General features: G+C 47.4%; 6 protein-coding genes across 9 annotated transcripts; all 6 read right to left on the bottom strand.

The window, feature by feature from the left end:
- Positions 1-9,574: 9,574 nt before the first annotated feature.
- LOC119566886 (ovomucoid-like) lies at positions 9,575-14,540 on the bottom strand. Its single transcript, XM_037905990.2, has 4 exons — positions 14,483-14,540; positions 12,058-12,080; positions 9,896-10,011; positions 9,575-9,656 (listed from the first exon to the last, which is right to left on the bottom strand). The coding sequence occupies exons 1-4, from the start codon at positions 14,538-14,540 to the stop codon at positions 9,575-9,577; spliced, it is 279 nt and encodes a 92-aa protein (XP_037761918.1).
- Positions 14,541-34,701: 20,161 nt separating this feature from the next.
- Positions 34,702-40,020, bottom strand: LOC119566888 (ovomucoid-like). Its single transcript, XM_037905992.2, has 4 exons — positions 39,963-40,020; positions 37,270-37,292; positions 35,107-35,222; positions 34,702-34,867 (listed from the first exon to the last, which is right to left on the bottom strand). The coding sequence occupies exons 1-4, from the start codon at positions 40,018-40,020 to the stop codon at positions 34,786-34,788; spliced, it is 279 nt and encodes a 92-aa protein (XP_037761920.1). The 3' UTR covers positions 34,702-34,785.
- Positions 40,021-64,207: 24,187 nt separating this feature from the next.
- On the bottom strand, positions 64,208-70,175 carry LOC114020660 (serine protease inhibitor Kazal-type 6). Of its 2 annotated transcripts, XM_037907821.2 has the most exons (5): positions 69,788-70,175; positions 67,924-67,998; positions 66,345-66,370; positions 65,246-65,361; positions 64,208-64,414 (listed from the first exon to the last, which is right to left on the bottom strand). In XM_037907821.2, exons 1-5 carry the CDS (start codon positions 69,843-69,845, stop codon positions 64,369-64,371), a joined length of 321 nt encoding a protein of 106 aa, XP_037763749.1. In that variant the 5' UTR covers positions 69,846-70,175; the 3' UTR covers positions 64,208-64,368. The 2 variants fall into 2 exon arrangements, with proteins under 2 accessions (XP_037763749.1, XP_037763750.1); XM_037907822.2 differs by lacking the exon at positions 67,924-67,998 and having other exon boundaries at positions 69,788-70,135.
- Positions 70,176-74,074: 3,899 nt separating this feature from the next.
- On the bottom strand, positions 74,075-90,082 carry LOC102934126 (ovomucoid). 2 transcript variants are annotated; one of them, XM_027827328.3, is made up of 7 exons: positions 89,936-90,082; positions 80,856-80,878; positions 78,013-78,137; positions 77,657-77,702; positions 76,291-76,418; positions 76,100-76,145; positions 74,075-74,280 (listed from the first exon to the last, which is right to left on the bottom strand). In XM_027827328.3, exons 1-7 carry the CDS (start codon positions 89,991-89,993, stop codon positions 74,272-74,274), a joined length of 435 nt encoding a protein of 144 aa, XP_027683129.2. In that variant the 5' UTR covers positions 89,994-90,082; the 3' UTR covers positions 74,075-74,271. The 2 variants fall into 2 exon arrangements, with proteins under 2 accessions (XP_027683129.2, XP_043377089.1); XM_043521154.1 differs by lacking the exon at positions 89,936-90,082 and adding an exon at positions 81,417-81,699.
- Positions 90,083-93,707: 3,625 nt separating this feature from the next.
- On the bottom strand, positions 93,708-109,151 carry LOC102933895 (ovoinhibitor). Its single transcript, XM_037907253.2, has 14 exons — positions 108,952-109,151; positions 107,738-107,757; positions 106,533-106,669; positions 103,513-103,573; positions 102,024-102,160; positions 101,197-101,257; positions 99,738-99,859; positions 99,175-99,235; positions 97,722-97,858; positions 97,146-97,206; positions 95,746-95,882; positions 95,188-95,248; positions 94,351-94,466; positions 93,708-93,902 (listed from the first exon to the last, which is right to left on the bottom strand). Exons 1-14 carry the CDS (start codon positions 108,995-108,997, stop codon positions 93,857-93,859), a joined length of 1,203 nt encoding a protein of 400 aa, XP_037763181.1. The 5' UTR covers positions 108,998-109,151; the 3' UTR covers positions 93,708-93,856.
- Positions 109,152-117,910: 8,759 nt separating this feature from the next.
- LOC114020662 (serine protease inhibitor Kazal-type 5) lies at positions 117,911-139,373 on the bottom strand. Of its 2 annotated transcripts, XM_027827339.3 has the most exons (14): positions 139,255-139,373; positions 137,969-137,994; positions 136,625-136,761; positions 135,780-135,846; positions 133,820-133,950; positions 132,552-132,639; positions 130,238-130,329; positions 128,314-128,413; positions 125,817-125,944; positions 125,421-125,484; positions 124,386-124,507; positions 121,164-121,212; positions 119,393-119,441; positions 117,911-118,679 (listed from the first exon to the last, which is right to left on the bottom strand). In XM_027827339.3, exons 1-13 carry the CDS (start codon positions 139,310-139,312, stop codon positions 119,439-119,441), a joined length of 1,065 nt encoding a protein of 354 aa, XP_027683140.1. In that variant the 5' UTR covers positions 139,313-139,373; the 3' UTR covers positions 117,911-118,679; positions 119,393-119,438. The 2 variants fall into 2 exon arrangements, with proteins under 2 accessions (XP_027683140.1, XP_043377088.1); XM_043521153.1 differs by lacking the exons at positions 137,969-137,994; positions 139,255-139,373 and adding an exon at positions 137,709-137,840 and having other exon boundaries at positions 118,031-118,679.
- Positions 139,374-140,732: the final 1,359 nt, after the last annotated feature.

The following is a 140,732-nucleotide window of genomic DNA, read 5'->3' as shown; positions in this document are numbered from 1 at the left end:
AGTAACATCTTTCCAAAGGAAATGCTGTTTCTGCCATGAGCCACTTCCCTGGCTTAATCCTGACACCCAAACGTCCGTAGCTGGTGCTGAGATGCTTTTTAACAGTCGAGCCGTGCTGAAGGTTAGAGGGTCAGACACAGAGCTCTGTACAGGCTGCAGCAAAAGTTACTCCCCCTGAAAGCTGGGAGGAGCCCCAGAGCAAGGAACACAACGACAGCTGCTGTCTTCAGGGTGGAAGTGGTTCGTGGGTCTGCTGGAGTCTGTTGGTGCTGAGCTCTGCAGATGATCTCACAGTGCAGCCCAAGGGAGGAGATCTCATATATGTAGACAAGAGGTTGGGTTCTCTCTCCACTTGGATTATGAAATCCCTGTCGAAATGGTCACTGACGCTACAAACCAATACAGTGATTGGTCATTCCCGATTCCTAATTCATCATGTCTGGCTGGTCGTCCAAGCCAAATGGACATTTGGTGCCCCCTGATTCGTTGGTTGAAACTTTTGCAAAAGGAGGATTGCGTGTGCCAATTAACACATAACAAATGCTTTTCTTATGAGCGACACTCGTCATTGTCACATGAGCACAGGTGTTGGCATGAAGAAGAGCAGTTCACCAACCCTAATGTTAACAATCCCACATTACCGGATGCTCGTAAGTAGGGCAAGAATGTGTCTGTATCAAATACTCTTTGGGGACTGCAATAAATATTCGTGGGGAAAGGTTAAACTGCCCTGACACACATGGGTGAATTCAGCGTAAGCCTTTGTAAATCTTGACGCACCTGCAGAGGAAGGCAGATTAGTTACTTCAGGTGCGTCCGGGCTCTGCAGGTTGCTGAGAACCGCCACCTTGCGTCCCCGTCACATTCCTCTTTGCTGTCCCGCACCAGAAACCAGCATACTCCAGGGTCCGTGCGCCCTGTCCCTCGCGCACTGCCAGCCCCTTTACCATTCAAGCCCCTGCCAGTCTGTTGGTACCAGCAGCTGGGAAATTCGATCTGGGCCAGGAGGGAGGGGAAGTGGCCACGTGGCACCAGCGTGCAGCCAGTCGCCCCGTGTCCATATGTTAATGGGCACAGGCAGAGCTCCCTCGGGGCAGCCCCGAACGAAGGCAGCAGAGAGGTCTGCTGGGATCCAGAGGGGCGGGACAAGCAGTGGCTGGGCTGCATGGGGCAGGAAGGCAGGACAGAGCCCGTGCGGCGGGACCCCTCCGCCCCTTGTGCACCACGGAGGTCGTGGCTGGGTTCAGCGTACAGGTCTCTGCAGCGGGGATCGGGGGGGTGCGGGGTCGCGGTGGGCTATGGCAAAGTGGGACACCACATGGCCCCAGTGCTGCTGCGGGGGGAAGCGTGGGATGTTCCCTTCTCTGCTCCCAAACGCAGGAGCAGCTGGGAAGCGGGTAACTGTCTGGGTGCACCGGGCCCTGCTTCTGGGCTGGGGATTCCCCCCTCCCCTCTGCCCCAGGCAAAGCCCTTGAACTCTGGCTTCGCTCTTGGCTTCAGACTTGCACCATTGAAAATACTGGTATGAGCCTGCTGACTCGTCACTGGGCCCCGCGACAGCCTCTTTCATCTCTGAACAACAAGACTGGGAGTTGCTGAACGCTGCAATAATCAGCAAGAAATACCCCTGGCAAATATAGGAGAGTGCTGCTTAGTATTATCATTATTAAATATAGTAATATCGGGTGTGGTGGGGGGAGTCTCAGAGTCTGAGAGGAGATGGGTGCAGAACACGTACCTGGTGTTTGCAGGTGGATTTCTCTGAAAGGAAAGCAGATGGCGGGAGGAGGAGGAGGTACAATAATACGTGGGGCCTGTCGTGCCTGGTCCTGCTATTGCACTTTCTATTCTCTGTCCACGCCGCAGAATAACTCTCTCCTACGAGCGAGGTGACCTTGGAGAGCAGCGTCCACTCCTTGGCAAGGGGAAATACAGACAGGGAAAGAATTCAGCTGTGTGTATTTTATTGACCAAGCAGACAGAGAGACAGGAATGCTGTAGGGGCTCCAGAATGGAGGATGAGCAGAGAACTTGTCTCCATCAGGGATCTGTTGGTGGAAAGTGAAAGCAAAATGGATTCAGCTTCCTCTCAGCACTTGGTCCCAGGGAGAATTCAGCATTCTCTGCCGTGCTCAAAGCCAAGATTCCCGCCCCTCGCCCTGCCATGCAGAACTGACTCAGAGCTGGAATCTTCGAGGGCAGAGAGGTTAAAACATCTGCAAAGGTCCCCATTACAGGAATGAATTGACGCTGCGCTCTTGGGCCTACCTGTGAGAGGTGAGAGTCAGACAGTTGCTCTCCGGGCTAAAGATAGGCCAGAAACACTCTGACGAAATGGTTTTCAATAAGGAAATATACGTGAAATTTCATTTTGGAAAAAGAAATGGGAAAAGTGCGATCGACACTGTCAAAATGATGAGTTCTGATTTTTCATTGAGAAGTGACTTTCCAGTTCGAAACTTCCTTTATTTCATAACCACATATTTTAAAACAGCTTTTTGAAAAGGTCAAAATCAAAATGAAACATTTGGAAATTATAGAAACGAAACAAATTGTTCCTTGGGTCTAAATACTGGTGTGAATGGGCGTGAACCTGAGTTCCTGACCAACCTTCTGTTTCCTCTTGTGTTTTATTGATGGGCTAGTTACTCCTGCACTGACACGACTGCTTTACAAAAGCCACTTTTCCCTCTTCTGTTCCCTCTCTGAGTAGCTCCCTGTGGCTCATCCAGTCCTGTCCCAGACTGTGCTGGGTGTACAATACCACGGAATCTGTTACTCTGACCACCCAGAGTGCCTGGCTATGTCCACAGTGCAAGTGGAGCTGTGATTGCAGCTCGGTAGGCATACGCAGCTACCCTTAGTAGAGCTAGCATGCAGACAATAATGGGGAATACGTGGAGGCCCAGGCTTCAGCAGGGCTAGCAACATGAGGACGTCTTAGAGGGCGAAGAGCCATGTCCCTCTCCCTCCAGAGTTTGGATTTAAGCTCGCAGTCTCCTTGCAATTCACCATGCTGCAAGTCTGACTTTAACATAAGGACATAAGAATGGCCATAGTGGGTCAGACGAAAGGTCCATCTAGCCCAGTATCCTGTCTTCCGACAGTGGCCAATGCCAGGGGCCCCTGAGGAATGAACAGAACAGGGAATCATCATTATCCAGCAAATGCCATTCTGCTCTGTCCTACAGCGTGACAAAGCTACCTGGACCAGCCGGCTTTCACAGAACCAGTACATTCATTTAGGAAAAAAGCATTAGAGGGAAAAACCCATAATAAAAAAAGCCAGTCTGGGTGTCCCCAGCTTCCACATGGAGACCATGGCAGAGTCCAGTCCATCAAACCCTTCCAGCAGGCGTTTGCCCTCTTGGTTATAGTCTCATCTCAGTCTGAGAATCAAAACAGGGTCCCTGAGTCATAAGAACATAAGAACAGGCTCACTGGTCAGACCAAAGGTCCATCTAGCCCAGTATTCTGTCTGCCAACAGTGGCCAATGCCAGGTGCCCCAGAGGGAATGAACAGAACAGGGAATCATCAAGTGATCCACCCCTGTCACCCAATCCCAGCTTCTGGCAAACAGAGGTTGGGGACACCATCTCTGTACATCCTCCTATCCTCCATGACCTATCTTCCATGAATTTATCTCATTCTTTTTTGAACCTTGTTATCGTCTTGGCCTTCACAACATTCTCTGGCAAGGAGTTCCACAGGTTGACTGAACATTGTGTGAAAAAATACTTCCTTTGGTTTGTTTTAAACCTGCTGCCTCTTAATTTCATTTGGTGACCCCTAGTTCTTGTGTTATGAGAAGGAGTATAACACTTCTTTATTTACTTTCTCCACACCAGTTTTGATTTTATAGACCTCTATCATATCCCCCCTTAGTTGTCTTTTTTCCAAGCTGAAAAGTCCCAGTCTTATTAATCTCTCCTTATATGGCAGACGCTCCATACCCGTAATAATTTTTGTTGCCCTTTTCTGAACCTTTTCCAAGTCCAATATATCTTTTTTGAGATGGGGCGAACACATCTGCACGCAGTATTCAAGATGTGGGAGTACCATGCATTTATGTAGAAGCAACATGGTATTTTCTGTCTTATTATCTATCCCTTTCCTAATGATTCCCAGCATTCTGTTTGCTGTTTTGACGGCCGCTGCACACTGAGTGGATGTTTTCAGAGAACTCTCCACAATGACTCCAAGCTCTCTTTCTTGAGTGGTAACAGCTAATTTAGACCCATCATTTTATATGTATAGTTGGGATGATGTTTTCCAATGTGCACTGCTTTGCATTTATCAACGTTGAATCTCATCTGCCATTTTGTTGCCAAGTCACTCAGTTTTGTGAGATTCTTTTGTAGCTCTTCACAGTCTGCCTGGGATTGAACTATCTTGAGTAGTTTTGTATCATCTGCAAATTTTGCCACCTTCACTGTTATCCCTTTTCCCAGGTCATTTATGAACATGTTGAATAGGACTGGCCCCAGTACAGACCCCTGGGGGACACCACTGTTCACCTCTCTCCATTCTGAGAACTGACCATTTACTCCTACCCTTTGTTTCCTATCTTTTAAACCAGTTACCAATCCATGAGAGAACCTTCTCTCTTATCCCATGACTGCTTACTTTGCTTAATAGCCTCTGGCGAGAGACCTTGTCAAAGGTTTTCTGAAAATCTAAGTACACTATATCCACTGGATCCCCCTTGTCCAAATGCTTGTTGACCCCCTCAAAGAGCTCTAGTAGATTGGTGAGGCATGATTTCCCTTTAAAAAACCATGTTGACTCTTCCCCAAGAAATTATGTTTCATCTCTGTGTCTGACAATTTTGTTCTTTACTATAGTTTCAACCAGTTTGCCCGCTACTGAAGTCAGGCTCACTGGCCTGTAATTGCTGGGGTTACCTCTGGAGCCCTTTTAAAAAATTGGCCCCACATTAACTAACCTCCAGCCATTTGGCACAGAAGCTGATTGACATGATAGGTTAGAGACTACAGTTAGTAGTCCTGCAATTTCACATTTGAGTTCCTTCAGAACTCTTGGGTGAATCCCACCTGGTCCTGGTGACTTATTACTCTTTAATTTATCAATTTGTTCCAAAACCTCCTCTGATGACACCTCAGTCTGGGACAGTTCCTCAGATTTGTCACCTAAAAAGAGTGCTCAGGTTTAGGAATCTCCCTCACACCCTCAGCCGTGAAGACTGATGCAAAGAATTCATTTAGTTTCTCCACAATGGCCTTATCGTCCTTGAGTGCTCCTTTAGCACCTTGATGGTCCAGTTGCCCCACTGGTTGTTTAGCAGGCTTCCTGCTTCTGATGTAATTAAAAAAAATGTTTGCTATTACTTGTTGAGTCTTTGGCTAGCTGTTCCTCAAATTCTTTTTTGGCCCTTCCTAATTATATTTTTATACTTCATTTGCCAGAGTTTATGCTCCTTTCTATTTTCCTCACTAGGATTTAACTTCCACTTTTCGTAGGATGCCTTTTTTGCCTCTCACTGCTTCTCTTACTTTGTTGTTTCGCCATGGCGGCTCTTTTTCAGTTCTCTTACTATGTTTTTGAATTTGGGGTATACATTTAAGTTGAGCCTCTATTATGGTCTCTTTAAAAAGTTTCCATGCAGCTTGCAGGGATTGTACTTTTGGTGCTGTACCCTTTAATTTCTGTTTAACTAACCTCCTCGTTTTTGTGTCGTTCCCCTTTCTGAAACTAAATGCTACTGGGTTGGGCCGCTGTGGTGTTTTCCCTGCCACAGGGATGTTAAATTTAATTATATTATGGTCACTATTACCAAGCGGTCCAGCTATAGTCACCTCTTGGACCTGATCCTGTGCTCCACTTTGGACTATATCAAGAATTACCTCTCCTCTTGTGGGTTCCAGGACTAGCTGCTCCAAGAAGCAGTCATTTAAGGTGTCAAGAAACTTTCTCTCTGCATCCCGTCCTGAGGTGACATGAACCCAGTCAATATGGGATAGTTGAAATCCTCGATTATTATTAAGTTTTTAATTTTAATAGCCTCTCTAATCTCCCTGAGCATTTCACAGTCACTATCACCATCCTGGTCAGGGGGTCGGTAATATATCCCTACTGGTATATTCTTATCATTCCAGCATGGAATTACTATCCAGAGAGATTCTATGGCACAGTTTGGTTCATTTAAGATTTTTACTTCATTTGATTCTCCACTTTCTTTCACATACAGTGCCGCTCCCCCACCAGCATGACCTGTTCTGTCCTTCCGATGTATTTTGTACCCTGGTATTACTGTGTCCCAGCGATTATCCTCAATCCACCAGGTTTCTGTGATGCCTGTTATATCAATAGCCTCATTTAATAAGAGGCGCTCTAGTTCACCCATCTTATTATTGGTATATAAGCACTTTTAAAACGTGTCGCTTTTTAGCTGTCTCCCGTTGCATGATGTAATTAAATGAGACGTTTTTCATTTGACTGTTTCTCCTCAGATCCTACCTGTACTTTATCATCTTCCATCCTCTCCTCCTTACTAGGACATAGACAATCTCCATTAGTAGATCCTGCCCTAAGGGATGTCTCTGTCCCAACCATGTGCTCCTCCGCACCTCTGGGCTTTCCCCCAGCCCTTAGTTTTAAAACTGCTCAACGACCTTTTTAATTTTAAGTGGCAGCAATCTGGTTCCAATCTGGTTTAGGTGGAGCCCATCCTTCCTGTATAGATTCCCCCTTTCCCAAGAGTCATTTCGGGCTGCCCCTTTATACCAACCTCCCCGTTCTTTGTCTCCGACGTCTCCCTGCCCCAGACTCTCCTGAGTTCAGGATCCTGACACAAGGAAGAAAGGAAAGCAGCAGAATACGGACCCTGGACTTCAGAAAAGCAGACTTTGACTCCCTCAGGGAACTGATGGGCAAGATCCCCTCGGAGAATAACATGAGGGGGAAAGGAGTCCAGGAGAGCTGGCTGTATTTTAAAGAATCCTTATTGAGGTTACAGGGACGAACCATCCCGATGTGTAGAAAGAATAGTAAATATGGGAGGCAACCAGCTTGGCTTAAGAGTGAAATCCTTGCTGATCTTAAATACAAAAAAGAAGCTTACAAGAAGTGGAAGATTGGACAAATGACCAGGGAGGAGTATAAAAATATTGCTTGGGCATGCAGGAGTGATATCAGGAAGGCCAAATCACACCTGGAGTTGCAGCTAGCAAGAGATGTTAAGAGTAACAAGAAGGGTTTCTTCAGGTATGTTAGCAACGAGAAGAACGTCAAGGGAAGTGTGGGCCCCTTATTGAATGAGGGAGGCAACCTAGTGACAGAGGATGTGGAAAAAGCTAATGTATTCCATGCTTTTTTTGCCTCTGTCTTCACGACCAAGGTCAGCTCCCAGACTACTGCACTGGGCAGCACAGCATGGGGAGGAGGTGACCAGCCTTCTGTGGAGAAAGAAGTGGTTCGGGACTATTTAGAAAAGCTGGACGAGCACAGGTCCATGGGGCTGGATGCGCTGCATCCGAGAGTGCTAAAGGAGTTGGGGAATGTGATTGCAGAGCCATTGGCCATTATCTTTGAAAACTCATGGCGATCGGGGGAAGTCCCGGACGACTGGAAAAAGGCTCTCACTGTCTCCCACAGTATGCTTGCCAGCAAGTTAAAGAAGTATGGGCTGGATGAATGGACTATAAGGTGGATAGAGAGCTGGCTAGATTGTTGGGCTCAACGGGTAGTGATCAATGGCTCCATGTCTAGTTGGCAGCCGGTATCAAGTGGAGTGCTCCAAGGATTGGTCCTGGGGCCGGTTTTGTTCAATATCTTCATAAATGATCTGGAGGATGGTGTGGATTGCACCCTCAGCAAGTTTGCAGATGACTCTAAACTGGGAGGAGAGGTAGATACGCTGGAGGGTAGGGATAGGATACAGAGGGATCTAGACAAATTGGAGGATTGGGCCAAAAGAAATCTGATGAGGTTCAACAAGGACAAGTGCAGAGTCCTGCACTTAGGACGGAAGAACCCCATGCACCGCTACAGACTAGGGACTGAATGACTCGGCAGCAGTTCTGCAGAAAAGGACCTAGGGGTTACAGTGGACGAGAAGCTGGATATGAGTCAACAGTGTGCCCTTGTTGCCAAGAAGGCCAATGGCATTTTGGGATGTGTACGTAGGGGCATTGCCAGCAGATTGAGTGATGTGACCGTTCCCCTCTATTCGACATTGGTGAGGCATCATCTGGAGTACTGGGTCCAGTTTTGGGCCCCACACTACAAGAAGGACATGGAAAAATTGGAAAGCGTCCAGCAGAGGGCAACAAAAATGATTAGGGGACTGGAACGCATGACTTATGAGGAGAGGCTGAGGGAACTGGGGATGTTTAGTCTACGGAAGAGAAGAATGAGGGGGGATTTGATAGCTGCTTTCAAATACCTGAAAGGGGGATCCAAGGAGGATGGCTTTAGACTGTTCTCAGTGGTAGCAGATGACAGAACAAGGAGTAATGGTCTCAAGTTGCAGTGGGGGAGATTTAGGTTGGATATTAGGAAAAAACTTTTTCACTAGGTGGGTGGTGAAACACTGGAATGCGTTACCTAGGGAGGTGGTGGAATCTCCTTCCTTAGAAGTTTTAAGGTCAGGCTTGACAAAGCCCTGGCTGGGATGATTTAATTGGGGCTCGGTCCTGCTTTGAGCAGGGGGTTGGACTAGATGACCTCCTGAGGTCCCTTCCAACCCTGATATTCTATGATTCTATGATTCTATGAGTCACTGGGATGCGGCGCTGGCTTGCAGCAAGTATCAGCACGGTCAGAGATCTGTCAGGCTCCCCCAGGTCAGCCCAGAAGTGAGGCAGCTTCCATGCACATGAAGAGCCAAATGTGGCAGGTTGTTGGTCTGCTGCACAGGGCATCAGCGCAGCTCAGACCCCAGTCAGAGGGACTCTGCAGTCCTCTGTGCGCCATGGAGGAGACGGACAGGCTGGGCAGCTCGTGGGTCTCTGGGGGGCAGTATCGGAAGGATCAGGGGTTTGTTGGTGTGTAGGGTGTGACGCACAGCATGGATCCACATGCCCACAAGCCCTTTACACCTCCCACCCCGACAAGTAGCCCCCTGGGCTCTATGTCTGGGTTGGGGATCCTGTATCCTCCCATCCCTTGCTGTTCTCCCAGGTCAAGGCCTTTTACGTGAGCTCTGCTCATGGTCTCATGTTCTGGTCCATGGAGAAGACTCAGGCCTGGAAGGGAGTCAGACACAGGGAACGTGTCCGGGGTTTGTGTATCGATTTATCTTGTAGGAAAAGCCATGGCAGGAGGAGATATAATACTTGCCAGTCTGTGGCTCCCTTAAAGCCTGTGACTGGTTATTGCACTTTGTGTTCTCATTAACTCTGGTCTGTAAGCTGGGGAGAGCTCGTGTGAGACACGGGAGAGCAGAGTCCCTCCTTGGAAAGGGGAAAAAAACCCCACAGAGGTCACAAATTCTGCTGAGTTTGCTTTATTGCATAGACAGGTGGGGAGTCAGCGATGCTCTTAGAGGTCTGGAACCGATGGATGAGAGGAGAACGTGACTCCATGCAGGGATCTGCTTGTGGGAACCAAATGCTAAAGCTCTTCTCTTTCCTTGTCCTCATTGTGCGACCTGCATTCTCCATAATGCTCAAAGCAAAGACTTCCAAGGTTTTCACTAGAGGAAAGAGAGAGACACAGAACTCAGGGCTGCAACCTGATGGCCAACGAGAGCAAAGCATCTGTCAAGGCCCCAGTAGGTCAAATTCACCAGAGCTTATTTGCTGACAGGAAAAATTACACTGAGGAAGTCGACCCAGCCTCTGCGAGGTAAAGATATGGGCGCAGGCAGAGCCTTGAATTACCTCGCGATTGTATTTTAGTTTTTGTTAATGGGCCCTTTATTCTGATACTTACTAGACTCCTCCACAAAAGACACATTTGTTTCCATATGTCTTGCCATCAGTGCCACAGACCGGGTCGTACTGTAAGGTGCACATTTCCGGAGGCTTCTTGTACTCACTGCAGAAACCCTACAGAGAACATTAGTATTGCTGTTACAGTTATTGTCTGCATTTCAGTAGTGCCCCGATGCCCCCACTCGCCCATGGGGCTGGGCACTCTCTGAATAGAGAGGAAGGGACGGTCCTGCCCCCCAGAGCTCACAGTACCTGATCCTGTCCCTAGTCTCTACTGACGTTCTGATTAACTGACTTCCCAATTCCCCTCTCGCTGCCAGGAGGAGCCGGGCCCGTCTCCCTGGTGGAAGAGACGTTTCTGAACCCACATCACATGGTGTGTGAGCGAAGGGGCATCTCCGTAGGCATCAGTTGCTAATCTGACATTACCCAGGGTACAATCTGGACTGATGAACAGCTGTGTCCCCTCAATTCTCCAGCCTGGGGTGCCTTTTACACTGCTTTGCTATGAAAGCAACCACTCCTGTTCCTACTCACACACAGCTTCCAGCATGTAAATTACTCCGAGCTGTACGGTATGAGTCCTTTGGCAAGCCACTCTTGAATTACACTGCAGGGGAAGAGCAGCAAATTTCCAGTCCCAGACTTTCCCTCAGAAGTGTGCATCTTGTATTGCCCAGCACCCTCCTGGACCATATAAGCTCCTATAAAGTCTGTCATTTTATTAATAGAAAATGAAATGCACAAATCCTATTGTCGCAAATGGAGTTTTCCAAACACTTCAATCCAAACACACTGGTTTAGATTAAACAAGATTCTTAACTACAGAAAGATAGATTTTAAGTGATTACAAGTAAGAAGGCATCAAAGTCAGAACTGGCTACAAGAAAATAAAAGCAAAACACCACTAATGCCTGACTTATCAAGCTAAGTGAATTCAAAGCAAAAGGTCTCTCTCACCAAATGCTTCAGCAGGCTTTCTGACTGTCATTTCCACCAGGACCCCTCCCCCAGTCCAGTGTTACTTTCCTTGTCTTTGAGGTGTTGTTGATGTCATGGGCAGAGAGAAAGGGAGGAGTGACTTGGGGAGTTTGTTCCCCATGTTTATATTTTTCCCTCCTCTTTGAGCATCATTTCCAGCTGGGGTTCATGCAACAGAAAGTTTGTGGGGATGGGAACTTCCAGCTGTTCCTTTGCCAACAAGTAAATTTCTCGCTCACGGCTTTTTTGCTGCCAAAAAATGGCCCCTTAACCACGTGATGGTCCGTTTGATTATGTTGAGACCTGGCTGAGGTGTTAGTTTGTCTTTTGTCTCTGGTTTATGACTGTTTCCCCAGCCTGGGGACATGTCTTATACAGTAGAATCTTATAACTTTACATACAATGGTGCCTCACATACTTAACAGGACAATAATGTTCAGCACATTATGAGTTTCCAAACCATACCTTACACTGCATACTTTGTACAAAATTTATCACAGTCTTCTTAAAGGGGTGAACATACGGGTACAGGCTGGTCTAAGAGACGCTTCTGAACCTACCTCATATAGAATGTGAGTGAAAGAGCATCTCCACAGGCAGCAGATGCTCATAAATAAAAAACCTCATGCTCTTGTCATACTGTCACCTCCTCTGTTCTGTCTCAGTTGCTCCCTGTGTCTCCCCCAGGCCCATCACAGACTGCCCTGTACAACAGTCTATGGAATCCATCACTCTGACCCCATGGCTTACGTCTACTCGGCAATGAGACACTCCTGGCTAGCTCAGGTCAGCTGACTTGGGCTCGGGCTGTACAATTGCTGTGTAGACATTCGGGCTTGGGCTGGAGCCCGAGCGTTGGTACCTCACGAGGGGGAGGATCCCAGAGCCCGAACATCTACACCGCAATTTTTAGGCCTGCAGCCCAAGCCCCCTGAGCCCATGTCAGCTCAGCCGGTCCAGCCATGGCCAAGCCCTGGATCTTTTGTTCCAGTGTAGATGTACCCGGGATTCTCAGCCCCAGAGATTCACTCTCCCCTGGCTGGGCACGAGGTAGACTCTGCTTCTGCTTTGAGTCATGAGTTCTAGCATGTTTCTAACCCAGAGATCATGGTCCCTGTGATGTTACAAGCCAGAGACTGGGGAAAGTGATTATTAATGAACAGGGAGAGTTCGACTTACCTTACCAGCCTGGCCAGCAGCATCTGGAACAAAACATACAGACAGAATGAGACTGTTTCAGATTCTCTCTCCCATCCTGGTGCTGGGGTTATTGATGTCCCGAGTTCTGACCAAGTCTCTCCCTTTACTTTTATACAGAGCCTTTTCAAATGTTCTGGTATGGGGCTGTGCCACTAGGGATGTCAGCTCTTGTATATCTGTATTAACCTAATTGACGTCGCAAAGGAGGAACGGAGGAAGAGGCAAACATTCTTGGGACATTCCAGAGTGATCCTACTCTAGACAGGTGTCTCCTCTACAGGATCTCACCCTCACCTTTGGGGGAGGCTGGGGAGTTTCCTACTTTTCCAGGAACTTCTGAGAAGATATCAGTGCTATTTGTTTTAACCCTTCTCCTTCTGGATGAAGGGTAACATTGTATCTACTCACTCAATTCAGTGAAAGGGTTCAGAAAACATTCATGTTGTCAGCAAGACTTAATCATAAAAATGCAAAGAACTTTCTTTCTTTCTTTCTTTGGAGTTTCATGGGGGATCAGTTCAACCATAGAGCGGGATCATGCTTGTCTTAAGCCACCTATAATAAAACAACACCCACATGTTGATCTCCTCTTTAGCTTTTGAAACACAGGCCCCTGCCACTTGAGCCTAAGGACTAGCTCTGTTAGCTGCCAGCTCCATAATACCCTGATGTTCTTTCAAAGCTACATCCAGCCAACAGAGGCCAAGAAACATTCATTGACACCAGTGGTAGCAGGATTGGACCCAAAACTATCCACAACAAAAGTGGTTAATGGCTTTGCTTTCAAAAGCCTGTTACGGAGTCCTGCAACCTAGAGCAATAGGGATTGAATTGTGCCTCGGTGCCTTCAGGAGCAGCCTGCTTTGTCTCTCTCTGTGTTTTGGGTTCTTGTGTGTTAGGGTTCTGGATTCTGAGAAATCATGTCATAGTACATTACAACATCCAGAAAGAGAGTTTTACATTTTACTCTAACATCCGTTTGGATGGTGTGACCATAACACTGCACACTCTGCCACGGACCCTGTCTGGTCCGTTCATTGACACTGTCTGAAAAAGACCAGAACACTAAAGGTTGTGTCTCAGCAGCTATTTTGCAGGATCCAGGATCTCACGGGCATCCATAAAAACCTCAGCAGCTTTTGACTCTCTCGCTCCGTATCCGATGAAGTGAGCTGTAGCTCACGAAAGCTTATGCTCAAATAAATTGGTTAGTGTCTAAGGTGCCACAAGTCCTCCTGTTCTTTTTGGAATACAGACTAACGCGGCAGCTACTCTGTAACCTCCATTATTTGAGTGTGTCTTCAGAGTTAAGCCATAGCACAGAATTACATCAACAATGACTCAATTCTAATGAGACGTTTCATTCTGAACAGGTCTGACTCTGTTTGTTAATGAAACTCTATCCAATTGACTAAGATATCAGCCCCCCAAGTGAAGATTATCTGTATTAAGGAGCTATGGATAACGGGATCATCCAGCATTACAAGGTAGGGATTTAACCCCAAAAAAGCAAATGTTTGGAGAGGATCTAAATCCTCCGCTTTCTACTTTGGCAATGCCATAGATCTTGTCATGCTAATAAAGTATCGTTGAATTGAATTAATTCAGGCCATAAAGCAACTCCTACGTAATACAAGGTAAGAAGAAATTTTTCCTGTGGGAAGCTTCCCTCAGAACTGCTGAGGGCCTTGTACATCACTCTAAATACACTGGCACAGGCTAGTGTTGGAAACAGAGATTGGGTAGAAGGGTGCCTGGTCTGATCCAGGGTGGGAATTTTTGACTCCTGATGGTAGGGTAAGTAGATAAAAATTGTGAAAAATTGGGGGGAAGGGGAGGGGAAATAGGCGCCTATAGAAGAAAAAGCCCCAAATATTGGGAGTGTCCCTATAAAGTCGGTACATCTGGTCACCCTACCTAATGGCCTCTTTGTGGAGTTTCATAATAAACAATGACAGGAATTAAAATTATTTAGGCAACTAGATCAAGAATTTTACTGCCAACCAACCCCCTTGTCCCCAACAAAATAATCAGAAAACAACCAGAACCGTGGATGAGAAGAAATTCAAAAAGAAAGGGGATTCCATGGATGTTTGTTTTCTAGTGGCTGTGAATCTTTTGAGCTGCCTCAGTTTCTGGCAGAGTCAGTGAGACCCCAACCCAGAGAGAAGCCCGGGAACAGCCCTTCCGAGCTCTGGGATCCGTGCAGGGAGGTCAGCGCTCCTGGAATCAGCCTGCTGCTCAGTGTCCAGGCTGTGCAGTGGCATCTCAGAAATAAACCAGCTGCTCCTGGAATCAGGCACTGTGGGGGTGTGCGAACCCCTATATAGATGAGAGTGAGGCTGGCCCCATCCTTTCGGGTATAGGGCAGGGCTCAGCACAGGCTACAGCCAAAGTGACTCACCTGAGTAGAAGCAGCAAAGTGCCAGAGCGAAGAGCAGAACGGCCCCTGTTATCTTCATGGCGGACGTGGCTGTCTGGTCTGCAGTGGGCTCTTGGTGCTCTGCTCCCTCAGTAAACCTCCCACACAGAGCCCCACTATATATAGGGTGTCGGAGAACCCACCTTCATTGTGACTCACCCTAAATAGTCACTCACAACTCCGGCAACCGGAAGCAAAGCTCTCAGTGGGAATGCCAAGCTGTGAACAATGTTTCCTCCACAACAAGTTTCCAGGATAAGTTGGAGGAAAAGTCACACCCTTGATTTGGTGAATAATGGAGTAGTTATGTGGGCTGAGTGCTCAGCATGGCGCACGTGGGCACCCAAACCTTGACATTCCTGATTGTCAGGACTGTGAGCGTGGAACATATTCGTCACGCTGCACGTTAAAGGCACCGAGCCAGCAAAGCACCTGACAGTTACCATGTTACCAGCCTCTTTTGGCCAGACTCTGCAGTCGGTCCCCACAGCAGGGGGAAAGCTGAGCGTAAGCGACGGTCCTGCTGTCCCGATCTTGCACGTATTCTGCCCGGAGCCGGTGCCTGGCCTAGTTTAGAGGAGCTAGAGGGCAGGTCTAACTCAAATATAAAGAACCTCGTGTTCTTGTGATACCATCCCCTCTCTCGTTCCATCTCTGAGTTGCTCCCGGTGCCTCCCACAGGCCCATCACAGATGGTGTCCTGTCCAATAGTGCATGGAATCCATCAGTCTGACCACAGGGATTCGCTCTCCCCTCATTAGGGCCTGGGGTACAATCTGCTCCCACATTGCCTCATGAGTTCCAGCATGTTTCTAACCCGGAGGTCCTGGTCTCCATGATGCTACATACCAGAGACTGGGGCAAGTGACAATTCATTCACAGTGAGAGTTCGACTCACCCCATGACCCTGGCCGACAGCATCTGGAACAAAACACAGACACAAAGGACACAATGTCAGAGAGAAACCAGCTAAAAACAGTCATCTCTGCCTAGGACGACGGATGCAGATTGCTAACCAGCAACTGGGCCATGGGAAGGAGTCCTGCACCCTCATCCAATTGCTGTGACAAATAGAAACATGGAGAGTAATGCACCCACAGTCTGACCTGAAATCATAGAATCATAGAAAATTAGGGTTGGAAGAGACCTCAGGAGGTCAACTAGTCCAACCCCCGAATAGCATCACTGGGCCTACAATTAATTGCAGGTGCGATTGTTTGTAGTTCCCAGACTGGAGTTTGGTTAAAAGCCCATAATGGCTCCTCAGTAACATCTTTCCAAAGGAAAATGCTGTTTCTGCCATGAGCCACTTCCCTGGCTTAATCCTGACACCCAAACATCCGTAGCTGGTGCTGAGATGCTTTTTAACAGTCGAGTCCGTGCTGAAGGTTAGAGGGTCAGACACAGAGCTCTGTACAGGCTGCAGCAAAAGTTACTCCCCCTGAAAGCTGGGGAGGAGCCCCAGAGCAAGGAACACAACGACAGCTGCTGTCTTCAGGGTGGAAGTGGTTCGTGGGTCTGCTGGAGTCTGTTGGTGCTGAGCTCTGCAGATGATCTCACAGTGCAGCCCAAGGGAGGAGATCTCATATATGTAGACAAGAGGTTGGGTTCTCTCTCCACTTGGATTATGAAATCCCTGTCGAAATGGTCACTGACGCTACAAACCAATACAGTGATTGGTCATTCCCGATTCCTAATTCATCATGTCTGGCTGGTCGTCCAAGCCAAATGGACATTTGGTGCCCCCTGATTCGTTGGTTGAAACTTTTGCAAAAGGAGGATTGCGTGTGCCAATTAACACATAACAAATGCTTTTCTTATGAGCGACACTCGTCATTGTCACATGAGCACAGGTGTTGGCATGAAGAAGAGCAGTTCACCAACCCTAATGTTAACAATCCCACATTACCGGATGCTCGTAAGTAGGGCAAGAATGTGTCTGTATCAAATACTCTTTGGGGACTGCAATAAATATTCGTGGGGAAAGGTTAAACTGCCCTGACACACATGGGTGAATTCAGCGTAAGCCTTTGTAAATCTTGACGCACCTGCAGAGGAAGGCAGATTAGTTACTTCAGGTGCGTCCGGGGCTCTGCAGGTTGCTGAGAACCGCCACCTTGCGTCCCCGTCACATTCCTCTTTGCTGTCCCGCACCAGAAACCAGCATACTCCAGGGTCCGTGCGCCCTGTCCCTCGCGCACTGCCAGCCCCTTTACCATTCAAGCCCCTGCCAGTCTGTTGGTACCAGCAGCTGGGAAATTCGATCTGGGCCAGGAGGGAGGGGAAGTGGCCACGTGGCACCAGCGTGCAGCCAGTCGCCCCGTGTCCATATGTTAATGGGCACAGGCAGAGCTCCCTCGGGGCAGCCCCGAACGAAGGCAGCAGAGAGGTCTGCTGGGATCCAGAGGGGCGGGACAAGCAGTGGCTGGGCTGCATGGGGCAGGAAGGCAGGACAGAGCCCGTGCGGCGGGACCCCTCCGCCCCTTGTGCACCACGGAGGTCGTGGCTGGGTTCAGCGTACAGGTCTCTGCAGCGGGGATCGGGGGGGTGCGGGGTCGCGGTGGGCTATGGCAAAGTGGGACACCACATGGCCCCAGTGCTGCTGCGGGGGGAAGCGGTGGGATGTTCCCTTCTCTGCTCCCAAACGCAGGAGCAGCTGGGAAGCGGGTAACTGTCTGGGTGCACCGGGCCCTGCTTCTGGGCTGGGGATTCCCCCCTCCCCTCTGCCCCAGGCAAAGCCCTTGAACTCTGGCTTCGCTCTTGGCTTCAGACTTGCACCATTGAAAATACTGGTATGAGCCTGCTGACTCGTCACTGGGCCCCGCGACAGCCTCTTTCATCTCTGAACAACAAGACTGGGAGTTGCTGAACGCTGCAATAATCAGCAAGAAATACCCCTGGCAAATATAGGAGAGTGCTGCTTAGTATTATCATTATTAAATATAGTAATATCGGGTGTGGTGGGGGGAGTCTCAGAGTCTGAGAGGAGATGGGTGCAGAACACGTACCTGGTGTTTGCAGGTGGATTTCTCTGAAAGGAAAGCAGATGGCGGGAGGAGGAGGAGGTACAATAATACGTGGGGCCTGTCGTGCCTGGTCCTGCTATTGCACTTTCTATTCTCTGTCCACGCCGCAGAATAACTCTCTCCTACGAGCGAGGTGACCTTGGAGAGCAGCGTCCACTCCTTGGCAAGGGGAAATACAGACAGGGAAAGAATTCAGCTGTGTGTATTTTATTGACCAAGCAGACAGAGAGACAGGAATGCTGTAGGGGCTCCAGAATGGAGGATGAGCAGAGAACTTGTCTCCATCAGGGATCTGTTGGTGGAAAGTGAAAGCAAAATGGATTCAGCTTCCTCTCAGCACTTGGTCCCAGGGAGAATTCAGCATTCTCTGCCGTGCTCAAAGCCAAGATTCCCGCCCCTCGCCCTGCCATGCAGAACTGACTCAGAGCTGGAATCTTCGAGGGCAGAGAGGTTAAAACATCTGCAAAGGTCCCCATTACAGGAATGAATTGACGCTGCGCTCTTGGGCCTACCTGTGAGAGGTGAGAGTCAGACAGTTGCTCTCCGGGCTAAAGATAGGCCAGAAACACTCTGACGAAATGGTTTTCAATAAGGAAATATACGTGAAATTTCATTTTGGAAAAAGAAATGGGAAAAGTGCGATCGACACTGTCAAAATGATGAGTTCTGATTTTTCATTGAGAAGTGACTTTCCAGTTCGAAACTTCCTTTATTTCATAACCACATATTTTAAAACAGCTTTTTGAAAAGGTCAAAATCAAAATGAAACATTTGGAAATTATAGAAACGAAACAAATTGTTCCTTGGGTCTAAATACTGGTGTGAATGGGCGTGAACCTGAGTTCCTGACCAACCTTCTGTTTCCTCTTGTGTTTATTGATGGGCTAGTTACTCCTGCACTGACACGACTGCTTTACAAAAGCCACTTTTCCCCTCTTCTGTTCCCTCTCTGAGTAGCTCCCTGTGGCTCATCCAGTCCTGTCCCAGACTGTGCTGGGTGTACAATAGTCCACGGAATCTGTTACTCTGACCACCCAGAGTGCCTGGCTATGTCCACAGTGCAAGTGGAGCTGTGATTGCAGCTCGGTAGGCATACGCAGCTACCCTTAGTAGAGCTAGCATGCAGACAATAATGGGGAATACGTGGAGGCCCAGGCTTCAGCAGGGCTAGCAACATGAGGACGTCTTAGAGGGCGAAGAGCCATGTCCCTCTCCCTCCAGAGTTTGGATTTAAGCTCGCAGTCTCCTTGCAATTCACCATGCTGCAAGTCTGACTTTAACATAAGGACATAAGAATGGCCATAGTGGGTCAGACGAAAGGTCCATCTAGCCCAGTATCCTGTCTTCCGACAGTGGCCAATGCCAGGGGCCCCTGAGGGAATGAACAGAACAGGGAATCATCATTATCCAGCAAATGCCATTCTGCTCTGTCCTACAGCGGTGACAAAGCTACCTGGACCAGCCGGCTTTCACAGAACCAGTACATTCATTTAGGAAAAAAAGCATTAGAGGGAAAAACCCATAATAAAAAAAAGCCAGTCTGGGTGTCCCCAGCTTCCACATGGAGACCATGGCAGAGTCCAGTCCATCAAACCCTTCCAGCAGGCGTTTGCCCTCTTGGTTATAGTCTCATCTCAGTCTGAGAACCAAAACAGGGTCCCTGAGTCATAAGAACATAAGAACAGGCTCACTGGTCAGACCAAAGGTCCATCTAGCCCAGTATTCTGTCTGCCAACAGTGGCCAATGCCAGGTGCCCCAGAGGGAATGAACAGAACAGGGAATCATCAAGTGATCCACCCCCTGTCACCCAATCCCAGCTTCTGGCAAACAGAGGTTGGGGACACCATCTCTGTACATCCTCCTATCCTCCATGACCTATCTTCCATGAATTTATCTCATTCTTTTTTGAACCTTGTTATCGTCTTGGCCTTCACAACATTCTCTGGCAAGGAGTTCCACAGGTTGACTGAACATTGTGTGAAAAAATACTTCCTTTGGTTTGTTTTAAACCTGCTGCCTCTTAATTTCATTTGGTGACCCCTAGTTCTTGTGTTATGAGAAGGAGTATATAACACTTCTTTATTTACTTTCTCCACACCAGTTTTGATTTTATAGACCTCTATCATATCCCCCCTTAGTTGTCTTTTTTCCAAGCTGTAAAGTCCCAGTCTTATTAATCTCTCCTCATATGGCAGACGCTCCATACCCGTAATAATTTTTGTTGCCCTTTTCTGAACCTTTTCCAAGTCCAATATATCTTTTTTGAGATGGGGCGAACACATCTGCACGCAGTATTCAAGATGTGGGAGTACCATGCATTTATGTAGAAGCAACATGGTATTTTCTGTCTTATTATCTATCCCTTTCCTAATGATTCCCAGCATTCTGTTTGCTGTTTTGACGGCCGCTGCACACTGAGTGGATGTTTTCAGAGAACTCTCCACAATGACTCCAACCTCTCTTTCTTGAGTGGTAACAGCTAATTTAGACCCATCATTTTATATGTATAGTTGGGATGATGTTTTCCAATGTGCACTGCTTTGCATTTATCAACGTTGAATTTCATCTGCCATTTTGTTGCCAAGTCACTCAGTTTTGTGAGATTCTTTTGTAGCTCTTCACAGTCTGCCTGGGATTGAACTATCTTGAGTAGTTTTGTATCATCTGCAAATTTTGCCACCTCACTGTTCATCCCTTTTTCCAGGTCATTTATGAACATGTTGAATAGGACTGGCCCCAGTACAGACCCCTGGGGGACACCACTGTTCACCTCTCTCCATTCTGAGAACTGACCATTTACTCCTACCCTTTGTTTCCTATCTTTTAACCAGTTACCAATCCATGAGAGAACCTTCTCTCTTATCCCATGACTGCTTACTTTGCTTAATAGCCTCTGGCGAGGGACCTTGTCAAAGGTTTTCTGAAAATCTAAGTACACTATATCCACTGGATCCCCCTTGTCCAAATGCTTGTTGACCCCCTCAAAGAGCTCTAGTAGATTGGTGAGGCATGATTTCCCTTTAAAAAACCATGTTGACTCTTCCCCAAGAAATTATGTTCATCTCTGTGTCTGACAATTTTGTTCTTTACTATAGTTTCAACCAGTTTGCCCACTACTGAAGTCAGGCTCACTGGCCTGTAATTGCTGGGGTTACCTCTGGAGCCCTTTTAAAAAAAGAATTCATTTAGTTTCTCCACAATGGCCTTATCGTCCTTGAGTGCTCCTTTAGCACCTTGATCGTCCAGTTGCCCCACTGGTTGTTTAGCAGGCTTCCTGCTTCTGATGTAATTAAAAAAATGTTTGCTATTACTTTTTGAGTCTTTGGCTAGCTGTTCCTCAAATTCTTTTTTGGCCTTCCTAATTATATTTTTATACTTCATTTGCCAGAGTTTATGCTCCTTTCTATTTTCCTCACTAGGATTTAACTTCCACTTTTCGTAGGATGCCTTTTTCGCCTCTCACTGCTTCTCTTACTTTGTTGTTTCGCCATGGCGGCTCTTTTTCGGTTCTCTTACTATGTTTTTGAATTTGGGGTATACATTTAAGTTGAGCCTCTATTATGGTCTCTTTAAAAAGTTTCCATGCAGCTTGCAGGGATTGTACTTTTGGTGCTGTACCCTTTAATTTCTGTTTAACTAACCTCCTCGTTTTTGTGTCATTCCCCTTTCTGAAACTAAATGCTACAGTGTTGGGCCGCTGTGGTGTTTTCCCCGCCACAGGGATGTTAAATTTAATTATATTATGGTCACTATTACCAAGAGGTCCAGCTATAGTCACCTCTTGGACCTGATCCTGTGCTCCACTTAGGACTAAATCAAGAATTACCTCTCCTCTTGTGGGTTCCAGGACTAGCTGCTCCAAGAAGCAGTCATTTAAGGTGTCAAGAAACTTTCTCTCTGCATCCCGTCCTGAGGTGACATGAACCCAGTCAATATGGGATAGTTGAAATCCTCGATTATTATTAAGTTTTTAATTTTAATAGCCTCTCTAATCTCCCTGAGCATTTCACAGTCACTATCACCATCCTGGTCAGGGGGTCGGTAATATATCCCTACTGGTATATTCTTATCATTCCAGCATGGAATTACTATCCAGAGAGATTCTATGGCACAGTTTGGTTCATTTAAGATTTTTACTTCATTTGATTCTACACTTTCTTTCACATACAGTGCCGCTCCCCCACCAGCATGACCTGTTCTGTCCTTCCGATGTATTTTGTACCCTGGTATTACTGTGTCCCAGTGATTATCCTCATTCCACCAGGTTTCTGTGATGCCTGTTATATCAATAGCCTCATTTAATACGAGGCGCTCTAGTTCACCCATCTTATTATTGGTATATAAGCACTTTTAAAACGTGTCGCTTTTTAGCTGTCTCCCGTTGCATGATGTAATTAAATGAGACGTTTTTCATTTGACTGTTTCTCATCAGATCCTACCTTTACTTTATCATCTTCCATCCTCTCCTCCTTACTAGGACATAGAAAATCTCCATTAGTAGATCCTGCCCTAAGGGATGTCTCTGTCCCAACCATGTGCTCCTCCGCACCTCTGGGCTTTCCCCCAGCCCTTAGTTTTAAAACTGCTCAACGACCTTTTTAATTTTAAGTGGCAGCAATCTGGTTCCAATCTGGTTTAGGTGGAGCCCATCCTTCCTGTATAGATTCCCCCTTTCCCAAGAGTCATTTCGGGCTGCCCCTTTATACCAACCTCCCCGTTCTTTGTCTCCGACGTCTCCCTGCCCCCAGACTCTCCTGAGTTCAGGATCCTGACACAAGGAAGAAAGGAAAGCAGCAGAATACGGACCCTGGACTTCAGAAAAGCAGACTTTGACTCCCTCAGGGAACTGATGGGCAAGATCCCCTCGGAGAATAACATGAGGGGGAAAGGAGCCCAGAAGAGCTGGCTGTATTTTAAAGAATCCTTATTGAGGTTACAGGGACGAACCATCCCGATGTGTAGAAAGAATAGTAAATATGGGAGGCGACCAGCTTGGCTTAAGAGTGAAATCCTTGCTGATCTTAAATACAAAAAGAAGCTTACAAGAAGTGGAAGATTGGACAAATGACCAGGGAGGAGTATAAAAATATTGCTTGGGCATGCAGGAGTGATATCAGGAAGGCCAAATCACACCTGGAGTTGCAGCTAGCAAGAGATGTTAAGAGTAAGAAGAAGGGTTTCTTCATGTATGTTAGCAACGAGAAGAACGTCAAGGGAAGTGTGGGCCCCTTATTGAATGAGGGAGGCAACCTAGTGACAGAGGATGTGGAAAAAGCTAATGTATTCCATGCTTTTTTTGCCTCTGTCTTCACGACCAAGGTCAGCTCCCAGACTACTGCACTGGGCAGCACAGCATGGGGAGGAGGTGACCAGCCTTCTGTGGAGAAAGAAGTGGTTCGGGACTATTTAGAAAAGCTGGACGAGCACAGGTCCATGGGGCTGGATGCGCTGCATCCGAGAGTGCTAAAGGAGTTGGGGAATGTGATTGCAGAGCCATTGGCCATTATCTTTGAAAACTCATGGCGATCGGGGGAAGTCCCGGACGACTGGAAAAAGGCTCTCACTGTCTCCCACAGTATGCTTGCCAGCAAGTTAAAGAAGTATGGGCTGGATGAATGGACTATAAGGTGGGTAGAAAGCTGGCTAGATTGTTGGGCTCAACGGGTAGTGATCAATGGCTCCATGTCTAGCTGGCAGCCGGTATCAAGTGAAGTGCTCCAAGGATTGGTCCTGGGGCCGGTTTTGTTCAATATCTTCATAAATGATCTGGAGGATGGTGTGGATTGCACCCTCAGCAAGTTTGCAGATGACTCTAAACTGGGAGGAGAGGTAGATACGCTGGAGGGTAGGGATAGGATACAGAGGGATCTAGACAAATTGGAGGATTGGGCCAAAAGAAATCTGATGAGGTTCAACAAGGACAAGTGCAGAGTCCTGCACTTAGGACGAAAGAATCCCATGCACCGCTACAGACTAGGGACTGAATGACTCGGCAGCAGTTCTGCAGAAAAGGACCTAGGGGTTACAGTGGACGAGAAGCTGGATATGAGTCAACAGTGTGCCCTTGTTGCCAAGAAGGCCAATGGCATTTTGGGATGTGTACGTAGGGGCATTGCCAGCAGATTGAGTGATGTGACCGTTCCCCTCTATTCGACATTGGTGAGGCATCATCTGGAGTACTGGGTCCAGTTTTGGGCCCCACACTACAAGAAGGACATGGAAAAATTGGAAAGCGTCCAGCAGAGGGCAACAAAAATGATTAGGGGACTGGAACGCATGACTTATGAGGAGAGGCTGAGGGAACTGGGGATGTTTAGTCTACGGAAGAGAAGAATGAGGGGGGATTTGATAGCTGCTTTCAAATACCTGAAAGGGGGATCCAAAGAGGATGGCTTTAGACTGTTCTCAGTGGTAGCAGATGACAGAACAAGGAGTAATGGTCTCAAGTTGCAGTGGGGGAGATTTAGGTTGGATATTAGGAAAAACTTTTTCACTAGGTGGGTGGTGAAACACTGGAATGCGTTACCTAGGGAGGTGGTGGAATCTCCTTCCTTAGAAGTTTTTAAGGTCAGGCTTGACAAAGCCCTGGCTGGGATGATTTAATTGGGGCTCGGTCCTGCTTTGAGCAGGGGGTTGGACTAGATGACCTCCTGAGGTCCCTTCCAACCCTGATATTCTATGATTCTATGATTCTATGAGTCACTGGGATGCGGCGCTGGCTTGCAGCAAGTATCAGCACGGTCAGAGATCTGTCAGGCTCCCCCAGGGCAGCCCAGAAGTGAGGCAGCTTCCATGCACATGAAGAGCCAAATGTGGCAGGTTGTTGGTCTGCTGCACAGGGCATCAGCGCAGCTCAGACCCCAGTCAGAGGGACTCTGCAGTCCTCTGTGCGCCATGGAGGAGACGGACAGGCTGGGCAGCTCGTGGGTCTCTGGGGGGCAGTATCGGAAGGATCAGGGGTTTGTTGGTGTGTAGGGTGTGACGCACAGCATGGATCCACATGCCCACAAGCCCTTTACACCTCCCACCCCGACAAGTAGCCCCCTGGGCTCTATGTCTGGGTTGGGGATCCTGTATCCTCCCATCCCTTGCTGTTCTCCCAGGTCAAGGCCTTTTACGTGAGCTCTGCTCATGTTCTGGTCCATGGAGAAGACTCAGGCCTGGAAGGGAGTCAGACACAGGGAACGTGTCCGGGGTTTGTGTATCGATTTATCTTGTAGGAAAAGCCATGGCAGGAGGAGATATAATACTTGCCAGTCTCTGGCTCCCTTAAAGCCTGTGACTGGTTATTGCACTTTGTGTTCTCATTAACTCTGGTCTGTAAGCCGGGGAGAGCTCGTGTGAGACACGGGAGAGCAGAGTCCCTCCTTGGAAAGGGGAAAAAAACCCCACAGAGGTCACAAATTCTGCTGAGTTTGCTTTATTGCATAGACAGGTGGGGAGTCAGCGATGCTCTTAGAGGTCTGGAACCGATGGATGAGAGGAGAACGTGACTCCATGCAGGGATCTGCTTGTGGGAACCAAATGCTAAAGCTCTTCTCTTTCCTTGTCCTCATTGTGCGACCTGCATTCTCCATAATGCTCAAAGCAAAGACTTCCAAGGTTTTCACTAGAGGAAAGAGAGAGACACAGAACTCAGGGCTGCAACCTGATGGCCAATGAGAGCAAAGCATCTGTCAAGGCCCCAGTAGGTCAAATTCACCAGAGCTTATTTGCTGACAGGAAAAATTACACTGAGGAAGTCGACCCAGCCTCTGCGAGGTAAAGATATGGGCGCAGGCAGAGCCTTGAATTACCTCGCGATTGTATTTTAGTTTTTGTTAATGGGCCCTTTATTCTGATACTTACTAGACTCCTCCACAAAAGACACATTTGTTTCCATATGTCTTGCCATCAGTGCCACAGACCGGGTCGTACTCTAAGGTGCACATTTCCGGAGGCTTCTTGTACTCACTGCAGAAACCCTACAGAGAACATTAGTATTGCTGTTACAGTTATTGTCTGCATTTCAGTAGTGCCCCGATGCCCCCACTCGCTCATGGGGCTGGGCACTCTCTGAATAGAGAGGAAGGGACGGTCCTGCCCCCCAGAGCTCACAGTACCTAATCCTGTCCCTAGTCTCTACTGACGTTCTGATTAACTGACTTCCCAATTCCCCTCTCGCTGCCAGGAGGAGCCGGGCCCGTCTCCCTGGTGGAAGAGACGTTTCTGAACCCACATCACATGGTGTGTGAGCGAAGGGGCATCTCCGTAGGCATCAGATGCTAATCTGACATTACCCAGGGTACAATCTGGACTGATGAACAGCTGTGTCCCCTCAATTCTCCAGCCTGGGGTGCCTTTTACACTGCTTTGCTATGAAAGCAACCACTCCTGTTCCTACTCACACACAGCTTCCAGCATGTAAATTACTCCGAGCTGTACGGTATGAGTCCTTTGGCAAGCCACTCTTGAATTACACTGCAGGGGAAGAGCAGCAAATTTCCAGTCCCAGACTTTCCCCCAGAAGTGTGCATCTTGTACTGCCCAGCACCCTCCTGGACCATATAAGCTCCTATAAAGTCTGTCATTTTATTAATAGAAAATGAAATGCACAAATCCTATTGTCGCAAATGGAGTTTTCCAAACACTTCAATCCAAACACACTGGTTTAGATTAAACAAGATTCTTAACTACAGAAAGATAGATTTTAAGTGATTACAAGTAAGAAGGCATCAAAGTCAGAACTGGCTACAAGAAAATAAAAGCAAAACACCACTAATGCCTGACTTATCAAGCTAAGTGAATTCAAAGCAAAAGGTCTCTCTCACCAAATGCTTCAGCAGGCTTTCTGACTGTCATTTCCACCAGGACCCCTCCCCCAGTCCAGTGTTACTTTCCTTGTCTTTGAGGTGTCGTTGATGTCATGGGCAGAGAGAAAGGGAGGAGTAACTTGGGGAGTTTGTTCCCCATGTTTATATTTTTCCCTCCTCTTTGAGCATCATTTCCAGCTGGGGTTCATGCAACAGAAAGTTTGTGGGGATGGGAACTTCCAGCTGTTCCTTTGCCAACAAGTAAATTTCTCGCTCACGGCTTTTTTGCTGCCAAAAAATGGCCCCTTAACCACGTGATGGTCCGTTTGATTATGTTGAGACCTGGCTGAGGTGTTAGTTTGTCTTTTGTCTCTGGTTTATGACTGTTTCCCCAGCCTGGGGACATGTCTTATACAGTAGAATCTTATAACTTTACATACAATGGTGCCTCACATACTTAACAGGACAATAATGTTCAGCACATTATGAGTTTCCAAACCATACCTTACACTGCATACTTTGTACAAAATTTATCACAGTCTTCTTAAAGGGGTGAACATACGGGTACAGGCTGGTCTAAGAGACGCTTCTGAACCTACCTCATATAGAATGTGAGTGAAAGAGCATCTCCACAGGCAGCAGATGCTCATAAATAAAAAACCTCATGCTCTTGTCATACCGTCACCTCCTCTGTTCTGTCTCAGTTGCTCCCTGTGTCTCCCCCAGGCCCATCACAGACTGCCCTGTACAATAGTCTATGGAATCCATCACTCTGACCCCATGGCTTACGTCTACTCGGCAAGGAGACACTCCTGGCTAGCTCAGGTCAGCTGACTTGGGCTCGGGCTGTACAATTGCTGTGTAGACATTCGGGCTTGGGCTGGAGCCCGAGCGTTGGTACCTCACGAGGGGGGAGGATCCCAGAGCCCGAACATCTACACCGCAATTTTTAGGCCTGCAGCCCAAGCCCCCTAAGCCCATGTCAGCTCAGCCGGTCCAGCCATGGCCAAGCCCTGGATCTTTTGTTCCAGTGTAGATGTACCCGGGATTCTCAGCCCCAGAGATTCACTCTCCCCTGGCTCGGGCACGAGGTAGACTCTGCTTCTGCTTTGAGTCATGAGTTCTAGCATGTTTCTAACCCAGAGATCATGGTCCCTGTGATGTTACAAGCCAGAGACTGGGGAAAGTGATTATTAATGAACAGGGAGAGTTCGACTTACCTTACCAGCCTGGCCAGCAGCATCTGGAACAAAACATACAGACAGAATGAGACTGTTTCAGATTCTCTCTCCCATCCTGGTGCTGGGGTTATTGATGTCCCGAGTTCTGACCAAGTCTCTCTCTTTACTTTTATACAGAGCCTTTTCAAATGTTCTGGTATGGGGCTGTGCCACTAGGGATGTCAGCTCTTGTATATCTGTATTAACTGAATTGACGTCGCAAAGGAGGAACGGAGGAAGAGGCAAACATTCTTGGGACGTTCCAGAGTGATCCTACTCTAGACAGGTGTCTCCTCTACAGGATCTCACCCTCACCTTTGGGGGAGGCTGGGGAGTTTCCTACTTTTCCAGGAACTTCTGAGAAGATATCAGTGCTATTTGTTTTAACCCTTCTCCTTCTGGATGAAGGATAACACTGTATCTACTCACTCAATTCAGTGAAAGGGTTCAGAAAACATTCCTGTTGTCAGCAAGACTTAATCATAAAAATGCAAAGAACTTTCTTTCTTTCTTTCTTTGGAGTTTCATGGGGGATCAGTTCAACCATAGAGCGGGATCATGCTTGTCTTAAGCCACCTATAATAAAACAACACCCACATGTTGATCTCCTCTTTAGCTTTTGAAACACAGGCCCCTGCCACTTGAGCCTACGGACTAGCTCTGTTAGCTGCCAGCTCCATAATACCCTGATGTTCTTTCAAAGCTACATCCAGCCAACAGAGGCCAAGAAACATTCATTGACACCAGTGGTAGCAGGATTGGACCCAAAACTATCCACAACAAAAGTGGTTAATGGCTTTGCTTTCAAAAGCCTGTTACGGAGTCCTGCATTTCAGAGGCATTTCATACCACAGCCACTTTTCTGCCATTGGGTTCTCCTCTTCTCAACAGGCTGCCTAGTCCATTCATTGACACTGTCTGGTGCTGGCCTCTCACATTGGACTCCACTTCAGGTGTCTCTGTTGTTCCCTGATCTCCCTTTAAGTGTGCGGGGTTTCCTGGTTCTGCTTCTTGGTCCTGCTAATTAGGGGCTCTGTTGGGAAACTTGTGATCTGGGTCTTCAGGAGTCCATTTTCAAAGAGCCAACCTAGAGCAATAGGGATTGAATTGTGCCTCGGTGCCTTCAGGAGCAGCCTGCTTTGTCTCTCTCTGTGTTTTGGGTTCTTGTGTGTTAGGGTTCTGGATTCTGAGAAATCATGTCGTAGTACATTACAAGCATCCAGAAAGAGAGTTTTACATTTTACTCTAACATCCGTTTGGATGGTGTGACCATAACACTGCCACGGACCCTGTCTGGTCCACTCATTGACACTGTCTGAAAAAGACCAGAACACTAAAGGTTGTGTCTCAGCAGCTATTTTGCAGGATCCAGGATCTCACGGGCATCCATAAAAACCTCAGCAGCTTTTGACTCTCTCTCCCTCCGTATCCGATGAAGTGAGCTGTAGCTCACGAAAGCTTATGCTCAAATAAATTGGTTAGTCTCTAAGGTGCCACAAGTCCTCCTGTTCTTTTTGGAATACAGACTAACGCGGCTGCTACTCTGAAACCTCCATTATTTGAGTGTGTCTTCAGAGTTAAGCCCTAGCACAGAATTACATCAACAATGACTCAATTCTAATGAGACGTTTCATTCTGAACAGGTCTGACTCTGTTTGTTAATGAAACACTATCCAATTGACTAAGATATCAGCCCCCCAAGTGAAGTGGGTAACTGTCTCGGTGCACCGGGCCCTGCTTCTGGGCTGGGGATTCCCTCCTCCCCTCTGTCTTCTTATCTACCCCTTTCCTAATGATTCCCAGCATTCTGTTTGCTGTTTTGACGGCCGCTGCACACTGAGTGGGTGTTTTCAGTAAACTCTCCACAATGACTCCAAGCTCTCTTTCTTGAGTGGTAACAGCTAATTTAGACCCATCATTTTATAGGTATAGTTGGGATGATGTTTTCCAATGTGCACTGCTTTGCATTTATCAACGTTGAATCTCATCTGCCATTTTGTTGCCAAGTCACCCAGTTTTGTGAGATTCTTTTGTAGCTCTTCACGTCTGCCTGGGATTTAACTATCTTGAGTAGTTTTGTATCATCTGCAAATTTTGCCACCTCACTGTTCATCCCTTTTTCCAGATCATTTATGAACATGTTGAATAGGACTGGCCCCAGAACAGACCCCTGGGGGACACCACTGTTCACCTCTCTCCATTCTGAGAACTGACCATTTATTCCTACCCTTTGTTTCCTATCTTTTAACCAGTTACCAATCCATGAGAGAACCTTCTCTCTTATCCCATGACTGCTTACTTTGCTTAATAGCCTCTGGCGAGGGACCTTGTCAAAGGTTTTCTGAAAATCTAAGTACACTATATCCACTGGATCCCCCTTGTCCAAATGCTTGTTGACCCCCTCAAAGAGTTCTAGTAGATTGGTGAGGCATGATTTCCCTTTAAAAAACCATGTTGACTCTTCCCCAAGAAATTATGTTCATCTCTGTGTCTGACAATTTTGTTCTTTACTATAGTTTCAACCAGTTTGCCCGGTACTGAAGTCAGGCTTACTGGCCTGTAATTGCTGGGATCACCTCTGGAGCCCTTTTAAAAAATTGGCCCCACATTAACTAACCTCCAGCCATTTGGCACAGAAGCTGATTGACATGATAGGTTAGAGACTACAGTTAGTAGTCCTGCAATTTCACATTTGAGTTCCTTCAGAACTCTTGGGTGAATCCCACCTGGTCCTGGTGACTTATTACTCTTTAATTTATCAATTTGTTCCAAACCCTCCTCTGATGACACCTGAGTCTGGGACAGTTCCTCAGATTTGTCACCTAAAAAGAATGGCTCAGGTTTAGGAATCTCCCTCACACCCTCAGCTGTGAAGACTGATGCAAAGAATTCATTTAGTTTCTCCACAATGGCCTTATCGTCCTTGAGTGCTCCTTTAGCACCTTGATCGTCCAGTTGCCCCACTGGTTGTTTAGCAGGCTTCCTGCTTCTGATGTAATTAAAAAAATGTTTGCTATTACTTGTTGAGTCTTTGGCTAGCTGTTCCTCAAATTCTCTTTTGGCCTTCCTAATTGTATTTTTATACTTCATTTGCCAGAGTTCATGCTCCTTTCTATTTTCCTCACTAGGATTTAACTTCCACTTTTCGTAGGATGCCTTTTTTGCCTCTCACTGCTTCTCTTACTTTGTTGTTTCGCCATGGCGGCTCTTTTTCGGTTCTCTTACTATGTTTTTGAATTTGGGGTATACATTTAAGTTGAGCCTCTATTATGGTGTCTTTAAAAAGTTTCCATGCAGCTTGCAGGGATTGTACTTTTGGTGCTGTACCCTTTAATTTCTGTTTAACTAACCTCCTCGTTTTTGTGTCGTTCCCCTTTCTGAAACTAAATGCTACTGGGTTGGGCCGCTGTGGTGTTTTCCCCGCCACAGGGATGTTAAATTTAATTATATTATGGTCACTATTACCAAGCGGTCCAGCTATAGTCACCTCTTGGACCTGATCCTGTGCTCCACTTAGGACTAAATCAAGAATTACCTCTCCTCTTGTGGGTTCCAGGACTAGCTGCTCCAAGAAGCAGTCATTTAAGGTGTCAAGAAACTTTCTCTCTGCATCCCGTCCTGAGGTGACATGAACCCAGTCAATATGGGATAGTTGAAATCCTCGATTATTATTGAGTTTTTTATTTTAATAGCCTCTCTAATCTCCCTGAGCATTTCACAGTCACTATCACCATCCTGGTCAGCTGGTCGGTAATATATCCCTACTGGTATATTCTTATTATTCGAGCATGGAATTACTATCCAGAGAGATTCTATGGCACAGTTTGGTTCATTTAAGATTTTTACTTCATTTGATTCTCCACTTTCTTTCACATACAGTGCCACTCCCCCACCAGCATGACCTGTTCTGTCCTTCCGATGTATTTTGTACCCTGGTATTACTGTGTCCCAGTGATTATCCTCATTCCACCAGGTTTCTGTGATGCCTGTTATATCAATAGCCTCATTTAATACGAGGCGCTCTAGTTCACCCATCTTATTATTGGCATATAAGCACTTTTAAAACGTGTCGCTTTTTAGCTGTCTCCCGTTGCATGATGTAATTAAATGAGACTTTTTTTCATTTGACTGTTTCTCATCAGATCCTACCTGTACTTTACCATCTTCCATCCTCTCCTCCTTACTAGGACATAGACAATCTCCATTAGTAGATCCTGCCCTAAGGGATGTCTCTGTCCCAACCACGTGCTCCTCCGCACCTCTGGGCTTTCCCCCAGCCCTTAGTTTTAAAACTGCTCAACGACCTTTTTAATTTTAAGTGGCAGCAAATCTGGTTCCAATCTGGTTTAGGTGGAGCCCATCCTTCCTGTATAGACTCCCCCTTTCCCAAGAGTCATTTCGGGCTGCCCCTTTATACCAACCTCCCCGTTCTTTGTCTCCGACATCTCCCTGCCCCCAGACTCTCCCGAGTTCAGGATCCTGACACAAGGAAGAAAGCAAAGCAGCAGAATACGGACCCTGGACTTCAGAAAAGCAGACTTTGACTCCCTCAGGGAACTGATGGGCAGGATCCCCTGCGAGAATAACATGAGGGGGAAAGCAGTCCAAGAGAGCTGGCTGTATTTTAAAGAATCCTTATTGAGGTTGCAGGAACAAACCATCCCGATGTGTAGAAAGAATAGTAAATATAGGAGGCGACCAGCTTGGCTTAAGAGTGAAATCCTTGCTAATCTTAAATACAAAAAAGAAGCTTACAAGAAGTGGAAGATTGGACGAATGACCAGGGAGGAGTATAAAAATATTGCTCGGGCATGCAGGAGTGATATCAGGAAGGCCAAATCACACCTGGAGTTGCAGCTAGCAAGAGATGTTAAGAGTAAGAAGAAGGGTTTCTTCAGGTATGTTAGCAACGAGAAGAACGTCAAGGGAAGTGTTGGCCCCTTATTGAATGAGGGAGGCAACCTAGTGACAGAGGATGTGGAAAAAGCTAATGTACTCAATGCTTTTTTTGCCTCTGTCTTCACGACCAAGGTCAGCTCCCAGACTACTGCACTGGGCAGCACAGCATGGGGAGGAGGTGACCAGCCCTCTGTGGAGAAAGAAGTGGTTCAGGACTATTTAGAAAAGCTGGACAAGCACAAGTCCATGGGGCTGGATGCGCTGCATCCGAGAGTGCTAAAGGAGTTGGGGAATGTGATTGCAGAGCCATTGGCCATTATCTTTGAAAACTCATGGCGATCAGGGGAAGTCCCGGACAACTGGAAAAAGGCTCTCACTGTCTCCCACAGTATGCTTGCCAGCAAGTTAAAGTAGTATGGGCTGGATGAATGGACTATAAGGTGGATAGAGAGCTGGCTAGATTGTTGGGCTCAACGGGTAGTGATCAATGGCTCTATGTCTAGTTGGCAGCCGGTATCAAGTGGAGTGCTCCAAGGGTTGGTCCTGGGGCCGGTTTTGTTCAATATCTTCATAAATGATCTGGAGGATGGTGTGGATTGCACCCTCAGCAAGTTTGCAGATGACTCTAAACTGGGAGGAGAGGTAGATACGCTGGAGGGTAGGGATAGGGTACAGAGGGATCTAGACAAATTGGAGGATTGGGCCAAAAGAAATCGGATGAGGTTCAACAAGGACAAGTGCAGAGTCCTGCACTTAGGACGGAAGAATCCAATGCACCGCTACAGACTAGGGACCGAATGACTCGGCAGCAGTTCTGCAGAAAAGGACCTAGGGGTTACAGTGGACGAGAAGCTGGATATGAGTCAACAGTGTGCCCTTGTTGCCAAGAAAGCCAATGGCATTTTGGGATGTGTACGTAGGGGCATTGCCTGCAGATGGAGGGACGTGATCGTTCCCCTTTATTCGACATTGGTGAGGCGTCATCTGGAGTACTGGGTCCAGTTTTGGGCCCCACACTACAAGAAGGACATGGAAAAATTGGAAAACGTCCAGCAGAGGGCAACAAAAATGATTAGGGGACTGGAACGCATGACTTGTGAGGAGAGACTGAGGGAACTGGGATTGTTTAGTCTACGGAAGAGAAGAATGAGGGGGGATTTGATAGCTGCTTTCAAATACCTGAAAGGGGGATCCAAAGAGGATGGCTCTAGACTGTTCTCAGTGATAGCAGATGACAGAACAAGGAGTAATGGTCTCAAGTTGCAGTGGGGGAGATTTAGGTTGGATATTAGGAAAAACTTTTTCACTAGGAGGGTGGTGAAACACTGGAATGCGTTACCTAGGGAGGTGGTGGAATCTCCTTCCTTAGAAGTTTTTAAGGTCAGGCTTGACAAAGCCCTGGCTGGGATGATTTAATTGGGGCTCGGTCCTGCTTTGAGCAGGGGGTTGGACTAGATGACCTCCTGAGGTCCCTTCCAACCCTGATATTCTATGATTCTACGATTCTATGAGTCACTGGGATGCGGCGCTGGCTTGCAGCAAGTATCAGCACGGTCAGAGATCTGTCAGGCTCCCCCAGGGCAGCCCAGAAGTGAGGCAGCTTCCATGCACGTGAAGAGCCAAATGTGGCAGGTTGTTGGTCTGCTGCACAAGGCATCAGCGCAGCTCAGACCCCAGTCAGAGGGACTCTGCAGTCCTCTGTGCGCCATGGAGGAGACGGACAGGCTGGGCAGCTCGTGGGTCTCTGGGGGGCAGTATCGGAAGATCAAGGGTTTGTTGGTGTGTAGGGTGTGACGCACAGCATGGATCCACATGCCCACAAGCCCTTTACACCTCCCACCCCGACAAGTAGCCCCCTGGGCTCTGTGTCTGGGTTGGGGATCCTGTATCCTCCCATCCCTTGCTGTTCTCCCAGGTCAAGGCCTTTTACGTGGGCTTTGCTCATGGTCTCATGTTCTGGTCCATGGAGAAGACTCAGGCCTGGAAGGGAGTCAGACACAGGGAACGTGTCCGGGGTTTGTGTATCGATTTATCTTGTAGGAAAAGCCATGGCAGGAGGAGATATAATACTTGCCAGTCTGTGGCTCCCTGAAAGCCTGTGACTGGTTATTGCACTTTGTGTTCTCATTAACTCTGGTCTGTAAGCTGGGGAGAGCTCGTGTGAGACATGGGAGAGCAGAGTCCCTCCTTGGAAAGGGGAAAAAAACCCCACAGAGGTCACAAATTCTGCTGAGTTTGCTTTATTGCATAGACAGGTGGGGAGTCAGCGATGCTCTTAGAGGCCTGGAACCGATGGATGAGAGGAGAACGTGACTCCATGCAGGGATCTGCTTGTGGGAACCAAATGCTAAAGCTCTTCTCTTTCCTTGTCCTCATTGTGCGACCTGCATTCTCCATAATGCTCAAAGCAAAGACTTCCAAGGTTTTCACTAGAGGAAAGAGAGAGACACAGAACTCAGGGCTGCAACCTGATGGCCAACGAGAGCAAAGCATCTGTCAAGGCCCCAGTAGGTCAAATTCACCAGAGCTTATTTGCTGACAGGAAAAATTACACTGAGGAAGTCGACCCAGCCTCTGCGAGGTAAAGATATGGGCACAGGCAGAGCCTTGAATTCCCTCGCGATTGTATTTTAGTTTTTCTTAATGGGCCCTTTATTCTGATACTTACTAGACTGCTCCACAAAAGACACATTTGTTTCCATATGTCTTGCCATCAGTGCCACAGACCGGGTCGTACTCTAAGGTGCACATTTCCGGAGGCTTCTTGTACTCACTGCAGAAACCCTACAGAGAACATTAGTATTGCTGTTACAGTTATTGTCTGCATTTCAGTAGTGCCCCGATGCCCCCACTCGCCCATGGGGCTGGGCATTCTCTGAATAGAGAGGAAGGGACGGTCCTGCCCCCCAGAGCTCACAGTACCTAATCCTGTCCCTAGTCTCTACTGACGTTCTGATTAACTGACTTCCCAATTCCCCTCTCGCTGCCAGGAGGAGCCGGGCCCGTCTCCCTGGTGGAAGAGACGTTTCTGAACCCACATCACATGGTGTGTGAGCGAAGGGGCATCTCCGTAGGCATCAGATGCTAATCTGACATTACCCAGGGTACAATCTGGACTGATGAACAGCTGTGTCCCCTCAATTCTCCAGCCTGGGGTGCCTTTTACACTGCTTTGCTATGAAAGCAACCACTCCTGTTCCTACTCACACACAGCTTCCAGCATGTAAATTACTCCGAGCTGTACGGTATGAGTCCTTTGGCAAGCCACTCTTGAATTACACTGCAGGGGAAGAGCAGCAAATTTCCAGTCCCAGACTTTCCCCCAGAAGTGTGCATCTTGTACTGCCCAGCACCCTCCTGGACCATATAAGCTCCTATAAAGTCTGTCATTTTATTAATAGAAAATGAAATGCACAAATCCTATTGTCGCAAATGGAGTTTTCCAAACACTTCAATCCAAACACACTGGTGTAGATAAAACAAGATTCTTAACTACAGAAAGATAGATTTTAAGTGATTACAAGTAAGGAGGCATCAAAGTCAGAATTGGCTACAAGAAAATAAAAGCAAAACACCACTAATGCCTGACTTATCAAGCTAAGTGAATTGAAAGCAAAAGGTCTCTCTCACCAAATGCTTCAGCAAGCTTTCTGACTGTCATTTCCACCAGGACCCCTCCCCCAGTCCAGTGTTACTTTCCTTGTCTTTGAGGTGTTGTTGATGTCATGGGCAGAGAGAAAAGGAGGAGTGACTTGGGGGGTTTGTTCCCCATTCTTATATTTTTCCCTCTTCTTTGAGCATCATCTCCAGCTGGGGTTCATGCAACAGAAAGTTTGTGGGGATGGGAACTTCCAGCTGTTCCTTTGCCAACAAGTAAATTTCTCGCTCACAGCTTTTTTGCTGCCAAAGAATGGCCCCTTAACCACATGATGGTCCGTTTGATTATGTTGAGACCTGGCTGAGGTGTTAGTTTGTCTTTTGTCTCTGGTTTATGACTGTTTCCCCAGCCTGGGGACATGTCTTATACAGTAGAATCTTATAACTTTACATACAATGGTGCCTCACATACTTAACAGGACAATAATGTTCAGCACATTATGAGTTTTCAAACCATACCTTTCACTGCATACTTTGTACAAAATTTATCACAGTCTTCTTAAAGGGGTGAACATAGGGGTACAGGCTGGTCTAAGAGACGCTTCTGAACCTACCTCATATAGAATGTGAGTGAAAGAGCATCTCCACAGGCAGCAGATGCTCATAAATAAAAAACCTCATGCTCTTGTCATTCCGTCACCTCCTCTGTTCTGTCTCAGTTGCTCCCTGTGTCTCCCCCAGGCCCATCACAGACTGCCCTGTACAATAGTCTATGGAATCCATCACTCTGACCCCATGGCTTACGTCTACTCGGCAAGGAGACACTCCTGGCTAGCTCAGGTCAGCTGACTTGTGCTCGGGCTGTACAATTGCTGTGTAGACATTCAGGCTTGGGCTGGAGCCCGAGCGTTGGTACCTCACGAGGGGGGAGGATCCCAGAGCCCGAACAACTACACCGCAATTTTTAGGCCTGCAGCCCAAGCCCCCTAAGCCCATGTCAGCTCAGCCGGTCCAGCCATGGCCAAGCCCTGGATCTTTTGTTCCAGTGTAGATGTACCCGGGATTCTCAGCCCCAGAGATTCACTCTCCCCTGGCTGGGCACAAGGTAGACTCTGCTTCTGCTTTGAGTCATGAGTTCTAGCATGTTTCTAACCCAGAGATCATGGTCCCTGTGATGTTACAAGCCAGAGACTGGGGAAAGTGATTATTAATGAACAGGGAGAGTTCGACTTACCTTACCAGCCTGGCCAGCAGCATCTGGAACAAAACATACAGACAGAATGAGACTGTTTCAGATTCTCTCTCCCATCCTGGTGCTGGGGTTATTGATGTCCCGAGTTCTGACCAAGTCTCTCTCTTTACTTTTATACAGAGCCTTTTCAAATGTTCTGGTATGGGGTTGTGCCACTAGGGATGTCAGCTCTTGTATATCTGTATTAACCTAATTGACGTCGCAAAGGAGGAACGGAGGAAGAGGAAAACATTTCTTGGGACGTTCCAGAGTGATCCTACTCTAGACAGATGTCTCCTCTACAGGATCTCACCCTCACCTTTGGGGGAGGCTGGGGAGTTTCCTACTTTTCCAGGAACTTCTGAGAAGATATCAGTGCTATTTGTTTTAACCCTTCTCCTTCTGGATGAAGGGTAACATTGTATCTACTCACTCAATTCAGTGAAAGGGTTCAGAAAACATTCATGTTGTCAGCAAGACTTAATCATAAAAATGCAAAGAACTTTCTTTCTTTCTTTCTTTCTTTCTTTGGAGTTTCATGGGGGATCAGTTCAACCATAGAGCGGGATCATGCTTGTCTTAAGCCACCTATAATAAAACAACACCCACATGTTGATCTCCTCTTTAGCTTTTGAAACACAGGCCCCTGCCACTTGAGCCTAAGGACTAGCTCTGTTAGCTGCCAGCTCCATAATACCCTGATGTTCTTTCAAAGCTACATCCAGCCAACAGAGGCCAAGAAACATTCATTGACACCAGTGGTAGCAGGATTGGACCCCAAACTATCCACAACAAAAGTGGTTAATGGCTTTGCTTTCAAAAGCCTGTTACGGAGTCCTGCATTTCAGAGGCATTTCATACCACAGCCACTTTTCTGCCATTGGGTTCTCCTCTTCTCAACAGGCTGCCTAGTCCATTCATTGACACTGTCTGGTGCTGGCCTCTCACATTGGACTCCACTTCAGGTGTCTCTGTTGTTCCCTGATCTCCCTTTAAGTGTGCGGGGTTTCCTGGTTCTGCTTCTTGGTCCTGCTAATTAGGGGCTCTGTTGGGAAACTTGTGATCTGGGTCTTCAGGAGTCCATTTTCAAAGAGCCAACCTAGAGCAATAGGGATTGAATTGTGCCTCGGTGCCTTCAGGAGCAGCCTGCTTTGTCTCTCTCTGTGTTTTGGGTTCTTGTGTGTTAGGGTTCTGGATTCTGAGAAATCATGTCGTAGTACATTACAAGCATCCAGAAAGAGAGTTTTACATTTTACTCTAACATCCGTTTGGATGGTGTGACCATAACACTGCACACTCTGCCACGGACCCTGTCTGGTCCATTCATTGACACTGTCTGAAAAAGACCAGCACACTAAAGGTTGTGTCTCAGCAGCTATTTTGCAGGATCCAGGATCTCACGGGCATCCATAAAAACCTCAGCAGCTTTTGACTCTCTCTCGCTCCCTATCCGATGAAGTGAGCTGTAGCTCACGAAAGCTTATGCTCAAATAAATTGGTTAGTCTCTAAGGCACCACAAGTCCTCGTGTTCTTTTTGCGAATACAGACTAACGCGGCTGCTACTCTGAAACCTCCATTATTTGAGTGTCTCTTCAGAGTTAAGCCCTAGCACAGAATTACATCAACAATGACTCAATTCTAATGAGACGTTTCATTCTGAACAGGTCTGACTCTGTTTGTTAATGAAACTCTATCCAATTGACTAAGATATCAGCCCCCCAAGTGAAGATGATCTGTATTAAGGAGCTATGGATAACGGGATCATCCAGCATTACAAGGTAGGGATTTAACCCCAAAAAAGCAAATGTTTGGAGAGGATCTAAATCCTCCGCTTTCTACTTTGGCAATGCCATAGATCTTGTCATGCTAATAAAGTATCGTTGAATTGAATTAATTCAGGCCATAAAGCAACTCCTACGTAATACAAGGTAAGAAGAAATTTTCCCTGTGGGAAGCTTCCCTCAGAACTGCTGAGGGCCTTGTACATCACTCTAAATACACTGGCACAGGCTAGTGTTGGAAACAGAGATTGGGTAGAAGGGTGCCTGGTCTGATCCAGGGTGGGAATTTTTGACTCCTGATGGTAGGGTAAGTAGATAAAAATTGTGAAAAATTGGGGGGAAGGGGAGGGGAAATAGGCGCCCATATAAGAAAAAGCCCCGAATATTGGGAGTGTCCCTATAAAGTTGGTACATCTGGTCACCCTACCTAATAGCCTCTTTGTGGAGTTTCATAATAAACAATGACAGGAATTAAAATTATTTAGGCAACTAGATCAAGAATTTTACTGCCAACCAACCCCCTTGTCCCCAACAAAATAATCAGAAAACAACCAGAACCGTGGATGAGAAGAAATTCAAAAAGAAAGGGGATTCCATGGATGTTTGTTTTCTAGGGGCTGTGAATCTTTTGAGCTGCCTCGGTTTCTGGCAGAGTCAGTGAGACCCCAACCCAGAGAGAAGCCCGGGAACAGCCCTTCCGAGCTCTGGGATCCGTGCAGGGAGGTCAGCGCTCCTGGAATCAGCCTGCTGCTCAGTGTCCAGGCTGTGCAGTGGCATCTCAGAAATAAACCAGCTGCTCCTGGAATCAGGCACTGTGGGGGTGTGCGAACCCCTATATAGATGAGAGTGAGGCTGGCCCCATCCTTTCGGGTATAGGGCAGGGCTCAGCACAGGCTACAGCCAAAGTGACTCACCTGAGTAGAAGCAGCAAAGTGCCAGAGCGAAGAGCAGAACGGCCCCTGTTATCTTCATGGCGGACGTGGCTGTCTGGTCTGCAGTGGGCTCTTGGTGCTCTGCTCCCTCAGTAAACCTCCCACACAGAGCCCCACTATATATAGGGTGTCGGCGAACCCACCTTCATTGTGACTCACCCTAAATAGTCACTCACAACTCCGGCAACCGGAAGCAAAGCTCTCAGTGGGAATGCCAAGCTGTGAACAATGTTTCCTCCACAACAAGTTTCCAGGATAAGTTGGAGGAAAAGTCACACCCTTGATTTGGTGAATAATGGAGTAGTTATGTGGGCTGAGTGCTCAGCATGGGCACCCAAACCTGGACATTCCTGATTGTCAGGACTGTGCGCGTGGAACATACTCGTCACGCTGCACGTTAAAGGCACCGAGCCAGCAAAGCACCTGACAGTTACCGTGTTACCAGCCTCTTTCGGCCAGACTCTGCAGTCGGTCCCCACAGCAGGGGGAAAGCTGAGCGTAAGCGACGGTCCTGCTGTCCCGATCTTGCACGTATTCTGCCCGGAGCCGGTGCCTGGCCTAGTTTAGAGGAGCTAGAGGGCAGGTCTAACTCAAATATAAAGAACCTCGTGTTCTTGTGATACCATCCCCTCTCTCGTTCCATCTCTGAGTTGCTCCCGGTGCCTCCCACAGGCCCATCACAGATGGTGTCCTGTCCAATAGTGCATGGAATCCATCAGTCTGACCACAGGGATTCGCTCTCCCCTCATTGGGGCCTGGGGTACAATCTGCTCCCACATTGCCTCATGAGTTCCAGCGTGTTTCTAACCCGGAGGTCCTGGTCTCCATGATGCTACATACCGGAGATTGGGGCAAGTGACATTTCATTCACAGTGAGAGTTCGACTCACCCGATGACCCTGGCCGACAGCATCTGGAACAAAACACAGACACAAAGGACACAATGTCAGAGAGAAACCAGCTAAAAACAGTCATCTCTGCCTAGGACGACGGATGCAGATTGCTAACCAGCAACTGGGCCATGGGAAGGAGTCCTGCACCCTCATCCAATTGCTGTGACAAATAGAAACATGGAGAGTAATGCACCCACAGTCTGACCTGAAATCATAGAATCATAGAAAATTAGGGTTGGAAGAGACCTCAGGAGGTCAATTAGTCCAACCCCCGAATAGCATCACTGGGCCTACAATTAATTGCAGGTGCGATTGTTTGTAGTTCCCAGACTGGAGTTTGGTTAAAAGCCCATAATGGCTCCTCAGTAACATCTTTCCAAAGGAAAATGCTGTTTCTGCCATGAGCCACTTCCCTGGCTTAATCCTGACACCCAAACGTCCGTAGCTGGTGCTGAGATGCTTTTTAACAGTCGAGCCCGTGCTGAAGGTTAGAGGGTCAGACACAGAGCTCTGTACAGGCTGCAGCAAAAGTTACTCCCCCTGAAAGCTGGAGAGGAGCCCCAGAGCAAGGAACACAACGACAGCTGCTGTCTTCAGGGTGGAAGTGGTTCGTGGGTCTGCTGCAGTCTGTTGGTGCTGAGCTCTGCAGATGATCTCTCAGTGCAGCCCAAGGGAGGAGATCTCATATATGTAGACAAGAGGTTGGGTTCTCTCTCCACTTGGATTATGAAATCCCTGTCGAAATGGTCACTGACGCTACAAACCAATACAGTGATTGGTCATTCCCGATTCCTAATTCATCATGTCCGGCTGGTCATCTAAGCCAAATGGACATTTGGTGCCCCCTGATTCGTTGGTTGAAACTTTTGCAAAAGGAGGATTGCGTGTGCCAATTAACACATAACAAATGCTTTTCTTATGAGCGACACTCGTCATTGTCACATGAGCACAGGTGTTGGCATGAAGAAGAGCAGTTCACCAACCCTAATGTTAACAATCCCACATTACCGGATGCTCGTAAGTAGGGCAAGAATGTGTCTGTATCAAATACTCTTTGGGGACTGCAATAAATATTCGTGGGGAAAGGTTAAACTGCCCTGACACACATGGGTGAATTCAGCGTAAGCCTTTGTAAATCTTGACGCACCTGCAGAGGAAGGCAGATTAGTTACTTCAGGTGCGTCCGGGGCTCTGCAGGTTGCTGAGAACCGCCACCTTGCATCCCCGTCACATTCCTCTTTGCTGTCCCGCACCAGAAACCAGCATACTCCAGGATCCGTGCGCCCTGTCCCTCGCGCACTGCCAGCCCCTTTACCATTCAAGCCCCTGCCAGTCTGTTGGTACCAGCAGCTGGGAAATTTGATCTGGGCCAGGAGGGAGGGGAAGTGGCCACGTGGCACCAGCGTGCAGCCAGTCGCCTCGTGTCCATATGTTAATGGGCACAGGCAGAGCTCCCTCGGGGCAGCCCCGAACGAAGGCAGCAGAGAGGTCTGCTGGGATCCAGAGGGGCGGGACAAGCAGTGGCTGGGCTGCGTGGGGCAGGAAGGCAGCACAGAGCCCATGCGGCGGGACCCCTCCGCCCCTTGTGCACCACGGAGGTCGTGGCTGGGTTCAGCGTACAGGTCTCTGCAGCGGGGATCGGGGGGGGGTGCGGGGTCGCTGTGGACTATGGCACGGGGGGACACCACATGGCCCCAGTGCTGCTGCGGGGGAAGCGGTGGGATGTTCCCTTCTCTGCTCCCAAACGCAGGAGCAGCTGGGAAGCGGGTAACTGTCTGGGTGCACCGGGCCCTGCTTCTGGGCTGGGGATTCCCTCCTCCCCTCTGTCTTTTTATCTACCCCTTTCCTAATGATTCCCAGCATTCTGTTCGCTGTTTTGACTGCCGCTGCACACTGAGTGGGTGTTTTCAGTAAACTCTCCGCAATGACTCCAAGCTCTCTTTCTTGAGTGGTAACAGCTAATTTAGACCCATCATTTTATAGGTATAGTTGGGATGATGTTTTCCAATGTGCACTGCTTTGCATTTATCAACGTTGAATCTCTTCTGCCATTTTGTTGCCAAGTCACCCAGTTTTGTGAGATTCTTTTGTAGCTCTTCACAGTCTGCCTGGGATTTAACTATCTTGAGTAGTTTTGTATCATCTGCAAATTTTGCCACCTCACTGTTCATCCCTTTTCCCAGGTCATTTATGAACATGTTGAATAGGACTGGCCCCAGTACAGACCCGTGGGGGACACCACTGTTCACCTCTCTCCATTCTGAGAACTGACCATTTATTCCTACCCTTTGTTTCCTATCTTTTAACCAGTTACCAATCCATGAGAGAACCTTCTCTCTTATCCCATGACTGCTTACTTTGCTTAATAGCCTCTGGCGAGGGACCTTGTCAAAGGTTTTCTGAAAATCTAAGTACACTATATCCACTGGATCCCCCTTGTCCAAATGCTTGTTGACCCCCTCAAAGAGTTCTAGTAGATTGGTGAGGCATGATTTCCCTTTAAAAAACCATGTTGACTCTTCCCCAAGAAATTATGTTCATCTCTGTGTCTGACAATTTTGTTCTTTACTATAGTTTCAACCAGTTTGCCCGGTACTGAAGTCAGGCTTACTGGCCTGTAATTGCTGGGGTCACCTCTGGAGCCCTTTTAAAAAATTGGCCCCACATTAGCTAACCTCCAGCCATTTGGCACAGAAGCTGATTGACATGATAGGTTAGAGACTACAGTTAGTAGTCCTGCAATTTCACATCTGAGTTCCTTCAGAACTCTTGGGTGAATCCCACCTGGTCCTGGTGACTTATTACTCTTTAATTTATCAATTTGTTCCAAAACCTCCTCTGATGACACCTCAGTCTGGGACAGTTCCTCAGATTTGTCACCTAAAAAGAGTGGCTCAGGTTTAGGAATCTCCCTCACATCCTCAGCCGTGAAGACTGATGCAAAGAATTCATTTAGTTTCTCCACAATGGCCTTATCGTCCTTGAGTGCTCCTTTAGCACCTTGATCGTCCAGTTGCCCCACTGGTTGTTTAGCAGGCTTCCTGCTTCTGATGTAATTAAAAAAATGTTTGCTATTACTTGTTGAGTCTTTGGCTAGCTGTTCCTCAAATTCTTTTTTGGCCTTCCTAATTATATTTTTATACTTCATTTGCCAGAGTTCATGCTCCTTTCTATTTTCCTCACTAGGATTTAACTTCCACTTTTCGTAGGATGCCTTTTTTGCCTCTCACTGCTTCTCTTACTTTGTTGTTTCGCCATGGCGGCTCTTTTTCAGTTCTCTTACTATGTTTTTGAATTTGGGGTATACATTTAAGTTGAGCCTCTATTATGGTGTCTTTAAAAAGTTTCCATGCAGCTTGCAGGGATTGTACTTTTGGTGCTGTACCCTTTAATTTCTGTTTAACTAACCTCCTCGTTTTTGTGTCATTCCCCTTTCTGAAACTAAATGCTACAGTGTTGGGCCGCTGTGGTGTTTTCCCCGCCACAGGGATGTTAAATTTAATTATATTATGGTCACTATTACCAAGAGGTCCAGCTATAGTCACCTCTTGGACCTGATCCTGTGCTCCACTTAGGACTAAATCAAGAATTACCTCTCCTCTTGTGGGTTCCAGGACTAGCTGCTCCAAGAAGCAGTCATTTAAGGTGTCAAGAAACTTTCTCTCTGCATCCCGTCCTGAGGTGACATGAACCCAGTCATTATGGGATAGTTGAAATCCTCGATTATTATTAAGTTTTTAATTTTAATAGCCTCTCTAATCTCCCTGAACATTTCACAGTCACTATCACCATCCTGGTCAGCTGGTCGGTAATATATCCCTACTGGTATATTCTTATCATTCCAGCATGGAATTACTATCCAGAGAGATTCTATGGCACAGTTTGGTTCATTTAAGATTTTTACTTCATTTGATTCTCCACTTTCTTTCACATACAGTGCCACTCCCCCACCAGCATGACCTGTTCTGTCCTTCCGATGTATTTTGTACCCTGGTATTACTGTGTCCCAGTGATTATCCTCATTCCACCAGGTTTCTGTGATGCCTGTTATATCAATAGCCTCATTTAGTACGAGGCGCTCTAGTTCACCCATCTTATTATTGGTATATAAGCACTTTTAAAACGTGTCGCTTTTTAGCTGTTTCCCGTTGCATGATGTAATTAAATGAGACTTTTTTTCATTTGACTGTTTCTCATCAGATCCTACCTGTACTTTACCATCTTCCATCCTCTCCTCCTTACTAGGACATAGACAATCTCCATTAGTAGATCCTGCCCTAAGGGATGTCTCTGTCCCAACCACGTGCTCCTCCGCACCTCTGGGCTTTCCCCCAGCCCTTAGTTTTAAAACTGCTCAATGACCTTTTTAATTTTAAGTGGCAGCAATCTGGTTCCAATCTGGTTTAGGTGGAGCCCATCCTTCCTGTTTAGACTCCCCCTTTCCCAAGAGTCATTTCGGGCTGCCCCTTTATACCAACCTCCCCGTTCTTTGTCTCCGACGTCTCCCTGCCCCCAGACTCTCCCGAGTCACTGGGAGTCCCCCAGGGCAGCCCAGAAATGAGGCAGCTTCCATGCGCGTGAAGAGCCAATGTGGCGGGTTGTTGGTCTGCTGCACAGGGAATCAGCGCAGCTCAGACCCCAGTCAGAGGGACTCTGCAGTCCTCTGTGCGCCATGGAGGAGACGGACAGGCTGGGCAGCTCGTGGGTCTCTGGGGGGCAGTATCGGAAGGATCAGGGGTTTGTTGGTGTGTAGGGTGTGACGCACAGCATGGATCCACATGCCCACAAGCCCTTTACACCTCCCACCCCGACAAGTAGCCCCCTGGGCTCTATGTCTGGGTTGGGGATCCTGTATCCTCCCATCCCTTGCTGTTCTCCCAGGTCAAGGCTTTTACGTGGGCTTTGCTCACGGTCTCATGTTCTGGTCCATGGAGAACACTCAGGCCTGGAAGGGAGTCAGACACAGGGAACGTGTCCGGGGTTTGTGTATCGATTTATCTTGTAGGAAAAGCCATGGCAGGAGGAGATATAATACTTGCCAGTCTGTGGCTCCCTGAAAGCCTGTGACTGGTTATTGCACTTTGTGTTCTCATTAACTCTGGTCTGTAAGCTGGGGAGAGCTCGTGTGAGACACGGGAGAGCAGAGTCCCTCCTTAGAAAGGGGAAAAAAACCCCACAGAGGTCACAAATTCTGCTGAGTTTGCTTTATTGCATAGACAGGTGGGGAGTCAGCGATGCTCTTAGAGGCCTGGAACCGATGGATGAGAGGAGAATGTGACTCCATGCAGGGATCTGCTCGTGGGAACCAAATGCTAAAGCTCTTCTCTTTCCTTGTCCTCATTGTGCGACCTGCATTCTCCATAATGCTCAAAGCAAAGACTTCCAAGGTTTTCACTAGAGGAAAGAGAGAGACACAGAACTCAGGGCTGCAACCTGATGGCCAATGAGAGCAAAGCATCTGTCAAGGCCGCAATAGGTCAAATTCACCAGAGCTTATTTGCTGACAGGAAAAATTACACTGAGGAAGTCGACCCAGCCTCTGCGAGGTAAAGATATGGGCACAGGCAGAGCCTTGAATTCCCTCACGATTGTATTTTAGTTTTTGTTAATGGGCCCTTTATTCTGATACTTACTAGACTGCTCCACAAAAGAAACATTTGTTTCCATATGTCTTGCCATCAGTGCCACAGACCGGGTCGTACTGTAAGGTGCAGATTTCCGGAGGCTCCTTGTACTCACTGCAGAAACCCTACAGAGAACATTAGTATTGCTGTTACAGTTATTGTCTGCATTTCAGTAGTGCCCCGATGCCCCCACTCGCCCATGGGGCTGGGCATTCTCTGAATAGAGAGGAAGGGACGGTCCTGCCCCCCAGAGCTCTCAGTACCTAATCCTGTCCCTAGTCTCTACTGACGTTCTGATTAACTGACTTCCCAATTCCCCTCTCGCTGCCAGGAGGAGCCGGGCCCGTCTCCCTGGTGGAAGAGACGTTTCTGAACCCACATCACATGGTGTGTGAGCGAAGGGGCATCTCCGTAGGCATCAGATGCGAATCTGACATTACCCAGGGTACAATCTGGACTGATGAACAGCTGTGTCCCCTCAATTCTCCAGCCTGGGGTGCCTTTTACACTGCTTTGCTATGAAAGCAACCACTCCTGTTCCTACTCACACGCAGCTTCCAGCATGTAAATTACTCCGAGCTGTACGGTATGAGTCCTTTGGCAAGCCACTCTTGAATTACACTGCAGGGGAAGAGCAGCAAATTTCCAGTCCCAGACTTTCCCCCAGAAGTGTGCATCTTGTACTGCCCAGCACCCTCCTGGACCATATAAGCTCCTCTAAAGTCTGTCATTTTATTAATAGAAAATGAAATGCACAAATCCTATTGTCACAAATGGAGTTTTCCAAACACTTCAATCCAAACACACTGGTTTAGATTAAACAAGATTCTTAACTACAGAAAGATAGATTTTAAGTGATTACAAGTAAGGAGGCATCAAAGTCAGAACTGGCTACAAGAAAATAAAAGCAAAACACCACTAATGCCTGACTTATCAAGCTAAGTGAATTGAAAGTAAAAGGTCTCTCTCACCAAATGCTTCAGCAGTCTTTCTGACTGTCATTTCCACCAGGACCCCTCCCCCAGTCCAGTGTTACTTTCCTTGTCTTTGAGGTGTTGTTGATGTCATGGGCAGAGAGAAAGGGAGGAGTGACTTGGGGGGTTTGTTCCCCATTCTTATATTTTTCCCTCTTCTTTGAGCATCATCTCCAGCTGGGGTTCATGCAACAGAAAGTTTGTGGGGATGGGAACCTCCAGCTGTTCCTTTGCCAACAAGTATATTTCTTGCTCACAGCTTTTTTGCTGCCAAAGAATGGCCCCTTAACCACGTGGTGGTCCGTTTGATTATGTTGAGACCTGGCTGAGGTGTTAGTTTGTCTTTTGTCTCTGGTTTATGACTGTTTCCCCAGCCTGGGGACATGTCTTATACAGTAGAATCTTATAACTTTACATACAATGGTGCCTCACATACTTAACAGGACAATAATGTTCATTATGAGTTTTCAAACCATACCTTACACTGCATACTTTGTACAAAATTTATCACAGTCTTCTTAAAGGGGTGAACATAGGGGTACAGGCTGGTCTAAGAGACGCTTCTGAACCTACCTCATATAGAATGTGAGTGAAAGAGCATCTCCACAGGCAGCAGATGCTCATAAATAAAAAACCTCATGCTCTTGTCATACCGTCACCTCCTCTGTTCTGTCTCAGTTGCTCCCTGTGTCTCCCCCAGGCCCATCACAGACTGCCCTGTACAATAGTCTATGGAATCCATCACTCTGACCCCATGGCTTACGTCTACTCGGCAAGGAGACACTCCTGGCTAGCTCAGGTCAGCTGACTTGGGCTCGGGCTGTACAATTGCTGTGTAGACATTCAGGCTTGGGCTGGAGCCCGAGCGTTGGTACCTCACGAGGGGGGAGGATCCCAGAGCCCGAACATCTACACCGCAATTTTTAGGCCTGCAGCCCAAGCCCCCTAAGCCCATGTCAGCTCAGCCGGTCCAGCCATGGCCAAGCCCTGGATCTTTTGTTCCAGTGTAGATGTACCCGGGATTCTCAGCCCCAGAGATTCACTCTCCCCTGGCTCGGGCACGAGGTAGACTCTGCTTCTGCTTTGAGTCATGAGTTCTAGCATGTTTCTAACCCAGAGATCATGGTCCCTGTGATGTTACAAGCCAGAGACTGGGGAAAGTGATTATTAATGAACAGGGAGAGTTCGACTTACCTTACCAGCCTGGCCAGCAGCATCTGGAACAAAACATACAGACAGAATGAGACTGTTTCAGATTCTCTCTCCCATCCTGGTGCTGGGGTTATTGATGTCCCGAGTTCTGACCAAGTCTCTCTCTTTACTTTTATACAGAGCCTTTTCAAATGTTCTGGTATGGGGCTGTGCCACTAGGGATGTCAGCTCTTGTATATCTGTATTAACTGAATTGACGTCGCAAAGGAGGAACGGAGGAAGAGGCAAACATTCTTGGGACGTTCCAGAGTGATCCTATTTTAGACAGGTGTCTCCTCTACAGGATCTCACCCTCACCTTTGGGGGAGGCTGGGGAGTTTCCTACTTTTCCAGGAACTTCTGAGAAGATATCAGTGCTATTTGTTTTAACCCTTCTCCTTCTGGATGAAGGGTAACACTGTATCTACTCACTCAATTCAGTGAAAGGGTTCAGAAAACATTCATGTTGTCAGCAAGACTTAATCATAAAAATGCAAAGAACTTTCTTTCTTTCTTTGGAGTTTCATGGGGGATCAGTTCAACCATAGAGCGGGATCATGCTTGTCTTAAGCCACCTATAATAAAACAACACCCACATGTTGATCTCCTCTTTAGCTTTTGAAACACAGGCCCCTGCCACTTGAGCCTACGGACTAGCTCTGTTAGCTGCCAGCTCCATAATACCCTGATGTTCTTTCAAAGCTACATCCAGCCAACAGAGGCCAAGAAACATTCATTGACACCAGTGGTAGCAGAATTGGACCCCAAACTATCCACAACAAAAGTGGTTAATGGCTTTGCTTTCAAAAGCCTGTTACGGAGTCCTGCATTTCAGAGGCATTTCATACCACAGCCACTTTTCTGCCATTGGGTTCTCCTCTTCTCAACAGGCTGCCTAGTCCATTCATTGACACTGTCTGGTGCTGGCCTCTCACATTGGACTCCACTTCAGGTGTCTCTGTTGTTCCCTGATCTCCCTTTAAGTGTGCGGGGTTTCCTGGTTCTGCTTCTTGGTCCTGCTAATTAGGGGCTCTGTTGGGAAACTTGTGATCTGGGTCTTCAGGAGTCCATTTTCAAAGAGCCAACCTAGAGCAATAGGGATTGAATTGTGCCTCGGTGCCTTCAGGAGCAGCCTGCTTTGTCTCTCTCTGTGTTTTGGGTTCTTGTGTGTTAGGGTTCTGGATTCTGAGAAATCATGTCGTAGTACATTACAAGCATCCAGAAAGAGAGTTTTACATTTTACTCTAACATCCGTTTGGATGGTGTGACCATAACACTGCACACTCTGCCACGGACCCTGTCTGGTCCATTCATTGACACTGTCTGAAAAAGACCAGCACACTAAAGGTTGTGTCTCAGCAGCTATTTTGCAGGATCCAGGATCTCACGGGCATCCATAAAAACCTCAGCAGCTTTTGACTCTCTCTCGCTCCCTATCCGATGAAGTGAGCTGTAGCTCACGAAAGCTTATGCTCAAATAAATTGGTTAGTCTCTAAGGCACCACAAGTCCTCGTGTTCTTTTTGCGAATACAGACTAACGCGGCTGCTACTCTGAAACCTCCATTATTTGAGTGTCTCTTCAGAGTTAAGCCCTAGCACAGAATTACATCAACAATGACTCAATTCTAATGAGACGTTTCATTCTGAACAGGTCTGACTCTGTTTGTTAATGAAACTCTATCCAATTGACTAAGATATCAGCCCCCCAAGTGAAGATGATCTGTATTAAGGAGCTATGGATAACGGGATCATCCAGCATTACAAGGTAGGGATTTAACCCCAAAAAAGCAAATGTTTGGAGAGGATCTAAATCCTCCGCTTTCTACTTTGGCAATGCCATAGATCTTGTCATGCTAATAAAGTATCGTTGAATTGAATTAATTCAGGCCATAAAGCAACTCCTACGTAATACAAGGTAAGAAGAAATTTTCCCTGTGGGAAGCTTCCCTCAGAACTGCTGAGGGCCTTGTACATCACTCTAAATACACTGGCACAGGCTAGTGTTGGAAACAGAGATTGGGTAGAAGGGTGCCTGGTCTGATCCAGGGTGGGAATTTTTGACTCCTGATGGTAGGGTAAGTAGATAAAAATTGTGAAAAATTGGGGGGAAGGGGAGGGGAAATAGGCGCCCATATAAGAAAAAGCCCCGAATATTGGGAGTGTCCCTATAAAGTCGGTACATCTGGTCACCCTACCTAATGGCCTCTTTGTGGAGTTTCATAATAAACAATGACAGGAATTAAAATTATTTAGGCAACTAGATCAAGAATTTTACTGCCAACCAACCCCCTTGTCCCCAACAAAATAATCAGAAAACAACCAGAACCGTGGATGAGAAGAAATTCAAAAAGAAAGGGGATTCCATGGATGTTTGTTTTCTAGGGGCTGTGAATCTTTTGAGCTGCCTCGGTTTCTGGCAGAGTCAGTGAGACCCCAACCCAGAGAGAAGCCCGGGAACAGCCCTTCCGAGCTCTGGGATCCGTGCAGGGAGGTCAGCGCTCCTGGAATCAGCCTGCTGCTCAGTGTCCAGGCTGTGCAGTGGCATCTCAGAAATAAACCAGCTGCTCCTGGAATCAGGCACTGTGGGGGTGTGCGAACCCCTATATAGATGAGAGTGAGGCTGGCCCCATCCTTTCGGGTATAGGGCAGGGCTCAGCACAGGCTACAGCCAAAGTGACTCACCTGAGTAGAAGCAGCAAAGTGCCAGAGCGAAGAGCAGAACGGCCCCTGTTATCTTCATGGCGGACGTGGCTGTCTGGTCTGCAGTGGGCTCTTGGTGCTCTGCTCCCTCAGTAAACCTCCCACACAGAGCCCCACTATATATAGGGTGTGGGAGAACCCACCTTCATTGTGACTCACCCTAAATAGTCACTCACAACTCCGGCAACCGGAAGCAAAGCTCTCAGTGGGAATGCCAAGCTGTGAACAATGTTTCCTCCACAACAAGTTTCCAGGATAAGTTGGAGGAAAAGTCACACCCTTGATTTGGTGAATAATGGAGTAGTTATGTGGGCTGAGTGCTCAGCATGGCGCACATGGGCACCCAAACCTGGACATTCCTGATTGTCAGGACTGTGCGCGTGGAACATACTCGTCACGCTGCACGTTAAAGGCACCGAGCCAGCAAAGCACCTGACAGTTACCGTGTTACCAGCCTCTTTCGGCCAGACTCTGCAGTCGGTCCCCACAGCAGGGGGAAAGCTGAGCGTAAGCGACGGTCCTGCTGTCCCGATCTTGCACGTATTCTGCCCGGAGCCGGTGCCTGGCCTAGTTTAGAGGAGCTAGAGGGCAGGTCTAACTCATTCTAATGGCCTGTGACCCCAAGAAGCTGTTTCCAGTGTCGTGAGATTCCAGGATCTTGGTTCTGTCCCCTTCCCCCAGTTGTGCGCCCTGCGGCAGCTGCAGTGATGGGGTGACCCAGGAGATTTTATGGCACCTGGAGATCCTGTGCACAGGAGAGATGCTGCTGTGCCCAGCTAATCCATCTTGAAGACAGCTTTGCGATGGTGCCGCATCATTGAACTGCCAGAACTCAGGTGATGCTCTGACTCTTCATCTCCTTGTGAAGCCTGGGAGCTGTGCTCAGTTCTCTGCTCAGCCAGACATGAGAAAATCCCGTCAGCATCTTCTCTCGAGCCAGCCAGCTTTCGGGAGATGCTGTTGCCTTTGGGTCTGCACCTCCTGAGCAACCCAGCAACTCAGCCTTGTGTTCCAGTCTGCTGGGCCACTTTGTGGGACAGGTTTAGCCCAGTGTTGACTTAGGGCCCAACCCTGCATGATGCTGGGTACCCTCGAGAAGCTCTGAGAGCTATTTAGGATAAAACCAATCATACTAATGTAACCCTTCTGCCAGGCCAAGTTGATAGCAGCAAGGGCCGGGTGCAGTACGCAAGGGGTTCCCTCTCATCAAAGCAAATGCAAAACTGGCTCGAGCCCCCACCCAGTGACCTGGGAAAATCTTACACACCCCCTGGGCGCCTCAAGGAGGCAATACTTCCCCTCTCGCAAGCACAGAGTCTCGGTGTAGCAGAGAATCTTTAATAACATGAGGTAAACGACATCAGCATTAAATTGGGGAAGCACCACATCTAGTGTTCATTAACCAAACCATGAGCAAAGACCCACCCCAGCAAATTGGGCCACATCCTTTCCCTCGGGTTCTTGAGTCCCAGAACCCAAACGTCTCTTGAGTCCAGCAATCCACAAATCACCCAAAGTCCACAAAGTCCAGTCCCAGAGTTCAAAAGTTCATCTGCAGAGTGTTACTCTCCAGTCTGGCTAAAAATATGCTTGTGTCGGGGGGAAGAGGCCAGGGGCACCTTACGTGACCTGAAGCTGACTGCCCCACAGGGCTCTGCTCCACCGTCTCACGAACAAATGGCTCCGCTCTGCACAGCTCCGCCAGCCTATCCATGAACAGCACCACTGCACTCTAGATCTTCCAGCTCCCCAGTACTTGACACAGTGCTCAGTGATTCCAGCTCACAGTAGTGGGAGCCTTAGTGCTGATGCACCATAAGACCAAAATGAATACAACACAGTACCGCTAGCAAGACTCTTAATAGACCCAAAATTAGCTCTGACATTCCACAGTGGAGAGAGACAGAGGTGCAATTGGCATTGCAGGCCCTCACAAAGGGGCCCACACCACCAGGTACTAACACCTGTCTCAAGCCTCTCTCAATTCACAGAGTTTTGGAACCCATGTCCCTTGCCTAGCGAGTGCTACTTAGTTGATGGTGAGTCCCTCCATCATAACAAAAGGCCAAGTACAGTTCCAAGCACAGTTCCCATAATCAGGGTAATAACAATTTATTCTTCCTGCCCCAATAACAGAGACACTGGGGATCCCACAACAGCCAAAGTGACCATTTGGGCAGCTATGGCCTCATTCTAGGCAGGGTGGGTGTGCCTATGCAAATGATATCAGCCCCTGAAGTTATTTTCCACAACTTGCCACACCTTACCACCAGATGTCAGGGTGGAGCTCAGCCTGGCTCTGCTTACACTAATATGAATGACTGTATCTCCTTGGACTGATCTTGCTTACCTTCCCCATGGCAGCATGAATGCTCCATTAAAGGTTTCAGAGTAGCAGCCGTGTTAGTCTGTATTCGCAAAAAGAAAAGGAGGACTTGTGGCACCTTAGAGACTAACCAATTTATTTGAGCATGAGCTTTCGTGAGCTACAGCTCACTTCATCGGATGCATACTGTGGAAACTGCAGAAGACATTATATACACAGAGACCATGAAACAATACCTCCTCCCACCCCACTCTCCTGCTGGTAATAGCTTATCTAAAGTGATCACTCTCCTTACAATGTGTATGAAAATCAAGTTGGGCCATTTCCAGCACAAATCCAGGTTTTCTCACCCCCCCCCCCCCCCCGCAAAACACACACACACAAACTCACTCTCCCGCTGGTAATAGCTTATCCAAAGTGACCACTCTCTTTACAATGTGTATGATAATCAAGTTGGGCCATTTCCAGCACAAATCCAGGTTTTCTCACCCCCCCCCCCCCAGCAGGAGAGTTTTCTCACTCTCACCAGCAAAAGAGTGAGTTTGAGTGTGTATGGGGGTGGGGGTGTGAGAAAACCTGGATTTGTGCTGGAAATGGCCCACCTTGATTATCATACACATTGTAAAGAGAGTGGTCACTTTGGATGGGCTATTACCAGCAGGAGAGTGAGTTTGTGTGTGTGGTTTTTGGAAAAGGGGGGGGGGGTGAGAAAACCTGGATTTGTGCTGGAAATGGCCCACCTTGATTATCATACACATTGTAAAGAGAGTGGTCACTTTGGATGGGCTATTACCAGCAGGAGAGTGAGTTTGTGTGGGGGGGGGTGGAGGGTGAGAAAACCTGGATTTGTGCTGGAAATGGCCCAACTTGATTATCATACACATTGTAAGGAGAGTGATCACTTTAGATAAGCTATTACCAGCAGGAGAGTGGGTTTGTGGGGGGAGAGAAAACCTTTTGTAGTGGTAAACACCCATTTTTTTCATGGTTTGTGTGCATAAAAAGATCTTCTGTACTTTCCACAGTATGCATCCGATGAAGTGAGCTGTAGCTCACGAAAGCTTATGCTCAAATAAATTGGTTAGTCTCTAAGGTGCCACAAGTACTCCTTTTCTTTTTGCCATTAAAGGTTGGGACTTACCAACCGGGGCTATCTAAGTCCCCCAGTGCAAGTGGAAGGACATGACCAGAGATTTTTTTTTAGCAGTTTCCAGTACAATGTTCTATCTTTCCGTGTTGATGCCCCTTGAGTTCTCAGTCTCCAGCAACCCAGTGAACAGCAATTCTTTGGAGAGGAATGTGACTTTTGCCTGTAATTCCTCTTCTCCATATGTTATAATTTGACTGCACAAGTACTCTCTCTATCCCCTTCCTTTTCCTCAGAGTTGGGAGGAGAGATATTTTGGGTGTCAAAGTTTGTGTTCATACCATCCTAGAGGTGGGATGGGAACTGTAGAGAGATCTTAACTTCATGCCCTTCCTGGAATTGAAGCAGGGCTTCCTAGGAGATGCTGAGGTACCGGCAATGTGTCTGTGCACATGGAACAACTACCAGTACCTCCTGGGGCATAACATCTTGGAGAATGGGGAGGGAATTCCTGCTTGTCTCCCACTAGAAGCTCAAGACCCAATGGACTCCAATACCATGGTGATGGGCAGGATGCAAATGCCTAGGCTTGTTAGACAGATGGACAGACAGAGACAATTCTTCCAGGAAAAAATCAAGATGGTGTCCAGAAGAGGAGGCGAAAGAAGAAGAGTTCATCATGGTGAGTAACTTGTGGCTCTTAGAAACCGCATCTAACCTGCAGCTTTGCATCGGAGACTGCAGATGATGGTCTCTTGGCGATATGGGAATAGTTGGGAGAGCTTCTTTACAAACGGTGTCTCCATCATACAGCAAGCTGTAAGACGTTCTTGTGAGCTGCTCTTCTTGTTTATTGCTAGCCAAGAGAAGCAAGGGAGGGCAGCTGTGGTTAAGTACAAGTGTAGCTGATGCTTCCCCTACTCATGTTTCATGCCTTCACACAGGCCAAATTGGTATTTGGCATAAAGCCATTGTAGACACTATCATGTCAAAATGTGCATGGCATCAAGATGGACCTGTGTGCCATCTCAGCTTCTGGCCACATAACGGAGCGGTACATGCTTGATGGTAATGGGCAGCTCCTCAAAATGTGCTGGCCCTCTGGATTTCAGCGTCTGTTTTGATGTGTATGGAAAACCCATTAAAATATGCCCGGCCTTGACTCCCTCGGGGTACATTTCGACAGACACAGGAAGCCTATCCAGATATGTCCTGCCCTGGTTTTCACTCCCAGCGCCAATGGGGCAGAGTCGGATTAATTTACCGAGCCAGAGACCTTCAGCTTCCGTCGTCCCTGCTGAGGACATTTGGAAATTAGGAGAGAACACGGAAGAGATTTGTGCTGTTTCCTTGTTCAGTATAAATGAATCCATAAAACCAGAGCTGGGTGCCCGCTAAGGCTGGTCAAGACATCAACGTGCCTCACACACACTTTTAAAATAAGGAAATGGAAGGTTAGGGCAAGCACCACCACACACACCCCCACTCCTCTACCCAGCGACACGGGCCTCATTGCGAGCACCAGCACCACGCACCCCAGAGAATGCAGCACACCCAACCATCCCTTCTTCACAGCCCCGCCCTGCTCAAAGATCCTCTGGGACACAACACAAACATCCCCAGGCTAGCAACACCCATTCCCCATGCCTTGGGTTCAGATGAACCCACAAGAATGTTACAGGAGGGGCGTATGACAAAACACTGTTGTATTCCTCTTCTTAATGGCTCTAAAAGGCATTCACATGCTGCAGCAGAGAATGCAAGGAGCCAGCATTAATCACTTTCTCTGCTGGCTGACAAGGGCACAGAAAGATTCAAGTTCTGTTGAATAAGGTTCTTCTGTCTAAAACCCTACCTGCTCTTACCCTGCGTCAGACAGCCGGTGTCCAGATAAAGTCTGGGTTCCATGGTGTGGACAGATTGTCTGGGATCTGGATGAGAGGGGCTTCCTGGGGGTTTCACCTCCATCTGTCACAGCTCCCATCTCTCAGTTCATGGCACTACCCCTGCAGTGCAGACTTTTGTCATGACATCTCCTCTCCTGGCCTGTGCTGCTCTGGTGAAGTTTTTATAAACTTTGGGGAAAGTTCCCCTACCATGGGAGAGCACCTCAGCAAAGGGTTAAGAGCATTCTTGGCTCCACCAGCAGTGATAATTATATTTCAAAGAAGACAGGCAAACCCCAACTCTTAAAAGGCACCAGATTCAATTAAATACCCTGCCAGAGTTTCCCATCAAAGGCAAGGCGAGATGTGTGACACCGGCTATTCAAACCAAACTCCATGGGTGTGGTGTTTTGCTGCTCCTCATGCTTCCATCCCTCTGGCAACTCCACCCACACCTCTGTGTCTGATGATAGCGTCCTGGAGTCTCCACTGACTCATGCTCCTTCTAGCAGTGGCTTCATTTCTACTGTGCCTCAGAGTATAGGCTAGGCAAAGGAGCAGGAACGCAGGGAGGGGTTAAGGCTCCTGGTCTCCTTCTCCTCTTTTCCCCACCTTCAGAAGGGGGGAAGCCACATCCCGCTGTCTCTGGCAGAGACAATGGCTGAGTGTTATGCCATGTATCTTTGCTGATCCCCAGAACTCAAATCTGAAGTGCAGCACGGTGGGAAGTTCCTTACCTGTTCTCCAGAGGCTCACTCACTGTCCCCATCTCATACTCGTCCTCCAACTGATTCCTTCAACCCTTCCTGCAGAACCAGAGGAGACAGAGCTGGAAAAGACCCCTTTGGTAGCTTCTGCGGAGGCTGGAAGCGTTGTGACCCTGATGAATTCCCCATTAGAACAGAATGAGCAAAGCCTGTCCCAATAAGCAGACTTCACAGAAACAACAGACACATTTCAGGAGCCCCTTGAATGTGCCTTGCCTACTTAGCTGAATGGAAATTACAGGGTTGTGGGGGAGGGAGGGAGAGAAAAGCTCCAAAGAGATTTGAATGGGAGTAACATTGATCTGTGAAATGGCCAGACAGAAAAACACATCGAAATATATGTAAACAGCTAACCTGGTATCATTTGTCATTTCTTCCTTTCAAATAACTCATTCAGTGAGTCAGCATATTAAACTCCATTGGAATGATGAGCAGAGCTGAGATGGGGGTGTTGTTATGCTGGAAGATGTTAATGGCATCCATCAATTACAGAGCTGGTTAAAACCAGTGGGTGTGCTAACCACCCTTCTTTCAGATTCCATGGAAGGAGCAATTAAGCCCCTTGAGGCCATGAAATAATAGGAGGCCACTGCCCAAGGCACTGGGCCACACAGCAAGATATGATCAGCGCTAAGCCATGTGGGTCGCGGGGTTTCCCTAGAACTGGTTGCAAATGCAGGGGTGAGGGGATGGATTGGTTGTAGTTCTGTGCATGTGCGAGACAGAAAAACAGAAGCCAGAGAGGGAAGCAGTATTGAGAGAGGTCCCGAGTGGGAGCAGAGGACAGAGTTCCTTATGGGACATGGCTGGCTGGAGGGGCAGGCTTGGAAACTGAGCAAGGAAACTGCCTGTTGCTGATTGTTTCTACTAAGCAAAACAGGACTCTGTAGATTATAAATAAACAGGCTCGCACCAGAGAAATAGCTGACTAATGTAATCCCTTTCTCCACCTAAACAGAAACAACCCAGCAAGGCCCTGAATCTCGGTTAACCACTCAGGCCGAGAGGGCAGCAGTACATTCTGAGACAGGAGAAATCAAGCACCTCTTGAAAGGTGAATGAGTCTGGGAAGAATCTGGATCAGTGCTTTTCAATCTGTGGTCTGTGAACTCCTGGGGGTTCACAGACTATGTCTAAGGTTACCAAAGGGGTCCACACACCATATCGAAATTTTTTAGGGGTTGGCAAATGAAAAAAGGTTGAAAACCACTGCCTAGATCATCATCATCAGAAGGGTGGAACGGGTGTGAGTGTTCGAAAGGGAAAGAGAGAGAAAGAAAGTTTTGTCAACAGAGAACAAGGAGCAATGACTCACCACAGTGCATTTAACTGAGCCCGGGAAGCCAGACGAAAATCAGGTGTTGCCTGTCTCCTCTAAAATATAACCATTCCTGTTCAGAGGAGATGAGCTACCCCTCAAACGTTTGCTGGGACATTTTATGATGACAGGGAAGCATGTCCAATATTTATAAAAATGCACTCAAAGCCAAAGAGGGGATTTATCCCAGAATATAGCCCCATTGCCTGTGGGAAGATGCCTTTGGAATCAGTTATAACGACGTGGCAGGAGCAAATGGAATATTGGCATTAGGAGTAGGGTCAGGCAAACCTCCAGAGGCTAGTGTGGATGAGATTAGGGCTGGCTGGGAATTTTTTGATGAAATGTTTTTTTAATTGGAAAATGCCAATTTGTCAAAATTTCCCCTTTCAGGGGAAAGGGTCAGTGTAGATGAATTTCCCAACTTGAAAAAAATGTTGAAAAACAAGCACGTGTTGAAATTGCCAAAACATACCAGTTAGACACATTCTAACTGAAACCAATGGAGGCTCATGATCAGCTTGTGTGAATTGTCAAACCCGCTGGTCCAAAGTTAATGATCATGGCTAGCGCCTCTGCCCTCAACTAAGTGTAAATGTTTGAGATTGCTGCCTCTTCTGACATCAACGGTGCCTCCCTTCTGAATCTCCTGCAGAATTCCTGGACCACAAAGGTCAGTTCCTCAGAGTCTCATATATTCCAAGCGTAACTTGCTTTATTTACACCAGACCTGGAACAGAGGTGGTCACAAACAGCATGCAGGCAATCCTCTATACCCGAAATCCCAGCTCACACTCATATACCTGGTTCCTGGGAAGATTCTCGGTCCTAAGAATTGCCTCTAAATATAGAACAAATAAAGCAGAAAGCAAACTCTGTGCTGTCTGCCAGAGCTTCTCATGAAGGGTGACTTCATTAAAAAAGTGACAACGTAACTGTAGTTCTTCAAAGACTAAAAACTTGCTCACTCCCTAAGAAAAGAACAGAACATGCAAGTCTATCTGTAGTGGCCTTTTGAAACCGCCAGCCATATAAAGTGAGACAGAGTCTTGAAAGGCAGCGTGGTCTAGAGGCAAGAACACAGAGCTCCTGAGTTCAAATTCGGCTCTTCCACTCACGCACTGTGTGGCCTTGGGTGAGTCACTTCTCCCTGTCTCAGTTTCCCCATTTGTGTAACAGGGACAACAACAGTAACCCATCTGTCTAAGATGGATGCTTTGAGAGTATGTTAGCTAGTGCTTGGAACATAGAAAAATGCTAATCAATATTGTGTGTCATGGAGCCAAATTCATCCCATGTATATGCTGGATTTACACCAGGTATAATTCAACCCATGCCCAAATCTAATACCAGGCAATATATTTTCTGATAGGTTGTCTGGTGGCAGATTAGAGTGAGGAAACTCAGAGAGGCACTTGACAAAATTCACCTTCTGTGATCTCTGCAGTTGGGAATTGGAAAACACCAGCTGCTGGTGACCAGTTAGAAGAGATGGCCTGGTACCAGCCAGCTGATTGATATCACAACGGGATATGTTCCCCTCTTTGTGCGATGTGTCAGAGATAACGCACAATAGGGAACCTGCCATATTCCTGCAAGCAGGGTGGAGAGTGGATGTGTGTGTAGAACAGAACTTCACGTAATGAGGGGACCACCACACCCCAGCTCCCCCAGCTTCTTTTAGTGCTGTAGATTTTCACTGTTCATCCCACCCTTGTGATGTTAATTGAGCCCTGGGGTAAGCAGGTGTGTCTTCCATGCTGCACTCACACCAGGAATCAGTTTGGCCCATAATGAGGATAAACCCTGCTAATTAAACAGGGGAAGTGTTAAGTGGTAGGATCAACCACATAGGGTAACCCATTCTTACGATCACCTCATGTCACCTGTGGGATTCTGGTACAATCACAGACCCTGCAAGATTGCCTATTAACTCCCGCTGGATGCCTGCCATGGATCTGGCCAGAGGCAGGCTTACCTAGCTGTGCAAACTGCATTGCATTCACTCTACAGAGCAGCCAAAAAGCTTCAGGGGTAGGGAGTCCATCCAAACATGAAGAATGTTAATTCAAGTTGCCGAACATTGAGCTAGGATTGGAAAGCTCGTGCTTATTCGCTGTTATTATTGTTTTTTCATGTTCTCAAACTTACTTACAGGAAAGTAAAAGTTTGAGCACAGCAGCAGCACACAAGGGGAAGCTGCCTGAACTCTCCGTTATTAAGTAAGCCCTAGTTAGAGTGGGCAACCATTTTGGAGACCCTAATAATGAGTGTCCACAAAAATCGTGGGCTCAACTGTGTTCCCTGCTTTACTTTAGTAACTGCACCCCTATGGGAAAGCCATCCCATAATTTCTTCCTTCTGCTCTGACAAGCGTGGCATGCATAATGTTCATTTAAATTTGTTGCCACACTCAGATTCATTTTGGCTTTTAAAAATTGCACTAACAAGAGCCAAATACAGAATAATTATCAAATTCCAAAGTGCCCTAGAACAATGTTCTCTGCCTGGTGCAGCTGGATATTCCGGCCTGAAAGGTATGCTCGGGGGGGATGCAGTGATCTTTCTGGGAATGGATCTCATTAGGAGACGTGTTAACGTCAGTGGTATGACAGAGCATACAGCATGTGAATTTAGGATCCCCATAAGTGCGCCTTGGCTGGCTGTCTATCTATCTATCCAGAGGCATATAAAGGGTTAATCATATTTTCGGAGGAGTTGGTAAATGTACGAAGGTACAGTATGTTGGAAAAATCTGGCAAGTTTAAACAGCGTCTGGGACAAAATACCTCCAATCTGCTCACGTCTGGGATTGCTGGCTTTGCTTGACATATCAGGATCACGGCAGTCGCTGCCTGGATGCTTCCTAAGACTGCGTGAAACGGCAATGTCTATACAAATCTCAGAGCAGATGGGATTTGCCATAAAACAAGCTGCCATTCGATGTGCTAAGTGTATGGGCAAAAAAAAGTCACCTTTGTTCTGAATTGTAACAGCGATGCCCGACCAGAAGGAATATCGTCAGGAGAACCCAGGAGTGTTATGGACAAGTATCCAAATAGTCAGAGGTCAGATTGCGTCCAGCTAAATGGCCCAAAGGTTTGGATGCGTGTCTGAATTAGGGGCTCAAACCCACCTTGAAAGTTACACTGAGAAGCTGCCAGCCCCGGGATGTGCTACCTGGCGTTTAACCAGGGCTGCCCCAAACCTCCCTCCCGCCCCCCAGGTGTGTGTGTTCTGCTGCGAGGTGGGCAGGGACTGAGGCAAGTGTCTCTTTCCCCATCTGCTGCACACAAACAAGGAGAGGAAGCAGCAGTACCGGGCAAACAGAGATTGGTGCTGGAAAATACACAGGGCAGTGAGAGTTCAGCCTGGAAAGCTGGGGGTGGTGGGGTGTGGAGAAGTCCAGGGCCTCCCCAGAGGATCCTTGGTATAGTCTCTGCACTCATCAGAGGCATTTTTATAAGCCCCAGATGTGGTGTGACAGTGGAAAACGATCGCTGCCAGAGTCACTTTCTTTTAACACTGAGCAAGGCACTGTGAGTAAAGGGATTATCCTGGCAGCCACACGCTCCTTCTGCTTCCCTAGTGAGTTTCTGCCCAGAACCAACCCTAGCCCCCTCCCGCCTGCCTTCCCACTACAGATTGAAAGGAACAGCAGCGCACACATCCCTACCTCCCTCCAGTTTGCTTACCTCTTCGTAGTAAAGAGGTTCCTAATCTTGCCCAGAGGCTGTCCGCTCCCTGTCCCTGGCCTAATGAGTTGCATATACAACCCAAAGCTGCACCAAGCGCTTCTTGCAGCTGCAAATGGGTGCTGTCCCAGAGCAGCCCCTCATGGCATGGGACAGCCCTGCAGGTACCCTCAGTTCCAAAAATAATCCACTTACACCCAGAGTCTTTAAGAACAATAGTTCCCCTCTTTTGGGGGCTAGCTTATTCTGATTAACCAGCTCCCCCGCCCACAAGAACTCCCCTGTTTGATTCAGGGTTTCACAGCCCTCCTTCTTGGGCTATGCCCCAGCTGAGTTGTTCTTCCTGGGAAGGGAAGGGAAAGGAAGGGGGCTCAGCAGCTTCCTCCTTTAATAAGGTTAGACCCTCTTTCTGAGTCCCCCTCCCCCCACAGTCAACTCCTCAGGTGCTGGATCCTGCCCAGCTGAGTGTAACAGCCCCATGCACCTGTCTGCACTGCCTGGGGGAGGGGAGCTTCGCCCTCTCTCCCTACAAGGCTTTTGGTCCCAGATCCTCAAAGGCATTAAGACACCCAACTCCCACTGAAATTCCCAGGAGGATCTCACCCATAGGCAATTAACGCCCAGATTTAGGCCCCACCGTAGTCCACACCCCCTACTCAGCTGCCGCCTACTCTTACAGGTGCCTACACTCACTTGGCACCTCAATTTCCCTAGGCACCTACGTTTCCGCACCTGGGCACATCCTGCAGCCTCAGACAGGCGCCTGTCCCCCTATCTCATGCCCGAGCCAGGGGGAGGCCTGGCTGACTTGTGGGGCATGGCTCAGCATGCCTAACGCCACACAAAACCGTTGGGGCAAAGGGGACCTGCCTCATAACCACTAGCCCAGGAGTGAGGGTACTCGCCGGGCATGTGGGAGAACCATGCTGAATTGCCCCATCTTCCAGATGAGTCGAGGGGTTTGAACAGGGGGTTGCCACCTTTGAGACGAGGCCCTTAGCCTCCGGACTATGGGGTGAGGCTGTCTCAGTCTCTCCTGTTAAAGTTGCTCCACTGTGTGCTAACTATGGATTGGGCCAGAGAGAGAGACTGACTCTGTAGTTAGGAAATGCCCCTGAGACGTGGGGAGCCCTGGTTCAAATCCCTTTTGCTCATCAAGCAGTGGAGGGAATTGAGCCAGGGTCTCTCTCTCTCTCTCTCATTACCATTGTATCTCATTGTATCTCTCAGCTGTGTCTGAGCTATTGAAGTCCTCAAATCGTGGTTTAAAGACTTCAAGGTGCAGAGAATCCTCCAGCAGGTGACCCGTGCCCCATGCTACAGAGGAAGGCGAAAAACCTCCAGGGCCTCTTCCAATCTGCCCTGGAGGAAAATTCCTTCCCGACCCCAAATATGGCGATCAGCTGAACCCTGAGCATGTGGGCAAGATTCACCAGACAGATACCCAGGAAAGAATTTTCTGTAGTAACTCAGTATTACACACTCTATCCTCAGGTTTCAGAGTAGCAACCATGTCAGTCTGTATCCGCAAAAAGAACACGAGGACTTGTGGCACCTTAGAGACTAACCAATTTATTTGAGCATGAGCTTTCGATAGCTACAGCTCACTGCATGCATCCGATGAACCGAGCTGCAGCTCACGAAAGCTCATGCTCAAATAAATTTGCTCGTCTCTAAGGTGCCCCAAGTCCTCCTTTTCTGTCCTCAGGCATTGTCTCACTTCAGCCCTTCTCTGTTTGTTACGGACAAAGGAAACAATCAACAAATTCTGCTGAGTTCACTTTATTGGGCAAGCCAAGTGGAGACACTGTCGTCACCAGCAGCTCCTGGGGAGGGGGCACGTGGAGACCATGGCTGTGAGCAGGGATCTGCCATGGCTGGCGTGAAAGCAAAAGGGAAGCTTTCAGCACTCAGCAGTGAGGAGGATTCAGCACTTTCCAAGATGCTGCAGTCGAATACTTCCATGACTTCTCCTACAAAAGGAGCAAAACAGACTCAGGCACTGCTGGGGATAAGAGATGTTCAACTCAGTGCCGCAGACACAGGACAGGACCTGGTGCCTGGGAACAGCCCAGCTTGTCTGTCCCAGACACTGGCCAGTTCCTGATGTGTCAGAGGAAGGTTCAAGCCCCTTTTTTAACTTCTTGCCTGAGGCAGAGTGGTCTGGATGGGAGGGGCCTCTGGCTTTTCCTTTGGGGTTTTAGACCTTGTTCCACAAAGACAGTCAGTCTGAGCCCATTCAAACTTTGAGTTAACATGTTTGCCATGGGGCAGGTGGCTCCCACTGCCCTGGGAACCCTGTGGACACCTCTCCTGAAGTTTTCAGAGATGCAGTTCACCCCTCACGGAGGTGCGGCAGAATCACAGAATCATAGAATCATAGAATATCAGGGTTGGAAGGGACCTCAGGAGGTCATCTAGTCCAACCCCCTGCTCAAAGCAGGACCAATCCCCAACTAAATCATCCCAGCCAGGGCTTTGTCAAGCCTGACCTTAAGAAGAGGCTGTGCACCAAGGCAGTTCACAAAAGGCGGCTCAGGAGGGACTGACCTGGGGGCACAGGCTGTGGGCCAACTCCCTGCATGGGTGGATTTCGTTCAGGGAGCGGAAACGCCCTCCAGCGAATTTGGATTCATCCGGGTCCGTTCTGGGTGAGGCGCTTCATTGAGAAAACCTCTCACTGGGCCAGAATTATAGACTGGTCCATAGAAGCAGAAGCAAAATGGAGAGAGGGCCTCCCTCCCGGGAAGAAAATCAGGAAGCCAGAGCAGCTCTACTCGTTTTAGTGACTTGTGTCCACTTACTTGACAGCCTTGCAGAAGGCACATTTGTTGCCGTATGTCATGCCATTCGAGCCACAGTGCGGGTTGGACTCCCTTGTGCAGTACATGCCGTCGTCCATGAACTCCTTGCAGTCAAGCTGCAAAAGTAATAATAAAACCCGTTAAAATTCCTTTCTCCCCCCCCGGCTTCTTTTTCTTCCATGGCACTGATAATCAATTGACTCACTTACTCTCGTCTTTCTACTGAGGGGAGTTAAAACAGCAGCAAGGGCATTGCCTGCTCCCTGGAGAGAGAAATCCTTCCGCGGCCAATGGAGGTGGCATCAGAAGGAGCATCTCCGCAGGGTTGTAACCACCTACTTATCAAGAGGAAATTCTGGTTTCCCAAACAGGTTGGCCCAGTCATGTCAGAAGCGAATAGATACCAACACTCTTAAAACCAACCAGCCTCCAGTGCAGCTAGCTCCCTGCGGATCGGAGCCAGACTGTCCCAGCTGAGCGCACCGACCTTTCCTAGGCACTCAGAAACTGGGTGAACAAGCTCCAGTCCGGCAGCTTCCATTTATTAGGAAAGGTTAAGACCCGCATCGGTCTAACGTAACTCTCGGTCCCTTCCCACCGGATGGACAAGCGAATTAGAGTTTGTAAATGTCTCCAGCGTGCTAGTGAGTCGATATGGATTCTAAGCACATTGTACAGCTGGTTTGGCTTTGGTCACGTTCCAGTAATTGACTCTGCTATTGGGAAATAAATAGCCTGCGTAGTACCTATTTGCAGCGTCTCTCTCCTGTGAGAAGACTGGGCTGTGGAGCTAGAAGGAAAAGGAGCAGCGAGACCCTGCTCTGGAATACATTCTGCTGACACTGTGGTGTCTGAGCCCGCTCAGGTCTCATCACATGGACAGTCCACCTTGTGGGTCTGCCTGTGTCCCACAGCCCAGCTATGTAATTGTGTCACATATACAAGGCTACATTGCCACGAGCACTGGGGGACCCTGGAAGCACCCATCGGTTCCCGTTGTTTTTTAGGGTTTTCCAAGGCCTGAGCTGTTCCTTACAAAGCCATTTCTCTGGGATTGGGGGGGAAGTGCAAAGTAACAAGCAGAAACAGCTGCACTAACCTGGTCCCCGTCTTCACTGGCCACATCTGGAACAAAACCACAGATAGACAAGATTTTACAAAGCCACCAACTATCTGAGGGAAGCTGAGTGAAAGTTGAGTTCATTTACGAAAATCTTGAAAATGACAGTATTTTCCTGAATGTGATCTCCTGCAGTACAGGCTGCGTGTAGTGGGAGGGGAGGGCTAGTAAATCAATGATCGGAATCGTTGTACAGGATTTCATTAATTGACCAAAAATACGAAGTGACTTATCACAGCCACTCAGCCGTTGCATTGCATCATGGGTACATTCAGCAAACTCCTTGGGGTGCTTGCTAACCCCCGTGGCAATACTGTGATTGCAGCAGCGCTCAGCAGGCAAAGGGTTCAAAGGGAAGTGAAAAAATATATTTTAAGCTATGTGAGCATTTTAGGTTGCAGCAGGTCTGAATAACTGAAGATGGCTGGTGTTGTCTGTGGCTTCAGAGCACATGGAGCAGAGACAAGGTCCCTGGAAGAGGGGGGTGGGGGGGCGGCATCAGCTTAGGAAAATTAGCCAGTCCTGGTGGTCAATGTTAGACTCCTGGTCAGTCCTGTGGCCAGTGGTTCATCCCATGACCGCTTCGTCGAGATCAGGACACAAGGAGACCCCATGCAGGGATACTGAGCAGGACGAGCTGTGCTTAGATTCTTCCTGAGCCAGCCAGGAAGAATCATAGCAGCTGTCTGTTTCCGTCAGCCTCAACAGACAATCAATCCCCTTTCTGTTTCCTCACCCCCAGACAGCCTGCAGTCAAGCTCTCGAGCTGAGTCCTTCTCTCCGGCTGGGGGACATTGCAATGGCTTTAAGGAGGAACCTCACAGCCGGGGTATAGGTGAATGTAGGATCCTGGGGGCCTAGATCATGCACTCTAACATGGTGCTTGAACCCATATTAAAGAAGGGTTCGGACTAAGGGAGGCTCCAGCTTTGCATCCCACGAGGCAGGGCCTCCATCGCTGCTCGCTGCCGCCTCCCCGCTGTTGCCAGGTTAGCGATTTTGTCGTTAGCGCTGGTGACTTTTTGGTCTGCTTGAGCTTTTTCCAGCTTTGCTGCGACACATCACAGAACTGCCACTTGTAATGAAATCGGGCGACTTTGGCTAGATCTTGTGACAGAATCACTACATTGGCAACACTGGGGAAGGCAGAGGTGAGAGCCGTAGGGGTGGGAGGGGTACCTGGGGGAGCAGGGAGGATGCCAAGCGGGGCTGGCATTAGGCAGGGGGAGGACACTGGAGAGAGCAAGGCGGTGTTGTGTAGGGAGAGGGCAGGGGGCATTTTAAGTGTCGGGTCTGTAATTGGTGGGGAGAGGGCTTAGGGAGTCGTGGTCAGCCAGAGGAGGGGGAAGGGAGGGTGCCTGGAGAGAGGGCAGATGGGCTCTGTGAGGGGCATCTGGAGGGTCCCCATTCCCTCGCAGGGAGCTGAGTGGCTCTGGTGGGGCGGCAGCACTGGGCTGCTCCTGGCTGCTGGCCCCGGAGAACTTGGCTGTGGGGTGCTTCTCTGGGACGGGCTATGCAGTGTAGGCCTTACCCAGCCCCACTCAGGGGTTTTCTGTACCTGGAGGAGCAGGTCCCGGTGCAAGCTCAGCCTGGCTGGAAGGTGCCCAGTGTGAGCAGGAGATACGGCGGCTCTCTGCTCCGGAAGGAGAGACGGCAGCTGAGCCGGGTCTGGACTCTGGGGGGGTCCTCCTGGCCCCAGGGAGACCCCCCCACCCCTAGACCCAGCTCTTCACTACAGAAGGAGAGATGGCGTCTTGGCAATCAGAAGTCCTGGAACACCGTTGTGCTGGCATGACACAGGCACTGCCCTAACACCCCTCCTCTCAGGGCTGCCAAGGACCCAGCATCTCATGACACCCCTGCATGGCACAGGCCTCTTGGCTGGAGCCTTCGACCTCCAGCCAGTCACTCCCGGCTGCCAGGAGCCACTGGTGCACCTGCTCTGCAGGCACCAGCCAGGCAGCCACTCTGCCTCCCCTCCCCACACAACTGCCCCCTAAACGTCCATCCCTCCTTCTCCCCCACCCACCCAGCACCCCCCAGACATCCTAGCCCAGTCCCCTCCGAAGCCCCAATCACCCATCCACCTCATCCAACCTGTGCTAGCAATTTCTATGCATCTCCACGTTTTATCACTGCTACTTCTTCGGGCAGGCTGTGTGGTACTGGGGCATGTGCTCTAAGGGCTGAGCTTCCCAGAGACTGGGCAGGGCATTGTGGCAGCCTTGTTGTTATGCCTGGCCAGCTGGACACAGAATAAAGCAGAGCTCTGGAGAGCAGCTTAAGCCCCGACTGGTCACTGAACATCACAGGCTGTGTTGACCATAAGCTGCAGTTTATGTGCAAATCTTTTGGAAATCAGCTCAACAAATACTTGGCGTAAAATGTCACAGATGAAGCGTGACGAGACTTGTCAGCTGTGCCCTCAGGTGCCTGTTTGGCTTATATAAGACCACAGGGCCTTCTGGTGTCCTCCTCCTCTGGAGCAGACAGCTTCAGAGCCCTGGTGGATCTCTGCCCTAATTAAGTCTCACTTTGAGCTGGGTGAATAAGCCATAATCGATCAGTTATTCCGTGCCTTTCCCCGCTCGTCGTCCACACACAGCCTGTGATTTTTCTCAAGAGCGTTTGCTATTGTAACTAGCTCACTGAAAAACAACGGCAAACAGTTGTCGGCCTGTGGATTCTCTCTGGCAAGCACGCAACACGCTGACCTGGAGCTGTTTGAACGGGACACGCGAGTCCCTGGGTATCCGTGCGGAGACCAACTCCAGATGTTCAATAACCGTGAGCCAGGCTCAATAAAATCATGGGATTGGCTTGAAAATCATGAGATTTTTTTAAAAAATGAATAAATACACGTAGGGGTTTTAATTTGCCTTCGGTTCTTTGCATCTCCGGGGGACCCTCGGCTCCTGTTTTCAAGCTTTTCTTCACACTCTCGAGGACGAGACATTTTTGAATGAACGCTGAGATTCTGTCCTAATCACATGCTTCCAGGAACTGGGGCTTTAAGAAAAACACCAGCTATATCAAGACTCATGATAAACTCACAAGAGTTGGCAACACTGGAGCACAGTTCTCAGATTGCTGGTGCCAAACGTCACACTTGCAAATGTGCTTTCTACAAACATCCTGTAACAATCACTTAAAATATCCGTCATCACTGCCATTCCTGAGGGCAAACACCTGGGCTGCAGCAGTCACTGGCTGGGAACACTGGAAAGGCAGAGATGCAGTTCCAAGCACATTCATCTAAAAACTCAGCCCAATCTTAGCAGCAATCGGTGCTGCATTATTTGCTCCCTTTCAGTTTTATCTCACCCCCTGCTGCTGCTGCCCCTGACATCCAGTAATCAAGGCTCCCTAGGGAAAGAGATGTAGGACAGCACTATGTACAAGCTGCAGGAAGAGTTACTCACCAGAGAAGAAGAAGAAAAGAGACAGGCCGAGTAGCACAAAGAAACCTGTTGTTTTCATGGCTGTTCTGTGCAAGGCCAACAGCCTGCTCAGGAGATGCTCTCTCAGCAAGAAACCCACAGAGAGTGCTCATGTACCTGCCTCTCCATCTCTTTATATACGCACGGGCACGTTCACATTCCCCACCTGCATTATGAAAACTTTCTCCCTCTCCTTTCCCAAGTAATCATTGGCCCTAGGAACCAGCTGTTGTTTATGAGACTCCGTCCCAGGCGTTAGGAATGCTGCCCTATCCACATCAAACCCAGAGAACTGGGTTAAGTATGCAAGTCACAAACTACGGCTTCTAAATGGCTCCACCAATGGTAATCTCCCTTTCTCCAGTAATCACAGGAGTCTCACAAAGGGAGAACTTTCAAAGCAGTGACTCAGGAGGGAGGCTGATAATTGTCCTGCTACGGGGCCCTTCCTGAGTCCCTGCAGTGGGGTTTTGCAGTGCAGCAGGCTGGCTCTTAAGGGACATGTAGGAAATGACTCACACCAGGAGAATGGAGTGGGTGTGAAACCAGTTATTTGGTGCACCCTTTCTATTTTTGAAGTCAAGACTACATTTGTTCAGCTGGGGTGGAGAGAGGCAGCATAAAGTGATATGATTTCATGGCTGTTTGCGGAGTCCCAGATCAGACATGCTGATGCTCCTCCTTCAGCTGTTAAACTGGGGCTATAAGTTGTTTTTCAGGTCTCCTAAAACCCGAGAATACATCCTGGCCCCAGTCCTACCTTTGGTGTCAGCAGGAAGGCACCTGCTGGAGAATCAGATGACCTGGGCTCCTAGCCCAGCTCTTTCCACTTACTTTCTGTGCAACCTGAGAGACAACACATACATGTAGTTTGCCCATCTGTAAAAAGGGGATAACAAGTCCTTTGAGACAAGAAATGTTACGTATTGGTTTCATTTGCCCATCCCAGACAGACAGTTCCATTGAGGACAATGGGGCTTCCTGCATAAAGACAGAGCTGGGTGAGATCTACCGTCTTGTGGTTCCTGGCACCTGTATTGTCACATGGTGCCTTTGGATGCAAGCGGCTAGAAGAATCACATCAGCAAAGAAGAGCTATCGTCTTCAGGTCAGTTCAACTAAGAATGGAGAGTGGCTCATACAGCGCTGCCATGGCTAACGGCTCTGACAGCCCTCCGAGAATTACAAGGACAGGGGAAAGGATTTCACAATGTATAAACCTGCCACTGAAACCAGAGCTGGGCTGGATCCAAACCTCAGATCCCAGTACTCCTAAAACAAGGGCAGAATATTTACCATAGAGTAGGTCACAATTAAATATGTCACGTGTGAACTGCTAAGTCACCTTTGAACTACCAGGCAATGGTGTGCACGTACAGATAAGATCAGCACTAAGTCGTTAGTGTGACTATCTGTGCGAGAACAGGAGGTTTTTTTGCTTCCTTAGCACCAGCCAGGTCCTCATACAATAAACCAAAGAGCTGCTCAAAGATAGGTCAGTCCATGGTGCCCCGCAATGGGACTTGGGGGCAGGGGCTGAAGTGAAGACTGCCCCGTAACACAAACATCCCTGAAAAAATCCAAGACAGGTTTGAAATGTGTCTGGTTTCGGTGCAGCTAAAAAAACCTGGGTTTGGTTAAGTCTTTTGAAATGTAATTATTACTCCTATGCCAGTGCAGATGCCTTTTAAACATGTGCAGAGATGCTGGACAGTGGCAGAGGAAACTTTGCCAAAGCCTATAAAAATGTCATCAAAGTGGAACGGGCTAGGACTGGTAAATTACCATGGTGTCAGTCACACGTGATGTTTGTTGAGTGTGTTGTGTGTTGTGATAATGTCTATGAAACAAGACATTAAATGAGGACAGGAGGAGGTAAACAAAGGGAATATTTGCATTAAGACACTCGTGTTCTTGAAGGAAACTACAGCATGTGTTCTGTCCTTCTAGGTCACCCAGCCCCATGGCGTATGGGCACCTCAGTTCCTCACAACCCTCCCGGATCAGAGTTTATCATGTGATGGAGCATGGCTGGATTGAGCAAAACATTAAGAAATGTGCCCTAGGAAACAATCCTGCATGGGCTGAGTGGAGGACTAGACCAGAGGACCAACCAAGTCTTGGCAGCTGAATGATGTTTTTTTCACCTTTCCCAGCAGCATCTGGAACTGGCTGCTGGCTGCTCTGAGCCGGTGTGGAAATTCCTAGCTCCCTAATTTGTCTGGGAGCATCTGACCTGCGAGGGATCTTCTCTGAGCCTCTCGCAGGCCAAATGGGCAAGTACTGACCCGGATGGCCTGCCTCCCTCAGAACCCGTGGCACAGCAGAGGCCAGCAGGGGCACCCTCGGAGGGGCAGATGGGGAGGGCAGCCCTGGCAACTCCTGTTTGTGATTCAGAGTCACAGATTCAAAATGATTCACCGTTGGAGAGAGTTCCCTGCCATGCTCATGTCTCTGCTCTTCCCCAAGGAAGCTACACCCCGGTTAGCCAACCAGGAGCCATGGCATAACCCACAGCCCACCTCTCCCTTGTAGACTTGGTGTGGTGCTGCCAAGCAATGTGGCAGAGCATGGTATAGGGCTTTCCCGAGGAGCCTGCGGGACGCTGGCAGCAGAGTCCTGAGCAGACACCGATTCCTCATTTCCCCCACTGGCATGGCTCCTTGTGTCCATTCTGACATGACAGGACTACCTGTTCCCATAGCCTGGGGCGAAGGAAGGGTACAGACGCTCCAGAAACCACATTTTATATTGCATTGAATTACTGATAAACTGGAAATATGGAGAATGTCAAGTTACTGGGTCTTCTACTGAAAATTGCTTCATTTTAATGCTAGAAGGAGGGAGACAGCAGCCTAGCCCATGAAGGGAGGTGGCTGGACTGTTGCTATGCCAAGCAATGGAGTAAGAAAGGCCAGGAGGGGAGTTTGGAAGTCCCAGATTATAAACCAGATGAGATGGATTCTACGTTGCATGCATCAGCTGCGCGGCAAGAGAGTGGAAAGCGGAGAAAGGACAGAGAGGTGAGCAGGTGTCAGGTCATGCAGGATGTTGTCACCCTCACGCGAGGGGTGGGGGGGTTCATTTGTCTGCATGCTCTTTAGTTGACTCGGGCGCATTGAGATGGCAGGTTGCTAACGTGTCACTCACACTCATGCGGGTCAAAATTCACATCACCGCCTCTGTCACACACACTCACCGACGGATGTTTTCATTGGCTTCACGCTCCCAGGCGGGCAAAACGGTGCGAGGCACACACAACTCACAGCCTCCCCGCCCGAGTGCCATTGTAAGACACAGGCATTGGTTAAGCAAAGAGCCCGGCCCAAGGTCTATGGGCTAGAGTTAACCCCCCACAAGCCCGAGGCAGGGGGGAAACTACAGTTTTAGTAACAGTTTATATCACAGGTGCTGACTTTACAATGTGCGAGAGGTGCTGACCCCTGGCCCTGCCCTAGGCCTGGCCCCACTCCACCTCCTCCCCCAAGGCCCCACCCCCACCCCACCTCTTCCCGCCCAGTTCCACCCCCTCCCCCTAGCGTGCTGCATCCTCGCTCCCCCCACCTAAGAGCCTCCTGCGCACTGTGAAACCGCGGGTGGCAGGCGCTGGGGGGAGGAGCTGATAGTGGGGCTGCGGGTGGGTGCTCAGCATCCAGCCCCAGAGCACCCACGGAGTGGGGGCCTATGGTTTATATCAGTGGTTCTCAAACTTTTGTACTGGTGACCCCTCTCACACAACAAGCCTCCGAGTGCGACTCCCTCCCCCCGCCCCCATACATTACAAACACTTTTAAAATATTTAACACTAGTATAAATGCTGGCGGCGAAGTGGGGTTTGGGGGTGGAGGCGGACAGCTCGAGACCCCCCCACCTAATAGCCTCACGACCCCCTGTTTGAGAACCCCTGGTTTGTATCAAAGCAGAAAGGGAGTTGCTATAATGTTGCAAAATTGAATAATAAACTCCAGTAAGGGGGCCACCGAGTGCATGTTACCGGCCTTACACGCTGTGGTCTCGTAGACAGACTCCGATTCCGAGGCCCGAAGGGACCACCGCGATCGCACATTGCAGACCACGGGGCCTCCCCCACCCACTCCTGTCATAGCCCCGAACCTCTGGATGAGTGACTGACGTGCTCCCTTGCGACTCATTTCCCTTCCCCCCACGTGTTCGCATTACTAATCATGTTTATTACGGTCGGATGGTACCTAAGGGCCAGGACCCTGGAGGCCATAACGCCTTGCCCAAAGAACAAACTGAGGCAAAGAATGCTGCTGAGTTTACTTTATTGATCAAGCCAACAGAGGGACCGAGAAGCCCCGGTGAGCTGCCGGAATCTGGGGTGAAGGGAGAAGGTATTTCATTGCAGGGCTTTGCTGGCGGAAAGTGCAAGCGAAAGGGCCACTATCAGCTCGGCACCACTGGGGATTCAGCATTCCCCATACTGCCTGAGGGGAAGTTTTCTGTTACTTAGTCTGGAGAGATGAGAGAGAGAGAGAGAGAGATTGATTAGCAACGAGTAGCCCTGGAGGAATAGCCTCCCCCCTTACTCTGCTAACCAGCTAAAATACAGAGCACTTCTTTGATGCTTGTCCCTTTTCCTTGCTGCTTGTGACAGTCATTTTGTGCCAGCCAGTGAGAGGGGTTTGGAAAGGGACCGATAACTTTTGAATGCTTCTGCTAAAAGCCCAGTTTAAACCTCTACAGGTGAGGGACCCAGGGGGACTGTGGGCCAGTAACTGGGGATCTGAACTGAATTCTAAGGGAAGCAGAAGAGAAATGAGACTCTTCTGGGCTAAGCAGCTGCAGTGTTTGTCTCGGCTAGGGGATTATGTAGAATGTAGGTGGTCCTGAAGAAAGAGAACCAGGTTTCAAGAGGGCGCTAGATTTGTGAGGGGCGATGGGGGTTCTCTGGGATGCCAGCAGAGTTGGGTGGCTGCAGGACAAACATCAGCATGCTGTCATGCCCAAACAAACAACAGGAAGTATTTTTTCACACAACGCACAGTCAACCTGTGGAACTCCTCGCCAGAGGATGTTGTGAAGGCCAAGACTATTACATGGTATAAAAAGAATTAGATAAATTCACAGAGGATAGATCCATCAATGGCTGTTATCCAGGATGGGCAGGGATGGTGTCCCTATCCTCTGTTTGCCAGAAGCTGGGAACAGGTGACAGGAGATGGATCACTTGATGATCACCTGTTCTGTTCATTCCCTTTGGGGCACCTGGCATTGGCCACTGTTGGAAGACAGGATACTGGCTAGATGGACCTTTGGTCTGACCCATATGGCTGTTCTTATGTCATGTAACACTGACTGGCCTGTCAGGGTGTTTATTAAAGTTCTCAGAGTGGTAGCTGTGTATCTGTATCAGCAAAAACAACGAGGAGTCCTTGTGGCACCTTAGAGACTAACAAATGTATTTGGGCATAAGCTTTCGTGCGCTAAAACCTACTTCATCAGATGCATCGAGTGGAAAATACAGTAGGTAGATATATTTACACAGTACATGAAAAGATGGGAGTTGCCTAGAACTGACCCCCCACTTGGGAAGGCAACTCCCATCTTTTCATGTACTGTGTAAATATTTAATATTTATAGTATCCTAGTGCCCAAAGACCCGTCTCAGGATCAGGGCTCTGTTGTGCTAGGCACTATATAAACAGGGACTGGCTCTGCCTTGAAGAGCTTGAACTCTGGTGTCATGCAACATGCGGAAGGTGGAGAAGAGAAACAAAGGCATACATTACATAAATAGCTACTTTTCCCAGCTGCCCCTAAGCCAGGCCATTGTCCATGGGCCAGTTCCTGGTTGGGGTTGGTATGCAGCAGAAGAGGGTCTTGAGAAAGGAGGAAGAGGCCTTGCAAATCAGACTGGCGAAGACAGAGGAATTATTGCTCATTGCTAATCAATGCCTCTGATAATAATTGACTCGCCAGCTTTCTTTGTTCAGGAGGGGGGTGAGACAACAGCCACGGCAAAGCCCATTTTCCCAGTTAGCGGAGCAGCCGATACCAGCAGATCCCAGAGTTTGTGGGTCTGGAGTTTTTCTGCACGCCGAGGTGTGTGTTAGAGTGCTGTGTTAACGTTACCCCATCACATCTGACAGCTCTGGGCTACTCTTAACACGTGTCTCCTATCATATTCCCAGTCTTGTCGCCCAAGTGCCTCGAAAACGGTATCAGCACAAGACAGATATTTTCCTTCAGGTTGGCCATGCTGCCGCACTGAATTGAAGGTATGCCATATATACGTATAAACAGTTAATAAGGCTGATGTCTGGGCTTTACCTGGGGACATTCTCCATCATTGTTCTGGTCAACGTCTGCTCCATTCCTTCGGGAAGAAAGCAAGGTTAGGGTGGATGAACACAGGGCAGGCTGTCAAGAATTAGATCACCGCATCGCCCTCTGGGAACCAACACGATGATCGAAATGTCCGTACATCTCTGTGATGGCCCAGCAGCTCTTGTGGAACTTACGCGACAGCAGAGCAAAAAGCACATTTGTTGCCATAGGTAACGCCGTCAGTGCCGCAGATTGGGCTGTACTCCAGCGTGCAGGCCGCTTCCTGACCTGTGGGTGTTTTCATGTAGCCAGTGCAGTCAACCTGCAACAGTCACAAGGCAACACAAGGTTCAATCTATAACCCTCCCTCTCCTTCTTCTAGGGATCGGATTGTAACCGACTTGCTGTCTCTCTCCCCGTCTGCCGGGAGGAGGTAAAAGAAGAGGAGAACAAGGCCAATTGTAGGAAGCAGCAAAGGCTGCATGAAAGGCAAAGCTGAGATCAGTGGTCCTAATATCACGTGCAAGGTACAATCCCAAGTAATAAGGTGTACAGTTCTGGAGGGAACATAATGTACCATTCAAGGCAAAAATTACTGAAATTCCACGTTGGGATTTTTTGTTCCGAATGACATTTTGTTTCAATGTTTATATTCTGTTATATGTTAGAATAAAATAGAAAATCAAACCTCAAAATTGAAACAAAATGTTTTAACTGACCTGAAACAATGTTGTGGGTATTTTGGAAAATTTTATTTTATGGGAAATTTCTAAACTTGTTTTCGTTCCAGTTTGGAACAAAAACAAATTTCAAAACTGCAGAATTTCCTGCAAAATGGAAATTTTTGTTGCTCCCAGCTCGGTTGCTAGTGCATTTGTAACACCGACAGACCCCAGTCATTGGTGGGCAGGATCGAACCGAACATAAAAACATAAGAATGGCCCTATGGGTCAGACCAAAGGTCCATCTAGCCCAGTATCCTGTCTATTGACAGTGGCCAGTGCCAGATGCCCCAGAGGGAATGAACAGAACAGGGAATCATCAAGTGATCCATCCCCTGTCCCCCATTCCCGGCTTCTGGCAAACAGAGGCTAGGGACACCATCCCTGCCCATCCTGGCTAATAGCCATTAATGGACCTATCCTCCCTGAATTTATCTAGTTCTTTTTTGAACCCTGTTATGGTCTTGGCCTTCACAACATCCTCCGGCAAGGAGTTCCACAGGTTGACTGTGCACTGTGTGAAGAAATACTTCCTTTTGTTTGTTTTAAACCTGCTGCCTATTAATTTAAACCTGCTGCCTATTAATTTAACTTGGGACCTTTGGAGCTAAATGCATAAGCCTCTACTGCATGAGCTAAAAGCCACGTGGCCCTTAGCTAAGGCAGTAGCAGACTCATTAATCTCTAAGTGGTCTTGGTGGCACTAGAGGGGACAGAGCACCACAACCAGGAGGTGTGGGGGTTACACATTCATACTGTCTCTATTGTGAGGACATGCCATTGCTAATGTATCAGGAAGTAGGTTATAACAATGAACAGAGCAGATATTTGGCTGTACCTGAACACATCTTCCATCATGCTTTTTGACAATCTTGTTGCCACGTCTTGAGAGAGAAAGAGAGAAGAGTATGTGGAGAGAGGTTAGTTTGTGAGCACTTTGCAGGAATCTCACTCATTACATCTCTTCAGTTCTATGATGCTGATACAATTAACGAAACTCCTTTAAATCAGATAGCTCCCAAGTGATCTCTGGTTGGACTGATCTCTGATCAGTGAATACCAGACTCACAAAGATGAGTCGCAGAATCACATCAAGCCATCTCGTCCGTCCCCAGCCAGCGGTGCTTATACTGCGGGCTTTTCTGTGCTGCTTTGCTGCTTTGGTTAATCAGAAGAAGTTACTTAAGAACTTACAGGATTTCTCTGCAGAACAAACACTCATTGGGGTAGGTGACGCCATCACTGCCACAGACTGGGTCAGCCATCCTGGGACAAAGAACTTCTCTACTGGGAAGCGCTGTGTAGAGACTGCAAAGAGGCTGCAAAAGAGAGTGTCATTTGGGTGTGACCTTTACTACAACATTACACCTGATAGCTCTGTGCTTCTCTGAGTATTCACTTTGCCTTGTGGTCCTCCCCCACCTGTACCCCACTCTTTGCAGGTGCCATCCCCTTGTAGTTCCTTTAACAGAGACTTTATAGGACATACTAGAACGTTTCCCCCCATCCTGAATGGGAGGGGAAAGGGTCGTAATCATCCTAGGTTCCTTTAGATCTCCTGCTCTGGAGGGGAAGGAGAGCTCACCAGAGCTGGGTGAATAATGATTTTTTTTTCTTGGTTTGTTGGTAATTTCAAAAAGTTATATATATGTGAAAAGGGGGGATGGGTTGCAGAGGAAGCTTCACAGAGCTCTTATACCTGTGTACAGTTTCCGTTTGGACCAAACTCCCAAATCTTCGAAATTTTTGGAAAATGGAAAAGGGAACTAAACCTTTTGTTTTGATTTTTAAGCGTTTTAAAACATTTATGACTTTTTCAAAATACAATTAGAGGGAAATCTGAAGCGAAAAGCCATTTCAAGCTGAAAATATTTTACTCAAAAAATGTGGAAATGAAATGTTCTGATTTTTTTCTGATTTTTTAAAATGAAAAATTCAACAAAAGGGACTCAAGGTCATTGGATGGTTGTGTCCTGAATCTGCATTTTTTTAGCAAAAACGTTTCAGTTGAAAAATGTTGCCAAGCTCGAAGTTCAGCCTGGAGCATGTTCTCTGTGTTGTCTTTACGCTGACACTGGTCACCTTCTGGGAGACAATAAAGATTGAGCCTCAAAAGATAGGCTAGGATTTCAAACCTCAATTTCCTGCCATATCCTTCAAAGACATTATTGTTTTGAGTTTCTGTATCGTTGTGGGCCAGGATTGTATGTAACGTCTCTTGGGGGGATGTGACAGATGTAAGTCCTGGGAGTTCAAAAGACTGTATGGAAAATGGGCTGGACAAGGATGGACTTTTGGGACAATAAGTGTGAAGTGGATTTCCTGGGGAATCCCCAGGGAGACATTAGTGCAATTCCCCAGCTCTGGTTATGCAAAAATGCAGCCTTCTGAAATGATGCCCTGAGGAGAGGGTCATTGTCTGCTGATTACCTGTTACAGAAGGCCAGGATCAAAGACCCTAGCTGTATAAAGAAAGGGCTGATCTGCCCAGTCTGGGTGATGGTTCTGGATCTCAAATGGATGAATGCATAACCATGGGGAAAACCCAGTCGTGGATTTTGAAGGACTAAAACCTACCAGAGCCCCAAATTAAAGCTGGGAGGTGACCAAGGAACTGCCTATGCCTCTGTGGGATTTAGGAGAAAACCTCCTTAGGCTCTTTTGAAAATTACCTATGTGACAGGGTCAGGCCAGATGGCTACAGGAGATTGTTAGAAGGCCAATATATTAGTCCCAGATTAAGTACACCCCTTTTCCCTGGGTAAGGTAACAGGGGCAGTTCCAGAACAAGCAGGAACTTGCTGGAACCAATTAAGGCAGGCAGGCTAATTAGGACACCTGGAGCCAATTAAGAAGAAACTGCTAGAATCAGTTAGGACAGGCTGGCTAATCAGGGCACCTGAATTTAAAAAGGAGCTCACTTCAGTCTGTGGTGTGCGTGTGAGGAGCTGGGAGCCAGAGGCACTGGGAGCTGAGAGTGAGAACACGACTGTTGGAGGACTGAGGAGTATAAGCGTTATCAGACATCAGGAGGAAGGTCCTGTGGTGAGGATAAAGAAGGGGTTGAGAGGAGGCCATGGGGAAGTAACCCAGGGAGTTGTAAGCTGTCGCACAGCTGTTCCAGGAGGCATTCTAGACAGCTGCAGGCCACAGGGCCCTGTGGATTCCACCAGAGGGGAAGGTCTCTGGGCTGTTCCGCAACCCACATGGTGGATCAGCAGAGACTATGGGGATTGTTTTCCTTCCTTTTCCCCATGCTGGCTGGTGATGAGGTTATCTGAGTAAAACGGCAGATTTGAGCCTCGAAAGTGGCCAAGCTGAGGGCTGCTGTGAATCTCTGAGGCGAGCAAATCTGCCAATAAGAGCAGGACCCACCAAGGTGGAGGAGGAACTTTGTCACACCACCCATAGATCTGTGTAGGTTTTTATAATGGTGCCCACCATCCTCATGCAGCAAATATTCTCACATAGCCAAAACATTCAGGTAAAATGTAGTCTGCTGGTCAAAAATGAGAGACTAGAAAATGAGGTGATTTTCTTGGAATCAGTCAATTTTATGAACTATTCACTGACGTGCCTTAATTATATTCAGATGGCTGAAATTTTGAGTAGATTTTAAAACAAAAGGTAAGGGATACTTGTGACACTATGATGCAATTGTGTTTGAACTAAAAAGCACATGGAGTATATTAAATTAACAAGGGGCCTTGACAAATGCATTATGGATTAAATTGACCCCTCTGCACTAGGGCTTAAGTGGGCTTTAAGTGGTACATTGGCCTTGCATTGGCCCTCTATGCTGGGGTAAATTTCACCCTATGTTATTAGTAGTTATTGTTTGTTTTTATCAGTTGCACCATGTGGAAACAATGGATCCAAATCCCAGGGATCCATTGTCTCAATTCTACGGCAAGGGAGTCATTTCACTTTTTGAGGCACCTCTATTCTTTCATTGGTGTTTAGTGGTTTTCCCTATGTGCCTATCTGTGATGGACCTAGGGGTCAGGGGAAAATGACAAAGAAGATCTGAAACTCACCTGACCTTCCCCAGTGGCGACACCTGGAACAAAAAACAGAGACAAAAATGATAAAAACAAAGCAGCATCTTTGATAAACATCCATTAGGAAACATTAATCCTAAAGAATAACCAAATATACACTCTTAACCCAGGAAACCAACTGTTCCTTCTTGTATTGATGGCCACAGCTAATATTATATCTCCTCTGAGTAAACATCAGATAATGTTCTACAGTTGGAATTTTTTGATTGTTTAATAAAAACAGAGTTTTTGGTTGCTCCTTAATGATGAAATGCAATGTGAACTTCGCCTCTGCGACCCACAAGTCCTGGTAACATCCTATAGGTTCAAGTAGGACTTAGGTGGTACAGAGGCCTTGCAGGAGCTCTCTGCACAGGAATGAATTTCATCCAAAGAGAAATCCCATACCAACCCACTGGCTTGGAACTGTTCTTGGCACAAACCCTAGCTCAGTGTCACTTCTTTAAGGATGTGCATACATCACTGACTTCTTGGCTTCAAGAGGGCTAGAGATATCTGCCAAAGGGTGTTACACAGTCTACAACAAAATCAACTCACCGGAAAAATAGCTGAAAAGTGCCAGACCGAGCAGCCCAAAGACACCTCTTATCTTCATGGTGGAGGTGATGGGTGAGTGGGAGTCAAGTCTGTAGCCGCTCTGCTGAGTAGATGATGTTTCTCAGATTCCACTGCCAGAGCTCACAGAGATATAATGTGTGTGTCTCCCCAACCTTGACTGTGAAATCACCACCCTAACATCACTGTTGGCTCTGGAAGCCAGCTGTTTTTTATTGAGGCTTGTACTGAGCTGTAAAGAACATTTTCTTATCAGCGAGATGCCCAGGAGAATGCAATAAACACACAGGCTGCACCCAGCTTGTTAACAAAGAGGCTTGCTGTACAGTGGGTCCTTTGTTTTTCCTGGACAATGAGCACATTGTGTATGCAGTGGAAGCTATGAAATTGGAGGGAGGAATCTGGTAATGTGGATGGACCACGCCATTAAGTTGTTACATTGAATGCTATTCAGATTGCGTACTGCATTACATATGTTGTAAGATATTCTAGGGTGCAACAGCTTTTGAATCAGTTATTTGGGGTGACGAATATAGGGCTTACATGAGACTTTAAAGGGGCCTGAAGCTGGGCCTCTACAGATTACCCACACATTCTACGGACACTTAGGGAGGTGTGAGGACTTGCCATACTGTCCTTCCCCATCCTCTCCAGGGTTTTCTTGCCGTGCTAGGTTTCTCACTGACAGATGGTCAGCTAGGACCTCAGCTGAAAGTCTGGGTTTGGAAACAATGGGTAAAGGTTAACATATGTTTGGTGGGGTGAATTCTGTGCCAAAGAATATGCAAGTTTCTAATCATCAGAGGAGTGAAGTTCTGGAACAGCCTCCCAAGGAGAACAGTGGGGGCAAAACTCTCAAACTTGTTTCAAGACTGAATTTGAGAAGTTTATGGCGGGGATGGTATACTGAGGTTGCCTACAATGGCATATGACCCGTCCACAACTGCTATTAGCAAATACAGTAGAACCCCAATTATCCAACCCTCCATTATCCATCTCTCTGTATTAACCAAACAACCAGGACTCCAGGTCCAGAAGCGGCCAATCTCTCCTGTGGCCACTAGATGGCGCTTCAGCCTTGTACTTTCCCATTCTCTGGATTATTCGAATTTTTGATTATCCTATCTAGCCCCGATCCAAATAGATAGGATAATTGGGGTTCTGCTGTATCTCCAACAGCTGGAGATGGGACACTAGCTGGGGAGGGCTCTGAGCTACTACAGAGAATTCTTTCCCAGGGGTCTGGCTAATGGGTCACCCCCACATGCTCAGGGTTTAACTGATCGCCGTATTTGGGGTTGGGAAGGCATTCTTCCCCACGTCAGATTGGCAGAGACCCTGGGAGGTTTTGCCTTCCTCTGCACTGTGGGGCACAAGTCACTTGCTGGTTTGAGCTAGATTTTCTGTCACATCAGGTCCTTAAATTATGATTTGAGGATGTTAGTAAGTCAGCCAGAGGTTGTGGACCCATTGCAGAACTGGGTGGGTAAGGTTCTGTGGCCTGCGATGTGTGGCCTTAAAGTCTCTGAGACAAGTATAGGCTTCATTAAAGCATTATAGATGAGGGTAGGGCCCTTGCAATAGAATGAGCCATAATTAAACGCCACATGTACTGCCATGAAGACTGAAAAGCAAATATAGACACTGCATAAAAGAGACCCTTTGTGCTAGGGAAGTAATGTAAGCAAAGGAGGGACAGTACAGCCTGTTTCGTCTTTAGAGACCACATCCCACCTGCATATGGGCAGGGAGTGAATTAAAGGGAACCTGAGTTTTTAAATAGAAAATCAGAAACATCTTTCTTCGTATCCTGGGAGATGCTGCTGACTCTAGGCCTAGGTGGGCAGGCTGTCGTTGCTGGTTGCTGAGGGTGTGTCCCACGGCAATCCGAGGGGTGACTGCAGCGTGGGTAGGCATACGCACATGAGTTTGACCCATTGCTAATAATGACAGCTTAGATGTGGCAGGACAAGCTTCAACACGGACTAGCAATGTGGGTACGTACCTAGGGTCCCGGGTGGGCTTGTGCAGCCCATGCTAAAGACCGTGGCACATTCTATCCTGCTCCTTTTAGCCGTGCTAGCAGGGCTATGTCGACACCTCAGTCTGCAGTGCAGACATACCCTGAAAGGGCAGGATGATTCTAGCTACCGGGTAAAGACTGCAGGCTTTGACTCCCTGGCTCCAGCGAGAGTTTTGCCTGAGTCAGAAACAAGGAACCTCTTCTGGGTTTGGTCCTTTTATCTGTAGTTTTGTTGGAAATATCACTCTCTGGCATAATCCCTCCTGAGCTCGCTGGAAAGGACGCACATTCATGAAACAAGAAGGCAAAAAATAATCGTAAAGGAAGTTTTATGATGTTTATTTTTGAGGCTTAGAGACTTCATGCGAGGCTGACCCCGGCCCAATAAGACCCCAGTGTTTCAGGGTGGGAAGTATATTGTATTGCGATTGCATCTGCCCAGACAGTCAAGCCAAGCGCGCTAGTCTGAGTGCCTAAACCACTCAGCAGTTGAGGGACGGGCATTGTGCAAGTCTATGAGAGAGCCAGGCAGCCCATGCCAGTGGGCGGAGCCTGCAGGGTGTTGGGTAGCAAAGGGTCCTGCCACAACATCCCAACAGGGTGAGCCAACTCCTGTTTGGGGAATAAATCCAGGCAGGAGAAATTCCCTCTACTACAGGGTTTCCTGGGTGACTTCTTATGGCCTGTGCTATGTAGAAGGTCAGAGCAGACATGGACAATGCCCGCCCCCCCCCCCTTCTGCCTTAAAATCAATGTGTAATGATCATAATACCTAATTCTCCTATAGCTCCTATAGGGCTATTCATCAGCAGATCCCAAACCTTTCAATCACACACCAGAGAAAATGGTTCCCAGATCATTAGAGGAGGTAAAAATGAAAATATCTGCAATGACTATTGTTCCAGTGGTCTCCAGCCCTCACTCTTTGGGACCATGAGTAAGTAGTTTTACAGTGACTGAGGTTCACTTCGGGATGCAGTTTGGATGAGGGTGAGGAGATGACCCTGGGACTTCTTGGGAAGGATTTTCTCTAATTTTAGAACCAGCTGGAAAGATCCCAAAACTGAAGAAACATGCAGGGAGGCGGATACGCTGTGTATGTCAGCAGGTCAGTCAGGTATCATCTCTCTCACATCTTGAGGCAACTGAGGTACAGATTTCCTGGTCTCCTCTTCCAGAATGAGTGATATCAATGTTTCCATGGACACAGAGCTGAAAGAACCGTTCCAGTCTATGTTTCTGGGTCTACAACCTCAGTAGGAGAGAAAGGCACCAACGTGGACATCTGAGAGAAAAAATTGTTAGATAGCCCTTAGATAGCCCGTACTCACCCCTGAGCACTGAGCGTAAGATATGGCCATCATCAAAACACTTTTGATTTTTATTTAGGGGATTAGGATTTTGTAGGGACTGAGATGGGGATATTGTTGGTTTGAAGATTGGCTTCTTTTACGGGGAGAATGGTTGCCAATTTCCTGCTAGTATTTGAGTTCATGTTGGACTGTGCATGATGAATTATTATGGGAAGGGAGCCTAGGATTGGAACATCCTTCTGTCTTTTCTATGCCAAATGGAAATAAATAAAGGGATCTGGCTGGTGGGTCTTGCCCACGTGCTTAGGGTCTAACTGATCGCCATATTGGGGGTCGGGAAGGAATTTTCCCTGAGGTCAGATTGGCAGAGACCCGGGGGGTGGGGAGGGGAGGGATTCACCTTCCTCGGCAGCATGGGTCAGGGGTCACTTGCAGGTTTAAACTGGTGTAAATGGCAGATTATCAGTAACTTGAAGTCTTTAAATCATGATTTGAGGACGTCAGTCACTCAGACAGAGGTTAGGGGTCTATTGCAGGAGTGGGTGGGCCAGGTTTGGTGGCCTGCGACGTGCAGGAGGTCAGACTAGTTGATCATGATAGTCCCTTCTGGCCTTAAGATCTATGAGTCTAATTAATAAAAACTGTCTTTACCCCACACTTTCCCTCGTGTTCTTTGTTAACATCAACTCCTTTTCGAGAGAGAGAGAGAAATTAGTGAAAACCACTGATTACTATAGGAGATCAGTTCACTTCAATATATTGTACAGAAACTACCAACACATTTAATCAAAAATCCCTGTAGGTTTAATAGGGAAGGTATTTATCGGGTAGGGGAAATTTGCCGCCAGCTACCCACTGGTACCAGCATCACTGAGCTATTAGAATTGGGCAAGTAGTGGTCATTCCCCCACATTAAAGCTGCCTCGAATGTCTGAACTGGACGCGCTGGGGTGTGCAGTCCGGCTCTTTTTGGAGAGTGCTCCCCTGTGCATTGAAGCGTTGTGAGGGGCCCTGGAAGGGTGTTGAGGGACGTGGGAGGAGCGCACAGGACAGTGAGAGGCTGGGATTCTAAGCAAAACTAGCCCATTATTCTCCTTCTTTGAGGAAAATGCTTCCAGCAAAGGATATTCGCAGCTCAGCCGTGAGGAGGGAGGTGTAGGTACTTACGAGATTAGCCTACAGATCTCGCATTCATGCCAGTAGGTGACACCATCCGTGCCGCAGACAAAGATAACCACTTCTGGGCATAGTAACTCGCCATCTTACACAAACGGTTCTTGGCCGTACTGGGTGCAATCGAGCTGCAGAAGCAATCAAATAAAATGAGTGTAGCCTTTATTGTATGGAGTAATTGTCCTGCCCCTATGTTCCTCATCTGGACTCTTCTCTCTATGATCAAGGAGAAGTCACCTGGGGCCTCCATCTGCAATCCTTTGCTGCAGTCCGAACGGGGAGGTGGTCAGCAGGCGTCTTCTCCCGTTCTCTGGGGCTGATGGGAAAGGACATTGCAGCAATATTCAGGCATGGGAGACTCCCTTTCAACCATTCCTTGCTGTGGTCAGCCTCATGTCTTTAAGACGTCCCCTCCAGATTCCTGACCATCAATTCAGGTCCCCTGAAGGAGCGAGCCAGTGCTGAGAGAAGGCATCCCAGGTGTTACGCGGAGGCCAGTGTGTGCTGGGAGCTGGGTCAGTGCGGTGTGAATTCTCCCGCAGCGAGAGGTGGCTGTTCCGCAGTTATGTGGCTCGCTGTTAGAGCTGGTGGAAAATGGGCAGCGCTTTTGAAAAATACGTCCTTTTTTAGCATTCCTCTTTTGTATGGCGAGAGTGGAACAGGGAAAGCAACGGTGTGGCTGCAGTTGCCTCTTAAGGTCTCTTGTCCAGTCCAGAGCATGTAAATGGCTGTTGGTCATCGTCCGTGATGTGTCCGGCAGTTAGCACTACGTCACAGGTGTAGTTCAGCGGTTCCCTCACTTTCCATCTATGGAGTGAGTATGGACATCTTCCATGTTGGGTGTCAATACGGTTTAGCACTGCCCATATGCGCCATGGGGAGGAGAAGCCCAGGACTTGCACAGTTGGGTCATTGCATTGAAAAATGTCAACATTTTTTCATCCTAGCTCTATTCCCTCCACGTGCCCTGCACTCCACTCCCCAATCCCGCACCTGGGGCTCGGGTCCCAGCCTCCGGCCCCACGCCCCGGCCACTGGCCCTGTGCCCGAGGGCCACGCCCAGGGCCCCATTCCCGGCCCCATGCCTGGGGCTCTGCTCCTGGAGCCATGGCAGCTGGCCCTGTGCCCGGGGCCCCGAGATTGGCCCCACCCCCCGCTCCCAGGCCCCTGCTCCCATGGCACATGGGGTCCCGGCTGACGGTCCCAGCCCAGGGCTCCACTCCTGGTCCCACACCCACCCCCAGCTGTGGCCACAGCCTCTGTGGGGGGTGGACATGGGAAAGGAGGCTGGATTTCAAGCCCCCCACTACTAACGTTCCAGCCCACTGCAAGTAGCACCAAGTAATCTGGGACACAGCAGTCGTCAGGACAGAGATCTCCCATACTGAGAGCCACTGAGTATTAGAACTGCATCCTGAAGCGCTCAGAGCTCAACATCATGACGTGGCCATTTCCGTCGGGTTAAGCAGAGATGTGAGGTAGATACAGGGAGAGCCATCCCAGCCACTTCTGAATACTAGGGTGTCTGCATTTTTGGTACCATTTTCATTCCAACCCCCTATTTTGAGAGGTGTATACATTTCTAAATAAAATACCTTTGGCAACAGACATTTTCATGGCCAGTCTCACAGCAGAAAGGAATTGTTTAATTTTGGAAAGTTTCGTAGAAACCTGTACAGCTAATCTGAGTTCTCAGAAGGTTAAAATAAGCATTTGTCAGACACTTTATTTGCTCTTGGAAAATTCAACCCTCCTCATTTTAAAATTTCACAATTGCAAGAGACTCGCCCCCCTCAGAGAGGACATATACTTTTGAGATGTCTGGAAATAAAGGCAGGTTTGAAATAATAGCGATGATTGTACGGCAGTACGTCGCGAGCCTGCAATAGTCCAATGCTAATATTCCCGATGGTGCGTCTAGACAATATGATCCCAATGCACAGTCAGCAAGTGATTTAAAAAGTGCTCCACACCAGTCTACAAAATCATCGAATGAAATGTGCCCTGGACACAGGCACTAGGCGGCAGGGCTACACTTGTCTTGGGAAACTTAACTAAGAACCTGTTAGTCTCTAAGCTGCCCCAAGTGCTCCTGTTCTTTTTAAGAACACAGAGCAGGTCAAAGCCCTGGCTGGGATGATTTAGTTGGGGATTGGTCCTGCTTTGAGCAGGGGGTTGGACTAGATGACCTCCTGAGGTCCCTTCCAACCCTGATATTCTACGATTCTATGATTCAAAGCTCTTTCAATGCTGCCCAAGCACACGGTTGCACAATGTTTGTTCAGCGCAGTTTAGCTGCCCCACTGCTCTCTGTATCTTTCACAATCCAACCACGCATTATGCCACATCATGCAGCGATGTCTGGCGTTCACTAGTCTGACTGTCTGGAAACCATGGGCCAGAACCTCAGCCAGTATAATCAGCATGACTCAGTCTGAATCGCTGGGGTTCACTCTCTCTGTGCTGTATTACTGAGGTGGCTCTGGTTTTTGATATGCCTAACTCTTAACCATAAGGACTTTGGGCGATTTTCCTTTTGCTATTGATTTCACTGATTTTTCCAACATCTAGATCTTGGGAACAGTGTGGATAGGAACCATTTATCCATAAAAAAGCATCAGAATAAAGTGACAAGAAATGAACAGAAAGAACTGGACTAACCTGATTCCTGTTTTGGCTAGCAATACCTGGAACCGAAGCAGAAATATAAAAGGACGCAGAATGACTGAGATAATTACATATCATGTGCTAACTGGTTTGCAGAATAACTGAATGGAGTTTTCTAACCTGGGAAATATTAGGGAATGACAGACAAGCTACTGTTGTGATGAGTGTGGCATAAAACACCCAGACAGACCGAACGTTTCCTGTACTAGTGGCCCTGGAGGGAGCTAGGTTAGTGAATTGCAAGAGAACTTTTGATGATTTAGCGTAGCAGATTTTCCTGGGTCCTACTGATCAGCAAACAAAATGCATTTCAAACAAGATGTTTCAAAATAGTGTTGGCACATCTGAAATCTGAGGAGCCGCTCGCTCTTCCCATGGGAGAAACCTCCACAGAGCCAGACTCTGCTCTCATTGACAGCTGGGTAATGGCACAGACCACGGGACCGAAGAGCAGAATGCGGCCCCAGGAGTTTCCACTCACCGACTTTCATTGGAATTGCCCCATGCTTTGTCCTACTCAGTGGAAATGACATGGGGCACCTGAGGTCTGTGCTGATCTTTGGAAACTTGCAGAGTCCCAGCACCTCTGTCCTGCTTCCCAGGCCCTTCAGCTCCCCTGCCAGCATGGCTTCTTCAAGTGTCCTCCTCCCAGGCTTGCTCATCTTCCTCGCCCTGAAACACCCCCCCAGGGAGGTTTGGATCGTGGAGAGGACCCCTGAGCAGTGTAAGCTAACTGGGATGGCATTCCTTTACTCTGCTTACTTCTTGGGGGGCAGGGGTGGGGCAGGAGGAATGCTGTGCAGAGTGACTGTCGGAACAGCCAGACCCACCGCTGCCCCACAATGCACCTGGGAGGCTACAGAGCCAGCACCATCCCCACTTCCTCCCATCGGGGTAGCCCGCGGTCCCCTCCAATCATGGAAAGCTGCTTATGCTGCTGGAATTTCCTTTCAAACTACAAGTACCAGAGTCCCTCCTCCAGTAGGTCAATTGGGACAACTCAGGGACGTTACAGTGCAGGGAGTCCACTGTCCAGGGTCAGCAGTAATATCTCTTAGGAAGAAATCAGCTCCCATTAGACTGAGCCACTTCTCCAATTCTACTAACTTCCCAATCCTTATAAAGGGAGCAGGGCCCATTAAGATTGGTACCTACTTGGTTCCGGGACTGTGCCTTGCACACTGCTGCCAGGATGTCGGTGATTGCTAATGAACAATATAATTGAATACCCTGGTGACACTGAGCCTTTCCCGTTATCAGTTGTGATTTCCAGTGTTCAGAGCATCACCCGGGACTTTCTACCAGCTACAGTGAAAGCGACTCACCTGAGAAGCAGCAGAGAAGGGCCAGAGTGAGGAGGACAAAGGCACCTGCGATTTTCATGGTGGAGGTGGCTGGTTAGCCCGGCGTTCAGTCTGTTAGAGCTGCGTGTGCCGTAACAGTGCACGCCAACGGAGCTCACGCACACACATAGACACTGGCCACTGTGATTGTGAAAACACCCTCTGATGTTGTTTTTGGAGCCGGGGAGCAGCGGTGGCTGGGGGTGGGGCTGCCCCAAGCGCTAAGGAATGCATCCTGCTCAGTGACGGACAAGGAAATGTTTATCTGAAAACTACTCCAGGCTTTAACTTCTATCTGCTAAGGACAGTGGGCTAGGTGTGCAAATTGCTCCCTGGGGCTCGTGAGGAAAGGGGATGCGGGGCTTCATGGCCTGGCAGAGAGGAGGGATAGAATGAATATTTCTCTGGGCCCTGGTTTGAAAAGTTGACTAATGAGGAAGGAGGGTCTTGCAGTGAAAGCGCAGGACTGGGCCTCAGGAGATTTAGGATGTTCTATAAACAAAACTGACCAAGTTATGGGCACACAGCATACGCCCTACTTTTCTCCCGCGGGAGAGCAAGGGATGCTGCGCAGGGAGGAAGGACCATTCCCTCAGAGTGGTATTCTGTCTGAGACACCCAGACGCTGTTGAAAGTTACTAGATTGAAACCACAACTCAAAATCTAATGAGTTTTCCATTATTCTTCACTCTCCAGAGGGTTAAATGAGGCTGTGACGGGTTGGGTCACAGAGACCCCCTTGGGATTGCCACCTGATATGCTGAGACTACCTCTGAGCCCATTTTCCCTGCCAGCTTGGGACTCCAGAATCCTGCCTTGTTAAACCAGACACACTAGCCTGCTGTAGACACAGACCCAGGTTCGAACCCTGTCCCCCAAAGCTGCAGACTAAAGTGAAAACAGCTTAAGAAGTGCTCCTGTCTCCAGCACCCAGATACCCAGTTCCTGTCAGGGTGGTTAAGCACTGGAATAAATAGCCTAGACAGGTTGTGGAATCTCCATCATTGTTTAACTTTCTCTTTAAAATTTCCAGTCACCTGTCAGGGATGGTCTAGATAATACTTAGTCCTGCCAGGAGTGCAGGGGACTGGACTAGAGACCTCGCGAGGTCCCTTCCACTCCTATGACTCTATGATTGTGCCCACAACTAATTATGGGTGTGGAACTGCACCTGCAGTTATTTGAACCCACAAAACTGCCGGTGCAAAAATAATAGCCCATTTAAGTCTGTGCTGAAATTAAGAACATAAGAATGGCCCTACTGAGTCAGACCAAAGGTCCATCTAGCCCAGTATCCTGTCTTCAGACAGTGGCCTGTGCCAGGTGCCCCAGAGGGAATGAACAGAACAGGGAATAATCAAGTGATCCAGCCCCTGTCACTCATTCCCAGCTTCTGGCAAACAGAGGCTAGGGACACCATCCCTGTCCATCCTGGCTAATAGCCACTGATGGACCTATCCTCCCTGAATTTATCTAGTTCTTTTTGCACCCTTCTTATGGTCTTGGCCTTCACAACATCCTCTGGCAAGGAGTTCCACAGGTTAACTGTGCGTTGTGTGAAAAAATACTTCCTTTTATTTGTTTTAAACCTGCTGCCTATTAATTTCATTTGGTGACCCCTAGTTCTTGTGTTATGAGAAATAGTAAACAACACTTCCTTATCTACTTTCTCTACACCAGTCATGATTTTATAGACCTCAAACATATCTCCCCTTAACCGTCTCTTTTGCAAGCTGAAAAGTCTCCGTCTTATTATTCTCTCCTCATATGGAAGCCGTTCCATACGCCTAATAATTTTTGTTGCCCTTTTCTGAACCTTTTCCAATTTCAGTATATCTTTTTTGGGATGGGGCGACCACATCTGCATGCAGTATTCAAGATGTGGGCGTACCATGGATTTATATAGAGGCAATATGATATTTTCTGTCCTATTATCCTTTTCTTAATTAGCCCCAGCATTCTGTTCGCTTTTTTGACTGCCGCTGCACATTGAGTGGATGTTTTCAGAGAACTCTCCACAATGACTCCAAGCTCTCTTTTTTGAGTGGTAACAGCTAATTTAGACCCCATCATTTTATATGTATAGTTGGGATGATGTTTTCCAATGTGCATTACTTTGCATTTATCAACATTAAATTTCATCTGCCATTTTGTTGCCCAGTCACCCAGTTTTGAGAGATCCTTCTGTAGCTCTTCGCAGTCTGCCTGGGCCTTAACTATCTTTAGTAATTTCATATCATCTGCAAATCTTGCCACCTCACTGTTGACCTCTTTTTCCAGATCATTTATGAATATGTTGAATAGGACTGGTCCCAGAACAGACCCCTGGGGGACACCGCTATTCACCTCTCTCCAGTCTCAAAACTGACCATTTATTCCTACCCTTTGTTTCCTATCTTTTAACCAGGTTTCAGAGTAGCAGCTGTGTTAGTCTGTATTCGCAAAAAGAACAGGAGGACTTGTGGCACCTTAGAGACTAACAAATTTATTTCAGCATAAGCTTTCATGAGCTACAGCTCACTTCATTGGATGCATTCAGTGGAAAATACAGTGGGGAGATTTATATACATAGAGAGCATGAAACAATGGGTGTTACCATACACACTGTAACCAGCGTGATCACTTAAGGTGAGCTATTACCAGCAGGAGAGCAGGGGGGGCGGGAGGGTACCTTTTGTAGTGATAATCAAGGTGGACCATTTCCAGCAGTTGACAAGAACGTCTGAGGAACATTGGGGGGTGGGAGGGAGCTCTGAGAGGACCTTCCCTCTTATCCCATGGCAGCTTCCTTTGCATAAGAGCCTTTGCTGAGGGACCTTGTCAAAGGCTTTCTGGATGTCAAGTCTTGCCAGTGCCATCTTTCTGAGACAAAATAGCTCTTCACAGGGAGAGATTTTCCTCCACTTTGAGAACACTGTAATGTTTCTGAAGAGACCCAGGGCTCAGCCCAAATCATCCAGAGGCAGAGAATGTCAGACCCAGGGCTGTGCAATACTGCAGGACTTATTCACCTGAGAAGCAGCAAAGTGCCAGAGTGAAAAGCACAAAGACACCTTGTTGCATTCACAGTGGAGGTGGCGGTTTGGTCTGTGGTCAGTCTGGTAGTGCTCAGCTCGGGAGTTGATCTTTTTGTGTTTCCCCACAGATGCAACTCACACACACACACAAATATATATACACACATGCAGGTGTGCAGATCATCCAACCATATTATTGTATTGCTCTGTACCTCGGGGGAACACCCTACACCCCCATGTTCATCTTTATAAAATGATTGTGTGGTATCCAATGCAAAGTTTGTCATGTTGGGTGTCTTCGGAAGGCTCATAATGCACTGAGCATAGTTGTTATAGGGAGGTTATAGTAATTGTTACAGGAATGTTATAGTAAGGTTATAGGTTATAATTTCATGTATATAGCTATGAGGCTGAACACAAGGAAGATGTCAGATGTCTGCATGAGCTCACTACAGTATTGTGATCCTGTTACCTTTGTAGCTTGAGGTTAAATTCCATGTAAAATCATGAGACAATGTATTTGATGTGGCTACATTTTCCGGCTATCCCCTATGACACTGATGGAAGGAAGTGGCTGCCTCTCTGGAAGTTACATCCTAGAGGGAGTAGAACGTCAAACAAACAATCCGTTTCTAGCACAGACTCACACTTTCTGTTCTCTCTGGCATCGTCACTCAACAACCTGGAAAGAAACGTGGTATGTGACATGGAGATAAAACAGGACAAAGAAATGCTGGTGAGTTTTGTTTTATTGAACAAGAAACTCAGGAGAAATCAAGAGCCCCCAGGATGCCGGCTGTGCTGAGGATGGGTCTTTATGAAGGCTCTGCCAATGGGAAGTGAAGCAAAGGAGGGCTCTCTCTCAGGGCTCAGCACCTCTGAGGATTCAACATTCTCCAAAATGGCTCAAGGTGAGAGTCCCATTGCTTTCCCTGGAGGGGAAGAGAGAGAGAACTGGATCAGAGATGGAGCACGCAGGATGCTAATATAGGTCTCTTCATTCGAGTAGTGCTGGAAGTCTCTGATAGGGTCTTAGCACAGCATGGCAGACCATTCAAACTAATAGAATCTCAACAGCTATTTCCATCCATGCTTAGCATTCAAAGAAAAGTGAAAGATTTCGCTCCTTCATCAGGAACAAGAAGCGTTTGTGAAATATTTTTCATGACATACTGAAACTCTAGGCCAAATAGGTAAAACTCATTGCAGGTCTGCAGTTCGTGACATCTGGAGATCTGCTTCCCTCAAAATCAACATGACCACATACATAAGGAAACAGGCAAATGTGAAGTACGGGAACTTTACTCATGCCTCTTACAGAGAGAGAGATTGATTAATCACTTTAATTATTTAGAAGAAGAGATTTAGTTCTGTACGTACGCGACTGCATTGCAGAATAGACATTTGTTGCCGTAGGTTTTGTCATCAGAGCCGCAATGGGGTATGTACTCCAGCGTGCAGCTGGGGCTGGGTGTAACATAATCACTGCAGTCAACCTGCACGCAGAAGAGGAACAGCATGTTTGTAAAGCGCGTAGCAACAAATGGGGCTTTGGGTGCTACTGCAATAATAATCTATTCCTGCACTAAAAAAATTCACTTCGCCATCTAAGAATCTGATAACTGACTTATCCACTCGCCTCTCCCTGTTGGGAGGAGTTACTATAAAAATAAAGCTTGTTTTCCCACTTTGACCTAAGCAACATCTGCTGACCACATGTACGAGGGTAGCAGCAGGGGTTTAGAATGCCCTCTACACAGGGTGCCCTGCTTGTGATCAGAACATATGGGACTTTCCAACTTGCCCAGTGTATTGTCTTGGAAAATCCCAGTATCCAAAGAGGTCACTGTACTGATATATACAGGGGTCCTGTGTCTCCCCTTCCCATGGTCCTAAATCAGGCTGCTCGGAGCTTAGCCTGATACTGTGAGAAGAGACGCTATGGGGAAGTTCACATTTCTGCAGCACTGGGCATTGCTGCTGCTGAGCTCATATCCCATTCCTCTCCTCTCTCCCCTCCTTTCCCCTGATCTCAGTGTGGTTTATGGATAATGGCCATTTCGTGTAGCTAGCTGAAATTCATCCCTGGGAAGAAGACCCACACGGGGGCAATGCGGATGGTGCCTGAACCATCTCTCACTGAAGTCAAGGGGAGCCTTTCCAATGCCATCCACGGAAGTAGGATCTGGTCCTTCTTTTGCATCTGGTGTCACTTACCATTGCAGTTTCCTGTTTGCATTTCCCATGGTGTTTCTTGGTAACACTGGTTCCATGTTCCCTGGAAGAGGGAGAGACTGAAGTTAGGAGCTTAGGCTCATCCTGTTACACCATAGCTGCTGATAAAAATGACACAAACTCATATATACTGTCTGGAATTCAGAAACTATCTCAGTCAGATGCCTTATCACCTGTGACAAGGCAGGATAAGCATCTCTTACCAGTATATTCTTATCTGTTACTAGACATGTGACGTCTCCTTACAGTGTATCATTTGAATAACATGCCGGCCCATTCTTTCCTCTGCTCAATCACCACTCAGCCCCCGATTGAACTCTGGGGGTGGTAGTCTGTCTCCTCCGTGATAGCCCAACTGAGCACGTGCACGGGGTGGGGGAGGAAACTCAGAATAGACTGGAGAGGCAAAGAAGAGGACCAGGGGCTAAGAGATCTGCAGAAAGAGGTCTATGAAGAAATTCTGGTTTTTATTAAGGCTGGTATCCGGAGCTCCGCCCACTGTGAGTAACTCAGAAGGAATGTTCTCTGCACAGTACTTACGAGTTATGGGCACACAGGCTGCATTCGTTGGGGTAAGTGACGCCATCTGTGCCGCAGACCTCAGCCAGGATGAGTGGGCAGGCTGTCAGAACTTTGCCATCCTCAGTAGTGCCTCGGGGGTACTTACTACAATCCACCTGTAACAGCAATGTCAAGCAGTCACCGTGGTGCCCACGAGGCACCTCCCCACTCTGAGCCTGCAGCTTTTGTAGCTTCTGCTGAACGACAGACTAGGGTTATACTTTAAACTTCTTCTTCCATTGAATGTGGTGTGAGTAGTTCTCTCCCCTTCTCTCCTGCTGGAGAGTAAGGAATGCCCAGGTGGGAGAAAGGATCATTCACTCAGTCTAGGCCCTGTTGAACTTAAATGGGAATCAGAAGTGCAGCTTTAAACCAAAGCCTCAAAAATCTAATGAGTTTTCATTTATGATCCATTTTCCAGGGGGTTAAATGAGGCTAAGAAATTGGTTCAGCCCATTAAAACAGGGAGAGAGAAATATGCTACCCGATCTTGTTTCATTCTGTAAAATATGAAAAACCCTCAGGCGAGAGCCTCAGCTAGTGTAAATTGATGGAGCTCTGTGCACTTCAGTGGGAGTCAGTTTAGCCCTTTGTTGTAATATTTTCATAGTTTCTCTGACAAGGTGCCTGCCTGTTGCTCTGTGTATCTCACACCATCTAAGCACAGATTGTACCAGGAAAAAAAAATGCCATCCATCTGACTGTATCGAAATGGCATATCTGAATCCCAGGGTTTTGCTCCTTCAAATATAAAGCACTGGGGTTGTTTTGTTTCTTGATGGCCAAACTATTGCTGTGTTTAGAGCTGGTCAGCCTATACAAAATAAATCAATCCAATCATTTTTTTTTATTATTAGTGGTCATGTTCATCCAATGATTTCTGTATTTGTTCATTCCCCCTGCATGTAGGATGCCCTGACAGTGATCAGAACACAGGGGCTTTTTCACCTGCCCAGTTTATTTTCTTGGAAATCCCAGTATCGAAGGAGAGGAATGCACTAATCTATACAGGGGACTTGTGTCTCCCCTTCCTGTAGTCCTAAAACTGGCCACTCAGTGCTTCGCCTGGTACTGTGAGACGACTGCTATGGGAATGGGATATCTGTTCATATTTCCAGAGCACAGGGTCATCTCAAAGCCCATTCCTCTTGTATCCCTCTTTCTTTCTTCTGACAGTACGCTGATGTATATAGATAATGGCCATTTCATGTAGTTAGGGTGAATTCACCCCCTTGCAGAAGATCCCTACAAACTCTAGGCACCACTTGAATCCATGAGTATTGTGTCTGAGCCATCTCTCGCTGAGGTTAGGAGGTGTCTTTCCACTAACATTACTGGGAGTCAGGTTTGGCCCTTGTTTTGCATCAGGTTACACTTACCGGCACAACTTCCTGTTTGCATTTCCCATCGTGCTTTTTGCTAACATTGCTCCCATGTTCTCTGGAAGAGAAGAGATTGGAATTAGGGAGCTCAGTGGGTAACTCTCCCTGCTACACTCAGGGCAGTGGTAGAATGAACCAATCTCCCATATACTGTGGAGCGGGGGGAGGAGGTTACAGGTGGCATCTGATTGAATTAGTTTATCTCCTTCTACAAGGCAGTACCAGCCACACTGAGTCCAGTATAATCCTGTTCTTTACCAGATATGACACGTCTCTTTCTATTGTATCGTTTGGAGTAACATTCTGGCCCTTTCTTTTCTTTGTTCAATCATCACTTAGCCCCCTGCTGCATTCGGGGGGCGGGGGGGCGTCATTTGGCCGTTCCACGTTTCCCCAGTGAGCCAATGCAGGGTCAGGAGAGAAAACTCAAGGCAGATTAAATGGGTAAAGAAGTAGGGTCAAGGGCTAAGAGACCTCCAGAAACAGGCTAGGAAAGATATTTATAAAGGCTGTTTTCAGGAGCGTGGCCCTTTGTTAATCACCCAGAAGAAATGCCCTCTGTACAGTACTCACAGGTTATGGGCACACATCTCGCATTCATTGGCATAAGTGACCCCATCTGTGGCACACACTGGGTCCAGGATCCTGGGACAGACAAGCAGTACTTTGCCATCGTCCGCGGTCGTCCTGCGGTGTGAAGTACACTCAGGCTGGGAAAGTAACACAGCAAGAGAATTGTTGCATCCTTCGATCTATGAAATGGTGCCCCATGAGTCACCCCCCGTGTCTCCAGCCTTTCTGGTGTTTATCACAGGAGAAATTAGGGTTATGTTTAAAACTTATTGTTCCACAGGAAAGAGGGCTACTCAGTGCTACTGCAGTTTTCTCTCATGCTGGAGGGGAAGGAATGCACAATTGGGAGGAAGGCTTCTTCACTCAGACCTGTATTCTGTGGGACACACCCATAGGTATTACAAGTGGTGCATTTAGTCACAGCCTCAGAACTCAAAATCTAATGAGATTTCAGTTACGATCCAGTGTCCAGAGAGAGAAATGATAAGAATTTGTTTCAGTTCATGCAGAACATCCAGAAAGAAATATGCTGCCAGATTTGTTGTATTTGTATGATATAAGAAAACCTGGGGCAGATTCTCAGCTGCTGTAAATTGACCTAGCTCTGTTGATGGCAGTGATAGTTGATTTAGATACTTGATTTACAACAGAGGAGTATATGGCTCTTTGGTGGTAATTTTCATGCTTTCTCCAGTGTGGTGTCTGCACGTTACTCTATGTACCTCATATGGTCTAAGCACAGATAGTAACAAAAAAAGAGAAAAGACAGAAATTCCTTCATTCTGACTGTATGGAAATGGAGTGTCTGAATCCCAGGGTTTTACTCTTTCAATTATCTAGAACTGTGGTTGTTTTTGCTTCTTGGTGGCCCAAACAATTCCCTCAGGTTTAGAGCTTGTCAAATAGGTAAAAAAAATAATGATTTGTTCTGATTATTGCTCAAAAACAAGAGCGGATGTTTTGAATCCTCCTGCACACAGACTGCCCTGCCTGGTGTCACAACACAGGGGTTTTTACTACCTGCCCAACTCATTAGCTCAGAAAATCCCAGTATCCACCAAGGTGAATATAAACCAGGGGTCTTGTGTGTCCTCTCCTCAGTCCCAAAGCCGGCTGTTAACGTGTCGCCTGACACTGGGAGAAGAGATTGTTGTGTGAACAGGGTTTGTTTCACAGTTCTGCAGCACTAGGGCCTCTATGCTCCTTGTCTCAGATCCAGTTCGCCTTCGGTCTCCCTTTTTCTATTGCAGGATATGGATAATGGCCATTTGGCGTTGTTAGGGTGAAACTGATCCCTAGATACTAGGGCAGCACGTGGTCTATACATTGCCTAAATCCATGCATATAGTATGTGACCCTTCCCTCACTGAAGTAAATAGGTTGGAGTCGCTCCATTGGTATGAATAGAATAGAAGGAGGTTCGGCCACTTACTGTGCAACAGGTTTCACTTACCGCAGCTGTTTTCTCTTTGCACCTGCCGTCGTGCTTTTTGCCAACACTGGTCTGGTGTTCCCTGGAAGCGGGAAAGACTGGCGTGAGGGAGCTCAGTGAAGTACTCTTCCTATCACCCTCCAGGCACTGGTAAAATGAACCAAACTCCCATAGATTGGATGGGATCCAGGAAGTGTCTGAGTTAGATTATCACCGGCTACAGGGGCAGTAGCTACATCTCTGACTAGTGTAATGCTATTGGTTAGCAGATATGTGACACCTCCTTACAGTGTATCATTTGGAATAATATTCTGGCCCATTCTTTCCTGAATGGCCAAGCACCAGTCATCCCACTACTGAATTCTGGGGGTTGTGCTCTGGCTCTTCCATGATAGCCCCACTGAGCACAGACAGGACAAGGGGAGGAAACTCAGAGTACCCTGGATGGGCAGAGAGGAGGGTCCCTGTATAAGGGAATTATAGAAACACGTCTATGGAGAAATGAGGATATTTATACAGGCCGCAATCAGGAGCTCTGCCCATTGTTAATTACTCAGAAAGAATGGGTGATTTACAGTACTTACGAGTTATGGGCACACAGCATACAATCATTGGGGTAAGTGACGCCATCTGTGCCACAGACCTCAGCCAGGATCCTTGGGCAGGATATCAGGACTGTGCCGCGGTGGTACTCACTACAATTAAGCTGTAAAAATAACACATCAATAGTACCAGTGTGGTCTTTGTTATAAGAAATAGTGCCCATGAGTAATCTCCCCACTCTGGGCCTCCAGGCCTCAGAGCATCTCCCACAATACAAACTAGGGTTAAATGTTAAATTTATTCTTCTATTGAAAACCGGGTGAGTGGGTTCTAGGTGTTTGCTCTCATGCTGGAGATCAAGGATCATTCCCTCAGACTCATATTCTCTGGGAGGCACTCACGGTATATTGAACGTAACTAGGTATTAGAAGTGGATCCTTAAACCAATGTTCCAACACTCAAAATCTAAGGAGTTGTCATTTATGATCCAGTCTCCAGAGGGTTAAATAAGGCTAAGAATTTGTATCAATGCCAGCCAAACATGCAGAGACAAAAAGGTTTCCAGATCTTGCTGTTCCAATCTGCACCATATAGAAACCCTCAGGCCAGCTCCTCTGCGTGTGTAAATCTAAGTAGGTCTATGGATGTCTTTGGAAATCGATTCACCCCAGCTGTCCCCTCTGTGTTATTTGTTCATGTTTTCTCCAACAAAGAGTCTGGCTGTTGCTCTGTGAACCACACACGGTCTAAGCACGGACTGTGTCAAGTAAGAGAAAAAATGAAATTCCATCCCTCTGACTAGGAAATTGGAAGAGCTGAATCCCAGGGTTTTATTCTTTCAGGTAGATGGCATGGGGGTCATTTTACTTCTTGATGGCCCTGACTAATCCCTTTGGTTTAGAGATGGACAAATACGTAAAAGATATGTGAATCCAATGATTTGGAATGAATATTGCTGCTATTCATTAAATTATTTTTATGGTTATGGACCAACAGCTGGGGTGTTTGGAATCCCGCTGCACACAGGGTGCCCTGCCTGGGAGCAGAAATCGGGGTGTTTTCCAACCTTCTCAGTGTACGATCTTGGAAAATCCCAGTATCCAAAGAGGTCAATGCATTGATATATACAGGGGTCTTGTGTCTCCCCTTCCCATGGTCCTAAATCAGGCTGCTCAGTGCTTAGCCTGCTAGTATGAGAAGAGACTTCTATGGGAACAGGTGTTATGTGCACAATTCTGCAGCACTCGGATATTTCTGCTACGTGTCTCATATGTTGCTCCTCTTCTATCTCCTTTTGTTATGAGGTAATACTGTAGTATATGGAGAATGGCCATTTTGTGTATTTAGGATGAAATTCATCCCTGTGTATAAGGCAAGACACACCCCATGAGTCCATTCATACAATGCCTGAACCAGCTCTCATTGAAGTCAACAGGATTCTGTCCATTGACATCAATGGGAGTAGGATCTGGCTGTAATTTTGCTTCAGGTTACACTTACCAGGCCGATTTCATGTTTGCATTCTCCATCATGCGTTTTGTTAATGTTTTCCCCATGTTCTCTGGAAGAGGGAGAAACTGGAGTTAGGGAGCTCGGTGAGTAACTGTACCTGTTACACTCAAGAGCCAGTAAAATGGTGCAATCTCACATATATTGTATGGGATATAGGCAGTGTCTTACTGAGTTAATTTATCACCTTCTATGAGGCAGTGTGAGTGTCAACAACTTGTACCTTCCCATAAGTTACCAGACATGTGACTTCTCCTTATAGTGTATGATACAGTCTTCACTAAAAGGGTTAATTGTGACCAGATGCTTTACAATCAATATAAACGAAAGGAGGGAAAGAACACAAGACAGAATAGGGACAGCCCAGAATATTTAGATCAGTTAGATGTATTCATGTTGGCAGGGCCGATGAAATTCAGTAAGGAACTAACTGAAGCAGTCTCTGAACCATTACTGATTACTGTCAAGAACTCATGGTGGAGGGCCAAGGTCCCAGAGGACTGAGAAGAGGAAACAGAGTGCCTATCTTTACAAATGGAAAGAAAGAGGACCTGGGGAATTATAGACCAGTTAGTCTAGCTTTGTAGCCTGCCTCTTCCATGATATCCTGGTGGGATATATGGTGGGAACGGGGGTTAGTGGGAGTAGTGGGAAGCAGAGGAGAAAAATCAGAGTACATTGGAGGGGCAAAGAATGGGACTGGGGCTAAAAGGCCTACAGAAATAGGCCTATGAAGAAATGATGGTGTCTATAAAGGCTGTTCTCAGGAGCTCTGCCCAGGAAGTACTCCGAAGGAACGTTCTGTGTAAAGTACTCACAGGTTATGGGCACACAGCATACATTCATTTGGGTAAGTGACGCCATCTGTGCCACAGACCTCAGCCAGGATCCTTGGGCAGCCTATCAGAACTTTGCCATCCTCAGCTTTAATCCTGGGGTACTGACCACAATCAAGCTGTAAAAGCAACACAGAAATCACGCCGGTGCGGCTGCTGTTGTATGAAATAGTGCTTCAGAGCGACTCCCCCACCCGGGGCCTTCAGCCTCTGTCCCTTCAGCCACCAGATGCACAAGGGCCCTGTTTTAAACATATTCTTCCCTTGGCAATGGGGGGAGTCATTCTGCAGGAATTTACTCGTGTTCTCTCGTGCTGGAGGGGAAGGAAGTCGTGGATGGGAGGAAGAATCAGTTCCTCAGACCTGCAGGGCTGCGCAGAGGTTTTTGTAGGCCAGGGGCAGAATGTGAAACTGAGGCCCCCACCCTTCCAAAAAATGACCACAGGGGGGAAGAGCATGGAGAGTGAGTCCACCCACGCTCACTCCGCAGGAGTGGCTCCAGTCCTGTGGCTCTGGGCCTGGCTCAGGGGTCTCAGCACTGCTTTGGTCTGGCCCAGCCATCACTCCAGCATGATAGAGGGGCAGCTGGGCCAAACCTGGGCAGCACCGTAAGCCCTTGAGCCATGTGGCAAAGCCACACAGTTTGGGACCTTCTCAAATGGGGGACTCAAGGCAAAGTGCCCCTTTGGCCTCCCCCTTTCAGCAGTCCTGCAGACGTGTATTCTTTGTGAGGCATCCATGCCCTGTTGAAACTAACTAGGTATTGCAAAGGGAAGATTAACCAATGCCTCAAAATCTTTTCATTTCTGATCCAGTCTCCGGAGAGTTAAATGATGCTAAGAATTTGTTTCAGCCCATGCCAAACGTGTAGAAAGAAATATTCTACCAGATCTTGTTGTTTTATTCTATAAATTATATAAAAAACCCCTCAGGCTAGCTCCTCAGCAGCTCTAATTAGATGTATTTCTATTAACTGCAGTTGAATGGGTGCTGTGCCTAGGATCAGAACATGGGGTGGTTGCAACCTGCCCAGTGTATTATCAAGGAAAATCCCAGTATCCATGAGATGAATGCACTGAAATATACAGGGGTCTTGTGCGTCTCCTTCCCATAGTCCTGAAACTGGCCACTCAGCGCTTAGCCTGATACTCTGAGAAGAGGCTGCTATGGGAAAGGAATTTATGTGGACGTTCCCAGAGAACGGGGGCATTTTTGCTCCTTGTCTCAAACCCTACTCCTTTTCTAGCCCTCTTTCTTTCTTCTGACACTGTAGCATAGAATATAGATAATGGCCATTTCGTGCCGTTGGACTGAAATTCAGTCCTTTGCAGAAGGCCCGTACAAAGTCTATGCTCCATTTAGTCTAGGCATGTGGCGTCTGACCCATCTCTCACTGACATCAAGAGGGGTCTTTCCGTTGACATCAGTGGGATTAGAATTTGGCCCTTCTTGTGCATCAGGTTTCACTTACCGGCACAATTTCCTGTTCACATTTTCCGTCATGTTTTTTGGTAATGTTTTTCTGATGTTCGCTGGAAGAAGGAGAGATGGGAGTTAGGGAGGTCAGTGAGTTACTCTCCCTGTAACCCTGAAGATGCTGGTAAAATTAACCAAACTCACACATGCTGTGTGGGATACAGGAGGTGCCTGACTGAGTCAGCTGATCACATTTTAGCATCACTGATTAGCATAATCCTGTTGGTTATCAGACAAGTGATGTCTGGTGTATGGTGTATCATCTGGAAAAACACTCTCTGGTCCATTCTTTCCTCTGTTCAGTCACCATTGAGCCCCCTGCTACAACTGGGGACTGTAGACTGGCTCTTCTAGGATAGCTCAGCTAAGCACAAATAGGGGCCTGGAGAGGAAAATCAGGGTGGACTGCAGGGGCAAAGAGGAGGGCAAGGGGTTTAGTGACCTACAGAAATAGGCCTAAGAGGAAATGATGGTATTTTAAAGGCTGTTCTCAGTGGCTCTGCCTATTGTTAAATGCTCGGAAGGAATGTTGTCTGAGAGAAGTGACGCCGTCTGTGCCGCAGACCTCAGCCAGGATCCTAGGGCAGCGCATCAGGACTTTGCCATCCTCATCAACAGTCCTGGGGTGCTGACTGCAATCAAACTGTAAGAGCAACACAGCGACAGTACCGCCGCAGCCTTTGTTACCCAGACAGTGCCTCCCCGCGCTGCGCTTCCAGCCTTTGTACGAGGGTTCTCGTGTACCCTTGTGCTTCCCTTGGAAATGGGGCGAGGCAGTTCTGCCGGAGCTTTCTCTCCTGTTGGAGAGGCAGAAATGCACACGTGGGAGGAAGGATCACTCACTCAGACTCCTGTTCTGTGTGAGGTTCCCAAGCCCTGTTAAGTCTAACATGGTACTAGGAGTGGATCCTTAAACCAAAGCCTCAATATCAAAATCTAGTAAGTTATTTATTATGGCTCATAGTTAAGTGAGGCTCCAGATGGTTAAACGAGGCTGCGAATTTGTTGTGGCCCATGCAAAACGTTTAGAACCTGGCTTCCGGATCTCGTTGTTTCTTCCTGTGTGTAAAATATAAAAAACCTGACCCTCTAGTCTCAGCTGCTGTAATTACATAGGCCTCTACAATATCAATGGAGGTCAATTTACACTAGCTGAAGATATGCCCCCTCAGTTATTGTTGCATAGTTTCTCCAGGGTTGCGCCTTCTGTATCCCGCACAGGCTGAGCACAGAGTGCGTCAGGGAAACTGAGGATGGAATTTGATCAGGCTGACTGGGTAGAAATGAAGCATCTGGATCCCAGGGCTTTACCTTCTCCAGCATATGGCCCTGGGGTAGTTTTGTTTCTTGATGCCCAAACTATTCGCAGTGGTTTAGAGCTAGTCAAATACGCAAAAAAATAAATTCACCAAATAACATGTCTGCTTATGGCTCATATTCATGAAATTATTTCTGAGTTTGGGGAGAGAAGTAAGGGTATTTTGAATGCCCTGCCTGTGATCGGAAAATGGGGTGTTTTCCAGCCTTCCCAATGTATGATCTTGGAAAATCCCAGTATCCAAAGAAGTCAATGCACTGATATATACAGGAGTCTTGTGTCTCCCCTTCCTATAGCCCTAAATCAGGCTGCTTGGTGCTTCTCCTGTTACTGTGAGAAGAGACAGCTATGGGAACAGGAATTGTGTGCACAATTCTGCAGCACTGGGATATTTCTGCTTCTTGTCTCAGGCCCTATTCCTCTTCTCTTGCCCTTTCTGATGACGTTAGAGTGTAATAGACGGAAAATGGCCATTTTGTTTATTTAGGTTGAAGGTCACCCCTGTGAAAAAGGACAGTACATGGTCTAGGCACCACGTAGGGCCATCTATTCAGTGCCCAAACCATCTCTCGCTGACTGAGGGCAAAAGGAGTCTTTCGGTTGACATTACTGGGAGTAGGATCCAGCCTCTGCTGTACACCAGATTACACTTACTGGCACAATTTTCTGTTGACATTTTCCATCATACTTTTCGCTAACATTGGTCCCATGCTCACTGGAAGAGGGAGATTGGGGTTAAGGAGCTCAGTAAGTAACTCTCCACATTACAGTCAAGGTGCTGGTAAAACAAACCAGATTCACATGTACTGTGTGGGATACAGGAGGTGTCTGTTGGAGTTAATTTATCACCTTCCATGGGGCAGTATCAGCATCGCTGGCTAGCACAGTTCCAGAGACAAGGTGGGGAGGGGGGGCAATATCTTTTATTGGAACAACGTCTGTTGGTGAGAGAGGCAAGCTTTCGCACTACACTGAGCTGCTCTTCAGGTCTGCAGAAGAAGAAGCTCTCTGTGTAAGCTCAAAAGCTCGTCTCTCTCACCAGAGAAGTTGGTCCAATAGACAATATGACCTCACGCACCTTGTCTCTCTAATGTCCTGGGACCGACACGGTTACAACACCACCACACCGTATCATTCTTTTAGTTACCAGACATGTGACATCTCCTTATACTGTATCATTTAGCAGAACACCATGGCCCATTCTTTCCTCTGCTCCGTCAGCACACAGCTCCCTTGGGATGCTGTAGTCCGGCTCTTCCATGATCCCTCAGCTAAGCACATATAGGGGGAAGGAGAGGAAACTCAGGGTACTCTAGCAGGGCATAAAAAATAGGGACAGGGCCTAAGAGACTTACAGGAACAGGCCTGAAGAAATGATGGTATTTCTAAAGGCTGTCATCAGATGCTCTGTTCATTGTTAGGTTTCAGAGTAGCAGCCGTGTTAGTCTGTATCCGCAAAAAGAAAAGGAGGACTTGTGGCATCTTAGAGATTAACAAATTTATTTGAGCATAAGCTTTCATGAGCTACAGCTCACTTCATCGGATGCATTCAGTGGAAAATCTCCTCACTGTATTTTCCACTGAATGCATCCGATGAAGTGAGCTGTAGCTCACAAAAGCTTATGCTCAAATAAATTTGTTAATCTCTAAGGTGCCACAAGTCCTCCTTTTCTTTTTGTTCATTGTTAGTTACTTACGAATTGTGTGCGCACAGTCCACATTCGCTGGGGTAAGTGACGCCATCCGTGCCACAGACTTCAGCCAGGATAAATGGGCAGGCTGTCAGTACTTTGCCATCCTCAGCAGTACCCCGGGGGTACTTACTACAGTCTACCTGTAACAGCAATGTCAAGCAATAGAAGTGGTGCAGCCATTTAAGTATGAAATAGTGCCCATGAGTAATCTCCCCACTCTGTGCCTCCAGCCTTTTTAGCTTCTGCCATAAGGCAAAGTAGGGCTATATTTTAACCTTATTCTTCCATCCATGAGTCTGTTCTGCAGTAGCTTTCTCTCATGCTGGAGGAAGGAATGCACAGCTGGACAAAGAATCATTCACTCAGACCTGTATTCTGTGGGAAGCAACCATGCCCTACTGAAACTAAGGAGTTATTACAAATGGAGCCTTAAACTGAAGCTGCAAAATCTAATGAATTTTTGAAACATGCTTTCCAGAGGGTTAAATGAGGCTAGAAATTTGTTTCAGTGCATGCAACATGTGCAGAGAGAGATGCCACCAAATCTTATTGTTCCAATGTGTGCAATATTAAAAAACAAACAAACCCTTAGGCCAGATTCCCTGCAGGTGTAAATTGATGTGGCTGTACTAACATCAAGAGACATCAATTTACTAAAGATCTAGTCCCACATTGTGATTTTTTCATAGTTTGTCCAATGCTGTGGCGACATGTTGTTTTAAGTACCTCACAAGGTCTAAGCAGAGGTTGTATTAGGTAAAATAATAAATATAATAATAAAATTCCATCAGCCTGACTGTTTGGAAACAGAATATCTGAATCTCAAGGTTTTACTCTTCCAGATATAAAACACTGGGGTAACTATGCAGCTTGAGGAACCACCCAACTATTCTCACTGTTACAGAGCTGGTCAAATATATATCGCACTTCTTCCACTAAATTATATGTCTATTGTTTATATTCATCACATTGTTTATTCAACATGTCATTCAGTTCTAGAATTGTCTGGGGATGACAAAAATATTTGTTGAAATTATCTGATAAAAAGACAATAATCCCCCAATAATGTCTTTGGTGACCATTATACAAACAGCCGCAGGTTGCAGTGTTTTTCATTCACTCGGCCACAGTGTGGTCACCAACCATTTATCTTAGGTCAGAGATCTGGAGAAAGTGACAGAGAATAAATAGAAAGATCTGCCACTCACCTCACTGCCCAGGGCAACAGCTGAAAGAAAATCACAGAGAGAATCATAAAACAAAGCCAAATAATTGACAGGAACAGGTTTTAAGTGTGCGAATCTCTTTTGTGGAATAATTCCATGCGGTTTCTAATCGAGTGACTGTCAGTGAACAGATTGTTAAACTAAACAAACCATGTGTGAAATTTGGTACCATGCTGGTAATTGAGGATAAGGTGTCTTACTTTTAATGTAACACGGTGTTTTGTTGGGATTTTCTTTTCTTTTTTACAGGCTGTGTTTTGTGATCCAAATGGAGATCTACAGGATATCACTGAAAATATACTTTAGTATAAATAGTTGATGTCTTAACAGCTGATTGTGCCCTTGTATCAGGCCCTTATACATTTAATGTCCTTCACTGTGCCCACAACTTAATTACGGGTGTGAAACTGAACCTGCAGTTACTTCTACCCACAAAACTGAGGGTGCAGAAATAGTTCGCCCATTTAAGACTGTATGGATATTAGGCCCTGGAGATCAAGTCTTTTCAGTGCCATCTTTTGAAGAGAAAAAGCTCTTCTCCAGCAGGAGAGTGAGTTTGTGTGGGGGGTGGGGGGGGTGTGAGAAAACCTGGATTTGTGCTGGAAATGGCCCACCTTGATTATCATGCACATTGTAGGGAGAGTGGTCACTTTGGATAGGCTATTACCAGCAGGAGAGTGAGTTTGTGTGTGTGGTTTTTGGAGGGGGGTGAGGGGGTGAGAGAACCTGGATTTGTGCAGGAAATGGCCCACCTTGATTATCATACACATTGTGAAGAGAGTGGTCACTTTGGATGGGCTATTACCAGCAGGAGAGTGAGTTTGCGGGGGGTGGGGGGTGAGAAAACCTGGATTTGTGCTGGAAATGGCCCATCTTGATGATCACTTTAGATAAGCTATTACCAGCAGGAGAGTGGGGTGGGAGGAGGTATTGTTTCATGGTCTCTGTATATAGAATGTCTTCTGCAGTTTCCACAGTATGCATCCGATGAAGTGAGCTGTAGCTCACGAAAGCTCTTGCTCAAATACATTGGTTAGTCTCTAAGGTGCCACAAGTACTCCTTTTCTTTTTGCGAATACAGACTAACACGGCTGTTACTCTGAAACTCTTCTAAGAATGAGACTATGTTCCACTTTGAACACACCTTAATATTTTTGAAGCTGGCTAGGACTCTCAGTATGGCAAGAATTACTCACCTGAAAAGCACCATGTTGCTAGAGTAAGAAGCACAAAAACACCCATTTTCCTGGTGGAGAGGAGGTGGTGGTTTAATCTGTGTCGAATCTGTTAGTGCTCAGCTGAGGCGATGCTCTCTTAGTGTTCCCCACCGATGATGATCATGTACCATGTGTGATGTTTATATCTACATGTATATACACTCGTGCAAGAGACCAGCCTATCCAACTTGATTACGAAACAGCCCTCCAATTCTGTCACTGGGACAGTAGGCCTGCCAATATTTACTGAGGTCTTGACTTCGAGCTAATGATTCACTTTTACTAGCTAATTGATTTTGGCTGGTCCTTTGATTAGTCGCTTGAGACAGGTTTTCCGGTATCAGGAAAAAAAAAGAAAAGAAAATAGAACGTAAGAGGTGTCAGTGAGTAGCCTTGAACATTAAGAGAAAGCTGCGATTATTCCACAGAGAAGAATGAAGTCTTTGTTTGTGGTGCAAACTCTGGTTGTGGTGACCCGATGGGCTGGTGGTCTGGGGGGAAAGCATGGGGAAGGGGGAGTGGTTGTGGCTATTTGTTCTCACATCTTTTCTGAGATAAGACCCCAGCTCTGCATGTTAGACATCATCAAAGTCCAGACCCGAAGAAGAGCTCGAAAGCGTGTCTCTCTCACCAGCATAAGTGGGTCCAGTAAGGTCCAGCATAAGTGGGTCCAGTGGGTCCCCCACCTTGTACTCAACTGCTTGGCTTTGGAGAACCAATGCGCAAACTGAGACTCTCATGGCATGTAGTGCAGATAGTCACAGAATTTAGGCTGAAGGGACCACCGGATCGCTTGTTTGACTCCTGTACAGCACAGGCCACCCACACCACCCAGCCCCCACACCCTAAACCCAACAGCCGACATGAGCCCAAAGCGTTACGGCCAAGAGGAGATTCGACTGTTATGTACCACAGGAAGAGAACAGGAGGGACTGAGGTGCCCCAGTGCCCAAGGCCCCCGCAATGGCCAGGAAATGTTGAAGGGAGAAATAGCAGATAACCCTGGGAGCCATAACCCCTCGGAGGATGGTGAAGCACTGGAATGGGTTACCTAGGGAGGTGGTGGAATCTCCTTCCTTAGAGGTTTTTAAGGCCCGGCTTGACAAAGCCCTGGTTGGGATGGTTTAGTTGGGGATTGGTCCTGCTTCGAGCAGGGGGTTGGACTAGATGACCTCCTGAGGTCCCTTCCAACCCTGATATTCTATGATTCTACTGTCATATGGTACTAGCCCTGAATAGGTAGATTTATTACAAATCTTTGCTACTGGACTAGCAATCTCATGTGCCAGTTCTTTCAGCATTCTGGGATGGACGTTATTTGGTTCCTGTGATTTGAGCGCATTAAGCTCTTTTCGTTTTTCTTCCACCTCAGATGTGGTAATTTCCATTTCTAGACACTCCTTTCCATCAGCCTTCCTGCCTTCATGCATATGTTCCATATTATCATCCTCATTGAAAACCAAGGCAAAATATTCATTTCGTTTTTGGGCCACACCCAGATTATCTTTAATCTCCTTTCCATCCACACTGCAGAGCAGCCCAACCTCATTCTTCATCACTCTCTTTTTATTTATAAAACTAAAAAAACCCTTATTATTTATTTTAATTTCCCTGGCAAGAGCTAATTCAGCTTGACTTTTAGCACTTCTCACTTTATTCCTACATTTGCTAACCTCCATGATGTCTCTTTCTTAGCTGATCAACCCCTTTTTCCCATTCCCTACACGCTCTCTGCTTACTCCTACTATAAATTTGTTAGTCTCTAAGGTGCCACAAGTACTCCTTTTCTTTTAACCTTTTTGGGGCAGTGATTCATCCATCTGGGGCTGCAGTCTTTCCCTACATGTTTTTTTTCCCTTGCCTGGGTTGCAAATTTCAAATCATTTTTGGATTGTTGATCTGCTAGAAGAAAGGGGCTCTTGAAAACTTTATTGATGTGGTCTATAGAAACCAACGAAAGACGCTGGGCTCAAGTGAAACTCAGCCAAAGGCTACAGAAATGTCCCCATCTCCATATCAGTCAGGAGAGATTATTTACAGAACAAGCCAGAGTTAAAATGTAGCAAGTCAGCATATTCTGCCAAGATAGCTCGAGTGTAAATTGCAATGAAGTTGTATAAATAAAGGGAATATTTGTATTAGGAGGCAGCTATACAGGAAAGTCCAGCAGGCACCTGATTGGTACAGATAACCCAGAACATGGCTCACCAGGCACAGACATAAGTTATCAAGGTCTTATTTCTTGATCCCTACCATGCCTAGAGGCCTGGCCCATGTAACACTCCCCCTGCTAAAGGAGCCTGAGAAATTGGAACAGACACGGTGCTAAACTACCCCGAGTGACTTGGGTCACTCTCTAATAAACCTCACTGCGGCGGGCAGAAGGGGAGGGAATAGCCGTGTTCACTGAGAAATCCCTTCAACCCTAAACAGGTCAGTTGCACCCTAGAGCTTGTTGAGAAGAGGTAGCTCTTTTCTTCCAGTGGGTTGATGGACGGGCTCCCTCCTCCAGTTTCCCCTCAGGCCATCCCTCCACACAATGACTACCGCCATGCTGAGAGCTTCAAGGTGTCACAGGGTAGCTGTCTCTTTCAGGGGAGCTGGGCTCAGCAACCTCCCAGCTGAGACTGAGCAGCTAGGGATCAGGAGTGATAAAATCCAGCAAGTGGCCTGGATGGGGTGGGAACGGCTACAGGAAGCAGGCTGGCTCCTTTGGCAAGCGAACTCCCAGGCAAGTGTCTGGAGCAGGCCTGGGAGAAGAGCTGCCAGAAGCAGGGCCGCTCTGCCAGGAAGGCCCCGGGTCAGCAGGTGTGTGGGGATCAGTGATCACTCAGTGCTTAAGGTGCATGCAAGGGCTGCACTTCGTTCTCTGTCCACTTCCTGCTGATGGGGATACCACCACCATGAGCCACAGAGCCCCGCCAAGATGCTGTGCGGGGAAGCTCAGCCCTTAAAGGCACAGCGCCACATGCAAAGAGCCCAGTTTGTGGCTGACTCTTAGGCAAGTGGCCTGTACAGAGGAAACCTTCAGGGAATGGTTGGCCCCTGCCGAACACCCTGCTTATGGGGAAGGGACGATTGTTGTGCTGAATTTGTATTATTTGGAGGAAATAAAGCTGAAGCCCTGAGAAACAAGACCTGTACCACACTCTGGGCATGGTACCAATCGCTCCTGGGCTGGGAGACAGATGCATGAAGTATGCACCTAGCAATATGTGTTCGTCTCTCTTTCTCTCCAGGTAGCAGGGACTTGACTTCGTTTTTCTTTTAATGTGCTGTGACTGGGGGAGGGTTGGTGGAAGTAGAAGTGGGTTATTCCCTTTGCTCTAAAGGCGAAAGGACTTGAGGGTCGGCATTTTTTATTGGGCACAATCAACACTGTACTGATTTCAGATGAAAACAGAATCCCTGCCTGAAGGAACTTGCAGCCTAGAGCAAGGGAGAAGGTTTGCCAGAGAAATTGTGAGTGGTGTTAATCATTCAGTATTTCTTGGGCTGTTATCGCTGCTGTGTGGGTGTTTTGTGTGCTCACGTTTCGTCTATGGAAAATAGATGGCACAGTAAGTTACAAAAATAATGCAACTCATTCACCTTGGATAGATTAAGGTCATTTTACCTTTCAAGCAGCTGCATATGTTCTTTGCATGTCTCTCTGCCTGCAATCCCCCAGGAACCACATGGAAAGAAGTCATGGCATCCCTTGAATTTATTTCATTGAGCAGAATTATAATAACTACAACCACCCCATGCATGGCACTGGTATTTCACGCTCTGTTCTCTGGAACCAAGGTGCAGTCATTCTTCTCAATGAACTGCAAAGAGCCCAGTGAGCCACGGGAGATTGTTATCTCTTCCTTGGAGCTATAACCCAAGACAAGGAATTCTGCTGAATTTAATGAATTGTCAAAGCAAAGAGTCACCAAAGCAATTAAGGGCCTTTGGAGCACAAGATGAGAGGAGAATGTGTACCTATGTGAGGATCTACACAGGAACGTCTACAAAGGAAATTGCTAATGGAAAATGAGCACAAAGACTGGTTTTCCACACTCACTATGATAATGAGCAATTTCCTCTTGTATTGGCTCAAATACATAAATGAATCTGCTCCAGCCATACTTGCCTCCTTTTGTGTGTGCATCCCAGGTGAAAGAGCTAAGTGGGGTAGGTTTCAGAGTAGCAGCCGTGTTAGTCTGTATCCGCAAAAAAAACAGGAGGACTTGTGGCACCTTAGAGACTAACCAATTTATTTGAGCATAAGCTTTCGTGAGCTACAGCTCACTACATGCATCCGATGAAGTGAGCTGTAGCTCACGAAAGTTTATACTCAAATTTGTTAGTCTCTAAGGTGCCACGAGTCCTCCTGTTCTTCTTTCTAAGTAGGGTAGACACATAGTCCTTCTGCTGGCCTCTGGGGTGGCTTTCACCATGCATGACCGTCGGGGGCAATCAAGATAGTGAATTTTTTAAGTCAGAAGTGGGAGTCTTTGCTCCCTTCACAAGTAGCAGGATGCAGTGCTAGCCATTACTGTGCCAGGGACCATGGTGATAGTACAAAATTACAGTGCAGTAAATGACACGCACTTGATAATAATATTTTACTTGTGGTTTACCCCTCACCCCCCACCCTCCCAATGGCCCAACCTAGACTCCACTGGCATTTAGGGCAGATGTGCTAGAAGAAAGGGGCTCCTGAAACTTGATTGCTAAGGTCTGTAAAAGGCAGTGGAGCAACCTAAAGGAATTGGGGTCAGACAAAATTATGAAATTCAGTCAAGGTCTACAGCAACGTCACATGAACCTTATCTGAGGGGAGAGGTTATTTACCAAGGCCCTGTAAAAGTGGATCAAATGCTGTTCTGCCAGGTGTTTTGGAGATGAATTGCAATGAAGTTCTATAAACAAAGGGGGACACCGCTATCAGGGACAGCACAATGGGTGCGCGCATCCTACAAAGTGTCCAGAGGGGCACACAGGGCGGAGTTCCCAAGGTGACTGCCTGCAGGCCTGGGGCCTTTAAGACACACCAAGTTAAATGAGCACAGGAGACTGAGTTGCTCTCTGACACAGTGTCATATCCTAACATGATCTGGAAGGCCACCTCCTAGAGGCCCATTATTCTAGAATCATAGTCTGTTTCCTGCCATATCCCTACCTGGGTAATTCTAAGACAGAACATCGACTAAGGGCAGACCTTAGCCTCTAGTGTGCAAACTTCCTGAATGCAACCCACACCCAGCAGGGTCCTGGGCCATGAATGGGGCTCACGGGTGCTACTGCAATACAAATAATTGTAATAACATGGCTCTATTTTCAAAGAATTCATTTGGAGACCAGAGTCTAATCCTACATCCTCAGTTACGTCTCTGCAACCTCGTTGAAGTCTGATATTTCTAAGGACAGACAGCCTCTAGTGTGCGCTGATTAAACAGACTTTGTGTCCTTCTGACAGCATGACTTTCACTGTGGCTTAGCTAAGGTTATAATCATTCACTATGTGACTTTAAAAAATCAGAGAGAAGGAAAACACCTACAGTGTCAGACCTCATTTCCCATCCCCGATCAATGCAGGATTTATCCCTATGGTCTGTGAGCCTGTACTTTGTCCAATTCAAGCTTCATTGACTCAAGCAATGGGTCTGTGACCTCCTCCCATTATTCCATGCACCCAGACTTGGCCCAACAGACAGCCTGAGTGTCCACTGGCCAGGATTTGGAGGGCTATTCATTTGCATTAAGCAGATGGAATGAATTTTGGCTACCTCATCTTTAAATATGGAGGGCGCAGGCTATTGAGACTACATGTCCCAGCATGAAGAGATCCAGCTGGAGCTGAGTGGCTTGAGGGCTTGGATCGAGATATAATATTGCATGCTGGGACTTGTAGTCTCTGTGGGCTGCGTCTCCATGTTAAAGGTGAGGGCAGCCAGAGGATGAACCACTGAATTCTGTAAGCAGCACTTATTTTTCAGAAGTTATTCCCCCAGCCACAGAACTAGGTCCTGGGCTGAAACTTGGGTATGTGCCGTGCACTACTTTCCATCCCTACTCACGCTGTGTGCGCAATCGGCGTTTGCAGCATTGGTGTAGCCATGCCGGTCACAGGATATGACAGGGACAAGGTAGGGTATAAAAGAAATTACCTCCCCTAGCATATCTCTTACACAATGGAGGTCATTGCTTTGACTGTTGAAGATGTTTAGAGAACCCCTTTGGGCATGCTGGGGCTACAGAAGGAATCCCAGTGGCTTGGGTTCTGTTAGAGCCCCCGCATGCCATTGAAATGGGAGCTTGGCGCGTAGCTCCCTTGTGAATCACGGCCCATGGCCCGCAGAGGGAGCACCCGGACTGCCCCACTGCACTAAACTGGGACGTTTGCTTTCACAATGACAAGAGCTTGTGTGGCAGCAGGAGACGCACACAGGCCAGTGTCTCGAATGAGGAGAGTGCAGACCCACGCCCTGGCTTTGTGCTGCGACTCCTCCTCTTGGACTTTGCTGTGACCGCCGCATCGTGCCGTTTGGGGCTCCATGCCCCAGGAACAATTTAGCATCAAGTTTTAATAGCGCTGAGGGCCTGATCCTGCTAGGGACTGAGCAATCCATGTGCAGTACAGAGCACCCTTCGGTTCGGCAAGGAATTATGATTATTTGTTGTACCATATCCCCTAGCAGCCCATGACATATGCCAGGACGCCATTGTGCTAGGCACATTACACCCTACACAGCTAACACCCCCGGAAAACCATTCATTTAAACGCACCCCTGCTCTTTTATCCTGTTTTTCTCTCACACACCCATATGTATGAAAGCAGGACCAGCAGGAAAATGTCCAGTCGCTCTACAACCCAAAAGCCCAGGGAAATGCAGCTCACCGGACAATCACAGTAAGAAACAGCTTTCCCGATGCTCGCTGGCATGCACTGTGCACTCTCACGGGAGCACCAGCACAGCCAGAGTCTCCACCCGTCCTGCAGCTGGCCGCCTGCCCCGTGTGCTTACCTGCAACGTGAAAGCTAGAGCATGCGAAAGGGACAAACGATGGAACGGTCAAGTGGGGGAGGAAAGGGAAAGAATGTGAAAGAGAACAAGGAGGAGACACAGAGAAGAAGGAACAGGATGGAGAAAGGAAACTAGCGGAGGGTGAAATGATAGAGAAACTCTCTTCTGAAGGAGAGGAATTGTGTGTATTTATCTGTGTTGCCACTGATAAGAGAGAGAGGGCTGAGCTCTACTCGAGCTGATTGAGAAATGCCAATTCTTTTAAAAAATATATTTTCCTTCACATTTTTCTCAGGTTTTCGAGGTAAAACCAAAGCGGAAACCCCCCCTTCTGCCAAAGCTTTTAGGTTTTAGTAAAAATGTTCAGTTCCAGATTTTTGGTCTTTGCTGAAAAACTGGAAAGTTACAATGAAACCAGTGTCTTTGAAACTGTTTCATTTTGCTCAAAGAGCCATTTTTCATTGGACCCCCCCCCCAAAAAAAATCCAGCCGGCTCTAATCCCTATTTTCTGGTCCCTTCCCTGGTCTTTATTCTGCAAGTTTCCCCTTCCTCTCAGCTTTTCTTTCTGTCCTTTTCTGCTTTGAGGAGCTGGGACCCTTCACTCCCAAACCGATGCATGTGGGACTTTTCCAGCAGCCCTCTCACTGCAAAGAAAGCAGGGGGATTATGCAGTGGAAAAATGTCTTTAAATAATCTGAGCAGTTCAGCACATTCCGACCTGACCTAGAATTGACCTTAATTCAGATAACGAAACTCTCCAGTAGTTTCTTCTCTTAGGGCTAGGAACTGGATGCCTTGGTCTTGTACAGCTCTTGCAAATGGGGCACTAAGTGAGTCAATTCCCCAGCCTTGCAGCTGGAGACTTCAATGTGAATCCTGATTTCGGGCCAGTGTGATAGGATCTTGGCCTCAGTGGGGTCCCTGGTGGAGATGTGGCCCCATCAGAAGGTCTGGAGGAATGAAATGCAATGTCAGTGTTGTCTTCAGTCAGGGCTGAGGCTAGAACAGCTGGGAGTCCCTCAGGACAGGCTGGAGGTACATGGGCAGAGTTGTAGCGGGAGGAGGGCCTAGGACTGGGGAGTTATTTATATGTATTATTCCCTGTCCTGGCTGCTCCAACAAGGTTGGAGCCAATTAAAAATGTCTCACCTTCTATCTAAAAACTGGCCAGCGGTTGGAGTCCACCAACCCCACAGACCTCATCTCTTCCTGCTGTCCCATCTCCTCCCTTCATTCTAGCACCAGGCCTCTCACTGTCCTGTCACCTTCCACCCATCTTAGCACTGCTGATACGGGAGCTCTTTTCCCCAACAGCTTCTGCCCTATGGAGCAGCCTGCTTGTATCTGTCCAGGTCTCTTCAGATGTCAGTTCAAGGCCTCCCCTCCCCTTCCCCTGCCCCTCTTCATTTCTCAATTATTGGTCTTAGGACGGAGTACTTGAAGTCATTCCCCATGTGCCTTCACATCACTTCTGCCCTTTACACCTTGCACTGTCTGCTGTCCAGCAGTATCTGCCATTGTGAGAACGGCTGGGGTAGAGTTTGCCAGGACGATGCAAAAAGGAAGCTGTATTTTTCGTATTCCAATCAGCTCTTAGATGATGAATCCCCAGTGAGACGGGCTCTGATTCAGCACGCATTGACCACAGCCAGAAACGTCAGATGGTTGCAATGCCCCTACCTAGCCTGGCTGCCCCAGAGGAGGAGATCCAAAGGCACCCTGGGCCAGCCTGCAACACTGCAGCGAAGCCAGCAGCTGTCCGCTTGCTAGTGCTCTTCATGTTTCTGAATTCCATCCAAAATCAGGGCCGCTCAAACCCATGGCTGGACAAGAAAATAAGCTCCCACGATGGCCAGAGGAGAGACTGCCGGGAGGAGTGGGGGAGCAGTCTGGATTGATTCTGAAAGAAGAGTGCTACGGCAACAGTAAAAGAGTCATCCTCATAAGATTAACATACACTGCATTTTATAGTGGCCAGTCACCTGCAGATCTCAAAGTGCTTTACAGACACAAGCCAGGGAAGCCTCACAACAGCCCTGTGAGGTAGGGAAGTATTTTATTAATCTCCTTTTTGCAGATGTGGGAAACAGAGTCACAGAGGGGTGAAGTCACTTACCAAAGGCCATGCAACAACTCTGTGCAGAGCTCGGAGCCCCTGACTCCCAATTCCCTGCTGTAACCATTAAACCATGCATCCTCCCTTTTGGCGTGGCATCATCACAGGTTACTTACAGTAACTGGGAGTCCCATGTGTCTATTTATTCTCACCTGGACTCTTCATGTGAACCACCAGAGTAACATCTAGGGGCAAAGTGAGGTCCAACTACCCATCCAGAGAGAGGTCTATCCACTAACCTAATCTGCTACTTCTATGGAGGGTGCAGATCAAGTGCTGATTAAACAAGTCCCTCAAGGAGGCGTAGTGGAGAAAAGTAACAGGTTTCTGCTGAATTCACTTTATTGAAGCAGCACAACGATATATCGTGATGTGAGGAGAGCAGAGAATGGACTCCCTGGAGGGACCACAGAATCATAGGAGCTAGAGCTGGGAAAAGACTGACTGGGCCATGTAATGCCATCTCCCTACACCTGAGCCAGTGCAGGACTGTCCCCTAGAGAGTGCAGGAGAAGGACGAAGGCAGGATTTGCTGCACTGAGGATTAGAGCAACTTTCTTGATGCTTAACATCAATTCTTCCATGACTTGCCCTGGAGAGAGAGGGAGACAGAGAGCTTAGTGTCATCATCCCGGAGGGCAAAACCTCGCTAAAGATAACTTGAAAAACCAAACAGTGCCCAACTCGCCGCACTCCTCAGGGAATCTAGCCCCACAGGCACCGCCCTACACTGCGAGGGGCCAGGAGGGGCCAGGGAGCAACACACGCTCTGCAAAGAAGGCAGCCTGCACCTCCCTTCCCCAGGACAGCTCGGCCTGAGAAGGCTTGCACTGCTTCTGCAAGTGCTGGGATGGTTCGCCCAGGGGGTTTCTCCTGGGCACTGTCACAGGCCCAGCCGCAAGCCGCCCTGGTTACCTGTACTGGGGAGGGATTCCCTCCATCCCCATTTAAATCCCATCACCACCCCCAAAGAAACAACCTGGCAGGGCCCCTCTCTTTGGGTGCAGAGGGGTGGGTAAGGCTCCCTGCAGAGCCTATCAGCCAAACTCCAGAGACCATTCAGGATTTGGGCTGCAAACCCTTGTTCTGGTGTTGTGCTCTGACCATAATGAACAAAGCAAAGGTCTGGGCTTTCTGCAGAATCCCTGGGTGAAATTCAGTGGTTTGTGTTTTGCAGGAGCCTAGGTCATTTTCAAGGTCCCTTCTGGCTTAAAAATGTACGAGTCTATGAATCTGGACATATCTATCTAGGTGCTTTTATGGCCTCTTGTCACAGCAGCAGGAGATGAGCATCTTTGTCTGTACCTTTGTCACACTTCCGCTTTGATACTTGCTGGTGGTCTGAACTCCTTTACTTCTCGGAAGAGAGAGAGAGAGCAAGAGGTGAGCCTCACTGACCATCTGAGAGCCTGAGCATTGTTATGTTAGATAGGCATGTGGTCTTATTATTTATGCATTCATTTGTTGTGTGATAACAATGTGCACTCTGTGTTGTACATTCAAACAAGACTGTGGGTCACAAAAACAGGGTCAAGAAACCTGGGAATCTGCCAGCTAGAGGAAGTACCCACAACCTCAGCCTGAAGCTTGCAACAATTGTTACTCACTCACGCCTGGAGCCCCGACTCTTTTTTTCCACTTCTTTCGTCTTCTCTTTCTTCCTACACTGTCTGTCTTTGGTTGGGAAAATTGACTTGACAAAGCTAACATCTTTGTAAGAGAGCTGAGAATGTCTGGGTGCAGCCCTGCAAACATTTCCATCATGTAAGAAAAGGGTTAAGAAAGAAAAAATGGGTTTGCAAGTTTTTTTCTGATGTGTTGTATAAAATAAAGAGAGAACATGGAGCACCATGAGTGTGGTTTTTAAGCAGTGAATGCCTTACGACAAGAGAGAGAATCCTGGAGCTTTCAGTACTAGGAGTGAGACGCACTGTAACAATGTGTTAATCCACGTGGGACTACAGCACCATTGACTCCAAAGACAAACTACTCACTGGTTTGGCGTCAGGCCCAAACCGAGAACCCAGAGATGCGCTCGTCTGGGACAAGGCAGAGCACAAAACCCATTCTCCTTCAGTGTATCTGGCTGTGCAACAATCTTCAGAAGAGATCAGGTGAATCCAGGGTCTGGCCATTCAGAAATGTTGCAAAGCCTTGCTCTCTCAGAAAGCCTTTCCACCATAAGTGACTCTTGCAATCTGAACCCCCTTTTATTTCCAAATCCCTGCCGACCCCCTGGCCCTCAAAACACCCTACTTCAAGCAGAGTTTTGACATTGAAAAGGGAGATGTTCCAGAGACTCCTTGAAGTCCACTAGGGTCTTCGCCATCATTATTGATTTTACATGGAAAGCACCCAGATATTATGGTGATGAGTGGTAGTATAAAACCCTAAAACAGTCTGAACCACAACCTAAATTTAATCCAGATCTAAACCCCATCTCCTTGCTCTGTCTCTAATTCTTTCCTGTCTCTTTCCCCCTAGTTTTAGGGCCATAGCAGCAGGTAGACACCACAGTTGCCAATTTTCACGTGGTAAATAAGCACCCTGACTTTCACAATAAGCTAAAAATCAAGCTAATCCCTTTTCAAAACAAGCCAATCCCTAAGAACCCCAATACTCTGTGACTAGATCCCCGCGGCGTGCAGTCTGGGGCTGTGATGGGTCCGCTGTGCACCCCTGGCTCTCTCACCCCCCTTGCCCCTGTTTGCCAGGAGCCGATCAAAAAAAAAAAAGAAGCAACGAGCTACAAGCCAATTAAGCTACAAGCTACAAGCCAAAAACTAGCCAACAAGCAACTCACAAGCCAATTACGCCCAAAACAAACCCAATTTCTGTGTTTTTTCTGCAGGTTTGGCATGTCTGGTAGACATGTGCCTTATTGTTATGTTACCAATGTGAATTATTTGCACAGCGGTAGTGCCTACAGGCCCTAGTCAAGCACTAGGTCGGTATCGTGCCAGGCGCTGTACAAACACAGAACAAAACGATGGCACTCGATCCAGAGAACCTGCACTGTTCTTGCATCTTGCATTCTGGCGTCACTTTAATTAATAAGTAAAAGAGCTGGACAAACCTGAATGCACGCTCCTATATTCTTTATACCAATCTCAGATCTCGTTTTCCTGGGGAAATAAAAGTCAGAGGAAGAGATTAGACAAGATGACTGCTCACTTTCCTCTAGAGAGTCACATCGCTCCAGAAGTCACCACCACATTCACTAATTTCAGATTTCAGAGCAGCAGCCGTGTTAGTCTGTATCCGCAAAAAGAAAAGGAGGACTTGTGGCACCTTAGAGACTAATCAATTTATTTGAGCATAAGCTTTCATGAGCTACAGCTCACTACATGCATCCGATGAAGTGAGCTGTAGCTCACGAAAGCTTATGCTCAAATAAATTGGTTAGTCTCTAAGGTGCCACAAGTCCTCCTGTTCTTTTTACTAATTTCAGACAACAACAGATAGAATTTTTTACAATTTCCTTGGGACAATGTCTGATCTCTCCCCAACCTGAGTAGGATTCATTCTCTCTATCTGTATGTCTCTGTATTTCCATTGGGCCCTTCACCGTGGCTTCTGACACCTTCTCTGATACTGGAAGGTACCATTAGCAACTTTCCCCTGCATTTTAATAGCAATTGTTGAATCCCTATCTTCGCTTCAGAAGAAGGAAGGGTTCCTTACCCTGCAAGCTATGATCAATTGCAGTAGCTGTCATGCACTGCTGAGACCCTGACCCAAATCATTCTTATTTGTTGGCTCCCAGTTAGGAAATAAGAGAGGCCATAAGAGGGTTTTCCAAGAAGTTGAGGCTCTATAAAAGTGCTAGTCATGTGTCAGAGCACGGCGAGTAGCACCAAGGTGAGCAAAGAGAACCAAGCGCTCACTCTGCCAACTTTTCCTGTGGTTGTAAGAGCTAATGGACTTTTCCTGTAGGTTCATTTTAACTCTCCTAGGTATCCGCACAAAGAACAGGAGGACTAGTGGCACTTTAGAGACTAACCAGTTTATTTGAGCATAAGCTTTCGTGGGCTACAGCTCACTTCATCGGATGCATGCAGTGGAAAATACAGTGGGGAGATTTATATACATAGAGAACATGAAACAGTGGGTGTTACCGTACACACTGTAACCAGAGTGATCAGGTAAGGTGAGCTATTACCAGCAGGAGAGCGGGGGGGGGGGCCGGGGGGGGGACTTTTGTAGAGATAATCAAGGTGGGCCATTTCCAGCAGTTGACAAGAACATCTGAGGAACAGTGGGGGTGTGGGGGAGGGGGGGAATAAACAGGGGGAAATAGTTTCACTTTGTGTAATGACCCATCCACACCCAGTCTCTATTCAAGCCTAAGTTAATTGTATCCAGTTTGCAAATGAATTCCAATTCAGCAGTCTCTCATTGGAGTCTGTTTTGAAGTTTTTTTGTTGAAGAATTGCAACTTTTAGGTCTGTAATCGAGTGACCAAAGAGATTGAAGTGTTCTCCGACTGGTTTTTGAATGTTATAATTCTTGACGTCTGATTTGTGTCCATTTATTCTTTTACGTAGAGACTGTCCAGTCTGACCAATGTACATGGCAGAGGGGCCTTGCTGGCACATGATGGCCTATATCACATTGGTAGATGCGCAGGTGAACGAGCCTCTGATAGTGTGGCTGATGTGATTGGGCCCTATGATGGTGTCCCCTGAATAGATATGTGGACACAGTTGGCAATGGGCTTTGCTGCAAGGATAGGTTCCTGGGTTAGTGGTTCTGTTGTGTGATGTAGCTCCTAGGTATGTTTGTAACAAGACAAGGTCATAGGAGGCTGATCTGATTTTCAATACATGGGAGACTTCTCTATTTGGGGACATTTGTTTGCTGCGACAGGTCAGTTAAAATAAAACAAGCCCACCACAATGCACTAAGGGCTCTGCTCTCTTCCCTTCAGCTGCTCCTGGTCAATCTAATCTCACTTCTGGTCTCTCCTGCCCTTAAGACTCTAAGCATACAAATGACAGGAGATTTTAAGACTTCCCCCTTTTCCGTATACAGGTGTTGCACCCCTTGGCATAACTGCTCCTGACTCTGCTGAGTCCATAGCTCTTTGCTCCTGAGAAAAGCTCGTCAGAACGTTCCACTTTCAAGGAATTAAAAAGAAAGGGAAGCTAGTCGTGTGATTAAAACACAAGACTGGTCCCTGGATCCTCAAAGGTATTTAGTTGCCTAACTCCCATTAACATGTGGAGTCTGTTCCCAGCTCAGCTCCAGTCCCCCTCTGTGACCGTGGCCAAGTTGCTGCTCTCTCTGTGCAAACAGAGGGATAACTGTGCTCCCATATTTCACAGGGGCATGTTGTGCAGTGTAATTCATTCACCTTTGGGGATCCTGGCACTGGAGGGGTGAGGGCAAAGGAGAGCCGGGGTATTTGTATCTTCAGTAAAGCTGGCACAGTTCCCTAGGGAGGCGCGCTCCGACTAAGCAGCCGGGACAGTGCCTAGGTAGGGCCTGCAGCATGACCCACCGAAGCATTCAGAGAGTGCTGTTCCCATTGGAAACTTCCCAGAATTTCTCATTTGGGGAACTGTTTCAATAGCTGCTCCGAGTCGGGAGCAGAAACTAAAACATCAGCAGGTCCCATGGGATGAAAAATCCACTTTCCATAGGTTCAAGGCCATAGAAATGCCAAGGTCACCAGTGGGGAAAGCGCTCATGCCAACCTACTTCCACTCTGGGCAGCTGCCACTAGATGGCATCAATCCCACACCCTTACCTGGTGCATTACCTACAGAAATAGCGAAGGAAAACTGAGATCACTTGCACTGAATCGATCCACAAAACAAGTAAGGAAAATTAACTCTTCTCCTGCCACCATGCAGCTTGAGGGATTAGCTTACTCATTAGAGTTCCCTTTCTAGAGCAGCTTTCAAGAACATTTGATGAGTCACTTATTCAACAATTTTCACATGAATTACCCAAGGAATTGTTTTTTCATTATTTACCCAGCTGGCTTCCTCTCAACTCAAATGACTCTACTAAAGTTATAAGAGAGGTACGGGTCATCCAGCTGTCTAGGAGTCAGGGAGGCAGGATTCTATTCCTGGCTCTGCCACTGATCTCCTGTGTGACCTTGGGAAAGTCATTTAGCCTCTCTGTTCCTCATTTTCCCAATCTGTGAAATGGGGAGAATATCACTTTGAGATCCACCTATGAGAAGAGAACTATATAAGAACTATCTATCTATATTATTATAAAAAGGCAGGGAGAGCAGCCTTGCCCTGAGGAGTAACTGTTTCAAAGAGAGTATTAGTGTACTTACAGGATTTGATCGCACAGCATACACTCGCTGCTGTGCGTCACACCATCTGTTCCACATACCATCTGGGACGTCTGGGTGCACAGTACTCTCCCTTTGGTTTGGGGGTACTGACTGCAGTTGGCCTGTTGATAGGACACAACAGAATGCTGCGGTAAGCGGTTACCCTGGGAGAACACCCCTGCCCTGCTGTCTTTGTGGGTTTGAGAATGGAAGGAGAGACAGCAGGTGTCAGGCTTGGGAGATGTCCGTGTAACTATTCAGCTTTCAGAAGAGAGTGTCTGGTTTTCTCTCCTGGGGGGCAAGACTGGGCTTGTTTACACTTATTGGGGGATCAACGTGCAGTGATCGGTGCATCGGCGGTAGACCTGCTAAATCGACCACAGATCGCTCTCCCGTCGACTCCTGTACCCCACCGGATCGAGATGAATAAGGGGAGTCAACGGGAGAGCAACACCGCACAGGGCGGACCCCGTGGTAAGTAGATCTAAGCTACGTTGACTTGAGTTACGCTATTCACGTAACTCAAATTGTGTAGCTTAGATCGAATTTCCCCTGTAGTGTAGACAAGGCCTTAGACAGTATAGAAAGGAGGGGTCTGCAGTCCACTTCTAAACGTGAGTCACAACTGGGCCCTTTGTGGATAAGATGAGTGTACGGCCTGAAGGGAATCCAGCTAGTCAAAGCCACTCTGGGCCTGTTGGACGAAGAGTCAGCAGCCACGGGACAAGAGCTGAGCTACCCAGGATGGGGCAGAGATGGAGATTGTGTGTGCGGTCTCAGCTCTGCAGGGATGGCTAGGCAGGAGAGCTGTGACTACTCCTTACCGTGCCCATGCTGCTTGTTTCATGTTACCTCTCCTTTCAGGGGCCGGGACTACCCTTCATCATCACGGCTGTACAGCACCTTGTACAGCGGGGCCCTGATCCCTGCGTGGGGCCGTGAAGCACCACCACAACCCGAATAACACTATCTGCTGTCAGTGACAACGAGAAGCATTGAGCAGTCCCTGGTGTTGTGTATGAAATGCAGCCTCACCTTTGCTGGAGTAGCATTGGCGCATTCCCCCTCAGACCTTACTATAATGCTGTTTCCAGTTCTCCTGCAGAAGGGACAAAGGGTATGGATGCAGTTACAGTGCCACCGCCCTCTCCCAGCGAGGGACAAGTCCTCTGGACATTCACCGCACTGGGCTCGTGTTTCCAAGTCTACGAGGACTTTTAAAATCACATTTTTCTGGGGCAGGAGGGGCCATGGACACTTGTTGCATCTTAATTGACTGTCATCCTTTTAATCTTACCTCTTCCGCTTTGTGTTTGTTTCATGGCAAGGCACCAAGGACCACGCAACGCTAGCCATGAGAGAAACAGGACTACTCCATTACACTTGTAAAAGGAGAATGGCCAGGTATTGGAAGCCGTTGCTCATACTCACATCATCTCCAAACACAAGAAGCATCTGTTGCTGTATGTTTTTCCGTCAGCGCCACAAACAGGTTCCCAGGAATTTCTGCAGAGAATTGCGTCACCCTTTATTCCATGCAGAATTCGCCTGCAGTCCGTCTAAAAAGAGGAGGAAATAATATCTGATGTTTCTTTGCATCCTTATCCAGTTAGACCTTTTTTTTGCAATTTAACAGAACTTGAGACCTATCCTCCCAGAAGGATTAAAATCATAGCATCTTCATTTACAACTACACTCTGTAGTAGCAGAGAACCACTAGGGTACAATGTTGCATACAACAAACACACACTCCACAGCTCCTCTGATCTTTATTGAGACCACGTTTCAGTGTGTTAGGTCTCTCTCAGGGTCCGATTCACATAAGAAGATAACCTACTTCTGCTACCTGCTAACAGAGTTATTCCTTTATTAGAGTAGCAAAAGCCTGTACAATTAGTGCTGAATGTATCAGGTTTAATCTCTGCTGACATCCCTCGCCAGAGGATCGTTGCGTATACATTTACTGTAGAAGAAACTGCTGGATGTTTTCAATACTGACCTCTTATAATGATTGGTGGCTGGGATCAGGACTTTGATGTCTGTCTCCTCTGGCAGACAGCACCCACAGATGGCAAAAAAGAAAAACTGATGGGAGCTTGTCAAATAACGCTAAAAACGATCAAAAATAGGTATCGGGAGTTCACACTGTCGTTATTCATGGGGCCATATTGGCCATTGTGTGTGAGTATTCAAACCAGTGCTGGTTTGTTTGTAAAAACATCCAGGAATCCTAAAAGTTTCAGGGATTGCAGCCTGAATATTGACTGGTCAGGAATTCAGACCAGGAGACTGAGAGTCATTCTTATTTTTTTATTCTCCTATTTAAAAAATTTCAGACATCCATTCAGAGAGCAGGAACAAGAACAAGAGTTACATCCGGAAAAGAGGGGATTTTTAGCCTCTAAGCTTTTATCACCGTGCGTAGCTCCAGATATTTTAAACCCTCTTCAACTTGCCGGTATTAATACAGTTGCTGGGAAAGGAATGCTCATTTTCTGATTTTATGGCTGACTACTCTGGGGAACATAAAGAACAAGGGATGCTGCTCTGAAGAATGTTATTACAAGACTTCCCAGTTTAGCATCATCTGCTAATTCCATTAATGTGCTGTTTGCTCCCGCTTCCATGCAATGAATGAAGTTAAACCAGACAACCGTGACCTTTGCAGGTCCCCGCTTGACTCCTTCCTGTACTCAACACATTGTGACTATCGTCTGCCTTATGTGACAGTGTTCATATCCAAGGCAATCTGAAAACCTATCAAAGAAGATTCCTTGGAGCTGCATAACTCCCTCTAGTGGCTGGACCTCATAAGAGCATATTAGCCTACTACCGCTGCCCCCTAATGGAATTTGCTCCTTTTGCTCATGAGGCAGGGCCCATGCTTTTGGATCTGGAGTTCCTGGGTTCTAACCCTGCTGATGACCCACGAAAAACTAGGTGGTTGCTTTTACTCTCCAGACCAATTCCAGTTATTCAATAAAGTCCTGTTTTATCACAAACCACTCCACGTCCTTCACACTTCCATTCTGAAATTCTGTCAGAAAATATAACCAAGCTGTCGCTGACATGGTTTGTTCATTATAACCCAGAGCTTGTCTTAGAACATAGGAGCATAGGAACTACCACATTTGAACAGACTCCGGGTCCATGTACCCCAGTATTCTGTCTCAGATTCATAGATCTTCCTCTGAAGCATCTGGGGCTAGCCACTGTCAAACAGCAGGCAGATAGGGGCAGTCTGTCCCCCACATTAGTCCTCATTCTAGCCCCTCATAGCTAGAGATTAGTTTAACCATGAAGTTTTACATCCCTTCCAAAAATTTTGTTAGCATTAGTGATAGGGTGACCAGATAGCAACTGTGAAAAAATGGGACGGGGGTGGGGGGTAATAGGTGCCTATCTAAGAAAAAGTCCCAAAAAAGGGACTGTCCCTTTAAAAATGGGACATCTGGTCACCCTAATTAGTGATAATGCTGGATATTCTTGTAATCCATATAAAGGTCCAATCCCTTTGAATCTTGATAGACTCTTGGCCTCAATGAATTTCTGTAGCGATGAGTTCCACTGTCTAATTATGCATTGTGTGAAAAAAAGTGTTTCCTTTTTGAATTTGCCACCTTTTCCTTTCAATGAACGTGTCTTTGTTCTTGTGTGGAGGACAGGGAAAACAGAAGCTCTAATCTACCTTCTCTAAACCATTCATTAGTTTAGAGACTTTTCTCATGTCCCCTGTTCTCCATCTCCTTTCTAAGGTAACAATCCCAATCTTTTCAATCTTTCTTCATGAGTCTTTAGCCAGGCCCCTCATCAGCCTCACAGCCCTGCTCTGAACCAGGACTGATGGCTCGTGGCACCAGTGCTAGCTAGACACTTAGAGATTGCTCCTTTGTTCCTGGATTTTGCTAGAGAGTGAAGTTAGATTTACCGGAATGATAATGCCGTTGCCAACACCTTGGTTCTCACTTTGGTTGATGCCAGAATGTGTACCATAGGTTCCACCGTACTGACCTGAGCCTTGCTGCGTGCTGGAAGGAAGGAAGAGGTAAAGCATGAGCTTCTTGTAACGTAGCCCTGGCACATAAAGCCTCTAACAAGGGTGAACGCACACACGTCAGCTTCCTGCCTGTCCTTGTTACATGAGATTTCTCGAATACAAACTTTCAGGATCCAATTTCCAGGCCACCTACCTGCTTGGCACTAAAGCAAAGCTTTCTATGGAGCTGTTCCCATCCATTCCCATTGTTTTCTTCCCTCTGTCTGGCCTGTTTAAGTGGGAGAGGATGGGGCTCTTTGGTCCCTCATTGGAAAAGGAAGCCTAATATGGATTATCTCCATGAAGGTTACATTGAAACATGAGAATGGCTGCCATCAGGCAGAGGTGACCCATGGGCGGGGGGGACATGCTGGGTCACATGCTCCCCTCCCCCAGATTTTCTGCTTGGCTTGTACTAAGCATGTTCAGTAACACTGTGGAAGCCGGCTGCCCTCACTCTGCCCCTCCCTGCCCCCCTATCAGCAGGCATGGGTCACCTCTTCCATCAGGTGAATCTTTGATCCAAAGACAACCACAGACCGAGTGGAAGTCAGTGGGTGTGCGCAGTATTCTTTCAGGCTCAATGGAAGGAGCAATTAAACTCATTTACAGAGTAGAGATAGGTACAAACAATGAAGGGACTGCCCAAGGCACATGGCAGGTTGTCGGAAAGGTTTCCCTGATTACAAATACGGTGGCTAGCAGATTGATTGCAGGCTTTAGGTGCTGAAGGCAGAAAGCCAGGAGGAGGAAGAGGAGGGAATTGTGAACATGTCCCTGAAAAGAGAAGGCAGAAAGACAAAGCTTCTTGGGCACAAAGCCCCTTGAATTGGCAGATAGGGGATTTTGGAGCGAGGAAACAGCCTGCTATTGTATTCTCCTGTGGTCAGGGCAACAGGACAATGGGGACAAGAAACAAAATTGCACCACGAGTAAACCTGACTCTTATCATCAATGCATCCTCCTGATGGAAACAGCCCTGCAAGGCCTCGCATATTGGCTAAATGCTCAGGCCAAAGGGGCGACGATCCTCTATTCCAGGGGTAGGCAACCTGCAGCATGTGTACCAAAGGTGGCAGGCAAGCTGGTTTTCAGTGGCCACCAGTCCGGGGGGCTCTGAATTTTAACTTAATTTTAAATGAAGCTTCTTAAACATTTTAAAAACCTTATTTACTTTACATATAACAATAGTTTAGTTATATACTATAGACTTATAGAAAGAGACCTTCTAAAAACGTTAAAATATATGACTGGCACGCGAAACCTTACATTAGCGTGAATACATGAAGACTCGGCACACCCCTTCTGAGAGGTTGCCAACCCCTGCTCTATTCTCTGATGTCACTCACAGCTTAGCACGGCAATGAGCACACCTGTCTGAACGCCCGGCTCCCATCCTGCATTCCAGCCCCGGTAGGAAGGCAGGGACCCTGTGTTCTACATGCTGCTGTCTGATGGGGCCATGGCAGAACAGCATGAGCCTGGCTCTCGAAGAGAGACCACTGCAGGGGTTAGCTAGCATTAATGGAATTGAAGCCCAGTTCTGTCTGCCTTTCCCAATGAACAGTGGCAACACAGTGCCTTCACGCAGGGTGGGCATGGTGGGGGAGAGACAGTGCATTTAAAAGTTGCTACAATATTTGACAGAGGAGGACAGACAGGTCAGATCTGGGGGGTCAGAACCTGGAAGTATTTCTCTCCACTAAGATGTAACGTAGCCTGATTTCAGGCTGTCACCGCAGATGGGGACTAGACTGGGACAGCAGCTCAAGCCATTGCTTTGGTCACTGAGAAGAAGCTGTGTTTCCATACTCACCCTTCATACCCGCAGTTTGGTCTGCTATCGCCCTGAGCAGCCTGGCTATTGGTAGAGCAGGGAGAGGTCCCACCAAACTGGCTGCAGCTGTTCTGTGAAAGGGACAGAAGCACATTTGATGCGGGGTTTCTTCTGGGCTCTTCTATAATCTTTGAGATCTTTCTGCCACTCCAACCACCCTCACATCAGCAATGAAACTCCTGGCTGTGACTAGGAGCAGCATATCTGATATTCTGTTCTGGTCAGGCTCCAATACTGGGGCGTGACCAGAGGTAAGACTTCTGTAAGCCCTAGGGCCTGATTCACCATTGCCTTGCTCGCTCCTTGTGTCATTGTTCCCACCAGTGCAGAATGTGTGTGGGGAGTGTGTGCGTGAGAAACACTGTCCAATCCGAATGCACCCACTTTGCACTGGTGTCAGTGGTGCAGGTTACTGGTGAAATGGGCCTTACATTCAGTGCTTCCCAGTGTGACCTGCTTCATCATCATTATCCGGGAGTGGTACCCAGAGCAGCTTGCACAGGGGGTTGGTTTAGAGCAGCGGTGAAGTTCCCTCTTTCTGTAAACTCCTTAAGCAGGGAACTCTGTGCACAGCCAGCCTTTCTGGGAACAACGATAACAATGCACAAAGCAAATATCACCCAGCCATAGCGCAGTCACGGTGCTGTAATAAGCAATAGAACAAAAGCCAAATGTAACTAGACCAAACACACTGTTTGAAAGCCCAGAACAGGAAAAGGGATTGGGGCAGAGCAAAGAGTGACTGCTCACGGCTCTCGGGAGCAGAGCCAATGGGCCTGCATTGTGGCAACAGGGAAAGTCCATAGGAAAGGATGGCTCCTAGCAGGAGAGCGTGGAATGAATAAGGAGCAGGAGTGACAAAGCTGCTGTGAACTTGCTGAAGGCAAGAGCTTTATGGGAATGAGCTCAAAGATAAACACGCCGGCAGGGCAAGCGGAAAGAGGAGGACGCCAGATACACATCACGCAGAGGTAAGATCATAGAATCATAGAATCACTATAGAAAAGTCTTCCCATGGAAAAGGGTTGGCTACAATCAATGCAGAGGTACAAAAATCCATGGAAAAGCTCCAAAACCAGTTGTAGGCTCCAAACATCAGAGCGCCAGGAAAATTCCTGTCCCCAGGGAACACAGGAGCCTTAAAACAGTGGGACTATCATGGTCCTGTTCTGTAGTGAGGGAGCAGGCCATGGGGTGGGGGGGGAGGTAGATTCTACGTGCTCTGGAGCAGTCCTGGGTGTCACCATGGAGGCAGGCCCACTGGATTTACCTCTCCCCAGAGCTACCGGCTACAATTCCTCCAGGAGGAAGAATGGAGGCCAGCACCGAGTCTTGTGCAACCTTCAGGCTGCACAAAACTTTTGTCATAATAGCGCAGCGGATGGCTCACCAGCCTGGCCTGAGAAGCCGTTTGTTTCTGTTTGCTGCATTCTAAAAACCAGTAACTGGCATATAAGGGCGGTGGGGAGGAAAACTGGCTGAATCCACAGACAACCCTAAATTATTACAAGGTTATCTCAAGAAAGAAATCCAACTGAAGGGCCATTTTCATGACCCAGAGTGTGTCAACACAAGACTGCCTTGAACGAGGAGTTTCTCTCATCCTGAACACAGCAACAGCCTTGTTTGTTTCCAAGCTGGGTCCCCTTCTGCTCAAACCACAGAAACCACCTTCCTCAGTGAAGACAGGGCGTGGTGCCACACTCTTGTGTAGTCAGCAGGAGTTGTGCCATTGACTTCAATGGAGGCGGAATAAGGCTCAGAGTGAGTAACTGCCTTCTTTCATCTGATTAAAACTCTTTTCTCCTTCCTCTTCCCCTCCATCTCTGTGCAGCCTTTAACGGTGCGGGTCACTCCATCATCAGGAACCACCTGGGTACGCAGGCCTGTCTGATCCCCTCCCTCCCGGCTTTGCTCCGACGGTGCCTATCATGCCATTCACAAGATAGAAACTACAACTGGCATCAGGAAGCTACATGAATGTTGCTCTCCCAAATATTGGAAGGGCTTTATGTCCTATGTCCTCGTGCTGAACTTCCAGCCTGGTGACAACTACAGTCCATGGCTACGACCTGGACTTTGGTCTCCTACCAAAGCAGCAAGAAAATAAATAATAAAATTAAATACCAGGCCACTAGGTATTGGAAGGAGGAATCTGGGTTTCCTTCCACGCAGTAGTGAAGTACATGAGGACTGTGTCACTGTCCAGAGATCATCAATATATGTCGTTTATCTTAGTGTAAAGGTAAAACGCTCCTGGGCAGGTAGCAGTCTGCACAAAGCTGAGCCTTACCTGATACGTGCTCTTCCCATCAAGGCTGTTCAGAGTTGGTTGCTGCATATTTCTACCAAACTGGATGCCTCTTTGAGCATCTTCTTTGCTGGAAGAAAGGGATAAGGAGAGAAAGTGAGCCCAGGACCAGCTGACTCCCACTTGCAGATGAATGATGTTTGTTCCAAAGCTCGACTTAAGCTTGAACAAAAATTCACTAGAAAAACAGGTCAGAAAACAGCAGAACTAGAAAAACAGGTCAGAAAACAGCAGAACAGAGTGAAATACCCAACCAAGCAAGTCGATTGACAAACAGGAGCGGGGCGGGGGGAGGGAGATAAAATTTGAATGGAAACTAGATAGCCTGTATGTTGTGTACTGCCCACTTTGGGGGGTATTTCTAACCTTCATACATGACATAGGCTGCCTGAACAACATGAGTGGATGATTGAATTTAATGACCCTACAAAAAAACACGGATTCCAACTATGGCACTACAGGGCTATGGTTCATACCAATTCAAAGGAGCTTTGAGACCGCTTGACCACACCAGAGCATACTGAGAATTTCCCAAATCTGCAACTTCCCTCACTCAGGAGGTTTGCCCACCCTCAGTGAGCACAGCGGGTGTGTGCTGGGGGGGGACACCTCTGTAGAGCTGCAGGTAGAAACATTGCTTCGGGGCATAACAGAATTCAGATGGAGCCCCTAATACAATTTTGAACCCCCTCTCCATATTCCCTGTACACCCACCAAAATGTCCATGCTACCACACACCACCACCTCCTAGTTAAACCCACAAGTTCTTGATGACTCTGTCCTACTCTCTGAATTTCTCTTCCCCATTCCCGCTTCATGCTACATGCCGACCGAGATGGTGCCTTCCTATCAGTGCTGCAATTGCAGACGCACTGAGGAAGCTGAGTGGGGACATCTGGACGGTACAGGAGATGAGTGGAAGACTTCACAGGAGCTGCCAATAGCGGAGAGAACTTCCCCTCTAGCAGGGGTGGTGACTTTCGATCTTTACCCACATCTCCTGGGCTTTGCTTCTGCTCTGCTGCCCCATGCTGCTTCTCACCTGGCGCCGGGGCCTTCACACCAAACAGAAGGAGGAAGAGGGGCAAGTGCTGGAGACTTACACAGTAGCACTTCATGTGGGGCCGCTTGGATTCAGGGATCTCAAAAGCCCAACATGGGTGGGACTCGATACCTGTGAATTGCTCTGACTTGGAACACACGGTTCCACCTTTTGCTTGAGTTACTTGGAGGAAAGTTTCTATACTCACAACTTCTCTGCACACATGAGGCACTTGTTGCTGTGCTGCCGGCCAGAAGCGTCACGCACAGGGTCATTCTCTTTTGTGCAGGTGAGTTCTCCGTTAGCGTTGACTTGTGATAGAAATTCACTGCAGTCATCCTGCAGAAGGGAGTAGCACATTTTATGCAAGGTGTCTCCTGTGTTCTACTGGCTGAGTTTTTGGAAACGTTGGCTTTCTCGCCAGGAAAGTATTGCAGCACAGCAAATGCAAGTATTCTAGCACTTTTCCCAACACTCTTAACATACAGAGGGAGCAGTGATAATAATTTAACCTACAAACAGCTCCAAAGCAGCCCTGGTTCTGCACAAATAATTAAAATGGATTAAGAGGCAGTTAAATCTAAAAACACAATGCAACACACCAAACCAAACATGTAAAAGCCCAACAGCAGAAGTGGAAGGTAGCTTGGAGGAGGGTAGGTAAATCTGATCACTGGTCCGAAACACTATTTTGTTGACATACCCAATAAATCCTAGTAGATTAGTGAGGCACGATTTTTCCTCTACAGAAGCCACGCTGGTTGGTCCCTGTCATATCACACTGATGTGTTATATAATTCTATTTTTAATTATCATTTCAGCCATTGTAGTTGGTACTGAACTAAGGTTCACTGGTCTGTAATTCCCAGGATCTCCTCTACTGCCTTTTAAAACAATGTATAACGTTTGCTACCCTCCAACCATCTGATATATTTTTAACAGTTCAATCACTTCATTCTTAGGTGCCTTCACAACTCTTGGATGCCTTCCCGTTGCTCCTGGTGACTTGCTGCTCTTTATCAATTTGCTCTCACTCACTCTGCAGAACAGTCTGCTCGAACACTTTCAGTCTAGGTTTTGCTCTCCTCTGGGTCTCCATATATAATTCTCAACACTCCAGAAGGGTTCCACTACTGCCTTCTAGGTACGTATCTCCCCCCTTTATCATAACCTCTGAGTGCCTCATGATTGTTAATGTATTTATCCCCCCAACATGGCTGTGAAGTAGGGAAGTGCCATTATCCCCATTTCACAGACGGGGAACTCAGGCACAGAGAGACTAAGTGACTTGCCCAAGATCACACAGGAAATCTGTGGCAGAGCAGGGATTTGACCCTGGGACTGCTGAGCCTCAGGCTAGCACCACTGAACCATCCTTCCTCTCTCTGGATCGCACTTGACCAAGCTAGGGGGAGTTCAGGTTAGATTTTTCATGGAACAGCTTTCCCCATCTCCCTTGTGGATTTTTAAAGTAGCCTGGACTCTCTAGGGTTAAAGGTTTTCACCATTTATTCAGAGAAAGAGTGAAGTGGGGAAGGTACCCATCTGATCTGACACCCTCTAACTCAAACCATTCCACTTACGGACATAAAAGAAGCAAAGGGGGAAAGGGAAAAGTCCCTAGACTAAAAGAGACACAGCCACATGAGAAAAGGGCTGGCCGTGAAAGTCATCGAGATAAACGAGACACAATAAGGGCTCCTTTGCTCCCACACCCTGCCCTGGTCAGAGCTTCAACGCAGCGTTATTGCTATTCATTGTTTCTCAAGTGCCAACAGTGTGCCTGGAGCTTTACGAACGAGGCACGATCCCTGCCCTAAGAGCTGACGCTCTAGATCAGAGGCAGGCTGTACCTTGCAGGCTGGCACGTATCGGAGAGGGACCATGAGCAGAGTTAGGTATCACTTTGAATTCTGGTTTGTCAAATGCTGCATATACCTGGTATTCTGCCTGCATGGTAACAACAACAGACTTTGGCCCAATCCTGTGGGCAAATGGGCTGTTATGGCCCTTTACTCACAGATTAACTGAGCTTGGATTTCCCATTATAGTGGGTAAGGTAACCAACACAAGGCTACTGGGCCAGAGACATTAATCTAACCGCTTCTTTGGGTGCACAAAGAAATCCTTCATGCCTTGGTAGCAATCAGGATAACCTTTAGCCTCACCTTTCCTGTCGGGCTTCTGATCACATTTTCTCCTCCACCTGTGAGTCCATTATTTACTTGACTTGCCCTGAAAGAAGGGGAGGCAGAGAGTGACAGGGAGTTGCACAAACCTCAGCTGGAAAACCAAAATATCTAACGACTACGGACCTCATCCCGCAAACCTGTCCGAACCCACGCAATGCCAGGCGAGGGGACGGAACTCAGGCTCTACGTTAGCTACACATGCACAAATTGCTTGGCCTCTCTCCATTTGCTGCCACTCACCAGGCCTTCTCTTTTCCCCCCAGACATTTCTGCCACGCATGTCCATATCAAATTTCCCTTAAATGGCACATATGTAAAGCCAGAAGCTAAGAACATGCACTGATTTTTTTTTGGACATATCCACTGTTATTTCCTGCCTTGTTGGCTTCAAAGGGTAACAGGACTGGGGGGAGGGAGAGCTCAGGGGTTTGAGCTATTGGCCTGCTAAACCCAGGGTTGTGAGTTCAATCCTTAAGGGGGCCATTTAGGGATCTGGGGCAAAAATTGGGGATTGGTCCTGCTTTGAGTAGGGGGTTGGACTAGATGACCTCCTGAGGTCCCTTCCAACCCTGAGATTCTATGATTCCTGGGGGGTAAATGAAGGTTTTGGGGAGTCAGAAACTAACCTCTCTGAACTGGGGGTCAGAGGTTGCAGTATATCCCTCAGCCAAGGGTTTATGCCATACAGATGGAATTAAGTCCCACAAGAGTAGGACTGAATCTGGAGGAGGAGAGGAGAGGAGACATGGAAAACAACCAGTCTAGCAGCATGAGCTGTTGCTTTAGCTACTCTGATGCAATTGTTTATTTCTCATACTCACATCATATTTCTACACATGACGCATTTGTTGGTGTGTGTTTTGCCATCAGGGCCGCGGACGGGGTTGTTATCTCTATTGCAATAAAAAAGCCCACTGCGTAAGAGCGGCCAAAATTCCATGCACTCATCCTGTAAAAGCTAAAAGAGAGCATTCCTTGGAGGGCTTCCTCCCTTACTGTGGTGGGTGGGAGTTTAAGAACTGTTATCAGAGCTTGATATTTTTCTGCACGGAGTGGTTAGAATTTCAGGACCTTTGCCCTTTAGAGGCAATAACCCACTCTTGTTGTGTCTTAGCATCCCGTCCTCATTGCCCATTATCCTGTCTTTCGCTCTTTCCACAACTTATTTAATCTGGAGAACCACACAGTGGAGTCCAAAGAACCAGGTTTACTAATTATAAGCAACATGCATAGCCTAACTACATACATACACTGCTGCTCCAGTGGGGCTGTGCTGGCTTCCAAAACATAGCGAGGGCCACTAGAAGGCTGGCTCACCAACTATTTAAAGGCATACTGCCCAATTCCTCGATGCTACAACTTTGGAGAGAAGAGTGTGTGGTTATAACCAAATGACTCTCCCTCCTGCGTTGCAGTGGAACGAGCTAAAAGCAGCTAGTGGAGAGGAGGGAACGCAACCCTAAAAGGGGCAGCTCAGTGCAGGCGTGGTGATTCTAACAGAGCAGAGCAACCAGCATGTGATTCAGTTACAAGAGATGAACTTCAGCAAAGCATTAAATTCTCAGCAAGCCGAATATTACGCTGCCTAGTAGAACATCAGCCAACGCCTTCGCCAGTGGACAGCTGGAAATATAGACTGGGAAGAATTATTGTTCCAGCTCGTTATTGGTTTGGATTGCTCCTTGTGGAAGTGGGCTTTTACAGGGGATAAGCAAATGGGTCTGCATAAAATAAAAACTGAGCTGACTCAGCTCAAATATTGAATCAAATCATTTTTTTTGGAGATTCAAAAAAGTGGGTTTAAATTGCATGGCTTTTAATTGTCACCAGCATGGGATGCCAGTTGGATCAGAAACAAAAGTTGTAAAATACCATGAGAAAAGCATCTCTCACACTATCTCTCACCTGCATCTCATGAGCTCTTTGGGCCAAATATATCCAGATAAGCATCCCAAAGCCTGGCTGTGAGTTACACCCGTTATCAATGATGGAAGTTACGTCTCTGAGAGATTTGCAGTCTGAGTTCTACACCATTGGGGGCGGGGCGGGGGGGATATTCTGATCTTCTTTTAAAGTCTGCCAGCCCTTTTGTGTTATTTTTTAGGTGCTAATTAGGTTAACAAGCTAATTTAGGAAACGTATCTAGCAGAAAGAGGTGCACTAACCTTATTTATATCTTTGCTGGCAATACCTGCGACAAAAACACAAACACAGACACCATATTATGAAGCCTGAGGAAAATTTAAGATAAAAGTATTCCCTTCATAAACTCAAATAATGGAAAAGATTGGATGAAGGCTAATCTAATGCACTAATGGGCCCAACAAATGTAACTTTTTAGCTAGTAATGTATCAGATTTTTCATGGCATGTAGAATTTGCCATTCCAGACCCATACTTCTGTACATTCCCCGTTTTCTCTCTCTCTCCTTTGCTGTGTTATTTTTCATGTTCTTGAAACCAAAGACTTGAAGACATGTCAGTTACTGCTTATCTGCGCTAGACTCTAAATGCTTCGCTCCACCGCTTTGCCAGGGACCCCAACCTCTATCAGATGTGGCTGTTTCTCCCACAAACCTCTTTGTCTTTTCTTCCACACCTCCACTTACACCTGGAAGCCCTGAGCTAACCCATAAAGCCACACTACTTTTCCCTCTAAATTCATCCTCAAGGCCCACTTTGACTGCAATGCCTGAAAAAAATTAGTCAACTAATAATGGCTCAGCAGAGGGGCAATTAGAGAGAGCTGATATAAGTATCCCTCTGCCAAATCAGTACTAGCTGTAGATAGTTTTATCTCTCTCCCTGGTGTCACAGTGAACCCACAAGGAACTCGCCCGTACATCCTTTTCACAATGAAGGGGTACATGGTAGAAAAGTTTGCCCCAAAGCATCAGCCTTTTACTTAACATTCCAGCAGGTTCCTGGGAAAATACATTCAATGCTAACAGAGCTGGTGAAAAATTCCCATTTTCAGGAATTCACAAAACCAGTTTACATTTTTGGTTCTGGCCTTGACTTCCGTGTGCAAAAAAATTCAGTTACCTTTTTTTTTTTTTTCTTTTTTGTAATCTGGACAACAAATTGTCCAGTCTCCACAAAGAAAGTATTTAGACAGCAAAATTACATTTTTACCCATCACAATGAGTGAAAGTGGATGCTCTCGCACCGCTGGTGGAATTCCATCCTTTTCACTTACCGGAGAAAAGGCCAGTTACCCATGGCAACGTCATGCATAGCGCCAATTTCACAAATACTCATCAAAAAGCCAGTTTTGTTACAAATGCTAAGAACGCAAAAATGATGGAGCTTTTCCCCTTAGAACAGGCCACTTCTCCAGCTGGATGACATTTAAATCTCTTTAAGGACCCAACCCATCTTTCGTCAAAGCTTCCTACGATTTGAAGTGTCACTTATAAGATCCTGGGCAGATTAGAGAAAAAGTTACTCACCTGAGAAGCAGCAGAAAAATGCCAGAGCAAGGAACACAAAGGTATCTGCTGTCTTCATGGTAAGGGCAGTGGCTGTTGGCCTATGTCTAGTTTATTACTGAATTGCTTGGTAAAACCCCAGTGAGAGAGCTTGGATCATATATATATAGGTGGCCAGATACTCCGCCTTGATTGTGACATAACTTTCCCAAGAACCATCATTAGCTGTGAAACCAGTTTGCTGAGGGGAGTTTCAAATTCTAATGATTCCATCATCATCATTAATTTCCGTAGGGACAGAATAAGTTTGAGTCATGCCCTGGATCTTGTCAAAGTAAGAAATTTACAAACGGATCAGGTCAATTTCAAATACAACCAGAGGAGCCTCATCATGGGACACTTTGCAGGGTGGCTAGTGAAATCAAAGTGCTTATTTAGGTACCTCATGATTTTGCGCCCTATATTTACAGGCAATAGCTGCTAGGGGTTCTATTTTAATTAACTGGTTCCAGTGACGTCAACAGGAGCTGGGGGGTTCTCAGAGCCTCTGAAAATCAGGCCGCTTTGATTTGGGGGCCTAGAAATGAATGTAAGTGCCTAGCTAGCTCTAAAAAGAAAAGGAGTACTTGTGGCACCTTAGAGACTAACCAATTTATTTGAGCATAAGCTTTTGTGAGCTACAGCTCACTTCATCGGATGCATACTGTGGAAAATACAGAAGATGTTTTTATACACAAAAACCATGAAAAAATGGGTGTTTATCACTACAAAAGGTTTTCTTCCCCCCCCCCCCCAATCTACTCTTCTGCTGGTAATAGCTTATCTAAAGTGATCACTCTCCTTACAATGTGTATGATCATCAAGGTGGGCCATTTCCAGCACAAATCCAGGTTTTGTGCTGGAAGTGGCCCACCTTGATTATCATACACATTGTAAGGAGAGTGATCACTTTAGATAAGCTATTACCAACAGGAGAGTGGGTTTGTTGGTGGGGGAGGGGAGGAGAAAACCTGGATTTGTGCTGGAAATGGCCCACCTTGATTATCATACGCGCTGTAAGGAGAGTGATCACTTTAGATAAGCTATTACCAGCAGGAGAGTAGGTTGGGGGAGGGGGGGAGAGAAAACCTTTTGTAGTGATAAACACCCATTTTTTCATGGTTTGTGTGTGTAAAAACATCTTCTGTATTTTCCACAGTATGCATCCGATGAAGTGAGCTGTAGCTCACGAAAGCTTATGCTCAAATAAATTGGTTAGTCTCTAAGGTGCCACAAGTACTCCTTTTCTTTTTGCGAATACACACTAACATGGCTGTTACTCTGAAACCTAGCTAGCTCTAGGCATCCAAGTTTGAAGATCCTGGGCTTGATGCCTAGTTGAACACAACCAAGTCTTTTCAGACAGTTCCTAGAGTTCTCACAACAGCAACACTAATGAAAATGCTCTGCAGCTCACAGGATCCAGGATCTTTATCTCCTTCCCACCACTCCACAGCTTT

The sequence above is a fragment of the Chelonia mydas genome, chromosome 8, assembly GCF_015237465.2.
Source record: "Chelonia mydas isolate rCheMyd1 chromosome 8, rCheMyd1.pri.v2, whole genome shotgun sequence".
Lineage (NCBI taxonomy): Eukaryota > Metazoa > Chordata > Testudines > Cheloniidae > Chelonia > Chelonia mydas.
This window is presented reverse-complemented; position numbering and strand designations above follow the sequence as displayed.

What these genes read in the sequence shown, in the direction of transcription:
- LOC114020660 (XM_037907821.2), bottom strand. Translation starts at nt 69,845, where the DNA reads ATGAAAACAACAGGTTTCTTTGTGCTACTCGGCCTGTCTCTTTTCTTC. An exon ending in ACCGGGACCTGCTCCTCCAG is followed by an intron (nt 66,371 to 67,923) that starts GTACAGAAAACC and finishes GTTTTGTTCCAG; the next exon opens with ATGTGGCCAGTGAAGACGGG. An exon ending in GCCTTCTGCAAGGCTGTCAA is followed by an intron (nt 64,415 to 65,245) that starts GTAAGTGGACAC and finishes CTCCTTTTGTAG; the next exon opens with GAGAAGTCATGGAAGTATTC.
- LOC102934126 (XM_027827328.3), bottom strand. Translation starts at nt 89,993, where the DNA reads ATGAAAATCGCAGGTGCCTTTGTCCTCCTCACTCTGGCCCTTCTCTGC. An exon ending in TCGCCACTGGGGAAGGTCAG is followed by an intron (nt 78,138 to 80,855) that starts GTGAGTTTCAGA and finishes TCTCTTTTGCAG; the next exon opens with CCTCTTTGCAGTCTCTACAC. An exon ending in GCTTTTTGCTCTGCTGTCGC is followed by an intron (nt 76,146 to 76,290) that starts GTAAGTTCCACA and finishes TTCTTCCCGAAG; the next exon opens with GAATGGAGCAGACGTTGACC.
- LOC114020662 (XM_027827339.3), bottom strand. Translation starts at nt 139,312, where the DNA reads ATGAAGACAGCAGATACCTTTGTGTTCCTTGCTCTGGCATTTTTCTGC. An exon ending in ATGGGAAGAGCACGTATCAG is followed by an intron (nt 130,330 to 132,551) that starts GTAAGGCTCAGC and finishes TCCCTTTCACAG; the next exon opens with AACAGCTGCAGCCAGTTTGG. An exon ending in TTCTTGTGTTTGGAGATGAT is followed by an intron (nt 125,485 to 125,816) that starts GTGAGTATGAGC and finishes TCCCTTCTGCAG; the next exon opens with GAGAACTGGAAACAGCATTA.
- LOC119566888 (XM_037905992.2), bottom strand. Translation starts at nt 40,020, where the DNA reads ATGAAGATAACAGGGGCCGTTCTGCTCTTCGCTCTGGCACTTTGCTGC. An exon ending in ACTTTGCTGCTTCTACTCAG is followed by an intron (nt 37,293 to 39,962) that starts GTGAGTCACTTT and finishes GTTTTGTTCCAG; the next exon opens with ATGCTGCTGGCCAGGCTGGT. An exon ending in GTCTTTTGTGGAGCAGTCTA is followed by an intron (nt 34,868 to 35,106) that starts GTAAGTATCAGA and finishes TCTTTCCTCTAG; the next exon opens with TGAAAACCTTGGAAGTCTTT.
- LOC102933895 (XM_037907253.2), bottom strand. Translation starts at nt 108,997, where the DNA reads ATGGGTGTTTTTGTGCTTCTTACTCTAGCAACATGGTGCTTTTCAG. An exon ending in AGCAACATGGTGCTTTTCAG is followed by an intron (nt 107,758 to 108,951) that starts GTGAGTAATTCT and finishes ATTTTCTTTCAG; the next exon opens with CTGTTGCCCTGGGCAGTGAG. An exon ending in GTGAACAGGAAATTGTGCCG is followed by an intron (nt 102,161 to 103,512) that starts GTAAGTGAAACC and finishes TTGCTTTTACAG; the next exon opens with CTTGATTGTGGTCAGTACCC.
- LOC119566886 (XM_037905990.2), bottom strand. Translation starts at nt 14,540, where the DNA reads ATGAAGATAACAGGGGCCGTTCTGCTCTTCGCTCTGGCACTTTGCTGC. An exon ending in ACTTTGCTGCTTCTACTCAG is followed by an intron (nt 12,081 to 14,482) that starts GTGAGTCACTTT and finishes GTTTTGTTCCAG; the next exon opens with ATGCTGCTGGCCAGGCTGGT. An exon ending in CTGCTGGCCAGGCTGGTAAG is followed by an intron (nt 10,012 to 12,057) that starts GTAAGTCGAACT and finishes TGTTCTCTGTAG; the next exon opens with GGTTTCTGCAGTGAGTACAA.